The sequence below is a fragment of the Python bivittatus genome, unplaced genomic scaffold, assembly GCF_059951505.1.
Source record: "Python bivittatus isolate LINGU-HERP-01145 unplaced genomic scaffold, Pbiv_v1 ctg000840_np1212, whole genome shotgun sequence".
NCBI classification, from domain to species: Eukaryota; Metazoa; Chordata; class Lepidosauria; order Squamata; family Pythonidae; genus Python; species Python bivittatus.
In genome coordinates, this window is record NW_028277113.1 from 28,706,215 (window position 1) to 28,850,393 (window position 144,179).

The window sequence follows — 144,179 nt, forward strand, 5'->3', positions numbered from 1 at the left end:
ATATTACTTAAATATCATACTTCATTTTAACAGATCATCTGTTGATACACTGTGATAATATGTTAGTCTCTAAAGCATAAATTTAGACTAGATCAGAAATTGATTTTGCTACAAGACTTGTGGATGTCCGTGACATAAAATATGCATGACATTAAGGTGTAGCAAAATCACGAGATGTACAATGAACCAGGAAATAATGTAAATTGCATGCTGGATCTATAAAACAATCAAATCTATAAAACAATTTTAAAAACTGGTTTCACATGGTGTAGCCAGGCACCACAATTCAACAATGGCTATAGGTGCACAAACTGATCACACAGGGATCCTTCACTTGTGAGCGATTTCCCTCTCATTTCAATGGAGAATCTGGTATACTTGGGCATAGTATCCATTTATAACAAATTGAAATTATTTGTGGAAGAGATCCATGTACACATGGGTCTATGCACCTGAATAATTTAAAAACTTACCAATATTTGTAATGAATGAGGATCAGTGAGAGGGATAACTAACGGCAACGTGGAAGGGTTTTTATGCTTCAAGTAATATAGATTGGGTAACAAAAACAATAATGCTCTCAAGATTTTATAGAAATGATATCATACAGCTTTATATAAAAAAGAATAAGAGAGGCATATTTGTACATCATAGCTGTTTACTCTGAGTGATATATGTTAAAATCTAAATGCAAATATATTGACCAAGAGTCACAGAGATAATTTGAAAGTGTAATTCTATGCATGTTTCCTTAGAAGTAAGTCCAGTTCAGAAATACTTTAACAGAATGTATGTCCAAGTAAGAGTACACAGGATTGCAACTAAAGTTTCTCAATCTATCTGAGTATGCTCAATGGGCTTTTCCTTCTTTCTTTTCTAATGATGTCTAGTAAGAAATCACTTTTGAAGGTCCCCTGAGTTTAAGTAGGCATTTGCCACATGACACAACAGACTATTACTTGAGAAGCACATGCCAAACCTCACCTTGGATATGTCGATATATAAGCTAATTGCATAGGTCTTTGGATCCTGGCCTTGAACTAGAGTATTTTTTCTAATAACAAGGAATTTGTTTTATAAAATCATACATATCTTCTTATGTAACAGCTACATAACTCCTGCAGCTCAATTTGTTATTGAGTTTCATAAACTTGACTTTTTAAAATTTGTTTATTGAAATCTTACATTTGTGATGAAAAGTTAAGACGATATTTTTTGAGTTCCATTACAAAATCATTCATTCAAAATCATTCATGTGCATGTGTGTGTATGTATGTATGTGTGTGTGTGTATATGTATGTATGTATATGTATGTGTGTGTGTGTGTATGTATATATGTATATATATATACATATATAAAAGAAACAAAGTCTACTAAATCATTAAACAATGATTGTCTACAAAAAGTTACCCAAGGTAAAGAATTGTGTTTGTGGATGATCAAATTTTATTTCTTAATGAAGTTGAAGGCCACTTTGATGTAGTTCATTGATAATGCTGAGCTGCAAGAATTATAGAGCCTTAAGGTAATTTTCCTTCTGTTTTGTTATTCATGCAGTCTAGATTTTTCCATCTGAATCATTATCTAAAAGAAATGTCTTCAGAGTGAAAATTACTTCTGCAGTCTAGGTTTTCAAAAAGTCAAATGAGCCTTTCTGTGGTGGTACCTAATGTTCTAGGGGAAGGCACAAATTTGTTTCTGACAGTGCCCTGATTTTTGTACATGTTCTTGTCAGTTCAGTAAGCAGAGCATAAACCTGTGTAATACTCCAGCTATGTTAATGGCTTTTATATATTAGAAACTTCTTAAATTTTAAAGGTTCATTCAGGAGGGCTGTATATTGGTTTGGACTGAATTTCAAAATAGTACTTCAGAGTTTGTGGAGACATCAATGTAGTACCTGTCTGCAACTCTTTAAAGCAGCCACATATATCAAGCAACCACACAATCTTGGAGAAAGATGTGGCTGCTTTAAAGAGTCACAGACATTTATGTCCCTGTGTGCTCTTAAACACTTTTTTGGAATAAAATCAGAACCATACAGAACCCTATCATTTTCTTTTTTAAGGGATTCAAAGCACATTAGGAATTTTGTCCTGATGAGACTTTCTATTGATCTAGCTGCCTATAAGAACAGGCTTGACCAGTTTGTGTGTCTGTACAAATTATGTTAAGGTAGAGTCAAGCCATTTGCTTCCTGATTCAGAGAGGCTCATACAACAACATGCTCAAAAACCCCTATTCTAGGGATTTCATAATGTCTTCCAGAGTTCTTGCTGCAAGAGCTGTAGCTGTAACTCTTGATCCTCAAACAGTACTATTGTATTCCAGTACTATTCCAGTACTATTTTCATGTACAGCCACTTTAAGTCCAAGCAGGTGAATTAATGTTTTTAAGATTGGTCCTTATTCAGGAACTCAACAAGCAAGAAAGAGAGAGAGAAGAAAATAGGAAGAGTATTAAAATAAAGCACTATTCTACTTCAGTTCATGTCTTATTTTCTAATAATAATCAAAACAGCTAAAATATAAATATTGCCTGAATCATAAGATTTTGTCATATTCTAAGAAATCCTACATCAAAAGAAACCTAACATTATTTTAATGAACTGCAGTCATCCTTCAAGGTTGGCACACCTGAACCAGTACAGAGATGATGTGTTATGAAGTGACCTCCCTGGAGGGAAAAGCTTATGTGGGTTGGGAGGATCTGAAGATAGAATGTGGTGCTAATCATATTATGCTGCTTAACATATGAAAGAAAAGTAAAAGAGCGCTTTGCTGTGATTCCACAGCAGCAAAGAGGTAGGGAATTTGATGGAAGGATCAGGTTTGTTTAAATTGCTAAAGCACATAGAACAGATGACCTTGAAAACTACAACTTCCATTATAGACACTCCTGGCTGCCTCTGTAGTCTCCTTTGAAAATGCAAAGTACAAACATTTTATTCAAAAATCTTAGACTTTGTAATGGCTCAGAAGAACAATGACAGCCGTGTGTCCTTGTAGCAGTGTTCCTCTCGGAGAGATGAACAATGAACTCAATTGCTTTACTATAATTTCTCTATTTCCATGCTTCATTTCCTTCATGTAGCTCACACTGGAGGAAAAACAGCATGTTCCCAAGCATCTAATACCACAATGCATATAATAAACCTGAATGTAATGGAGATCAGAACTCCAAAATGAACATACCTCTACATGTCAACATTTTATTTTTTTAAAAATGAGAAAAGTTCTCCTGTATGAATCAGAAGACATATTAATATTAATAATCATCAATATATAGACAGCAACTTTTTCCCCCATACCTACATAGGCATCACAAAACTGTGAGAATCACTTTCCATCTTTTCAACTGACATTTCCTGCAAACAATTTTAATAAGGCAATGGCATATTTTGCAGATTTTCAGAATAGGAACTGCAGTCTATTTTCAGAATTACCCAGATATTTACAGATTTTTTGGACTTAGTAGCCTTTCAAACAAATAGAAATCACTGTGTTGGATAGTTTTGAGCCAGCAACTTGCATGCAACACTGCAAATGAAAAATGAAACCTTGCATTAATAGTATACAATATATTGTAATACTATTTTAAATGGTAAATGAACTTTTCCCCCTTTTCCCCACTAAGCAGAGACTCTTCAGTCTCAACCCAGCAGTACTCCGAAGGCATCTACAGGGTATCATTGGCTCATTGAGGTCACAGTGCAGAACCTACTCTTAGAGGTTAATTGCCTCTGCAGGTATATGAGATATGAGGGTTGCTATCTATTTGTATATGGCCAAGCATCTTAATTTTACCAAAAATGCCATTTGATGCTCACTCTTTGTTGTTCAGTGCAGTCCCTTGGGCAATGTTCTAATGAAGATAAGCTTCACCAAGTCAAAAAGAAAAAGAAAAAAGAAAAAGAAAAAAAAAGAGGGGAAAAAAGATTAAAAAAAGATGGATAAATATTTACAGATTTTTCTTAGTCCAGATATTGAGTTTCTCTTTCCTTTTTTCCTTTAGTGCATTGTCATAAAAAAGCTCAAAGGCTATGAATACAAATTTTCTGGTCCAGTTCCATACATGTCTGCAAGCCGTTTGAAACGAGGCCCCCAGTCACTGAGGTAATCATAATTCTGATCAGAGTTTGAACTGACAGAATCTAAAGAGCTGAGTGACTCAGCCACTGAACCATTTCCCTCAAATGCATATGTCTGCAGGGAATCATATGGTGGAGCGCAGGGATCCACATCAGCCTCCTTTAGCCTTTCCCAAATAAATTCCCGAAAAATAACATTATCAGGGATGCTTTTAAAAGACGGTCTGCTCAAGAACTGTATCTCTGGAGTCACATCCCTCCTGATCTTGGTATCGCGAATGATGTTGAGGTTCCTCAGGGCAGCCATATCAAACGCCTCGGTGTCCTCCTCTCCACCTCCCTCGTCATCGTATCGGACTATATTTTCCCTGATATCTCTCTCTTCATCTAAAACAAGAGGCTCTTTTTTCCGCCGCCTCATTGTAACAATCAGCAGGACAAGCACTGCAATGGAAGAAGTAATGCTTTAAGCAAAGTTGAATTAAGAGAATCCCCAACTCATTATATTCCCAGTTCAGAGTAAAACTATTCATAAATTATGCAGGATAAACAAGTTTACGATGGTTATACAATAAGGTATTGTGAAAATTAGTTAGCAGTTTCTAAAGTGGCTTTTAAAGGCTTTTAGACATTAAAGAATCTATTACTATGTTCATTCTGATTTAATGCCATCATATGTATTTCTTATTTGGTACAGATTGCTAAAACATACATTTTAAAGCAGGTTCAAGCAGAAAATTACAACTTCTCAGCCATTAAATATAGAGACCTGTTTCTGAACTCTTAATTGCCTGAGTGATAAAAGCACATTCATAAACACTCTATGTGCACTTTAACTGTCAGGAGTTTGGGAAGTGACTCCATTGTTGAAGTATATGAGTAGAGGCTAATTGATAAAGTATCTGATCCTTGATTGAAAAATTCAGAGTTGTTAAATAATAGCTAGCATAAGTTGTGGTTCATGCATTAAAAGCACTGTTCTAACAGAGAGCACTTTGCTTTAATGTGCAAAATACTTATCATGTACCTGTGAATTATTTGCAATAAGAATTCACAAAGGTATTGGTGTTTATCAGACCAGATCAGTTCATTGTACTAGGTAGCAATGGTTTTTGACATTTCTAATATTTAAGAAAATTTTTTGGTGGCTTTAGAGAGAAGACAAATTCACAGAATGACCTAGAAGACTTAAGCATTCAATCTGTATTATGCATTTTTAAACATTTGCAACTGATATTATTCAAGAATTATCAAAAGCATCATTTAATTATACTATTCAAGTTTTATATTATATACACATCTATCTTTAAGGGTGACTTTCACTAAAGATCTAGTTATGTAATTTTAGCAAAATAAAAAACAAAACACTACATTATATATTTCCATTAATTAAACATTCCTAAACACTGTTCATATTTAAAGGACATTCATGATAGTCTAAATTGTTCTTAAATAGAACTTAAAATCTAAACGTCATCACAATAGGAATGGAATAGCTGTTTTCTCATAAACAGTGATGAAGCAACAGTGGCTGTTTTCATGTAGTGCTTATTAACAATTAAAGTAGTACAAATTACAGAAAATATCTTCCATCTATAATCAACTTGAAGGGGATACCCTATTCCATGCCCAATCACCATGACTGGTCCCTGCTGAGGTCTTTTGCAGGATTCTTCTCCTAGTCCTTTTTAATAATGACCTCTGCTATTTTTGCAGTATCATTGTGATGGTGTAAAAAATTAAGTTTACTGTTGGTAGATGGGATGGCTCTTAATGTAGATGCAATTAAATGAAAAATTAACCTCTGTACTATGTTTACTATTCTAAATATTGTTTTTCCATAAAAGAACATGTAGATGGCTGTACAGAAAGAAAAGAAACATGAAATGAAATGTGGAAGGTAACTAGCATGTATTTTCCATATGAGTTGGAAATTGAAAAGTTGCATTGTGGAGAACAAATTCATGGAATAATTGTATCATCCTGGACTATTTCACTGGGTAAGGACTGGTAAGTTATTTAAATTAGAAAGATTTCTACTAGGCCTTAGATTTCATGAAATAAAAGATGGAAAATAATATATTTATAATATATTTCAAATTCAGCCCCCAAATGGATGCTGCTAGGTTTTTCTCTTTTTTTTTCTTAAATTACTTTTGACTATCCTAAGGTACTAACTACAGCCATGTAGCAAGCAGTTAATCTGTTCATTACACCAGTGAAAATGCGTTTTCACACTGTGACACATTCAGCAGACTTTATCTGTGGAGTTAAATACCTGCTAATAAGTGCAAAATATATGAAACTTAGTAGATTTATCTGCCGAGAGGTACAACAAAAAGCAAGATAAAAATGAATGTTTTATGCAGTTTTGCCTTGCACAGCCCATGATTGCTTGAAGCCAACCCCTCCCAAATCCTTTGAAATGTTAAACAATTTAGCATATAAATGGCTTTAAGAGAATATTAATTTCTAATCACTTCAACTGCTCTTGAACAATAATTTTTAACCTCTACCTGAATAAATGTTGTATTAGCAGCCATGCAAGAGCCATGGCGATGTCTGAAAAACTAGTTGATTCTGCTTCCAACGCACTAATTGCTGGATTTGAATGGGAGCTATTTTAGAGCAGAGTTTTAAAATTAACAATGGTGACATGTTTGAAAAAGAAAACAGTATCAGCAACCACTTGTTTTAAAATAAGACACAGCTATTTTAGTTTTTAGCAGTGAAGGCAATAAAGAGCCTTGTGGTACTTTAAAGCAGGGTTCCTCAACCTCAGCAACTTTAAGATGGGTGGACTTCAACTTCCAGAATTCCCCAGCCAGCCATGGGAGGGGGAATTGAAGTCCACCCATCTTAAAGGTTGCTGAGGTTGAGGAACCCTGCTTTAAAGGCTAACAATTACATTAACTGTCCTTTCTCACATCTATATTTTTGCTAGTGGATTGTGATCATACATCCAGCTGGTATGATAATAAATGTGTTAGTTTTTATAATACTATAGGATTCTTATTAGTATTAGACTAAACAACCAATTAAGCTAACAGACAGGATTGTCTGTTACTTGTTACATTACTTTTACCCGTCCCAAATGCTTTTAGGCTTCAGAACAAATACTCCAAAGATTGTTTTGTGTTAACTCAGAAATAATCTGAGACCTCCCTCCACCAAAAGAAAAATAACAGAGGGAGAGGAAGAAAGAATCCAAAGGATAAACTATATTACACATAAATATATGTTATCACCTAGTGTGTCTCCAGCTTTTATTTACCTGAACTTAAGGGCACGATGGCTTGTTTGAAAGGTAATCCATATACCAAGATGACAGGGGGAAGCATTATCCCTGATCTTCCATCTTTGTTCAGATAAATACAAGGGCATAAGGACAGCTATGCAATATAAGTTTTAAGTTGCTTTTTCCAAGCCAGGATCATATACAGAGACCAATCTGATGTGGAGGGCTGGGTACTTGTTGCTGATCCTTGTCAGGAAAAAGGCCTCCTCCCCCATTTTTTACGAAGACAGTTATTCTTCGGACATTAAATTTTGTTCACATCACAACCTACTTTACACACTATGTTGTTGTTTTACACCATAAGGCTTCAAAAATGCAGTAGCTAACACATTCACTTAAGGCTTAAGAAACTCAAGCTTAAATTCTATATGGTAGGCATTCTAAACCTGGTTTTCCTGAGATTTCTTGATCTACAATTCCCAACATCTCAAGCAATATTGGCTGATTGATAAGAATTCTAGTCCAACTCACTGCAACATGCTATGCTTGAAGGAATGAGAGATATTACTGAAGTCTAACTGCATTAGTTATTGAGGATGCTGCTTCATATATGATCATCATACATGCTAATATCATACTGGATTAATATTCATATGCCAAGTTTGCAAATCATTTTTAGTGTGGCAAGCGTGGAGGACATATTTCTGCTACTATAACACAGAGCTTTTCTGTTCTCTATACCTTTCCACAAAATAGTTTTGACTTGTTAGCTACAGAAAACCATTTCTTCATGTCTATGTATTAGTTTTTAGTTTAACTTGTACAGTTTCTTTTAATCATTTTTTAATCATTGCAACAAAGCTTTTATTGATTGGGACTTCTCTGTGGATGTGAATGATTGGCTTATTTTAGATTAATGTATTTATGTATCCATTTATTTATTTATTTATTACTGAAATATCACTTTATGCCAATAGAAGAGAATATGTGTAGCTCAGGGTTGAACTCGGGAGTTCTTGGTGCTCACTGAGCTTGGTTGTTCCATTGCAGACATTTCATTACCCGACTATTATTTTATTCTTCTAAACTGCTTTGAGAGTTGCTTCAAAAACTAAAAGGCAATGCTGTATATAAATGATTCTATATAAAAATTATACAAATAAACACTTTACTGGAACCAGAATGGCTGTTAGGATATCATCTAGAGTAAATACAAGCAACCTATAAAGTTCATGCAGAACTGCAAAAAGCCACCACATTGCCTTATAAAAACAAAAATCTAACGAGGTGTTGTTAGCAAACTTATGAAAACTATAGCACAATCCCAAAACTAGGGAAAACACTTGGTCCTGCTCCGTACAACACTGCCCCATGCACTCTCAACATTAACTCTCAACAGGTTTTGTGCCAAACTCAGATCTCATTATAACTCTTGCATTTGTTTGGTTAGCCTTTTCAGAAGTGAGGCTCATTCCTGGTCTGAGAAAGAACTTAATAACATGCCCCTCTAGGTATCAGTAATCCTATGTGAGATAGTGATGCATCAGATCTGGAAAGCAGTTAACAAGACCGCACCATGTTTAAATACAATGAAACTAAGGGTTTCAGATGAAGGTATGAATTTCTAAGGGGGAAAAGAGAGTTGTTGGTAGGCACGAAAATATAGTTACAATTATATTAGGCAGGTATTATAAAAACAATTATTATTACGTTTCTGTGATATTAACTGAATATATATAATTGCCATATACTTATCAGAGGCATTAAAGATTTTCTTCATTTCTCTTTTAAAAGTTATGTACAATATAAATGAAATGACACAGATCATAACAGTTTTCATATGCTTTTGCAAATCACAAAACTAGTTTTAGAAGTTTACTTATGTTTTATTTGGCTCCAAGCTGATGCTGAATTAAAATCAGATTTCATATTGACTTATCCCTAAAGACTTTCAACTACAGTGATGCACTGTGCAATATGAGTTTACAGCAGCTTTCCCAACCTGGTGTCCTTCAACTATGCTGGACTTCAACTGCCATAATGCCTAAAATTAAGGAAAGTAATAGACTGTGCAGTATGATTACACTGCATGGTGAAGAGGTATAATGCAGTGGCACAAGTAGTCATGGGTGCACCTCAATATGCCTGTGCATCACCACTAGTTCCTGATCAACATTGGTTTCTAGTGGACCTCCAGGCAATTCAAGGTGCTGGTTGTCATCTATAATGGGCTCTTCATGGCACAGAGCCTGGTTATTTCAAGACCACCTATTCCTGATTATCTTTGCCCATCCAGTAAAATCTGACAGGGTTGGCATGCTCCAAGTCATGTCTTAAGCAGTGTCATCTGGTGGTGCCCAGCAGAGGTGCCTTCTCTATCACTGCACTTGTCCTATAGAACAGCATTCCCTACAAGACAGGATGACCTTAACTGCCTACCTTCTTAAAGGCTTCGAAGATCTGGCTTTTGGTGCATGGTCAAGAGGTTTTATGAACCTTTTTTGATTGTTCCTGATTGTCCGAATTATATACAGCACTATCTGTTTTACATAATATTATTTTTATTAGGTTTTATTTGTTGTTTTTAATTGTGTATGCAACACTGAGTTGCATGTCAAGTTGGCAGCTAAATTGAATAAAAAATTAAGTAATTAAACTAAATAAACAAACTTCTCTATGCTAGTATCCTAGTCTCCTTTGAGTCCCTGCATTTAAGCTAGAGTAAAAACTAAATGATATCACTGTTTGTCATGCTTTTAAAGTAACAAGAATTGGTATTTGCAAAGTACTTCTCCTCAGTTGTTTAAGACAACTTGCAGAGCAGTAATATAAGCAAGAATCCTTTGAAAGATGTTGGAATTGTTTGGAGATATGCATTTCATCTATATTCTACATCTAATAATTTATATTCTATCCAATATAACTTGAAGTTTTCAGCTCAGCAAAGTTGAATCTGCCTTCAAATTTGCTTTAGTGCCATTTGTGTATCTGTATCTTATAGATTTAATATATCAAATGTGAAATGTGTTTTTGAGCTTTAATAAGATAAAAGACCATCTGGAGATCTCAGTCTTTACTTTTATCATTACTCTTCACAATAATTACACTCTCAGTAAAGTACTGTCATTTTAACTCTTGTACCTAATATTTTTGGTGGAAACTGTTTGTTCTTAAGAACCTGCACTATAGGAAACCAGAGCTGAAAGCTAGAACATTCAGGTAAAAAGAGCCTCAATTCTGAAAAGGCTAACCAAACAAATGCAAGAGTTATAATGAGATCTGAGTTTGGCACAAAACCTGTTGAGAGTTAATTCTACACAGTCAGTGAGAAACCAGATAAAAGCAAAGCTTATTGCTGTAAAAAGAAAGGACAAATAGAAACAAATGAGTTCCAGCATGTTCTCCATTAGGTAAGGTGGAGATAAAAATTAAATGTAAAAAGGTTTGATCCTTGAATTTATAAATAAGTCTAGTCTATGATTAATAGCAAATTCTTTTGATATTGTCTTTCTACTTTCTTCAATAAATATTACTTATACTCAGTTCTTGGATTTTCCTGTGGGCTTATCTAATTGGTTCCAGTTCAGCTACCAGCTGAAGCCTGAAAGAGCCTAGCAGTGAATGCATGTCATTTTCTTAGCACAGCTTTATATTATACTACATGGGCAATTTTTGACAACCAGAAAGAAGCAGAAATCTCAATAAAAAAACAGGCATATCAAAATAATAATGGGAATGTTTTCTCATCAAGTTTTTTTTCCAGCTTACCTGAACTGCTATGCTTAAAAAAAAAGAATGTATTCTTAAATATACCCATACATCTGTAAGTGAAATTTCATCCATTCCATATATTCTACAGCTGTTTTGTTTAAGTAATCATTCTGGGCAAGCAGAATTGTGTAATGTCTTTTGACATGGGGAGTAATATAGAAATAGATCACATAAATGGGAATTGTCAGTTTCGAGTCTGATCAATCATATACAGTGTGATAGGACTGTGGGAATGTTCAGTTCAAAGTTTACTATATAGATGATTTCCTACAGAGATGATGAAAAAATGTACTCCAGTGAAATGTGAAGCTTGGGTTACCTTTGGACAATCACTGTTTGCCCAGAGGCAAACAGGCCTAAGCAAAGCCAAAATTACAAATTAAATAAAACACCAGACGATAATTGAACACACATACATTACTACATTTCAGTGCTCACTATCTACGCATCAGAGAACATAGCCAGTCTTAGTGTTTCCTTGATGTATTGTTTTTCTATCATTTTGCTAATGTATTATTGTTGGTTGCACCTGATCTGCCTTTTTTTTTTTTTTTAAAGAATGGAACCCAAATTCTGAGTCTAAAATCTGTACATTCACTTTGGTCCCAGATAAACCAATCTGTAATCAAAGGTAATGGTTTTGTAACAATCATAGATTTTAATACCTTTTACCTTCTTGTACCAGACAAAATAAGAATGCATAAGGACATGTTATAGGCTGTGTAAAATTAATCTTAACTGATCAATCTAAGTCTGTCCTGATACAGAATTCTGGCTTCTTTCAAACTCAGTTCACATTGTTGGGTCTGACTTTTAAATACCCCAACTGGCTTCAGGTTATCTTAAAAAATGTTTCCTCCCATTATAGAACTTCCACCCAAGGTCATCAGATATCATCATCATCATCATCATCATCATCATCATCATCATCATCACTGTTGCAACACTGTTCCATCAATTTAAATAGCACCACTGCCTAATTTTTAATGAAGCCAAGACTTATTATTATATATTTTTGTAATTTATGCATCTTATTATTTTCTTGTTTTAACTGTTAGTCATCCTGAGTAATAAACCAATCATCATCATCATCATCATCATCATCATCATCAGACATTACAGGAATTAAATGTTATAAATACCTGAAGATATCAGATGTAACCACATCTACAGATGTTAAGCAAGAGTGGACCTGATCATTACCTTTATATTAGATGATTTTGACAACTCTATTTCTAGCCCCTATACTTCTTGCAATAACAATTAGGAAATGAAAATAACATTATTCCATGTATTCTGAAGGATAATTGTTCCCTCCGATGAACAAACCACACAGACATACCTAGCAGTGTCAGAACGCAAGCCAGGATTGCTATGAGTGCTCCAGTACTAAGTCCTGCTGGCAAGATGTAGGCCTCTGCATTACATGTTTGGGCAATGCCATCTGCATCACAATCACAGACTCGAATCGTGAGTGTATTGGTGCTACTCAGTGAAGGTGAGCCACTGTCTACAATGAATATTGGCAAATAATAAACCGACTGTTCTTGCCTCCGAAAGCCATTTCGTCTGGTGAGTATAGATGCTGTATTGTCTAGATCAAGGAAAAGACAAAAGGGAGACAGGCACAATTTCTTAAAGAAAAAGTCTATTTTACAACTTTATATTAATTTAGTAGCATCTTAGCTTGACAATATAAATAAATGTGTCTCATAATTTGAAAGTACAAAGGTCAGTCCCTGGGAGTTATGCATATTGCCTGCAATGGTCCTCTGTAAATAGTTAATAAAAAGGTTTATTCCAAATATCTCATTCTTATTTCCTAATTGAGCTATGACAAACCTTCCACATTTCCTGATGGCTGACTTGGAATTCTAGGTATTAATATAACAGCACAAGAAAGACAATAGGAAAGGTTAAAAGTTCTTGCTTCAACTGTGCTAAGGGTAGAGAAAAAGCAGCCTTAGAGATGTTGCTAAAATACAATTCCCTGGGAACACAATACTTTATGTGAGATGGGTGGCTATATAAATACAATAAATACAATAAAATAAACCCCAGTCAGTTAATGTTTGGGATGCTACAAGTTGCAATTCAGTAATGCCTAGAGAGCCGTAATTTCCACTCATGACTTACATCCATGATCATTGGCCCAAATGAGATACAGTTCCACTTCAACGCGCTTGTAAACAAACACAGACATTTCAGGAGGATATATGCATAGGCACTGCTCCAAGCTATAGTGACCCCTCTCCCTCCCCAAAATCAAACCTCTTGGATTTTATACTTGGGTCCTAATATCAGATGCAAGTACATAAGTCATGGGTTTGCATTGTGATGTCATGACGTATGTTTTGTCACTTGTCCCTTCCTGACCCCTAGTGGAGGCCTATGGTTCATGCTCCCTTCTTTAGAAATGCAAGGGTACACATACAAATTATAGAATGCATGCATCTACTACATGTTAGAATAATAGTAAAGAAATGTGTTTCCCCATGGGGGAAGCGGGGGTGATTTTCCTTTGCTAACCAGAACTGAGCTAGTGTTACCACTCAACAAAATCACATCTTCTCCAGAGATCATTCCAGTGTCAAGTTAAGAGTTCATTACACCACTTTTAAGATTTGGGCAGATGCATTATACAGAATATTTGGAGCAATTGTTGTTAAGTCACTTTGACTCATTTTGCACAGTCTTTGCAGGAGTGTTTATCTAGTTGGTTTGATCCAGTTCATAAACACCAGTTGTTATACTGCATTGAAATACAGTATACAACTAAACAGAGGCAAAATAACTAATATTTGCTTTACTTGCTTCAACTTGTCTTCTGTGTTATGGAATTGACCCGCTTCAGCCAGACCTCTACTGCTGCCCGGTTATATTTTGCAAGAACCCTTCTTGGCTGTCCAGTCATGTGCCAGAAACAAGAGACTGAAGTTGGAGCTCTTACACAGAACTATTTTTTTTAAAAAAAAGACCCTAACTTTCAGGCAGGAGGCACAAGGAGTACCCAGTACCAAAAAATGTGGACAAAATAAAGGAGTTCTAGCCTTATGGCAGCATTAATATTAAAAAAAAAAAAAATCAGCCAGCTTCTGTTTTCTGTGTGGAAGCCAGATTCATTCACTGATGAAACCTGATTTTGGAGGGAAAGTTGCCCATTGATGAGAAAAGCATTGCCTATTGTTGATAAGTTGCCCATTGGTGATAAAGCATTACATAAGAACAGCTTCCTTTTTACTACAGCAGAGCTATTGTTGTCCCTGCTACTCTGGGTTTTGGTGGCAGAGGCCTCAACTAACAGTTTTGGCAGGACTATTATATTTGCTTAATATGGGAAGATATGCCCAGTGGTGTCAGAGCAAGAGTAAGACTAAACTGTTCATAGTAAGAGGACTAAATAATAATCACAAATGCAATGCTATATTGGCAATGAAATAAAAATAATATCCTCAACCATTATCCTATTGATCTCTAGAGATAATCCCAAATTGAGCTCCTCTCTGAAAAAATAAAAATAAAAAGGGAAGGGGATGGCTTTCTTTAGGATCCCCTTCCCAAATCATCTCTGAAATGGGTTTCTCCCTAATTTAAATAATAGGAAGAAAGCTCATGTGTAAAAATGTCATCCAAAGACAACTGAGGCTGAAAAAGAAGGATTTTATATACATCTTTCAAATTAGTTGATCCCAAGATGAATTCTGACTGCCCTTTGACCTTAAATTGTAACCAAGTCATAACATAAAATCAAAGTAATCTTGGTCTTCTTCTTACCATCCGCCCACCCACAACCACCCACCCATGGGAAAAAAAAATCTTTTTTTTTTAAACTGAAAGCAAAACACATTTACTGTAATCATATCCTTCTGTGATTTGAGTTAAAAATAAAGTCTTATTCCCTGTATAGTATAATCAAGTGAAAGTCACTTGATCTTGCCTGCCAGCATAAGGCAGTGTTATTAAAGCACACAATTACACAAAACACAATCAACTAACCAACCAAAACCTTAAATACTTTATAAAACAAATCTATTAATAAGCCCATCTTCTTTTTTTTTCATATTGTGGGTAGTTAAAGCTGCCAGGGAAGAAAATGGAAATTGGATTTTGGGCTGTAGTCAATGCCTTTTTTCAAGGAAAGTTCCAGTAGCCTTGAAAGAGGCACTAGTTTGCTTTCTCTTGAAGAGGTCTGGCTTGGATCCACAGTGATGGACAATGGTCCTTTACCCAAACTTCCTTTTTGTCTAGGTTGGGGCAAAGTGGTGGGATGGCAAATGGAAAGGATTCTGGAATATGGGGATTAGGTGGACCCCTGGCAGTAAGAATGCAAGCCAGGAATGGGATAGGAACTGCACTGGTTGCTCTCCCTGATGTCCTGTATTTAGCCATGTATGGTGGGAAAGCAACCATTATTGTCCTGCTAGACTTTTTGTCAGCCTTCAGTTATGTGAACCGCAGCATACCTCTGGACTGCCAGTGAGATTTGGGAGTGGGAGGGACTGTTTGGCCATGGTTCTGCTCCTTCCTGAGCAGGCAGGTCCATTAGTTGTTGCAGGATGGAGCGAGGTTGATCCCAGGGGCATAGCAATATGAGGTTTCCAGGGCTCATTTCTCTTCCCCATCTTGCTTAGCATCTACATGAAGCTGGAATAGATTATTTGTTGGTATAGGGTGATGTATCATCAATATACCAATGATGTCCAGCTATAACTACCCATTTCAGCCCAATTAGGGGATGTAGTGGGGTTCTGAGCCTGTCAAGACCTGAGTGGGAAGGTACAGAGTCAGATTCATAAAAGAATCAGATTCAACCCAAGCAAGACAGAATGGTTGTTGGCTCAGAATCCTACTTTGCCTCTTCTTGCAGTTGTGCTCTCCCGAAAGTGCAGGCTTGCAATTTAGGGATCCTCCTGGACTCCAGGTTCCTGCTGGAGAAGCAGGTGGATACTATGTCCAGGAGAGCTTCTGCCAAGTAGTTGTGGTCTTACCTAAAACTGTACAGACTGAAGATGGTCATTTATGCCCTTGTTACTTTACACTTGTATTACTACAATTTTCTCAATATGGAGCTGCCCTTGAAAATCACTAAGAAACTTCAGCTGGTACCAAATACAGCCACCCATGTGCTTAATGGTATTGTCACAACCCTGCTGTTATGGGAGCTGCATGGCTACCAGTTTGTTTCCAAGTTCACTTCAAGGTCCTGGTCATCATCTATAAAGCTCTATATGAAACTATAATTGCCATCCATGGTTTATTCTTGAAATATGAGATGGCTTTTTCAACAAAAATATGCTTATCCAGTATGTAATAAGCTGGACCAAGATGGGGTTCAAAATACAATGTTATCACAAATCTAAGAATGTTCAAATTAAAATTTAGGAAATAAATCTATGTAGTCAGAAGAACATTGATCATAAAACAACTCATTAACGTGAAACTTTATCTCAAAAATTAAAATGAGTGCAAATGAATTAGAAATGTAAATTCTGAACATTCATTTGTCCTTCGCACAAAAATTACATTGCTATATATTTAAAGAACTGCATTTGGAATCTAATAATAAAACGGCACATGATTTATACTTGAAAACTGCTCTTAAAAGTGATATGTAAATCAAACAAATATTACACTGAACTGATTTTCAGTCTTCAGTATCAGGGCTGAGCAGATACAAGAACAATTAATTTTGGTAATGGAACAAATCTAAGCTCTTCAAATGAGGTCATAGCAATGATTTCAGTTTAGATACAAAAATAGATAATGGATTTAATAACAGATAGGTAGTGGATTTTAAAAAAACGTTGCCAGTTTTAACATTTTAAAACTGAAATATGTCTTATTTCTGGAAGAGTTTGCATTGTATATTCAATTATAGTAAATATATGTTTTTTCACTACAATCCAGGTGGTGGATTGTAAAACTACCTATTCCAGGCCATTTTCTAAAACTAGACAGTCTTCTACCAATAAACAAATCAGTTTATAGAAAATATCCACTTCCTTGCTCTTACACCCTCAGTGTGTTGTATAGAAGATTGTAGTCCTTAATACCAGGTTTGCCAAGTTTCAAGGCATGCAGAAATGAAGGTCTTTCAAGCATCAATAGGCAGAAAGAAAGGATGCTTAGCCTTTTCTCTAATTCTCTTCTACAAATGCCATTCTTCCTTAGGTATTTGGGAACCAGACAACAGAATCCCTGAGCTGAGGGACAGATTAAGCAATCACTACCCAATAGGTCACCTTCTGATGGCAATGGATAATGACATGATTTACAGCTTTAGGTTTTTTTAATTTTTATTTTGTACGTATGGAGTTTTCTACTTCCTTGTTTGTGCTGTGTAATAACCAAACAAAAGGGATTCTCTCTCTCTCTCTCTCTCTAGAACATGGTTGATCAACCAAAGGCCCCTGGGCTGAACATGATCCTTAAACCAGATCCTTTTTGCAATCTCTGCACCATTGCCTAAAATTGGTGATATGCTTTCCTTCTCTTTTAAGGGGAGGGGGAGAACACATACAAAAACCATAGCTGACACCTAAATCAGGTCTTCTTTTAAAAAAGGTGTTGAGTGTGTCCCCTCGTCACCCAAAAGTTGTCCATTTTTGAGACAGAAAATGAACAGGTTGTCTAGTTTGAAGCACAAATACTATAACTCTCCATGGAAGTCTTAAAAACAAAAGTATAACTGATATGGAGTTCTTGATAACAATACAAGAATTGATAGGTAAGGTTTAGTGAGAGGGATCTAAAGGCCAGTGGAATAAAATAGTACAACAGAGCAAGAACACAAATATACATGAGCAAAAGGGGAGGGGGGGGGACAATGTATGCATCTTGTTTTGATAGGGTGGTAAACCTTAGTCTAAAAAACCATGAAGATTCATTAACCCTGGAATCAAATATAAGCCACAAGGATTTTCCTTCTTCTAAATGACATTATCAGGCCACGCACCAATGTGTTTCTGGAGAACTAGTTAATAGCTTTCTGTTACTGATATCTACCCCATGACTGAGACAAAAGTTTCCCTCCAGGATTTTCCTTCAACTTCCAATATTAAAAATAAAACAATAAAACAATATTAGAACTTTGCAAAACAATACTAACCTGTACCCATCAGTAAAATAATTATTTTCAGGAGACTGAAATAACATTAGCAACCAGAAAGGTGGGATCCTCAGCTCCTGCCTCCAATTTATGATTGATATGATATTGATATTGCAAGTGATATGTCTGGAAATATTTTGTCACAAGTTTTTAAGAGATTACTTCTGTATTTCTGGAGTCCCATAAATGAAATATGAAACCCAGAAACATCTATGCTCTGAAGTATAATTCAATTTAGATTTAAACAAAAGAAGTGAAAAGAATCGGTTTAACAAAGGATTTGAAGCTCATCTGTTTGACTCATAGGTTAAAATGATTTAAATAACACTTTTTTTTTCTTGACAGATAATCTATAGATAAAAATTACCTTGGGATATGATTGCTTTTAATTAATGTTCTTCCTGACAAAGAAGTTACTCTAGGTGACAATCAGTATTGCTTGTTTGAAGAAATAAGAGTGTTACTGTGTTTATTCTGAAATGCCCTTAGGCTAACAGCCACAGTTGGTGCCTTACCTTTGTTATCCTGCAATGTGAAATTGTGGTTATTTGTTGTATCTCCTGCCAAACTGAAGGAAAACTGATGACCACTAGGTGGGTCATCTCTGTCAATGGCACTGATTCTTTGAATGATCTAAGGAGGGAAAAAAATAATCTTCATTTCAGATTTTAGTTTCTTTTCATTATAAAGTAAATATTTGGTATTGAGGACAAATAATTAATAAGACAGAAATTTTACATATTAACGTGACCTTAACATCTATTCTAATTAAAGGTACTTCTCAGAACACATTTTGAAGTTTCCTATGAACAGCTCCCCTTGCTGGAAGATAACTTGACGGAAAAGGCAGATAGTATTCAATTAATCACTTGCCAAAACATAATCTATCAGCAGAACAAATTTCCTTTCCTCAGGCAGAATTTATTTCTTTAAATTGGCTCCAAGTGTTAGACTTTTTATAGCAATTTTTTGGAACAAAAACAACAGAAGTGTTTTGGAAAGGCTGCCAGAAAGAGGGGGGTAAATTTTTGCAGACTATTTCCATGTATATAGTTCTTGGGAAGATGAAAATTATAAAAATATTGTTAACTTATAAATTAAACTTTTAGGTTCAGATTGAAATAACCAGAAATTATAAGGCAATTTCCATGTGTACTATATCACACATTTTAATGTTGTTATTCTAATATATGATCTGGTGCACATTTAATGATTTTGAGGGAGTGGTCATTTTCCTGAAAATACTTCCAAATGAAATTCACATTGTTTTGTGCAGTGTTATCATTTCAAAGACCTAGAGAGTAGATTAAATCATTACTTTTAAAAGAAACGAATAGGGGAAAGGGTAGCTTTTATGGCTTAGTGAAAAGATAGTGAACATTAAAGGAAAAAATACTGTTGGCCAAAGAGATCATTGCTAAGGAAGCTGGCAAATGCTTCATCAAACTGAAAGCTTAAGTTTTTTGCCTAAAGGACATAGCATAAACTCAAATGTTTGAACTCTGTTATTCTGACACTTCTTTCTTTCTTCTCCCAGGAATTAGTAACAGAGCTGATTCAAATGTATGCTGAAGATCTGCTTTTCCCCATGGCAGGAGAACACTTTGAGGCTCCACGTATAGTCCTTGAAAGCCTTGGTAGAATCCCAGAGTCCCTCCAAAAATTCCATCCAAAGTGTATTTTTTTAAGTAACAAAAGTAAGAAATTATAAATGCATTAGAAATAATATTAATTGTAGTAATTAACTTAATTCGCATTAAATTTCAGTCAAAGTAAATGTTGCTTTTTGTCCTGACTCTATTCTATCTCCTCATCTTAGTCATCCTTCTTTTCTTGGAGTACACTCTACAGGACACTATTCATGCTGGCTGGGGAATTCTGGGAGTTATAGTCCACCCATCTTAAAGTTGCTGAAGTTGAGAAAGTCTAGAGCAGCATTTCTTAAATTTTCTCAAACTTTTTTTTAGCCTGGAGTGACCTTTGAAATAATTTTCAGGTCTCAGGGAGTTCCTCCATACAAATATGTAAACTTCACAATACAATTTACCTCTAACCTACACATTCCATATTTTACAGTGTTTACAACAACAGCAAAACAGCAGGCTGGCAGCCATGTTCTGGCAAGTAAAAATTCCCAACACTGCAAAGACTAGCATTGCATAGCATGGGAGGTTCAAAAATTTATTTTTTTCCCAATTTTGATCTTGAATGTATGTGTGTATATATATATATATATATATATATTTATCTGCACTCAATCGTGTTTGATTCTGCGGTGACTGCCTGGACGAGTCCCTGCAGTTTTCATGGCAAGGTGTTTTCAGAAGTGGTTTGCCATTGCCTCCTTCCTAGAGCGGAGCCCAGCTGGCGGGTGCAGGAAGACGGGGTTTCCGTTGCTTCACGTCTTTTTGGATGTACACGACTTCCGTGTTACCGGCAACTGGTCCAGTCTCCTGTACAAGGCGCCACCAGCATTTTTTCCTCCCACTGGGGTGAGAGTACCCATTTATCTACTTGCGGTTGCTTTTGAGCTGCTGGGTTGGCAGAAGCTAGGGATGAGACAGGAGCTCACTGTGCCTCATGGATCTGGGCTCGAACCGCTGAAGTGTCAACCATTTCTGGCCAGCAACTTTCAGTGTCATTAAGCCGCTGCGCCACCGCGTCCCCGAATGTATGTATGTAAAAAACCTATATGGTTGCCCATCTCATAAAAACAACTCTGAGTAACTCACAGCAATCATAAAAATGAAAGATAATTAAAGCCCCCTCCTCCCAAAAAAAGAATCCTGTGGAACCCTAAAGTTCTTCAGAATGCCTGTTGAGAAAGGCTGGCCTAGAGGTTTCCATGTGTGCATAAAGTTCTCAGGAAGTGTTGTATGAAACAGAAACTAGAAATGTTGCATTGCTATAGTGAGATAACTAAAAGAATGGAAATGTGTTATTTTCATCAATTAGGAAGTCTAGAAGATGTTCAAAAGTGTATGCAGTGTAGATTCACCTGTGCAGTGTAGTGGGCTCTTGGATGATAAAGGTTTGAGATCTAGTTAATGTTTATTTTAGCTTCAAATCAACATGTCAGTTTTATTGCAATCAATTATGTTTTATCTTAAAAGAGGCATCACTGCAAATCAAATCACTCTTTTGCAGAAAATATCATCAAGCTGTTTTGAATATAAATGCACACCTGGCCAGGTTCTGCATTTTCACAGACTGTTGTTTCATAATCCATGGCAAACTCAGGTGCATTGTCATTGATGTCCAGGATTGTGATGGCCACATATCCCCTCCCAATTTGTGAAGGGTTTTCTGATCAAAAGAACAAAAAGGAATTATTATTCTTTATCATGAACCAATTCTGCAAGTATCTAACATGGTCTTTATAACTGGGTTAACAAAATGAAGTTGTCAGTGGAACAAAGAAATGACAATGAAAAGAACAACATACAGTAGTTGCAGTATCTCATCAGATCAATGACTCATCAGATACATTCTCCTGTTACTTCTACCAGCTCATTCAATATTTCAGAGGAAGATAAAAGCAAAAGAATAAACTTGGGTAATCCACTCAGCTTCTTGAATTTCCTAGCTTCAGCCATCACCAGCAGAATCTAAGGAAGCTACTCTCTTTACCATGATGTAGGTATTGACACAGCAGTTACACCAATTTGCAGCAGCAAAGGTGAATAATGAACCTCTGTAATCTATATGACAAATATAATTCTAGGGTTCCAAAGATTTACATCATCAACCAGTTCTGTACTGTCCTTTTAATGCCATTTATTAACCAATTTCTATGCTGACTCCAGACCCATAAAAATGGTTACTGCAGTTTCCATAAAATAATAAAATATCATAGTAGGATTGTTTCTATAACAGTGGACACACCTTTTATCCTCTGATACACTGAACTACTTTAACATATATAGAATTATCATGTAGTAGGATAAATATTAACTCTTAGGTTTTCACAGTTTATAGCTAGAAACTTCTATTGACATAGGTTTTTTGGGGGGAAAGTATTTGATTTAAACTTGCTCAGCTGATACAGTGAAAATCAACACTATAAAGCTTCCAATTTTTTTGAAATGGCAACTTACGGCTTTCCATTGCTAAGACAGTAATGTTATGAACAGCGTTTGTCTCTCTGTCCAATGTCTTTGCTGTAGTAATGACTCCACTGTTGGCATCAATATTGAAATATCTTTCTAGGTCTGTATTTCGATCTATTGAATACCTGGATGAAAGATGAAAGCAAACTTTTGATGTATGTATAATTGCACTTTGTTAAAAATGTTTCATTGATTTCACATTAAGGTGAAAGAGCTTTTACTATTTTTTCTCTTTATCCAGATTCTTTTTTTAATCTGACATTTTATTGTCTTCATAGACTAAGAGAGTATGTTACACAGTGATATCTGCTTCTGTAAAATGTACTGAGTTGGCTTGGTTCCTTTATTTCATAATATTTTTCCTAAGTGAGGTCACAGGTATTTTCTAGCCTTTTCTGTTATTTAATTCTTGGATACACCAAGTTTTTTTGGGGGGGTCGGATACTTTACATGCAAATACAACCATAATATAAAATAGATTTGTAAATCTGCCACTTGTATTTAACCCATTCCATTTCCATCAGAGCTTCCTCAGTGAGATGCAAGGTTTTTTAAAAGAAAAAATAAATAAATTACAGGCAGACAAAAAATGGATAAGGAAATTACAGATAGTCCCCAGGTTAAGAACACCCGGTTTAAAGATGACCCATAGTTAAGAACAGAACCTACTGTAGCAAAATTCAAGTTAAATAGACAATGGTTTGAGTTAATTACACATGCTATTTATACAGTATTATACAATAATACTGTTCCGGCTTATATACAAATTCAACTTAAGGATAGACCTTGGGAATGGAACTCATTCTTAAACTGGGGACTACTTGTACAGAGTAGATCAGGGATTATGTATCACCACATTTGCTCCTGGAGCCTGATTGTCATCATATAAACACAGGCCCCTATCAACTGAACACCTTTGCCTTAAATATGTTTCCTTTGTTCCTCCAAAATTTGTTCAAAGAACATTTCAAAGCAAAAATAAACAGCAAAAGAGAAAGAAAAAATATCCAATGCTCAATGGTTTGGTTACCCTCATTGTAAACAGCCATGCCCTTTGAGATTCATTATAAAGGCTTCCAGATCGAGGTACGTTGACAGGATAATAGGATAACTCTAAATCATGTTCCTGCCTTCACAATCTAAGTATAAAATCAGAGTTCTCACACTGGTACTATGAATCATTCTTCATAAAGCGTGTTTGAGTTCAGTGTAGCTCTTCAGGAATGATAAAAGGCTTGTGGCATGATTTAAAGAGTTACAAGTAGTGGAATAAATGGCTTAACTGGAATTTTCCACAGGTAGAATCCATAATTTGATTTCAGTTCCCTGGGAAAGTGATCAAGTTAAGGAAAGGGGTAAATTAGGAGGATGGTAACGGCATTGTAATTTATTAAAACAAGTGAATAAAGAGAGAGAGATGACTAATTCATGTAAGCTCCAGGATTTACTAATTATAATATTATCATTTCAGGATTTTCACCTCTTTTGGTTACACAGCAATGGAAGATAGAAGTGGCAGAGAAATGTAGACCTTTCAACAGCTAAGAGACCAAACATTCTGGCAGCAATATTTAATACTGTAAATCCCTGGTGTGCAAAAGAACATGCTTTGGTACATATAAACATTTCCTATAGTCTGCAGAAATTATTTCCAAACAAATAAAATTTAAATGGATATATGTAGAAAAATACTTCAATTCACTGTTGACCAAAATGATGGACCTTTCAAAGAGTTATAAGATGAAATTGGTTGCAGATAGCAGCCATCTAGTTGATATTTTAATATGGTAATCTACTTTTGTGCTCTCTCAGTCATAAAAAATTATTTTAAGATTCAAGAAAGTAAGCTTTTTATCATGTGGAACACTAAATATTGATCCTGTTGGACTTAAAAAAGGGACATTGAAATGCAGAGAGAGAGAGAGAGAATCTTTACAAGCTGGCCAGCATAGCTAACAATGAGCTTTTGTTATATCTTTTTTTCTTCTTCTGATTATTGGATTTTCAAAAAAGAACATTTCAGAAAAGAAACCAGGGGCAGCCAGATTCTTACAACATGCCTTAATATCTGCAAAAAGTTCTGCAACCTTTCTATTTCACAATCTCCTTTGCTGTTTGTTGTCATTGTTAGTTTGTCTATTGTTTATTTCATATAACTATCTCCACCTTTAACTATGTAGGCTGGATTTAGAGTAATTTAGTCATGTAAGTGCATGCTACTTTTTTCCTGTAAAGCCACATAATTAGGAACAAAAGAGAACTAGTGAACAGCTACTAGAAAACAGAATTAAATTTGAAAAACTAGGACATTAGGTGAAAGCTTATAAAATTGGAGAAATATATCCCAGTGGCTAAAATTCAGATGGATTCATTTTGCCTTCATTTTACATCAGAAAACAGAAAGATGGGGTTCAGAAAAAACATAAATGAATTATAAAATAATTCAGATCCCAATCTAGAGTATATTCAGTCTGAGTTCAGGACTGGTTTATGGGCAGATTTTAACAGATGAGTTACACCAGAAGCGTTCTATCTTTCTGCCTTGAATTTATAACTATTATCAGAAAAGCTGCTATTATATACTACCACCTAGAGAGACTAGATTACTTGAGACATTCTGTTTTGGGTAACAGCATTCTGATTCCTTTCTTCCTACTCTTCCTTTAAACAGTTTCAGATGAGCAATAAAGACAATTCTGTCGAAGTTTTAATGCAGTCATACCATAACCTCATTTATTTATTTTGTGCTCGTGAATTTTTATGTTTCTTGACAATGAAAATGTTCAATTTTTTTCAAAAATGTACATTGATCTGGGTAACTTGCAGGAGCAGGGTGCCATAATTCCCAGTCTAGTGCAGTCCATATGTGCTGGATTTCAATTCCCATAACCATATTCCAGTTTTTAAAATATGTTTTATACAAATAAACCTTTAATATCCTCTTCCCTATTCTTTGACTCACTGATGCTTTGCTGAGTTGCATTCTATTCCTGATTTCCTCTGTTTTACAGGAACTTGTACGTGCATAAACTTAATTGGTATGGGCTTCACCTGCTTTCAATTCTCCCACTAAAGATAATTTCAAAGAAAAGGCTTCATTTACTGATTAACCAATTCAGTTTTAAATAAATATGCAGATAGCTGAGATCCTATTTCCAGCCCATGAATGGAACATCGTTCACATACACAGATCGACTTTTATGCCAGCCTTTTCCTTCTGCAGCCCCACCCGTGCAGTCTCTGTTCCTTCAATAGAGAATGCTTGAAAATGAAGGGGGACTTGAAGGAGTTGCCCCTCCTATGAATTAATAATAGATTTGGAGTAAATATACATTAACTTCCTTTTTAAACTTAACTTACCCCCCTTTCTATAAGGGAGGAAAATTATTTTTACTTTTTTCTGCTAGGATTCTAAGAGCATTTTTGCAACAATAGTACATTTGGCTTTCATTTTAGCTCCTGCTTTTATGTTTTCCCGTGATTGTATTTCTATATTTGGTCAGGAATGTACTACTACTAAAAATCTTCATGGCTGGCACCACAGACATTGCCTGCCACCTCCATAATGTAGTCAATCTAATTTCTGGCCAGCTTTTAGCCTTTTAAGTTATTAACCCTGCTATTGTTCAGTGCTGCTAGTTAAAAGCCACTATGGAGGCCATTTGTGTATTTTCTTTTCTTGAGAAACATTCAACTGATTATAAGTAATCTAATAACATTGTTTCAAGCATTTTGTGCATATCTTTTTCAAAACAGATGTCAGTTTTGGCTCAAATTAAGCACTGAAAACCTGGCATGTCTAAGTTATAATTGCATAGCTATCAGGCTATTGTTCCTTTCTGCTCTTCAACCAAATTATTACATTCAACAGTACTTTGAGTTCAATTTTGGAGAAATTCCTTTTCAGCCCATCTTATGCCACAAAGTAAAATACATACACTCACACATAAGATAATAAACAGGTGTGTGTGTGTGTGTGTAGGAGATTTTTGAAAAAGAAATGCTAAATCAATATCCAGCAGATATTTTGTTTCTGGAAATAGCCTGCTTGTGAATAGCAGTTGGTATAATTTAGAGAGAACAAAAGCTATGGTTTGCAGATAATAAGAGATTCTTGTCATCTGTGGAATATTTTCCTCAGTTTTCATTTGTGATGCATGTGCTCTCTCTATTATACAAATGTCACAAAACCATTGCAATGTAGCCTAGAATACTGATGAAGTAGTATTTACCTATTTGAATGTTTATAAATTGCTGTGCCCCAAAGAATTAAACCTATTTGCAATTACAACAGAAAAACAAATTAATATTATGCAGATTTAGCTGCTTCTGACTCTTAACAGCTTAGTGAAGTGCACATGAATAAAGATCTTTGGCATTCTCTGCATAGTCCATGTTAATATACTTGTACACAATTTCACTGACATTAAAATGAACTGGAATGTCCCTGTTTGAGTTGATCAAATCCCTGCCATGTTTTCACACAAACACACAAATATACATGACTAATATCTCTGTGTGTGTGCATGTGTGTGTGTATGCATGTGTGTGGCTGTTTGGGAGATATATTTTGGAGCACCCCTCCCCAAGTCACCAGAAGAATTGCCCTAGTCTTCAACTTTGGGATGGTACAAGAAGAAAATAAAGGGGGAGAATGGAGTTGTTCCTCCAGTTGAACTGACAGAAGTGGAAAATCAGCACTGGATTCTACAAAAGATCTTTTTGTACTTTCAAATAATCCTGTAAGAAAAGCAACATACAACATGAATAAATAAATGAAAAGAACATACAATTGTATACCCTGAAATTGGGGGGAGGAAAAGGGGAATGAGCTATACAATTACCTGACAGGACTGTTAGAGGCATCTGGATCATGGGCTGCCACAGTACCAATAATGGTGCCTACTTTGGCTGCTTCAGATACCACCATGGTGTATGAAAGTGAGGTAAACATGGGTGGCTCGTCTACATCCTCCACAATGATCTTCACTGTTGTCACATCATTGAATGGTCCAAGGCTTAAAAAGCGGGTATCTACCTGCTTATTGGCTGCTTCAATTCTCAGAGTGTAGCTGGCCTTTGTTTCATAATCCAGCTCCTAGAAATTCCAAAGTTCAATCAGCAAAGTCTTTGACTTGTAACTGCCAGGAATATATAGGCTTTCCTATCCTCAGATACAAAAATGTCCGTCTTTCCCACAGCCTTAACAAATGTATATAAAATAAGATTTTCCTATCCCAAATGAGATTTTTACAATCAATGTAGAATGCTTGGAATATGGTGTTGTGAGATTATGCGAGAAAGAATAGGAGTGAAATGGATGTATTTCCAAGGTGAATGATTCTGTTGCTTTCAGTCTCATACCCGTCACACTAATGAATGCCCTAAAAAATGTAGATGATTGGGGAGCCATATAGGAATTTCTAACCTCTAGAAGCTCTTAAAGGGAAACTTTCCATGAAATGGCTGCATGTCAGAATAATATCATTTCATAACATCGGTAACAGGATGCACTAAAAAGTGAACTGCATTCGTTTTCATTGCTAATTTTCCAAGTTACTATATATAAAAGTCTGAAATAATCAAACCAATATTATATATTTGTATTACTGCTTGGTAAATTCCCCTATTTTTACTTAATTGTGGGTTTGTTTTTATGTGGGGCGGGCAAATTAGTAATTAGATATATTCCAAACTACTACTAATAAATAATCACATGCATAATCATATTTTCTGAATACGCAGAACTGCTTTTGAATGATTTAAATCAGCCACATGGAAACTGATTGAAATACTACTAATCACACAATCAAACATGAAAATTAGATTGATTAAGAATGGTTTACGCTATTACTGAAATTCAGAGTATTATAATGGAAGCAACGGACAAGGACAAGTTGCGTGACAGACAAGGTCAGATCTGAAAACACAGATTCACAGTTGTCTGACAGCTTGCTTTTTCAGTTCATGGTCGTTGAGCACATTCGGAAAAGACAGGCAGCAACCTTTATGGTTTCTTGTGGATGTGTCTGCACATGCTGACTTCTCCCCATGCCCTACACAGCTTGCCAAAAACTGCTGATAGCTTGTTTAGAGTTTGTTTGAAGGTTCTAATATCACCTACTAGCAACTTCCACCTGCCACTAACAGGGAAGCAAATCTAAACTATACTGTATTAAAGGTTCTTTTTGCTAGTCTGATTATGCAAATCTGCTCTGTTGTGCTACTAGTACCACGTGTTAGAAGTAAGTTGTGTAGATCTGAAGCACACAGGCTTGTACTAAACAAATGAAATGAAATGTGCCACACCTGTAATTTCCAGTTCTGAATAACTTATCTATCTTTTCCTCTTTTGAATCAGAAAAGGATGTGTCATACTCATAATATCTCTTATTATTCTTGGGATTGATGTACTCTATCTGGAAAGATCTTGAAAATTATCCAAATACTATTATTGTTATTAAAATGAATGTACTTATTTTAATATCTGAAATGATAAACATGAAAAACGCTTAATGATTCAGCTTCATTAGAAAGCAGTCTGTGCATAGTATCGTAGCAAAATAGGAATGTTCACCACATTAGAAAAGAGTACCATTGTCTTGGATATTTTTTTTCCTCCTTCAAGAGCCCTGTATAGAAGAGAGGGGGCATCGTGTGAAACCAAGGGAGTGAACTTTATTACACAGATCAATAAAGGGGTCAAGGAGGCAGAGGCCATTTCAACCTCAATAGCCTTTCAGCCCTGATACAGGTCACTTTCTTTTCAAGTGTTCTGAGACCAAAATAAAACACACTTGCATTGAGATTTCAGTTTCAAAATCAGAATAAAATATGGGAGCCATTTCAAATTTTGTTCTGAAAGGATACACTAAACTTAGAATGTTCCTAGGAAACACTTGAGTGGATGGGGGACTGTTTTGTTCTGAACTTAAAATAAAATGTTTCCCATTTTGTGCACATCCCTAATTAGATGCTTCATCACAACCTTATTCATTAATACTATTGAAAGTTGTGATCATGGTGTCACACCTTCATTGTAGCTTTTGGTTTGTTTGAATCAGAGTTTCGACACAAACCCAGTGAATTTTTATAAGTACTACATGAAGCCTTTTGATAAATTTCATGCTATAAATGGGGAAATGTAATACTTCAAATGATCACATGGACTGTTCAACTCTATGAAGAGATTCCAGGACAACCCTAGAAGGTTATAACTGATGGTGTACCATGAAAGAAAATAGTTGTTAAATTTTGGCCATTGGACAGTCATTTGACTCCTGCCCATGTGGGATACTTTCAGATTCAGCAAATTCCTTGGCGGCTGCCATTGATAGGACTCCAAATAGCCAGGTAGTTTCCAGGACCACCTCTCTCCCTGAGTCATTCTTGTGAGATGGGCAGCCATATTATATTATATTATATTATATTATATTATATTATATTATATTATATTATATTAATATAATAATAGTATAGTATAGTATAGTATAGTATAGTATAGTATAGTATAGTATAGTATAGTATAGTATAGTATAGCCAGTTTAGTGTAGTGGTTAAGGCTAGAAATCAGGCTATAAACTGGGAGACTAGGCTGGGTGACCTTGGACCAGTCACTCTCTCAACCCTAGGAGGGAGGCAATGGCAAACAGGGGTTCCCTGGGGGAACTCTTTCATGTAGTTGCTGATCAGTAGAAACTGCTATGCAGAACGGGTACCATTTTCTCACTGCACCAGTGAGACTCTGGGGGGAGGGAGAGGTTGGCTTTAATTGGTTGATAGGTCTTTCAGACTCAACTGCTGATTTAACAAATCTGATCTAACATAAGCACTGTATTGATTTCCTTGTACATAGCATTATTATAAAATCCTTGGATGCATATTATGCTAGAAAGCAAAGTAGATTCAAATTAAAGCAATGAAGATGCTTTGGATTATAATGTAAAGATACTACATTGTAAGTATTTTTCTATTTAACTTTGAATTAAAAAGCATTAATGTACTTTAATACTAATCATAATTGAGCTAGTCTTTGGATTACTGTGACTAAAATATGGGTTTCTGATATAATAGCAAACTAACAATTAACAAATCATAACAACTATCCTGAAGGTTAAAGGGACAATGCATAATTTAATTCTTCAGTACAGTGAATAGAACTTGACAGCTTCATTAATATCTGTGCATTAGTTTTATCTGCTCAGATAATTATCCATTCATCACACACAAAAACATATACACACTGTTGATGCACAGTTTTCCACAGATCAGTTTATGACTTATACAGATAAAATTATAAATTCTGAATAAGGTAATTTATACCAGATTGCAAACTGATGTAGGATATCACTAAATACTGCTCAATAATGTTAAGATGTTTGCATTAGAATTTTGCTTCATTTTATTCATAATTAAAGTTGAAATATTTTACTACTAACTTCTCTAATAGGCAACAATGTCCTGTACTGCAGAAATGCATCTTTAAAAACTTTAAAGATGCATTTCTACAGTATAGGACATTGTTGCTTATTAGAGAAGTTAGTAGTAAAATATTTCAACTTTAATTATGAATAAATTGTTCTTGGATCATGTAAAAATACTTTCTTTCTCTCTTTCCCTCTGTAAATTTAAGTGGGATTGACAGCAATATGACTGACAAGCCACCATATCTTCATTTCTACACCTTCCATTAGTGTGTAAAATAGTTAAAAAAAAAAAGCAAAAACAATTAGTGCATTCTGCATCAGAGGATTTATACACCATTTGTAGATTCTTGGGTGGACTTCAAACATCAAAATAAGTTTTGGTGAGATTATCTATTGTAGTTAAATATTTTATCTATTACTGAGATGACTTACTTGAATCTCAAAACACAAAAAATAAACCGATCTTACCTTTTGTATCATAATTATTCCTTCTTGTGTCTCTTTGTCCACTAAAATTTTGAAAACTCCCAAGCCATCACCATCCACAATCTTATATTCCATTTCAGCATTAGCCCCCACATCAGCATCTGCAGCCTTTAATCTAGCCACCATTGAAGCCACAGGGAGTGATTCTGGGACATTATATTGATATGATCCTATAAAGTTCAAAGAGATTAGTGAATCGTTATAGTTTATAGATCTGTTAATGTATGACCTTCTTTAGTTAACAATAAAGAATAGATATATAAAATGAGGGCAGTTTTGAAGCAGTCCATTTTGCTCCTATAAACCAGTCTATGGTTCTCTGCATCCCTTACTCCAGCATTACTCCTTTCTTGTAAGTATGTACCACAAAGGCACCAATGTATAAATACACCATGGAAAAAAATACCTAATCCATCAAATGTGTTGGGACTCCAACATCCAGAATTTGTGCCTAAAATGCAAAATTCCCAGGAATAAACACAAGCAATTCCTACTTCTTAAGATTTCTAAGGAGAAAAAAAGGATATCCAAGAATGCAACAGCAGGATTCTCTGCTCTGTGACCTCAGTAGGATTTTGGGAATAGCTGAATTATATAAGAAAGGTGGTGATCTGTCCCCTGACAGTGTACACAAGAGCTATATAATGAACACCAGAGATTATTTTTATTGATTTACTGGCTCTTCACTGGAATGCCACAATAAACTCTTGTGCATAATTTTCAGCATAATGTTGAAGATGTGGATTTTTGAGATGGCATATTTTTGAAATAGCAAATTCTGCTCTTGTAATCCAGTCTATATTTCTTTGAGAATATTGAAAATTCACTGCTGAAAATAATGCCTAACCTAATGTTTCTATCAGAGGAGTCTACTCCCAGTGACATTTTAGCTTCTGTAGGTCTCGTGTCACTAAATGAAAATAACAAATGAAATTGTAGGATCACAGATAAATCTTTCTTGTGTTTTAAAGGGACAATTTTTCATGTCAAGTAATTGAGATAAATACTAGTCTTGCCATTGTATTGGACTTCCTGTGGCTCAAACTGAAATTGATCAGATTACAGATTAAGAAAACACAAGCAGACACCACTAACCTTCTCACTTCCAGAAACTGAATCTGTATTTTTTTATTTGTCTAAATAATTAAAGGTAGGAAAAAATCCAATTCCCACTTTCTTTTTCACTTGTAAAGAAACTAGTTTCAACGTGCATATGTTCCTCACATTAATGTAACTTTCTTTTGCAGTGGGAGTATAAGAAAGGCAGGGAAATATATGATAATATAGGATAACTGAAATCTGAAAACAGACTTCTTTCTCTTGTTTGATTTATCCATGGAACTGAAGGCAATCTGTTTCTGGTTTTACCCATATTAATTTTCCCTCCCTCCCTCCCTCCCTCCCTCCCTCCCTCCCTCCCTCCCTCCCTTCCTTCCTTCCTTCCTTCCTTCCTTCCTTCCTTCCTTCCTTCCTTCCTTCCTTCCCACAATAAGGGATCATAAGAATGAGAATCAAAGGGAAAACTAGTTTACAGACTCATTGGTGTCCACTGGCTGCCAAAAATGGATAAGATGTTATAAGTACTAGGGAGTTCTGAAACTAAAGGATAAGGCAATTATCAGAGGGTACACTGTTGGACAATAACCAATTCAAAGTAGAGAGTGAATGGGAATGGAAATGGCAATTGATATTTGCTTTATAATCTATAATAACTTTTACTATCATCGTCATTCCCCCAGTTCTCTAAAATCTGTGCCATTCCATCTTCAGTGGCAATTAGCAAATATATATCCTCAAAGAAAAGATATTTGGATGATTTAAGGAAACATTAAGAACTCTACGTTATCAGGATTTATAAAAAATATCAAGAATTTTCATAATTTAGCACATTAATAACCTTATTTCTGTATATGAAAAACAGTGAACAGCTATTGTCTGGAATCAGCATTTATCCATAATAAACAGATAAAAGAAGCTAAAAGAATTTAATTCTTAATTTGAATCTTTGTCCAAAATTAATTTCAGTCATGCTTTTCCCTATGTAGCACACCAATATAAATTTTACATTGTACAAATTATCTTTAATTATTGCCTATAGAAACTTACTGCGGGGAAATCGTGGAGGGTTATCATTGACATCAGTAAGAGTGACAGTGACAGATGTGGTCCCAGAAAGACCCCCATTTTGACCAACCATATCCTTTGCTTGGATGACAAGCAAATATTGGTCTTTTGCTTCTCTGTCCATATTGGGAAGTGCAGTCTTGATAATACCTAGAATATACCAAAATAGTACATAAAGTAGAGGTAACTATCTTGTCAATTACTAAGCATGAAGTATAGCAGCAAAAATTGTATTGTGTCCCCCATCCCAAAAAACATAGCACAAATACTGAGCTACAATGACTGAACTGATCATGTATTTCACTGAGTATCATTCAGAAAGCATTAACTCTATGTAAGCACACTTATGACAAATGATCACTAGATTTAAATATCCAGCAAAGGATATACTGTACTGTCTGGCCAGCTTTCCTTACTCTAGTATATTATATGACCAAATGATAGTCAACTTTTTCTATTCAGGAACTACTTTTAAGCCCAGTCAGGTTCATCAGTCCTACTTTACTGTTGCTTGTTTGCTTGCTAGCAAATTATTTGCTTTGTTTCACTCTTCCATAAGATTATTTGCCTTACCCATACTTAATTTTCTTTTTTTTTCTCTCTCTATTTTTTAAAATGAAATATATAGAACCTTTTTTTAAATTGAGGGTCACCTGAAACATCCCACTAGAGGGGGCTGGGACAAAGAAACAGATGAGGTTAGGACAATTTAATTTAATATTAAATTTTGAAAATATAGTCAATATGATTACTTCCCATGTTTTTATTTTTTTTCCTTTGTCATCTTAATGCATTGTGTACTATTGCTTTAATAACATTAAAGAAGAAAAAAAATAATGATTCATAAAGTCTCCCACCTTTGCTTAGTTGCTAACCCAGTTTGGGATACACCAGCTGAAAGACCAATGCTGTACATAATACATTATGTTTTAATTCATATAATTACATTTAAGTTCCTATAACTAGATAAATTTTTTTCAATATACCTAGAACAATTATGAATACTATGGACCACCAAATTGGCATAATTCAGATTTCACTCCATATGTCCCAAATTCCTATGACTGTGAATGTACCAAAGAATATAAGAAGAATCCTCCTGGATCAGGCCAACAACCCACTTAGTCCAATATTCTGTGTTGCACAGTGGCCACCCAGATGCATTCAGGAGGCTCATAAGCACTCATAAGTTCTCTTCCATGCTCAGTCTTTAGAAACCGGAAAATTGTGCTGCCTGAAATCATATTACAGTTATCTCCCATGCAGATAAACCGCAAATTGTATAATCATTAGGAATGAATAGTTGCTCCAATTCACAATCTGAACACTGAATGGACTCAGGAATAAATTATTGCATGACCATTCAAAATACACAGTTCCAATATTATATAAAACTAACAATAACAAGGGGGGAGGTGGAATTAAACATATATACATGTGTGCACACACACACACATACACACATACATACATACATATTGTATATAGGATTCAAATACTCTGGATAACTTCCAGCTAAAAAAGCTTTTCAGCAAGGGCTCTAGTTTTGGAAAAAAATGGAAGGCAACCTGAAGTCCTTACACTTTTAAATTCCCAAACTCCAAAAGCTTTATTTTTATAATGCTACAAGCTTCTGTCAAGAATATATGGTGACAGCTTAGAGACAAACCATTCAACGGTGTGGAGATATTTGGGATAGTGAGTCATTGCCCACAAATGGATTACCCATAGTATAAAAGCTATTTCATTTTTTTTTAAGATAGTAATTGGATTTGACAAATAAATTCTTTGTCTCAATCTCTGAGATTTTCACTATTCAGAGTTGCTTACTTTAAGACTTTTCTAGTGATTTGTTAGAAAATAAATAAGAACACATGACATGGATATTACAAACTTCTCTGTGTTCTCAGTTTTTCCAAAGCTACAGTGTAAACAGGATGAAACATATAAAATCCAGGTAATCCAGCCAACACCCAATGACATGAAACTGTAGGAGTTGCAATTCCCCTCAACAAAAGAAGGGAAGACATAAAATTTCCTACCTGTAGTATAGTCTAACCCTAAACAAAAGCAGACAAGGCCTGTTTTTCTCTGCCATCAAAGTGACAACATGGAAGAACAATAACATTCATCATTCTGTTTCCAAACTCCCATGTTGCCAAAATGAGTTTCTTAACAATCCCAAACCATAAATGACCCAGTGCAATCTTGGTGCTATTAATAATCTGGTGCCATGCTGTGCATTTAAATGAAGCTATCCTAAATTAGCTAATATCTTTAAAAAAAACAAAGCAAAAGCACTCACTATAATTAGAGAACTTGGATGTAGTAACTGAAGCACTGTATTGTCTGAGACAGTTTTAGAGATATCCATTTGGCCATCTCTTTGTCACTTGTTGAAATTTAAAAGACGAAGGAAGAAAGGAACAGAACAACTACTTAGTTACCATTCAACTATGTAGATAAGTATTGGATAATTAAATATCCCTCCTTTAACCAGGAAGGTTTTCATATTGTTATACAGTACAGCAGGCAGAGAGACAAGATTTATCTCACCATTGTTCGATGTCAGCACTTGAGAAAAAACAAAATATATGATCAACTAAGGTCCATTGGCTTTCTGCATCTTCCTTGATATTTGTAAGCTCTAACTCCAAATTCACAGGTGGTCCCTGGGTTAAGAACGCCCAGTTTACGGACGACCCATAGTTAAGAACGGAGCCTATTGTAACAAAATTCGAGTTAAATACACAATGGTTTGAATTAATTACACAATACTACTTATACAGTATTATACAATAATACTGTTCTGGCTTACATTCAAGTTCAACTTAAAGACAGACCTTGGGAATAGAATTGTTCTTAAACTGGGGACTACCTGTGCTTTTCTTTTTCTTTTGAATTTAGAATATTTCTGTCCTCAACCAGATCATATTGGGACCTCACCCAATTATGAGTCACCTTCTTTATAATTTCAGTTTCACTGAAAATTATTACACAATTTAATTATTATTTATGTATTTATCAAACACATTTCTCTCCAGCCATAAAATGACTCTTGGCGGCTTACAGAGAATATCAATAAACATCCACTGTAACATTTAAAACTTGATGCAAGACAATAATAACAACAATTACCCAAACAGAGCAAACACACACAAAAATAAGTCAAAATTAAAAAGAAAAGATGGCAACATAAAAAGCTCAAGGAAAAGCCATCCAAAACAATTTCTGAAATGTTAGCAGGGAGGGGGTTGCCACAGAAAAGCAGTACCTTCTTTCCTGGTCCCCAAAACCTCCTGAAAATGTGGGATTTGCAGTAGTTGTTCCCTAGTTATTTTAACTGGTCAGGATGGTATTGGTTGGAGTCTGCAATCTTGAATTATCTGGGCACCAAGCCATGGAGGACTTTATAGGTCAAACCAGCACTTTAAAATGTACCTGGAAGTTGACTGGCAACAGTGCAGGGTCCGCAAAACTGGGAGCCAGAAATTATGGGGCTGCTGCACTTTGGACCAATTGTAGTTTACAAGTACTATTTAAGGCAGTGTTGTCCAAACTTGGCCACTTTAAGATGAGTGGACTTCAACTCCCAGAATTCCCCAGCCAGCATGGCTGGCTGGGGAATTCTGGGAGTTGAAGTCCACTCATCTTAAAGTGGCCAAGTTTGGACAACACTGATTTAAGGACTGCTGCAAGTAGAGCACATTACAATAGTCTAACCAGGTGTTAATGGGGGTGTGAGTTACTATACAAGGTCCTTCTGTCATGGTAAGGTTACAACTAGTACACCAGCTGAAGCGGGGCATAGTCCCGCTTGTCACAGCTTCCACTTATATTCCAGCAGGAACTATGGGTCCAGAAGAACCCTGAATTCATGAACCTGCTGCTTGACAGGTAATGTTAGTCCATCAAAGAAAAACTCTGTTGCCCACAGAGAACCTCAATGTATCCACAGCAACCAACTTACTTGTATTCAATCTGTTCTCTCCCATTGTAGAGGACATAGGGAATGGCCTTAAAGGACAGGAAGAAGAGCTGCTACCAAGGCAACTGTCAGATAAGTGGGGCTTGAGCCCAGGCCAAAAAAATAACTTGAGAAAGCATCTCAGACAAGCCCCTCCCTAATTCACTTGAAGATAAAGTGAAGAAAGGGGGAGGCACATTCAGACTTGCAAGATTCTGTTACTGTAGCTGTTACAATGAAAGTAGTCCTGACCTTTGGTCAGGTTTCTTGCACTGGTTTCTTAGTCTAGTCTACTTTGTAGGGCTGACACCCATCTAGAACCTGACAACCTCTAGACAGCAGGAAAGGATGCCAACTGCATGGTCCTTCATGGCCTGGGTTGGCGATGTATAGTCAAGTATCATCAGCATACTGATGATACCAAACTCTATACCATCAAATGACCTCTCACAGTGGCTTCACATAGATGTTAAAGAGCAGGAAAGAGACCATCAACCCCTGTGGCACCCCAGATGTCAAGGGCCATAAGGGGTTGATGGTCTCCTCTCCCACCACATCTAATTGGAACCACCTCACTGAGAAAGAAGCAAAATCAATATAAGACATTGCCTCTTATCCTCACTCCCAGCAGGTGTTCCAAAAAGATACACTGGTCAATGGTATCAAAAGCCATTAAGAGGTCCAAAAGGATCATGGGAAGTGCATTACTACTCTCCAGGTCTTGACATAGGTCATCCAAGAGAGTGACCAGTGCTGTCGCTGTCCCATATCCAGGCCTGAACCCAGACTGAAAAGTGTCCAAATACTTTGCTTCCTTTAGGATGCTCAAAGTTGATTCACCAGTATCAGCTCAATTATCCAGTACAACTGGATCCCAGGGACAGCCTCTTCAGCCCTTTGGGGAAAAACAACTCAGATCTTCTGGAAAACTGCTGTTCTTATGGTATGTCGAAAGAAAGGCAAGAAACAACAGCTTAAAGTTATGGATAGACAAACCAGACAAGAAAAACCAGACAAGAAACCATACAAGAAAAACCAGATAAGAAACAACAGCTTAAAGTTATGGATAGACAAACTTATATTGGATAGACAAACTGAATAAATCTATGACCCCTCATACCACATTGCCCCTACTTCAGCATGCTAAACTTTTATGTGCTTACTTCTAGAAAAGTGAGAATGGACATTTGCACTGCTATATGGCTTAGAGAATTGTTACTACTATGAACAGCAAGTACAAATTAATATTGATCCCCCTCATTTGGGAAAACAAAGTGAAATGTGGGGAAAATAAAGTGAAATATTATTATGCTCTTTATACAAATACTCTTCTGGATCAATACAAGACTACTCCATCTTTTCATAAACAGAAAGCACATATACTAAGCGATCATGTTGGGTGTAAGTTTAATATTTCAATAGCACTTGCAGAGATCAAAGAGTGGTATGTTTGAGAGAGTGAAAGCACATGCAATGGAAAAATATATTCACAAACTGTTGTCATTCTTCTTACGTTAAGAGTGCTCACAAACTGGTGTCAAGTAGTATGGGGTTCTCCAACTGCCACATCTGGGCTCGATAAAGAACAACAAGGAAAGGCTAACATTGGGTTACACAAGTATCTTCTGTTCCACAGAAAGACCAGATTTTGATAGGGCTTAGCTTTTGCTTGAAATCCTAGACATGCAGGAGCATTTCTGAGTTAATAGCAATTATCCTAATATACAAATAACTTTCTTTCTCTGATCCAAATTTGACCTCAGACCAGTGTGTATTTACGTTCCTGTCTGGTGATTCTGCTCTGCTCTGAATTTAAATCTTGGGGCTTAATTCTTGGAGCATTTTGGCAAGCCCTTTCTTATGAATCCTACTTCTTCCTATCGAGAGACATAGGCTGTTCTTTGATATCATCCAAGGCCATCTCTAACAATGGAGTTCTGTGACCTTTTTACTTCTGGCATTCAAAATACATAACGATACCATAGTACTAAGCTCCACTGCATTCTAGGTACAGTTACTATGTCTGCAGCAAATATGCATAGAGTTCTTTCCAGATGATCAGCTGGTGATTTCCATAAAAAAAGTGGAATGCTTGAATAATACAGTGCAGTCAAATGTACAAGCCTATCTTCACAAAGGCAAAATATGTGAAAAGTTTTTCAAATATAAAGTAAAACATATTTTAGAAAACTTTAGGGCATGTTGATGAATGAGGAAGGGAAAATGAATAAAGAAATGAGTGAGATCACAAGAAGAAAAAAGTAAAGATGAATAGAAACAATATCAAGTATTTACATGTTTCAGATATATGCTTGTTAGAACACATTTTAGGCATGTGGCAATAAAAACAAAACTGCTTTTCAATAGCACATTGATAATAAAATTCTGAATGCATAGTCCAATTCATAGTCAAGAAACATGTTGGAACTACATTTTTCTTCTTTTTCTGCATTAACTCTCATATCCAAGGAGGCAAGCCACTTTTTAAAAAAGGAGCAGTGACCTCTAGATCTAAAAAAGGTCTAGAAACACTGTAAGGCAGAACTGGCCCTCCCATTAGGCAGAATGAAGCAATTGCTTGATATGACAGATACTGGGATGAAATAATGGCAATTGTCCTAGTCATTCCTCCTGAGCCTTCCCCCCCACCAAAAAAAACAAACAAACCTTAAATTACCTTGGGTGTGCTCTACGGGTTGCCTTGAAACCCCTACATTAGTTTGCTGTCTTTAGATATGATAGACACCTTGATCATTACAAGACTACTTGTAATACTTGCGGCCAATTCCAACTTCTAGTATAGTCAAGTTTGGAACACTAATACTTGGAAGGAAGGGGAGGAAAGGGGAGGGGAGGTGGTCCTTTTTTTTCTTTTTCTCAGGCACCAGAACGTCATGGTCTAGCTCTGCTGAATGGAAAAGATCATGAGAAAATAATGTGTGATTGGTTCCTCTGCTCAAAAGGATAAAATAACTTTTGTTTAGTCAAACTAAATAGCAGCCATCGAGATAGCTTTCAAGTCTCTGTCTCTCACTGACATATTAGCCTAGCTACATCTTCAGCTACATCTACTCTATCTGAGTCAAAAGATTACTCTAGAGGTGGTATCACAGAAGAAATTTTGAAACAGACTGAATTAGGTCTGAATTGAGCTTTTGGAGAATGCTGTGCTATATTCAAAAGCAACTTACCTACCTGTTTCATGAGGAAATTGTTTAATTGGTGTATACGACCTGTGCTGACATATGGTTGAGAAATTTGGACATTAAACCCAAAAGCAATACAAAAGTTGAAAGTTACATAAAGAAACAAAGAATGGCAAAATGTTTAACACAGCATTATGTGACAAGAAAAGACATATATGGATCTAGATCAGTGTTTCTCAACCTTGGCAAGTTTAAGATGTGTGGACTTCAACTCCCAGCTGGCTGGGGAATTCTGGGAGTTGAAGTCCACACATCTTAAACTTGCCAAGGTTGAGAAACACTGATCTAGAGACAGCAGGATGTGATATAATGAAACAAACAGCCTCAGGAAACGGCAGTGGACTGGCCATGTAGCATGATGAACTGAACAACACTGGACAACAACAACCTCAATTGTATACCAACTGATCTTAAAAGACCTAGAAAACACTCAAAGAATTGCTGGACAAATGATATAACTCAATTCAACATGTTAACTGGGAAAAACTTCTGATGCATCAAACAGTTGAAAAGCAGCTGCATACATACATTAGATACACACAAACACACACTCCTCCCAAAAAGGTTTTCCCAGGGTAGCTTATAAAACATTTTTCACCTACAATTTAAAAAAAAATAGATGAAAGTATTTGTTTTGTTTTAATATATTAGCTATTATCATTTGAGCTCAGCATCTGATATTCAAAAACACAGTTTATGTGAATGTGACATTTCTAGGTAGCTTTAAAACTGTTAACTGCTCTATGAACCCATAAATGGCTTCACTGGATGACACTTAATGCCTGCAATCTGGAATTCAGATAAACTGTACCTTTGTCAATTAATTATTGACACTGCTGCAGTTTGTCCTCAAAGATGTTATTGATTACGGTTGTAAGAAATCTTGGATGAGTGATTTAGATCACCCCATTGAAGCAAATTCATGAATCAAAGTGGGGATGTACTTTGAAACAACAATTTAATTGGGTAGTTCCAAGATGCTTCAGAGATTCAGTGACTTGCTGCTGCCTTCTGATATAGAATGTTACAATTTCAATTCCCTATATGGGGCATATTGGGCTTGCTAAGTGATGTGATTGACTCTCTGATATTGACATAAATAGCTGGCCAATGTGATTTTTCACTTCCTTAAATGCTGCCTATCAGAACTTTTTTTGGGATGGCAAGACTGACATTACTTGGGGGCTTCATTCACTTTCTCAGCACTTAGTTTCTTTAATGTAGCCAGCTATAAATCTTAACTTCACTCTTCCTTGCTCTAGCTTCTATGCTGTCCTACTCACACAACTGGGAATTCAACTCAGCTCTCAGTATTCTAAATATAGACTCAAGACTGACCTTATTTTTAAAGTCTGCATTGCTGAAGCAGATTTAAGTCTCTTGACAATGAGGAATTGGGTGCCAGGTTAATAGTGAAAGGCACTAGCCCAAACTTTTAATGTCCTAAAAATAGGGATCAGATGGAAAGACTACAAATTTTTATATTGCTGTCATAGTTATTTTGCTTTTTCTTGTACACTGCTATGAGTCATAGGAATATGGGGGTATATAAATAAGTAAAGCAAATAAATGAATAAATAATCAATAACACTACTTTTTCTGTCCAGCCTCCTCATCTGTGTTTATTTCTATATAACCATGTCTTGTTGTGCTATTTGACATCTGCTGCCTCTCCTAGCTAACTAATAGAGCATTGACAAGAAGCCACAATCCTCACACAACCAAGACTTGCAAGTAATCAGGGGGTTCATTTCAGGAGGGGCCAAACTTGCCAACAAATTATGCTAATCCCTGAGGTACCAAATAAAACCCAGTAACAGAAGCAGCACAGCTACAGTATATCAGAGGGTTCACCAAAAGTCCTGACCAGACCAGCATCCAACCAAAGCCAGTGGTGAGAGGGTCTTTCCCAGGAAAGGCCAAGTTTGCCAACAGTTATGTCAGACCTCCTGGCATGCAGAATACTTAATGGGCAACGGCAATGAAGCACACATGACTGGCAGGAAAAGCAAGTAGAAAGCTAAGAGGGTTTTTTTTTAAAAAAAACACACACACAGTTTTTAAAGTGTGTGTTTTTAAATTAGAGTAGGACACTCTCTGCTTTGGTTCCTCTAATCTTTCTAAAAGTTCTTTACTAAATAGTTCTGAAGCTACTGTTCTGTCTTTTAATTTATATTTATCTTTGCCCTAAAAGAGTCATGGAGGGATATTTTAAAATTGTATTGTGCTAAAACCCTTGGAGATATCCAAATGAAACTTAATAGGATTAACATTCTCTAAAGGGCCTATCATCACTGCTGTTTTCATCCCATTCTGCCAAAAAATGAAGCAGCTTCTGGCATTTTGAATTTTTCCCATTATAATTATCCACAAAACCTGGACCTGAAAGCAGCTCAAATCAGGTTGCCAATGAATTTTGAATTACAAACTTGAATCAAATCATACCTTCAAGTTGAATCAGAGGTGATTCACAAAGGCTTACTATAGATAAAAGCCTTAGGAGAACATTTACCTGTCTTTGGTTCCACAGAAAAATAAGGTTGTCCTTGAAGGATGCTGTAAACCACTCTGGCACTGTTGCCATATGTAGGGTCATCTGCATCAGTTGCTGTTACTTGTACCACAGAGGTTCCTATGGAAGTGTTCAGAGTAACAATAAGTTTCTTAAACAAAGCAGATTTTGAATGCTTATCATGCAACAGAGAAATAGAACGTTGTGCTTCTGAGGTGAGCATTTTTTAATGAAACCCAGCCAAAAATACAGCTTCAAACCAGAGTGAATGTTAATATGTATGTCATTCTTCTTTGACAGAACTTCTTTGATCCTTTTAACATCAAACAAGTTGATAACAATTGTCAGTTGTTCATATAATGTTATTCTTGAATTGCAAAACTAGTTAATGCTGGAAATAGAAGGCATCTTCCATTTGCTGCCAGGGAAAATGCATACGAGATACAAATGACATGTCAAGGCAACTCAGCAATCTATCCATCCATAAAACTTTTACGATTATCATTAAAAAAAAAAAAGATTTTGTGCTATAAAACTTGTAACAGTAGTCTAAATGACATTTCCTACTATTAGAAGTAATTGTTTCACTAAGCCTAGAAAATGGAGTTTTTGCAAGTATATGTCAGAAAGGTATGAATTGGTGTCATCTAGTTCAGGAGTGCATATGAAAGTAGGAATACACAGAGTGATGATAGTTGCCTGTGACACTCCAGGGAATTATTATAATGGAAGAACCAGAGACAAGTTCTCAGAGAAATTGTGCACCTGTGGTATGTTGTGAGGAATGGATGTTGAAAAAAGCAAAAATGACTGTGTATAAGAGTATGCTTTTGCCTACTTTGTTGTGTGAAGTGAAAGTTGGGTATGCCAGGAAAAATACTCAGGTATGTTGAATGGGGTACCCAAGAACTATGTGAGGTAAAAGAAAACATATAGAGTCAAGAATGAATTAATTATTGATGAATGTGACTTAATACAAAAGTGTGTGACCAGTAGGAAAGAAGTATACTGAAGTGGTTTGGTCATGTAGAGAAAATGAATGAGGATCAAATATATGAAGGAAGAATAAATGAGTTGAAAGGAAAAGAAGGGAACAGAAAGTCATGGTTTGGTGGTATTGATGAAATCTCTTTAAAAAAACAGAGAAAGAAGTATGAAAGTATGAATTGGTCTATGAGCATGGTAGAAACAAGGATAGTTTACAAGGATACAAAAGACATTGACTCATGTAATGAATGAAGTTGGTGTATATGTTTCCTTTTCTTTTTCTTATCTCAAGCCTTTAACTCTATAGCTTAGTATTTATTGTCCCCTTTTTTTTTTTTTTTTTGGCACTCTGAATAAAATGGTTTATGCCAAAATGGAATAGTGTGATAGGGATCTACAGAGGGCCTCAGAATAGGTCTCAGAATTCTGTGTGTGTGTGTGTGTGTGTGTGTGTGTGTGTAAACAAATACGGACATCTCAGTATGTCCAAAAAAGTTTTGTTTTGTCTCTTAAGACTGTGAAAACTATGAAGCAGAATATTATGGCTAATTTGTTTTAGGATTAGAAAAAAAATATATATAAAAGGCATAAATTCACTACCCTTTATTAATGAATGACACCTAAAACAGATAAATACTCTTACATCTGAAAATGGTTCCATCTTTTTGTTTGTTTAAGAAGGGCTTCCTCAAATATTCCCCTACAATAAAATTGCAAATGCCAACACATGTACAATGTTTGCAAGTATGTAAGCGTTGATACATTTATATAGTTTTTTTGGAAGCTCATAGCTGTGCTTGTGCCCACACAATGCAATGCATTATGCCATTAGGGCAGGACTATGAGGCAGAATTCCAGGTCTAATCCATCAGTATGATCAGGAATCATAGCAGGATTCATGTCCCACATTATTGAAATAAGTAACTTAATATGCATTTTCATATTAGCTAAATGCACATCCTGATGCAGCAGAGCCTTCCTATTCTAAGACCCTCTGTAGATCCCTTGTCCCTGTCACTGAGGGCCACCTCTAACCCAGGGAACATACCACCTTTGATATCGTACTTACTTAAAACTAGCCTATTTTATCATATTTAAGGAATAAGCCATTTGAGAATAAAATGCTTGTAGAAAATTATTCTCTTAGGCAGCAGGACCAAAGAAGTGGATTTTTGAAGCTGTAATTAAATCTTTGTAGGACACCAAGTTGCTTGGTTATGTACTAGAGAAATGGTTTTCTTTCAGTCTAGGCTCTACTCTGTTAGAATATAGTTTCCCCCAAATACATATTCAAGTCACCCTTTAGGTATGTTGTCCTAAATAGACAGTGTTCTCATAAGATCACTGATGTGGGAGTAATAGAAACAAACTCAGAGCTCTTCACCAGAAGACAAATTGTAAAGCAAAGAACTGAAGGCTTGCTGCAGACAGGAGAAGGCAGAAGAGATATATAGACAAGGAAAATGGCTATGTTGATACCTCAGTGTACAAGGAGGAACAAGAGTAAGAAGCAAAGGAATTTGGAAAGCTATAAAGAAGGGCAAGAGACATTAGCGGAAGGGTGAATTATTACAGACTTTCTTTATAATCTGTCTAAAACAGTTTACAGGAGGAGTGTAAATTTTCAGGATATATCCAGAAACAAAACAAAACAGGTGCTTATGGACTCAGCAGGACTTTGCAGGACATCGCTGTAAATTACAAACAGCCAAAGCAGTTCTCATGAGTGGGTGTGTGGACAAACTACCTCTCAAACTACTCTCCAAAACTATTCAGGTCTGCTTAAATGTAAAAATGCAGAGGGACAGCCCAGGCTAAAGTGCAGGGAGATTCCAACTTAAAAATGAGAGAAAAGGAGAGGGGAAGTCTAGCAGCAACTAAAATAGGTTTTTCCAAAACTGTTCTAACCTTGAAAAAGCAAAAACAGGCTGTCAATTTAAAAGAGAACTTCCAGGATAATGAAAGGGGAAAATATTTCTTCTGTATTTTTCTTAGCAGATGAGGTTTGACAGTAGAGTGGAAAGAGTTTGATTTTAATTGGAAAAGCACAAGACCTCAGGTGCTTTAAAAGCCAAATATTATGTGGTATGATATTGTTAGACTGCATGAAATTATTGGAGATTTGGGATATCTGAGCTTCCAAGACCTTCTTAGATTAAGGCAACCAGGAGCAGTACATTCTTTTGTGTCCAAAAATAATTAAAAAAAAAAACCAGTTGAACAGAGTCCAGAAAGAGTGTTCCAGTAGGAAAACTAGAACAACATCATGAACTCCAAAATATTTTGCTTTATCATCCATGCAGAGTTTGGATCTGGGCCTAAGCCAATGGTCTGCATTGCTGGATTCTTGACAAAAATAAAATGGGGAGAATGGGTAACCGAAACACCTTAGAAGCCCCCAGTTTATTTCTTTTGCTGTACTATCTATTCCTTGCACAGTAACAATATGAAAAGAGTATAGAATTATAGCAACTTTCCAGAGGAAGAACAAGAGGCAAGCTCCTATAATTTTTCACTTTGTTTATGCTTGTACAGTATGCTAGAAATGGATAGTACCATCTACTACTATTCAGTGTGAAAAGGAATGAAAAGGCAAAACATTCTGTGCATTACGGTACACAGTGGCTTTTCTCTGTTTTGCAAAGCTAGACTTTATCATCTGCTATCCATTCCTTACCACTCTCCTTCAAGTTTTGCATAACATGGGCATTTAAAAATCTATTATGTTTTTAAAAAATATTGGTATCTCAGCTTGAATTTCTTTGAATGTAAGCAGAATGTTTCCAATGAAATGGCCCTTTCAGAATCAATTTTTTTGACAAAATTTCTTAGCTTTGTGTTTTTACCATCCCAATATACACAAGCACAGACATACACACACACAAACCCAGAAGAATATCACCTTCTGGTGGCCAGTAGCTACTGCCATTGCTAATGATAAAGCCCTACAATTCTGTGGAATTTCTCTGTGGAAAAATTCATTGAAATGTTCTCCAATTTTTCTGTCTACAAACAGGATAAAGAAATTAGTATCATGCTTACTAAATACACTAAGTGCACACAAAATGTCTTTCCTTTATGATGTGATCTAATTTCTGTCTTCAGAATTGGACCCCAATACTTACCATGCTCTGTGTCTTTAAAGAACAGCTTTTTACAAGTTTAATTTAAGGACAGAGTAGTTCTCAGCATGTCTACAATTCCCTTGCTGAAATTTATCTTCTGTATTTGTTTAAAAATTATTAAAAAGGAACATACACTGAGAGCAGTTAATATATTTTCTCTTTGACTTTGTATTTTACGTTCTGGCAACTGGACAAAGTAGTCTAAAATTTCAAACTGGATTTATATAAGTGTTGTGCTCTTTGCAGGGAATGTGATATGGGGTCATACTGCAAAGTTCCCAAGGCTTCCTTTTTTCCTTTTTATAGCTATTATTTATAAGAAGTGCCCTTTCTTTCATTCTCTTGAATGAAATGTTGCCATTCTAGAATTTATAATCTCTCTAGAACCATAGCCATAGCTCTTGAGGCTTGCAGTTACTGACAACAGTCCTTACAAATTTCTCCAGCAATCAGCTCCGTTTTTACAGCTGGTAATTCTTGAGGAAGCCACAGAAGCATACATAACTTCAGTGACAGCCTCTACAACTCCACTAGGGGACTTGTGTAGATGCTGCAGGCTTACTAATGCCAGTCCATGTACACAGGATATCATAGATTTTGCCAACTCAGTTGCTCAACTCCAGGAGTCAAATTAAAAAAAAGAAAAAAAGAATTAGACTATTGACTAAATGTGGAGTCCTTGGGGTTCTCTGAGCTTGGCTGTTTTCTTGCAAACGTTTCGTTACCCGGCTAGGTTACGTCTTCAGTGCAAGGACTCCACCGTTCAACCCTGAGCTACACATATTCGCTTCTATTGGTATTGATTAAAGCCATATACCGTTTTATATGTAAAACTGTATATGGATTTTAACAAGTTTTATATGTAAAACTTCTCCCAATAGTATAATATAGAAGTACAGAAGAGAGCAAGGATATTCTAGCCAGACAATACTAAATGTCAGGCACAAAATGAGTGAGCAAGCATGAATGTGTGTCTATCTCCTACATGTAATGTCATATAATTAAAAAACCACACACAAAATTAATGTTAATTAATTACTTGGAAAATTTAGAAGCAGAGACAGAGAGTGAGTATTTATCATGGGAATAACACAAACACAAAATTGTACTACAGCTAGAAAGTATCTGGAAATGAAATACATAGAAGACAGTATTCATAGCTTCACTCACAGTGAGGAATGAACAAAGTAGTCAAATATGGCAGCATTTCCCTAGGCCTAACTATGAGAGTGGACGGAAGGGCAGTTAGACCAAGGCATTAATTTATTTCTGAAGAAAGAGCATCTAAAACAAGTTGGGAATCCTGAAAATTCATCAAGGTCATTAGCATAATAGCATGGTATGTTCTGTGTTATATGCTAAGGGCACAGCTGATAGTGTCAAGGAACAAAATACAGTTACCACGATTGTAAATTATACTGTTCTAACTTGTCTGGGAGTTGTATTTTGGATCCATTTTATTATGCTTCATAGCTCTTTATTTCACAGTCATTAATACTATTGAATATAGATGTTTTGTATCTCTTTTGTGGTTTGCCACTTTATATGATTCTGCATTTGAAGGGGGCACATGAAGAAAAAGAAAAGGAGCGAACTGAAGAATATACTATCCCTTTTCCAGATGTGCTCCTTGCATGATTAACTTCCTGCCAACAACAACTTCCAATTGTCTTTGCAAGGAGATCATTCACTGTGTTTGCCATAGACAGATGACCTGTATTTCACAGAATGTAATCACTGGTGGCCATGCATGATGAATAGAACCAGTTACTTATTTGTTAAGAGGTCACTTTTGTGCATCTGAAGATACGACATGTGGCCTATTGACTCTTACCTAAAGAAATAATAAGTGTGCTAATTACTGCTTTTTGGATTACCTAAGCTCAGGGTAACAGAGATTTCTTTTTCCTCTGAGAGACCAGTTAGTTCTTGCATATGGTTATCAGATAACTGAACAGGCAAAGGAGGACACAGACAATTGGAAGGGTGGGCTGGAGGGTACTAATCAACTAATTAAGATCATAGAGCTGAGCTTGTTAACTTGCAGTTAGCACTTATTAGGGAAGTGCTGCACCATGGAGAAAAACTATTCAGGAAGAGATACTCAAAAAGCCAGACAGTATTTCAATGCTATGCCTGCTGGACAGAGGATATGAGGACAAAAAGGAGTCCTCCTTTTGTCCAAGGTCTGGTAACCCTACCCTTGTATCAATCATCAGTTGTATCTCATATGGATTCAATGAAGCCCAGCTTTGAGGATTTCAGGTGGGCATAATAAACAGAATGTGAAATACTACAATTCTATTCATACTTATTATATAAACATAAAAAGGGTTGGGCTAAAGTTTTTATGAAAATAATAGAATTGGTACCTGCTGAAATTCCCTTTTCAATCCAATGATACCTGTGTCATTTTTATGTAACCATTTTTAATAAAAAGAGGTTTAGGCATACTTTTTTTTTTTCTAGTTTGTACTCACCAACTTTTTTATTACTGAAGAGTAACAAGATTTCAAATCACCATATTACAGTAAAACCTATCTGTGAATCAGTGAAAAAGAATAAAGCAAAGAAGATTCTTCTTTCTATTCTTTAGCTTCAGCACATCAAATCTCCATTTTCTGAAAGCATATTCCTCTTTTCTAAAACTAACACATTGTTTCCATTCTTCTTCTTCTTCTTCTTCATTATTATTATTATTATTATTATTATTATTATTATTATTATTATTTAATGTCTAGGATTACAAACTACAGAGATATCATTGTGGATTGAGGGAACACAATACAGTAAGAATCTTGATTTGAACATAGGTACCATCCTGTCATTATTCCTTTCCATTATATTATTATATTTTCATTTCTTTCCATAGAAATCCAAGGACACTCAGAAAGTTTTGGGCTAGAATTCATTCATGTGCAAAGTTGTTTATGCACAATGAGAAACCAAACTGGATGAAAAATGCAAAGAACTATAGGAAATTTACACATTCAGTTTGATAAATGTTAAGTAAATATGAAAAAAAAAATAGGATAATGATATTGCTAAAGCACTGGTGCCATTATGTAATCAGAACTATAATCTAAATAACCAGAATGTTATTTAAGAATTAAAATATATTTTAAGCCCTTGTACATTCAAAGAGATTGGTAGTTTTTAAGCTTTCATAGCTCATTTTGGCTGAAATTACTTTTACTCTCCTCAATATCCAATTAATAAAGTCCTTGTCATGGATCTAATTTTAAAAATGTGAGGTAGATACTTCATTTCCCCTTAATATTTCATGAATGCAGGAGATGTTTAATTAGAAATGGTGTCATATAAATAAACCATGAGTCACTGTGACTATATAAGATAAATGCCACACAAGCAGTTCACGCAACTAAATTCAGTATTAATGCACTATTAAATATTACTCTACTAATAACCACAAAGGCATTTAAATATATCATTCTATGAAATGTGAATTAGATTTAATGTTCTGTAATATACAAAACCCATGAACAATATATAATCCCACTTAGATGTTATTTTCTAGTGATTTCTCTGCCTTTGTTAAGAATTCCTTTGTAAAGGAATTGTAACTTTGCTCTTTTACTATCTGAAGAAGAATATCTTACGTGCAAAAATAATTTGCATTCGCAGCAGAACCAGTAGAATAATTTGCCACACATGGTAAAACTACATGGATCTCTATAACCATCCCACTACAGTTCTATAATATGTAAAACCTTCAGCCCCAGCTAGAAACCTTGCAATTAATAACATGCTACATGGGAAGTACACTGCTTGAGTGATTCTTAACCACAGCCTCAGAGAGATTCACAAAGCAAGTTCCATCTTTTTGTATTTGTGTTGAGTTGTTGCACACAGGTATGCACATGGAAGAGTACATGACATTTCAACACATGATTTGCCACTTGCCTCCTTCCTCCTTCCCAGCAGAAGCCTGTAATAGGTGGCATTAGAGATATCTCAGCACAGTATTCCAACGATCGGGCATCTGGTGAGAACTAATTAAAACTATTTCTAATAAAGCTAATATTAGTGCTAAAAGTATACTCAGCATGCTTACAATACTTCGCTCAGAAACTGGGCTGATTCTCTTGGATTTTAGGGCCCATGTATGCTGGCTCTATTTTGGGCTTCAGCTTCGGTTTTCCAGTAATTCCCTAGCTGCCATGATTCTTTTTAATAATTTCCCCTCTTTTGGGAAGTTAGGATCCAAAGGGACTTACATCAGTGTGGTTTCTCAGGTAACAGCCTCCTAGCCCTGGGGATCCCAAAAGTGAGAGCTGTAATACAGCAGCAGGGGGTTGACACAGCTCTTCAGGCAGAGCAGGGGATATTAGGCCACCATAACTGGCAGTATATAAACTGGAGACCTTTCCACCCAGCAAACTAATTATTTAACATCACCTGCCCATCACACCTTTGAGCTTTCTCTCTAATCCTGCTTAATGCCTTGCCCTCTGCATTATAGAAGAGAAGATATATTAATATTCCTTTTGTAGATCAAACTTGTCCTTGTGTTTTGGAGGAACCTGAGACCCTAGCCCACATGCACCCTTGATGCCCTTTCTATAGTAAGTTACATTCCATCTTTATACTTTCATCTGAAAACAGAAGTCCCTTCTGTCTGGAGGACAATCCTAGTTGTTCCTTGCTATCAGACGCAACAGCATCAGGAATGCTGCAAAATTTCTGTCAGCTGCAGCTGCCCTATGTAGGAAAATATTTTCTTAATTTTCTGATTTCATGAATATACAACTTTACAGTGTTCTATATTTCTTATTTTGCATTGATACATCAGTGGTACATCACTGACCAATGTAAGATTTTACTTATACACGTTTGCAAATACATGAACTCATGTCCCTGTGTTATCACTTAATACTAAAATACTCAATAGAATTTACTTTTAAAGTATTTTTTTAATTAATGTGGTTATTCCATTTTTAGCACTTGGGTTCTACTTTTAATATCCTGCTATCCATACTTATTATACTGTAGCAATATGCATTCCTGATGGTGCCTCAGGAAGGTTTCCAGCTTTAAGGTGTTTTATTGTTCATTCTAAATACTGTCTATACTTTCTTTCCTATGTCATGGTTTCCTGCACTTTGTCTTTTATCCCTTTATGATGTCAACATTTAATTTGCTGGTCAGAAACCATAATAAAAATAATCAAAGACTTGTAATCTCCCATGGCAATCAGACTGCCCGTGGCATGCTCCCAAAATTTAAAATGTGTCTGCTGGTCAAAGAATCTGGGTAACAAGACACATGGGAATTATTTGACCCTTAAAACAAGACTCCTGATAGAATATGCTGCCATCTTTTCATTAAACTAATGTTTTAAAATGCTGCCTTAAACTTAGCCCCTACCTCATTTTTTCTTTGACATCAACAAGTTACTGCAAGATTAAAAGACTTCACTTTCATTTAGGGAAAAGTTATCAAGCAGATTTACTATCTGCAGTTTGCAGATGTTGGTGGAAGTCACAGTTGACACATACAGTTGATGTGACTAACCCAAGGTTGTCATCAAGGATAAATGTCCACGATATCCTGAAATAGGATTGTCGATTTATTCCCTAAGGTGAAAATCTCTAAATGGACTTGGTAAACAAGCAATGGATGAAAAATATCTGAGAACATGTGTCAGTGCACAGAATGCTGCCCTCCTGGAATATAATTGGCATAATAATAAAGGGGAATAACAAACCAGGCATAGGAGCAATTCTGACTAGAACAGGCGAATGTCCTAGAATGTATCATTTGATCAGCAGCACAGCAAAGAGAATAATATGAGGATATTAGCTGCAGTTGTGTGTGTCTTGATCTGTGTGCACAAACAGAGAGAGAGTGATAGGAATTATGATCAGAAATGTGAAGACTATGGGGGAAAAAAACATACCCAGAAGCAATTGGGAAAGATCAGGGTGGGAGTTTTTTTAGCTTGGTTTCTTTTCTGAAAGATGGGAAGTAAATGGATTATGAAATCTTTCCTACTCTTTTCTTTTAAATGCTACATAAGATGGTTGAGATGTCAAAGAAAACGGTCCGTGTTTGGAAATATAACAAATCAAAAAGTCAACATGTAAAAAGGTAGAAAAACGTGTTACAACAGAAGATTTCAGAAACCCATAAAAGTGAAAAAATAAAAATAAAGTCTCAAAGAAACTGGATAACATTCCATGTGGTGAATGGGTATTTTCTGAGTCTTGCTTTTCCCCTACTTTTTAAAAAAATAGTACTTTCTGTATCTGTCCAGAACACATTGTTTTCTTTGCTTCGTATAATACTGAGGAGGTTCCTCCCCTCCACCCCATTTTAGTGTTATTTGCCTGCCTGATTCTACTAAATAGGCAGAAATGAAGACGCAGCCTGAGTAGCTGGTGTAACAAAAATTAGGAACCTTTTAAAATACATTCAAGTAAGTATATAATTAGAGTCTGAACAAAATATATTGTCAGTTTTATACACTAAACAGATCATTATAGTCCAACATATCTAAAAGTCACAAGGTTGGGAAGGGTGATTAAAACCATGAAATCCTCACAATACTTGTTTTAGGGAAGGTTATACATCAACATAGGGAATGGAAAGAAAAATAATAATTAAAATTTGAAGGATAGAGATAAATACTGTTCAGGGCCAAGATGAAAAGTGGAGATCTTTTTCAATGCCGTCTGTCCTGAACTCCAAGAATACAAATGGAAAAATTAACTAAAAATCTTTGTCCGTCTGTCCATTCATCCATCCATCCATCACAAAGACAACCTAAAGTATGTATTTCTATCATTTTGTCTATCTTTAAGAGAAGCCACTTTCTTTAAATAGATGTTTGAAAAATGTGGTGTGATTTGTCCTTAGCAATCTTGGCTTCTCTGTGTATCCTCTCCTTCTAGATATCCCTCTGCTTCATCTCCATTTCTTCCCCAGAAGTTACTCCTTTTTTTTCCACTTTGATCTTGTATTAAAAGAACGATGGGGAAAAAAGCCAGCTATCAAGCAAGCAATAACATTTATACATTCATGTTAATAAAATCATATTGCAGTAAAAGTGATTTACTATTCTTCCCTCTGCCCCTCACTAATGTTTCAACTATTCCTCTCCTTTTATGTTGCTACAGGGATAAACTATTTCAAATACAGTGATCAACAACTGGAGTCTGTTTGTTCTGATTTAGGTTTTTATATTCTCACTATGCAATCTGGAAGAATATCTTCCTAGCATACTTATATAAGAATTCTAATGAAGAAAACAGATTTTCCTCCTTGCTTTCCACACCCCCAAGATAGCACCATCTATTTATAAACTGCCATTTCTGAGGGAAAAAATATCTAGATATAAGTTGGGTGCTTACTGGTCCCATGAAAAACACCAAGAGAAAACTAGTTTGAGATACAATTAATAATATATCCTATGTATTTCAACTCAGCTTTGAATAGGGAAGACCTGTGTCTAACAATACAGCCTTCTATATATCTACGCAGAAACTACTGATTTTAATGGAATTTACTCCCAAATAAGCAATTACAGCAAAGGCAAACACTTTTACAAAGGCTGTAGAGCATACTTTTTTGTATTTATGTTTGCATAGCTAGGATGACAAGAATCAGTTTGGTGTAGTGGTTAAGGCATCAGGCTAGAAACCTGTGAATTCTAGTCCTGCCTTAGGCACAAAGCCAGCTGGGTGACCTTGGGCCAGTCACTCTCTCTCAACCATAGGAAGGAGACAATGGCAAACTACTTCAGAAATCTTGCCAAGAAAACTGCAGGGACTTGTCCAAGCAGTTGCCAAGAGCCAACACTGAGTCAAAGGCACCCAGACACACACACACACACCCCAAAAAAAAGGAGGAGGAGGAGGAGGAGGAGGAGGAGGAGGAGGAGGAGGCAGTAAATAGTGTAAACTTATTGGAAAGCTTTAACAGCCATTTTTCATCTGTTCCTTGCTTTAAAACAACAGAAAACCATGCTGTCAACATTGGGGAAACTGGCAAATTTCCATGACACAGTCAGAGGGGAATCCAGGGGTTACAACAAAAAAACAGTGGGTTGTCTGTTCCCTAGATATCACCTTAAGCATATAAAGTGAAGGCTGTTATCAGCTATAAAAGTGATGTCACAATAAACCAGACATCTATACTAGGAAAGCCCAGGTGATTTTACAAATCATTACAGCAAGAATGAAGTATGGATTATGGTCTAAGTCACCTAAGCACTTTTTCCTTACTGATAAGACTATGGAGACTTAAATATATATCATCCTCCTAAAGAAGAAATCATTAGGGTTATGAATAAGAATTCTGTGGAAAGAGGCATCTGGGCCTGAGACTTTGCTTAACATAAGTGGCTATAGCAGTTATTAGTATTTTAATGTACTTTTTTTTTTTTGGAACTTCTGAGGATTTGAACCTGCTGATACATGGTCATGAAAATACAGATTTATAATTGGTGGTGATGATTTACATAATTTATATCCTGCCCAATTCCACAAACTCTAGTAACTGAGATAAAATTACCAGAAACATCATAAAAATAATTTAAAGCAATCAACAATTTAAACAGCAGATCGTGAGAGGTTTCCCAGCCCTACAAGACCATTAAAATAAGTGCCAAAGTGCTTCTTTGGCACTTCCCTAAGTTCTAGAACTTTGGAGGCTACATGGACTTTGAGGATAAAGTATTCCAGAGTGATGGGGCATCAAAGAAAAAGTCTGCTTCTGAACTCTCATTCTTCTAAATCCTGTGCTTCCTGGACTGATGGCTCAGGGAAGGGCCTTTATCTGGACAATGCCATCTTTTGGTAGTGCAGACTCTAGGGCCTTATAGGACAAAACCTATAAAGTTGTACTTGGAAATATACTGGCAGCCAACGTACCATCTGCAACAAAGGTATAATAGTGATAAAATGGTTCTTATCTGCCAGGATGCAGTCTGCTGCATTCTGTATCAGTCAAAATTTCTAGGTAATCTTCAAAGGCAACTCCAAGTAGAGTGTATTGCAATAATCCAATCAAGAGGTAATGAAGGCATAAGTGACTGTTGCCAGGATCTTCCACTCTAAAAAGAGCTGCAACTGACATACCAGCTGAAGTTGGGGAATGACTCTCCTGGCCATGATCTCGGCCTCTTTATCAAGTAGAATTCAAGAGAAACCAAGTGTCAGATCTACTCTTTCAGGAAGTGCATAGCCTAATGTAGAACCAGCATAGATGCCACTGTCAGATCTTGTAGTTTATGGACAAAACAGCTTTGTATTGCTAAAACTCAACATCACCTTATTTTGTCCCATCCAATTTTTTTACTCCTCTAGACCTCTAGTAAGAACATCTACAGCATCTCCTGTCCTGCAGTGGGGTCCAGAAATATTGGGACATTGACACAATTCTAACATCTTTGACTCTATACACCACCACAATGGATTTGGAATGAAACAAACACAATGTGCATTAACTGCAGACTGTCAGCTTTAATTTGAGGGTATGTACATCCAACTCAGGTGAACGGTGTAGGAATTACAACAGTTTGCATATGTGCCTCCCACTTATTAAGGGACCAAAAGTAATGGGACAGAATAATAATCATACATCAAACTTTCCCTTTTTAATACTTGGTTGCAAATCCATTGCAGTCAATCATAGCCTGAAGTCTGGAACGCATAGACATCACCAGACGCTGGGTTTCATCCCTGGTGATGCTCTGCCAGGCCTCTACTGCAACTGTCTTCAGTTCCTGCATGATCTTGGGGCATTTTCCCTTCAGTTTTGTCTTCAGCAAGTGACATGCATGCTCAATGGGATTCAGGTCAGGTGATTGACTTGGCCATTGCATAACATTCCACTTCTGTTCCTTCAAAAACTCTTTGGTTGCTTTTGCAGTACGCTTTGGGTTATTGTCCATCTGTACTGTGAAGCGCCGTCCAATGAGTTCTGCAGCATTTGGCTGAATGTGAGCAGATAATATTGCCCGAAACACTGCAGAATTCATCCTGCTGCTTTGGTCAGCAGTCACATCATCAATAAATACAAGTTCCATTGGCAGCCATACATGCCCACGCCATGACACTACCACCACCATGCTTCACTGATGAGGTGGTATGCTTAGGATCATGAGCAGTTCCTTTCCTTCTCCATACTCTTCTCTTCCCATCACTCTGGTACAAGTTGATCTTGGTCTCATCTGTCCATAGGATGTTGTTCCAGAACTGTGAAGGCTTTTTTAGATGTTGTTTGGCAAACTCTAATCTGGGCTTCCTGTTTTTGAGGCTCACCAATGGTTTACATCTTGTGGTGAACCCTCTGTATTCACTCTGGTGAAGTCTTCTTTTGATTGTTGACTTTGACACACATACACCTACCTCCTGGAGAGTGTTCTTGATCTGGCCAACTGTTGTGAAGGGTGTTTTCTTCACCAGGGAACGAATTCTTTGGTCATCCACCACACTTGTTTTCCGTTGTCTCCCGGGTCTTTTGGTGTTGCTGAGCTCACCGGTGCGTTCCTTCTTTTTGAGAATGTTCCAAACAGTTGTTTTGGCCATGCCTAATGTTCTTGCTATCTCTCTGATGGGTTTGTTTTGTTTCTTCAGCTTAATGATGGCTTGCTTCACTGATAGTGATAGCTCTTTGGATCTCATCTTGAGAGTTGACAGCAACAGATTCCACATGCAAATAGCACACTTAAAATGAACTCTGGGTCTTTTATCTGCACATTGTAATTGGGGTACTGAGGGGATATCACACACCTGGTCATGGAAAAGCTGAGAAGCCAATTGTCCCATTACTTTTGGTCCCTTAACAAGTGGGAGGCACATATGCAAACTGTTGTAATTCCTACACCGTTCACCTGAGTTGGATGTACATACCCTCAAATTAAAGCTGACAGTCTGCAGTTAATGCACATTGTGTTTGTTTCATTCCAAATCCATTGTGGTGGTGTATAGAGCCAAAGATGTTAGAATTGTGTCGATGTCCCAATATTTCTGGACCTGACTGTATATAGCTAGGATTCATTCGCATGCTGATGATACCTCACCCCAGACTAACCAATGATCTCACCAAGTGGTCACACATAGATTTTAAGAGAGAGAGAGAGAGAGAGAGAAGAGAGAGGAGAGAGAGAGAGACAGAGAGAGAGACAGAGAGAGAGACAGAGAGAGAGAGAGAGAAGACTTTTCTGATCAATGCTTTCTAATGTGTAAGACTTTACATTTGTCTATCTTAATAACTGCTGGTACACACTTTTTAATTTCATGCATTTTGGTATAACTACAAAAAAGGAAACTTCAGTATTTTTGCTCAGACATGTATTCCTTATCTGTTCAATGGATATATACCATTCCTAGATATAGAAGAGATCACAAAAGAGGGAAGCAATATTATAATATGCAGTCATACATTATAGTCTGCTTTGTATAGTTTTTATGTTTTCTGTAATTTTATATATATTTATTGTTTTAATGTATCATGTGAGCTGCCCAGAGCTCCCCATTAGGGGGAGATGGGCAGAGATTAAATAAATAAATAAATAAATAAATAAATAAATAAATAAATAAATGGACTGTGCAGATTTGGAAAAGGATTTGGGAAAAGTGCTTGAGATCTCTCGCAAACACAGCACATCTCTATTATTCATTGAGATTGAAGTTGACTTTTATCAGGCATCTACAAGGACTTGAAAAATGTATGACATGTTTCAAGAGCTGCATTAACTCTAATGAATACACTTGCCCATAACCCTGAAAAAAGTTAGTCTGCTTTAATGCACAGCAGAGAGGTACTGTACTCACATGAAGTCCAAAGCATTTCTCCCAAATCATTTTCAATCCATGTACAGTATTATACTTGGACAAGATCACATGTAATTTTTGTATCTAAACAGCAACAAATAGACTATTGGTATTTTAGTAGTGTTCAACTCTTCTAATCTGGGTAGAGAGGAGTCTGTATACTATGATTGGACTCTGCACACAGCATTTGTCTTCTCTTTATGATAGTGGGTACAATATTGCAATGGAAATGTAGGTGTGGCAACTGACTGATTGATTTCCACGTAAGCAGAGATAAACGGAACAATAAGATTTAATAAAAGTAGCTTAATGTTAAATGTATTTGTGTTTGGGACTCATTGAGAAAACTCAGAAAGTATTCATACTTGTATTCTCGTACTGAGGCCTTTGGCCAAAGACCACAGCAGACAGAAGAAAATATACCTTCATATAAACATTTCCATTAATTTAATTTACCACCAAAGATCCTATTTTAAATTTTTGCTAGAAGTGCCTTTAGAAATATAACTTCTGACATGGGGTACAAATATTTATATAAGAACCCATGCTAAACATAAGAATAGGTGAAAGAAAGCACTGGCATTTCCCATGGTTGAAATGGTTTTAAGAAGGCCATGTGTCTCAAAGCATCTAGGATTGGTATTTCTATTCAACAACATACAGCTTGAGATGAAGTAAAATGCTGTGGTCCTAGAGGTGACAAAGTCCTAGAGGTGACAAAGATGATCTGCTGTCCTCTAAACATGTTGGATTTCAATTCTTATCAACTGCAGGTCAATGGCAAGAGATTCTGGGAGTCAAGTCTAAATCATCTGGCAGGACCAGATGGTTTAATTATCTTTTAAGTACCTTTTCTTTTGCCTCTCCTTTTCATCGCCAAAACTCTTTCTACTTTTTCAGAGGTAGAGGCATAAACAGAGCAGGACAAAAGGTGGTTGTTTAATTCTAAGCTGAGCATGATGGTTCCAGAAAAACAGCTCAGATTTAGAAAGGCACTGGTCTGTCAGCTCCACTGCTCTTAATTACCCTCTTCATTTGGGAAAAATAGAAAATTTTGCTGATAAAGGAGACAGCTGAGTAAGAAGTACATATCAGCATTCTAGGTGATCTTTAAACTAAGAGTTAGACAAAGCTTGGAAGCTTTTTGAGGTTGCTGCATTAAATCAAACATTCTAGAATGCAATTTCTAAAAAAAACATTACTATATATCTTGCCAGTTTCAGAAAATAATTCATCGGTCTGGATTATTGCTTTATTTTTGAAATAGCTAAATCAAAATGTACAATATAGCTCACCTGGAAATTTAGAATAACAGGGCTTTTGTTGTTGTTCAAAGTTTGGATTTCCATTTGGAAAAAAATAAGTCACAGATAGGACATTCCTTTGAGTGTCAACATAATAAATAATGATTTAGAACAAAATGAACATTTTAAGCCATATGTACTTACCCACAGGAGACATTTCAGGCACTCCAGCAGTGTAAGGACCATCCAGAAATTTAGGTTCATTGTCATTGATGTCCTGAATCTTAATGACGAATTCCGACTCAGGCTCTACAGGTTTATTTGTCAGTCTATCTAGTGCTTGTGCACGGAGGGTGTAGTAAGCCTGCTCTTCCCGATCAAGCCTCTTTGTAGCATGAATGTCCCCCGTGTTCTCATCAATAATGAAAATGGAACTCGCCCCCTCTCCTGACAAGATGTATTTGATGGAGCCGTCTCCTTTATCAACATCAGAGTGAAGCTGGTAAAAAATTGATGAGAGATTAGATTAACTTACAGGACCATTGGCAGTATGAATATATGCTAGAAAATAATTCACATGTCATGCCTTTGTATATGAAATTGTATTGTTCTTGGAAAATTAAGCCAAAATGTTGATTATGCACAGCATGTGGCAAATGATAGGAAATTGTCAGCTACTCCCCTATGTCAAACAGTCCCATTCCATACCCAATCTTATTTTCAAAAGCCTGTCATGTCAGATGAGGTTTTTTGCAAGAACACAGTTGATTTTACAAGCCTTGGTAATCTAATACTATTTACTCAAGAGTAATCCTGATAAAGCCAGCTGAAATCCTTTGAAGAAATGCAGGCTGGGTTTTGCAGTACTCATTACCCGCTTGCTACATTAAACTTTCAATATTTAGGCCTCTCCAAATCATGAAGAAATAAAACAATGGATCTGCATAAAATCCATACCCCTTCATATTTATTACAGTGATTTATTAATAGGAAATATGGTCTGGTTCCCTGTTGAAAGATCACAGAACTAAACAGGAAACCTAAATAATCCATCCTAACATTATTATGTATTTTTATGTAAAAAGGCAGCTTTCTTAAACTACAAGCATGAAATATATGTTATCTCTGTATTATGTAGAGATAATACCTATATGCTTGCTAATCTGCTTCATCAAGTTTCATTATGATCTGTTCTCCAAATATGTCAGAGTTGAACGCTAACACACAACTCCCATTAAAAGATCATACTTTTGAGGGAACAATAAGAGTTGAAACCCAACATTTCTAGATGACATCAATCTGGGAGAAAGCTTTATGTGACTTTTTTCCCATAAATAAGACATTCATTTTATTTATTTGTGTGTGTGTGTGTGTGTGTGTGTATACATACATACATACATACATACATACATATGCACATGCACACACACAAAAAGCCAGCCCTGCTTCATGGGAAAAAAATATGAAACACAAAAAATTAGTTTACAACTAAAATAATGATTCAATAGTTACTATGGACAGGAGTATTCACTAAAGGGACTAAAACAAGTATATTTGTCAAAAGGTGGAAGAAAGAACAAGGGAGTCTATTATCTGGACTTAATCCTCACTAACAGGAAGGAATTGGTTAAAGAAGTGAAGATGGGGGAAAGTGGTCATTTTGTCCTTGAATTTGTGATATCCAGAGGAGAAAGAATAGGGAAGAGTCTGACCTGCATATTGGACTTCAGAAGAAAAGTTTTTTATGAACACTGAAAGAAGGTGGCCAGATCTAGTGGTGTGAATTCTGAAGGAGAAAAGTAATCAGAAAGCATGGAAAGTTCTGACTTCCGGAAGAAGAAATGGTGGACTGAAGATGGCTCTGTGAAAAGAGGAGTCAATGAACATGGTGAAGAATGAATAGCCAGTGAGTAGACCAGCTCTTTGGAACCTCTGCAGACAAGGAGAGATTTAGAGATTGCCCACATGTGCTCCAAACAGTTGCTCCTCATGAGGAGACCACAAGACAGCAGTCCCCAGTGGGTTTTGAGCACTGGAAGATGACAGGAATAGATGGGAATAACAATGCTTGCAATCATGTTCAGCAGCTTTTAAAGGACCCTAAGTCTGCAAACTTCCTTTTCAAATCATATTCAGAAATTTCTTGTTAACTACTTTTAAGATATTAGAGACCTTTGGATCGACAAGTCTGAAAATGCTGGGTGAGTTTTCCTTCAATCCTTAATGAAAGAAAATTTTAATCATAAGTTTAAGAATTAACAAAAATGAAATAAACAGGAAAAGGCTAAATAAGATTTTGATCCTAGAAAGTTATAAATCTATTAAGGATACAGATAAATTTGAAATAAGATTTTTTAAATTAATTATAAAGAATCCTTCCTGTGGGAATTAGATTTATTTGGGCTTTTGCAAGACGAAATAAAGATAAGCAATTTTAAAAACTGGACACTAGAGGCAACTAAAGAATTTAGTTAAAGGAGAAAAATATACAAGCCTGATTAATGGATAATTCACTGGGATGTATAAAATGATACAAAAGATTATAACATTGAAAATACTGAAGGACATTTTTGAAAAATGGAATCAGAATTTAGTATCAACATGTCGATAGCAATGTTTGCTTCTATGGATAGATTGTGTTCAAAAGATGTTATGAAAGAAATGGCCAATGAGGAACAAGTTTTATTTGACAAGACAGAGATGGCATCAAAAGTGGATCTCCAAATGACAGGCTAAGAGAATGGCATGGAAAAGGAAGTCTTACTGGATATATTAAAAACCGGTCAAAGTTTTAAAAAACAAAAGAGAAATACAAATAATAAACCAAGAGAGTGACCTGGATATTTTTTTTAATACTGGATATACAAAAGAGGCTTGTTGAAGATTTGAAGAATCTTCTGAGAAGGCACAAAGAAGAAATGAAAAGAAATCAAATTCTATGACATTGTTTGAATGGACTAAAGATTATGACTGTTAGAATTAAAAGGAAGGAATATAAAGCTGGTTTATTTGATCAAGGTTAAAATAAGATACGTTGTTATTTCTGGTAACCTTTAATGGACTTTTTGCTGACACTAGGTCTGAAAAGATGATTCTTTATGGATTTGTCTATAGATAAGAGATGGGATATGGGATGAAGAGATTACTGATTATAAACTAAGAGGGAGTTTACAAAAATTGTTTATACTTGTAATGAAGGTTGGAAATCACTTTTTATATATTTCTCTTCCCTCTTTACTATATTCTTACTTTTTTCTTTTTATTTTCTATGTTACCCTCATCTCTAAGAAGGGGAAAGAGAACCCAGGAAACTATAGACTTGGACAAGGTCTTCAAATAGATTTATCACACAGCATGTTTGCAAGCACTTAGATAGGAATGCTACAATTAACAGCAGTCAGGAAGGTTTGGTCACAAGCAAATTGCACCAGAAGAAGGTCATTACACAGAAGAGGGACTCGATTTGTTCTCTATCACCCCATGGGACAGGGCTAGAACCAACAGTACTGATAATGGTGGAGAGGGACAGGAAAAAGACTCTGGCAGAGAAAAAAGGTTGCCATCTGGATCAAGGAAACTTAGAGTACAAGTCAGATAGATGATAAAACACATCCAGACTCACAGTGCAAAGAGCCATTAACATTTCCATTTGATAACCCAAACAACCCGCTCTGGGGTACATCAGGAGTTTTCTCCTTTCAACTATCATGTTCACCTGTCAAGGTCAGTGCATGGGGCAGGAGCTGACTAAGAATCCAGACCAGAGAATTATCCTTTCAGTTTTCAACTTCAGGGATAAGTTGGCATCAGAAAGGTGACCAAAGGTTTCAGCTGAGATATTTGGTGGGATTTTTGCAACATCTTGTGAGAGACCATTGTATGATCTCATACAAAACCATAGTAATGTCAATAGATTATCTTGAGGTTTTGTAAGATTTCAGTGTTTTCATATAAGAGTTCAAGTCTTTTAAAAATGGTGGGTCAGGGAGACTATTGTTAGCCTAACCAGGTAGTCCAGACAAGAAGCACCGGCAGGAGTACTAGCTCTATCTTTATTGTCAGGTTACATTAGCAGAGTCTTGCAAGTCTGAAACTACCTCTCCCATCCCTCACTTTTACTCTCCCAAAAATTAGGGAGGGTCCCTTCCTTCAACACGCCTACTCTTCTGGACTCAAATTTCGTTTATCAGACCGTTGTCTAGGCTGCAGCTCTTCCTCCTGTCTCCCAAGGTCATTTCCACATACCATTATACCTCTGGGGACTAGTACATTTGTCCTGGTGGCTGCAGGTGCCACATTGTGATGTCATCTGACTTTGGTAATTTCTGAGTGAGAATTGTTCAGGAAAGGGATTAGGACATAGTTTTTTATTTTTTTAAAAAAAATCCCATTAGATTCATGGTGATTTTAGTTAGGGATACCTTTAGACTTAGTCAATTCTGTGCCAACACTGTGTGGAGGATCCTGAGCTGGAGGAGGGTTTCATGGGTCCTTGTTATTCTTACCTCTTTTTCATTACTTGGCTTCTCCAATGACATATTTTGGGAAATGAAGTCAGCCAAAAGAAAGTGTATCCTGTAGCAGAAGAGAATTTCTGTCCACTGAAATTCTTTATTTATTTATTTATTAAACAGATTTATATGGCTACAGTGACTCCGGGTGGCTTACAGAATTAAAATCCATTGTACAAAAAACCAATAACCCCCAAACTCCCCATGGTGGCAGCAGACACACTCAAACTGACCATTTGATTGGTTCTGTATCACCCTGGGGTCCCCAGGCCTGCTGACAAAACCATGCCTTCAGGGCCTTCCAGAAAAGTATTAGGGTAAGGGTGGTCTTATCTCTGGGGGAATAATATTCCATAAGGAGGGAGACACCATGGAAAAGGCCCTTTTTCTTGGTCCCACTAGATGTACTTCCGTTATTGAAGGGATCCACAACACACCCTGCCTCCCCGCTCTGGTGAGCCAGGTAGGTATAACTGGGGTGAGGTGGTCCTTCAAATAACCTGATCCCAAGCCATGTAGGGCTTTAAAGGTGATAAGCAGCACCTTGAATTGGAACCGGAAGCAAATTGGCACCCAATGCAGGTCTCACTGTTAGGACCTGTGCAAACTATTATTCAAAGCCAGTAGAAAGCATGTTAAGAATGTAGAATAGTGATGTATAGTTAGCAGGATTAAATGTTAGTTAAAGATAAGACTATGATTTGTATAACCGCTTGCTGGTTTCTGCCATAAAAGTCAGGAGGAGGGGGGGAAATAAAACAAGAGCCAGGTGCAACCATTATCTTAGTTGGAGGCGCCAACAAGGTCAAGCAGCCATGAGACCCGGGAACAAGTGTGAAGACATTCAAGTGGGAACAGTAGAGAAGCGGGGGGGGGGTTAAAAGGAAAGCTTTACACTAGGGAAAATCAGACTCAACAAACTATAGTGTGCTGTATTGTTTCTCAATAAAGAAATCCTTGATGGAACCAAATGGACTCCAGAGGGTTTACTGAACTTGGGAATTGAGTGTGCAGACTTTGACACCCACAAAAGAGGTGACACTTTTAAGATATAAGCTTAGATCTCATCTTAAACTTTCTATAGCCAGCACATCTTTGAGCTGGGATTATCCTGTTCATTTGAAGAACCTAATTTATTTGAGGAATAAAAAATATATTTTAAAAAGTCCATGTTAACTAAGGGAGTTCCTGTTTCACATCTACATTATTGATTTATAGCCACTGTATGATTTAAATTACTGCATTTGCTCTTTGTGCACTTATGATAGCAATTAGTGTGTAGTGCTTTAATGAATAATTGCTACTCAGAGAACTAAAAATATTATTATAGTTTACTTTGATTTCCAAAGGCTAACACTTCTAACATGATGTTAGTACTGAATTCTCTGGGTTTTCAATAAAAGTTGCTTTTAAAAAGCAAAGAATTCTGTGCTTAAAAACTTTGATCCTTTTTTTTTTTAATAATTACCATAGGTTGGCTCATTACAACATTAGCAATGTTCCCACTGCTGTAGAGAATACTCTGAAGAGCTTTGTGAATACTATTATGAATGTTTTAGTGCCAACAAGAGGAAAATGAAAGGACATGACAAGGGAACAATGTATTACCAAAATATGTTGGAAAGAGTCAGATTTGCATTTTCTCAGCAATTTTCACAATTGTCATGCATTAGATATCATTATATACTATATTACTCTATAGTTATATAAATAGATTTCCAACTTCCACATGTCTTAAAACTGAAATTCTAGAATTCCCAATTAGCATAATTAGCATCCACTTAGAGAATTCTGGAAGAAACATTTCGGACATACTGTATTAAGAGTACATCTTCCCTTCTGACCTGTGATAAATATCAGATTCTTTAATACCAGGTTTTTTGCCATAAAGCAATCTTTAAAGGTTTGGAAAAGTGATGTAAGTCTTGCAGCAGATGAACTACAGAATATTAGAAGAGGCAGTTTTAAAAAAGCTAGTAAAATAAAAAGATGGAGTTAAATGGCTTGAGCACTGACAAACGCAGAGTATTCTGGAGATATTTATTGGGGATTGGGAATAAATATCATAACATAGAATACAACACCTTTTCCATGCTCACAATACTGATCAACAAGTCCTCTCTGTATGGTACTGAACAAATAAAAAGTATGGGTAGGGTATGCTTAATGTAACAACTAATATCATCCTGGAGGGAGAAATTAGCCATGAGTTTAAAATAAGGATAGTATATGGGGAAGTGTCACAAGCAGTAAAGGAAATGATTTCCTGAGATCTGCTTCTCTTAAACTGTCTCCTGTAAATTGTGTGGTAGAAGTAAAATATTCCCCTCGCTTTACTGCCCAGGTTGAAATAAAATTTCAGCTCATCTGGTCTATAGCAGCTTTGTACTCCTTTTTCATAGGGTGGGAATCCTCACGTACCTATTCCCTTTTTCCTTCATCTCCTTGCAATCTCAACATTAAAATAGCTATCACATCTGGTTGATTCATCATGCCAAATTGTATATTTGTAACACAGGTGCAGAACAAGCTTTTGAATAAAAGAAGATGCCAAATAACATCTTTATAACCCAGATGTAGAACAGGTTTTTGAATAAAAGAAGATGTCTACCACATGACAAGACAACTTATTCTTTATATCCACACATCAAAGATCTGTGAGCTAGCACTGAAATTCCGAATGTTGCATGCTAAAGCATGCAACATGTGCAAAAGAGTAGCCTTTGCATCATAACACCCCAGCACACATTTCATCTTTTTGGCATCATTATGTGTAGATATGGACACCTATGCTTCCAGATGGCTTTTAATGTTTGCTTTCTATTTTTCCTGCAAACACTCTAAAAACCTACAAAACAGTGACACACACTCTACTTGTGGTGAATAGTCAGAACAACAGAGCTGAAAGGAGCCACTTGTATCATCAAGTTGAAACCTGTACTCAGTGCAGGAACTCACATTGAAGTGTCCCCAATAAATGCCTGTACAGTCTTTGCTTGAGCAAATCCATTGAAAGGGCATACCATCTCTCTGGGTAATTGGTTCCACTCTTGAACTGCTCATCCAATTAGGAAGGTTTTTTTTTCAAACATTCAATCAGAATCTGCCTTCTGTAATTTAAATCCATTATTCTGTGTCTGGTGCTTTGGGAAAATAGAGAATAGAATGCTTTGACTGTCTTCAGCATGATATGTTTTCAGGTACATGAAAAGTGCCATAATACCCTCCTTCAGCCTGCTCTTCTGAACACCAAGCATTCCCAGTTTCTGTGGAGTCCTTGGGGTTCTCTGAGCTTTGTTGTTTTCTTGCAAACGTTTCATTACCCAGCTAGGTAGCATCTTCAGTGCTAGAATGGAGTGGGGTTTGCTCTCTGTTTATATACTGGGGCTTGTCCTGCCAGTGTTGGTGGGTGTTCCCCCCCCCCCTTGGTAGTTCTTTGATTAGGGTATTGTTTACTGCCTGATTGTCTGTCTGGTGATAATCTTGGTGTTAATCTCTGCTTATGTGGGTGATGATTGCTGGTGAGGAGATGTTCTGGTCTTTTGTTTCCTTTTTATTGTACTTATTTTGAATAGTGTGTAGATATTGTTTATCTCTATGTGCTTGTTGATGGCTGCCTCGTCTGAATACCAAGCTTCCATTCCCAGTTTCTTCAACCTTACTTCATGAGACTACAGTTCTAGTCTCCTGAACATCCTTTTCTGGCCTCTCTGAAACATTTCCATATTGCCCAAATCTTTCTTAAACTGTGATGCCCAGAACCGAACACAATACTTATGTTGGTATCTATTGCTAAATAAAGTGGAATTATTATTTTCCATATCTGTGTTGATGTAAACTGAAATTGCATTTGCCCTTTTTGCAATTTTGACATACTCCTGATTCATATTTAATTTCAGACCGGCTACATATATAAGGTCTTTTTCTTATTTCAGATGTCAGTGTCCATTACAACAGGATTCAGTTTAAATCCATCCTAGTCAAGTTTTCCATGCTTTAGCTAAACACACTTTTAACAGTTCTTGTGAAGTGCAACTAATTCTGAGCCAGCAGTCTATTATCCAAATAACTCTCCATCACCAGCAAATGATATGGACATGATTCAGGAAGTAAACTGTTGCAAGGATAGTTTGGTCTGGATTTTAATCAACTGATCATGATGATGTATGTCATCATTGTATGTCACATTTGATGAAGTGAAGGAAGAGACAAGGAAATATAATCAATGAGGACAGAGCATGTCCATTTGGCAGTAGAATATTGACTGATTATTGGAGAAGGGGAAAACAGAAAATCCGATATGGGGTAGAATGAAGGGAATTATTCTAAAAGAACACTAAATTCATTGTTTATTTACTTTAAGTGCTTAGGTTCTTATGACCATTTGCATTTTAGTGTATTATTCAGCATGAAATTATTCCAAAAATGTTTGAACATCTTCAAAATGTTGAAATGTAACTTGATTCTTTCCAGACACTAATACTGTTCTTTAGATTTAGCTTTCAGTAATATTGCATTGAATATCTATCACTGCTTTACAATTAATTCCCCTCCCCCCAGTACAATGCCCATGATCAAATGTGAATATTTGTCCAAAGTATTTGAGATACAGTATGACAACTGATTTAGGATATGAATTAGAACATGAATGATTGGGCACAAGAGTAGCACCAGAGAGAAACGCAAACCATTTTGCTTCAGGACTGAGAAAGTCTCAATTGAGATTTGAAGTTTTATTATCAGTATAAAATTAACCTGGGGGGGGGGCATTGAGAAGAACAGAACTTTTCCATACTAGTTTATAAAAATAAAGCAGGCAGCACATGCAGTAAAAAAGGTAGAAAAGAATAGTGGCCCAGAGAATCTGTGTGACCTGTTCAAATTACCTCAGGGGTTATTCATTTATCCTCAGTTTCACATCTATATCATCATCAAGAACATTATCATCATAGGTTTTCTGGGTCGAGAAAATGGCTGACGTGTCCTCGAAGAGCGGGGATGACATTGAGGCGGAGAACTGTGATCAGGCAGTGAGCGCGGACTGGCGGAGCTTCTTCAGATAAGGAGAAGCCAAAGAGATTGCCCATATGTGCTTCAGAAGGCAGCTCGCTGTGAGAAACCCTGCAGAAACCCTACAGGTGGCTCACGAGTAAGAGCATCAGAAGTCAAGGAAGACATATTGTGCTTGCAGCCTCAGTGGAACCTGTAAGGGACACTGACATTGACCTCACTTTCTAAAACACATTTGCATTATAATTATTTAAAAGCTGCAGAGATCTTTGGAGCAGCAGAGTACTCAGACCTCCTGGTGAGTATTCCTATGACCCAGAGCATGAATAAAGGGAAATGGAAAGAAATACATACAAGGATTTAAAAATAATCTACAACAAAAAGCTTGCTAAGAGTTTGGACTATGAATATTTAAAATGGATAAAGGGTTTGGCTGAATTTGGATTTTGCTTATTTTTAAGTATTTTTGAATTAATTAAACAAATTAAATAAGGAAATATCACCTATCTTCATGGGCAAAAGGACTGTTTGGGTACTCCAAGAGTAATGATTGGGGGATTGTTGTAAACAAAATGTCCAGGGATTGTCATTAAAGAGCATAGACTGTAGAACATATTGAATAGGATCAATGAGTTAAGAACATAGAGAAAAGGAAAAGAAAGGGGGAAAGGGGAGAAGGTTTTGGCTGTTGCTTTTCCCTGTTGTGCAAATTAAAAAAAGAGAGAGACAGAGAGATGGCTATTATCAGAGAAGCAGTGAGAGAAGGGAGAAGAGGATCATTAACACAGCAAACACCAGGAAAAAACATTATACCAGGGATGTTACAAAAGATGTTTGAGGAATGGAGGAAGAATATTATAGTCAGTGACATCTTTACTGGCTGAAAGATGTGCAAATATGGAAGAGAAAATGAATAAAAAATTGGAAGAATCTGCAATACAAATAATTGGAGCAGTTAGATTGAGGAAAAAATGGAGATCCCAGAAAGTAAGATGGAAATTACAACAAGAGAAATGAATGAAGATCTGGATGTGACATCATTGGAGGAAGAAATTTGTCTGAGATCGAGAGTAATTTTGGAACAACCTGGGGAAGGCATTAAGGAGAGAGCTATTAAAGTTTTAACAGAATTTATGAAATGGGAAGAGGAAGACGAGGGTACAGAAGTGGGTATAGTGTGCAGAATTAATACAAAATATGTAAAGATAAAAAATGTTCCAAGAGCTACACCTGGGCACTCTGTCAGGAAGATGACAAGAGATCAAGTTACACAACAGGACTTTAATACCAACTTAATTCTGCCCAAAGAAACATCTTTTAGAAGATTGCCTATGAGGAAAGAATACAAAATAGACTTGTTTGATCAGAGGCAAAATAACAAGTACTTGTACAAAAGATTGAAAACCCTTGATGTACTTTTTGCTGAAAATGGTTAAAAATGACCTGAGTGATTTTTATTTCTGTTAATTAAAAAGGGTTGAATATGAGGAGAGGGGAAGTATGTATGTATTAAGGAGGGAGGGGAGAAAATAAGCTTGTTTGTAACTGCTGTTACAAATCAGAAGATCAGAAGCCACTTCTTTTTTCTAATTTCTTTTTTCTTTCTTCTTTCCTCCACACCTTCTTTTATCTTTTATCTTTTATTGTTTACCTTTTCTTTTTTATATTTTATCATATTACTTTTATTCATGTAAAAAATCTTTTATACACACACACACACATATATATATGAGAGCATTATCATCATTATCATCATTATGTCTTCCCAGCACCTAGATAGCTTACAAGTAATAAAAAATAAGAATTAATAAGAATGCAATGCACATATAAAGTAATTAACGAACTAAAAAATATGCTAAATAGAAATCTTCACCAGGGCCAGAGAAACAATAAAGATAGTACAAGGCAAGTTCTCTGGACAGGAAACACGGTTAAACTTCATTCAGAAGGGATTCTCTAGAATTGAACCTGTCTCACTTAACATAATGCTCCCCGCTCCAAGCAACACCTTCTAGTAACTTAAAATCCAGACAACAAGATGTCCGGAAGATGTTTCAGGTAAACTATGAAAAGAAACACTGACATTGAGATGAATATAAGTGACAGAAGGTATGTAAACATCTGATAATTCAGAAAGGTATATTTTAATGGGCCTACTAATCCCTTGTATTTGAAGCTTTATAAATAGCTGACTTTAGAGCTCTTTGTTTAGTCGTTAAGTCGTGTCCGACTCTTCGTGACCCCATGAACCATATTGCGCCAGGCCTTATGACTCAAATGTAAAAAACAACACCCACAACTTTATATAAATACCATCAGTTAGAGAGTACTATTTAAATTAGTCCTGATTTGAAATGAAGTGAGAACCAGTACAAATTATTAAACAATAAGATACTGCACAATGGTCAAACAGATAAATGTGATTATATATGGGAAGAATAATACTTAGCAATTTTACAAAAGCACCAATGTTGTGAAAAGCACCAAAGTTTGGACAATTAGCAGGGTTGCATGCAATCATGCGGAGTTCCTATTCATTGAGAAGGAGGAAGAAACAAATTGGACAAAATTCCCCCAGAGTTGGGTCTAGTTTGAGTACTAGGAAATGGAAGTGGAAAGACAATAGAATCACTAAGTGTATGGAAAACATTTACAGATAATAATAATTGATATTGTGGTGAAAATGTGCATTATATTTAGAGCTTACAGTGAGACACATCTTTATTTGGGTCAGATGCTCATGAATATGTTTCTTCAATTTTGGGAAAACATGGAAGTCACATGGAGCCAAGTCTGGACTATATGGTTAATGGGTGAAATCCAACTTTGCAATTCCCTCTTAGCTGGCTCATGAGGCACGAGGCCTAGCATTGTCATGTTGCAGCAAAATTTCCTTTTTGTCCTTCCAAAATCTGCTTAATTGTTGTTTCAAAGTTTCGAGTACTGCAATATAGTACTCTGACTCGATAGCAAAGTGAGGTTCAAGGAAATCCATGGGAATAACACAAACTGTTCCCAAAAATTATAAATGTGAGTTTACCTGCTTAAGCCTGGGCTTTGAATTTTTTTCCCCCATGGGTGAAATTTTATTATAATAGTCCATGGACTAATGCTCCAGAAATGGAGCTTGGATTTTTTAAAAATTATTTTAAATACACATATGCACATAGGGAAATACATTACAGCAGAGAGCATGGACTTTTAATAGAATGTTTATTTAAGTAAAAAGAGTATGCAAAGTTTTGCAGAGAAGCCTGTTGCTGGGCAAAACACAAAAACACATTTACATGCATATTTTCTGTGTGAGATGTGAATGATATAAATGGTAGCTTCCCATCCGTAAGAAATTTTCATCATTACTCTGACAATAAACCACCATTTGCCTATAATACAACTGCACACTTTCCATGTGTAAGTCCTGTTAATGCTGACTTGAGTTTCAAGATATTTGCAGCTAAGGTTATACAAAAAATAGCATTGGCTTATATTAAAAAAAAAAATGAATAACGTGAAATTAATTCTCTAATTAATTAATTAATTAATTAACTAGAAACTAATGCCTAACTTCTTGACTGTCCGAGCTGAGTGGACTTAAAGGAAATATAGCTTTTAACAGACTTTGTATTCTTCTTTTCAATTACTTACAGGGTCCTTGTAGCCTCCTGAGTAATTTGAAGCAGCCTAGGGACATGTTCTGACTCCTTTAGGGTTCACAAGGATGATGAAGAACAAACAAAGAAAAAGGCAAAAAGCAAAAAAAAAAAAAAAAAGGGAGTGGTTGTAATTGCTAATTTTTTTTTCATTGCAAATAATGCTGCTGTCCCTTGGGTAAAGTCTGAGATAGACATGAAGGCCACTCACTTAGCTTCTTTCAAGATGTAGGGACACTTTTTGTAGGAGTGCCTGGTAAAGTGAACTGGGCTAAGCTCAGAAGGGAGATTAAAAATAGTTCAGTTTCAACTACCTTCTACTTTTTAAATTGGTCTTATCTGGACATCATTAAGCATTAAGAATTTTGTTTTGTAAGACATGATTTATACTGGTCCATTATTTGCAGTATAATGATTCCTCACTTTTTTTCTTTCTTCGTGTTCCAGGACAGCTTCACATCCAAATTTAGGCTTATGCTAAACTGCTTTTGCCTATTGATTCTGGTTTATTTGGGAGCAATGTGAGAGTAAATGGACTATGTGCACTAGCACATCCCCATTTTCCCACATAGTTTAAACCAGAATATTTGAATTAATATAATGTCAAATATGTGCTGGGAATTGATGTTGTAGTCATCTCTGCTTGACCTTTGAGGAGCAGAATATCATCAGATGATCTTATATCATATTATAAAAAGATTATAGGAGTTTGGTGTATTGGTTAAGGCATCAGGCTAGAAACTGGGAGACTGTGAGTTCCAGTCCTGCCTACAAAGCCAACTGAGTGACCCTGGGCCAGTCATTCTCTCAGCCCTAAGAAGGAGGCAATGGAAAGCCACTTCTGAAATCTTGCCAAGAAAACTGCAGGGACTAGTCCAGTCACCAGGAGTCAACACTGATTCAAAGGCAGCACAGGAAAAAACAAAATGCCTATGTATAAACTCAAGTAATTGGGCATGGTACCATCTAACTTTCATGTAATTTTGAATGTTGTTGATCAAATTCAGCTATCAAACTCATACTTTTATAGGATTTGTTCCCATTAAAATGTGTTTCTGTGTGGATAGTGATGATTTTCTCAAGGGAGGGGGAAGTTCACACGATGATGCTCCCTTGAATCTTTACAGAATCCTAAAGAAGCCTATTTTGCCCCTATGATTTTTACCATGTACAAATGAAACCACAAGGTGAGACGCTCCATACATTTTTATAAATATGTACTTAACACTCATTTTTCTCTCCCAGTGTAGATGAGATGATGATGCTGTTAGATGTAAAAATGGATTGGCTGAGGCCAATAAACTGGAATTTCAACTGATGGGTGGTTTATGTCCCATTGTTAATAGTGCTGTTCATTTTTCTGGACAATATTGTATTCACTATGAGGGAATGCTCTGGGATGTCAGGGTGGGGAGTAATGCTGTAATAATTTAGCACCTTGATCTCCAACATGGCACCCATGGACATTAATGTGCTTGACATACCACCCTTGGAATTGCCCTACCTTGGAACTGCCCTACCTGTTTTCTATTTTAAGATTCTTGTGACTATAAATAAGTGAATAGTAAACTAGCATGTTGCAAAACAAATCACTAATCTCAAGCATGATCTGTATTTCTATAACTAAGATCCCTCCATAGACTCCAGAAACTTTCTTAGGAAATAGAACAGTGGGTGGCTTCAGCTCAGTAGTTGTTTGTTTTTGGTCAGGTGTACACCATCAACACCAGTTTGCCTTCTTGTAAATGGGAGGTTGGTGACTGGCCATGCTCATTATGGCTATTACCTTGAGGAACTGCTGGGAGTGCCCCTAACACCTTTCCAAAATATCAATATGCTCACCAGCCCCAAAGGATTTGTGACCACTGTACTAATAAATCATTAGGTGATCAATAACTGTTCCTAGTTTCCAGTTGTCTGACAACTACAAGAAATCTTGTGGATTTCTAAATTAATCTATGTAGAGAAATAGAAGTGGACTTTCTGAGGTAAAAAGACTGAAAGTTCAGTTATGTAAAAGAAAATAAATGAATTCCCAGGATGAACATGCTTCCAGAATTGCTTGTTTTATCATTCTAAATATATATCAAACTCCCCAAGCTGCTATTTTGCACTTGGCTCTTGCTGGTGGCCCTCAGGGTCCTAGTAAAAATCAAGGTAGATCCCACAAGCCTGAAATCAGTTCATTCTTCAGTCTGGCCATCTAATCATGCTTGTATTGTGTGTAGTGCTTGACAGCTTAGGGAAATAATATCTCCTAGCACAAATCATACTGCTCTATCTATGCTGCTAGCTAAGACTTATTTCTAAAGCTTATTTCTTAAAAACTTTCAAGCAATATTTGAAACTCACATATGTTGTAAACAAAAACACATTGTTTTTTAACAATCACACTGCCAGTTTTTATTCAATTAGTCCATTTATATATCCAAATGAGATTCCTTGGAGAATTTGATGCATTCTAATAAATATGTTGAGAAATGGATTTTAAATATTCTCAAATGTATAAGTATGGAATGTGGACATGGGTACACTTGTACTATTAAGAAAGATGTGCAAAGTGGAATTCCCATGAAAATGCATCAGGACCAATACTTTTTAACTTGTTTATAAAAGGCCTTAAGGATGAGCACTGAGAGAGCCACGTTTGTTGACAACATCAAATTATTCAGGCTTGAAAAGTTCAAAGAAGCATCTCTCCAAACTGGGTGAATGAGTTTCAGAGTTGCAAATTTAGTTTTAAGTTACCAAATGCAAAGTGAAATGCATTGAAAATCCAAATTTCATGTATACACCAGTGGGATTTGAATTAGCTGTGATTAAATACAAATGTGATCTCAGAGACATGTGGAAAGCTCAATGAAAATATCAAACCAGTTTTGTAGCTACAGATTTGATGTTAGAGATCATTAGGCAACGGGTTGTAAATAAATTCTAATATTTGATCTGTTTGAAGTATTGTGTTCTAACTTCAAACAGGGTATTGTAGATCAATAAAACATGTAGAAAAGTACAACCAAGAAGTTAGAGGAAAGGTTTAAACATCTGGGAATTTTACCTGAGAAGAAATATGGGTAACAAAATAAAGTGTGCTCTCTCTCTCTCTCTCTCTCTCTCTCTCTCTCTCTCTCTCTCTAATGTATGATATGGAAAATGTGGACAGATAGAAGTTCTTGTTGATACTGATTTTCCTCTCCTACAATGTTTGATCATGAGTACATCCCACAAAACTAAATGTAGGAAGATTCAAGACCAGTCAATGGAAATATCTGTTTAAAAATTCATAAGTAAGCTATGGAATTTAGTGCTAACAGTTGGTGAAGATCAACTTTAAAAACAGACCAGACAAATTCATGAAGGATTGGGCTATCAATATCTAGTAGCCTTGATTACTATACATTTCTTCCTAACTTCCATCCATCATTTAAATCCTTAAAACCAATTGCTAGAAGGTTATCATTCTTGTGTTCTGTTTTTAATGTCCTGGATATATTTTAATCACTGTGTAATGAAGAATGTTGTGCTAAACAGGCCTTTGGTCATATCTCCCAGAGCTCTTCTTACTATGTGCTCTTAATCTAAACAATGACTGACTTCAAGTAGCTCTCTTATGAGGAAACATGATAAAATTTGGACTTTTTTAGCATAAAAATTTGCAAGACTTGGAGAAAATTATAGATGGCACATGTGGTATAGAGTAAGTAGTTAGGGATTCACACTTTGCCTCTGTCTAGAATCCAACATTTTCCAGTGAAACTCTTCCAGATAAAAGACATACTTCTTCATACAACACACAGTTAATGTGAGAAGTTTGCAACTTGTAGAGTAATGACTACCAGCTTTGAGGGTGGTAGGATTATAGATATACATGGAACTACATAATAACCACTGGTCATGGCAGCTATGCTACTTCCAGTACCATAGGCAAAATGCCTCTGAAAAACAGTTTTGGGAAAAACTAGGGAAACTATTGCATTCTGGTTCTGCTTGTAGGCATGCAGGTGGCCACTATGGATACTGAATTAGATTGACCTTTGTTTTGATCCATCACAACCCTTCTAATGTATGAGAGAATGATAAAGAGAGAGATCAGGATTCTATAAATGGAAGTTTACGTATGGTAGTTTATACGTTCTGTGGCTATTTATGTATGTTAACTAAGAAGAAGGTTGATATTTGTAGAAGCCATTATATTTTGTTAATGAAAAGATGAGTGTGAACTTTCTGAAATGGCTGAAGGAAAGTTGATACAAGACTGAGAATACCTTCTCAGGAAGACCAGGAACAGCAGTTATGAATAATAAAAATAAATCAACACACAAAGCCAAAAAAAAAGGGGGGGGAGGGGAGATGAGAAGGCAGCCAAATAAATTGTCAATAGTTAGATAATGTCCCAGTCTGTTGTAAGAAAGTGGAATTAGCAAGGACAACTTGTGAGGACGATTGTTCTGATCATAATCAGATGACTTTGGTAAATACAAATGATGTCATCTGATCCCAGATGTCATAAGTTTCTCACACACAGGAGTCAGTATATATGAACAAACCACAGTATACATTATATGAACAAACAAAGGAGAAGCCAGAAGTTTTTCTTTTAGGACTGATGGATACGGAGTTAGAAAAGAGTCATGAAAGATTATTTCAATATATGATTACTGCAGCGAGATTATTATATGCACAAAAATGGAAAGATTCAGTATTACCCACCATGGAGGAATGGTTGGTGAAATTGACAAAAGTTGCTGAGATGGCCAAATTAGAGAAAGGTCATTATTAACCTCATGGACTTTTTTCATAAAAGAGAAAATGATTTTGTGACCTATGGTTTTGATTATTAGAAAGAATAGGTTATGGGAAAAAGGAAAATATGATGTAATCTTAGAGAGAGAGAGGTTTGATTAGAATTAAGAGGAAGATCGGAAGACACTATGTATTTTTTCATTTTTTTTCTTTTCTTTTCTTTTCTTTTCTTTTCCTTTTTTCTATCTCCTGTTTTGTCTCTTCTTTTCCTTTGTTCTTGTTCACATTAACTATATTTTTTCTTTAAATTTATTTCTTATTATATACATAAAATCTTTTAATAAAAACTATTTTAAAAAAGAATGAAGGGGATCAATCAGAAGGGAGAAAGCCTGGGATGCAGCACAATCTTCTTGTAACCACAGTGACAGCTGCCAGACTGGAAGCCACATCAGGCACATGAGATAATGGATGTTTGGGAGCTGACCAGCCAAATAACACTAAACCTCTGCATGAAGTAACTCTGTCTGTTGAGGCCACAGGTCTGCACTAAGCTGACCACTTTACTGTATGCTTGTTTGTAAGTAAGAACAGGGTAGAGAACATTATTCATGTCTTAAGTAAATATCTATTTGTAAGAACAGTCAATTATTTGGCTTGTCCTCATATTCTCTTTAAAAAAATTCCACAGAGCAGACTTCATCATATTGCTTTGTATGGGGAATAAAAATAATTAAATCAAGTTGTGCATCTCTTCCCTGGGTCCACAATGTGGTAACCATTACAGACAGACATAGACACACAAACAAATCTCTTGGTTGGGCTTTCTTTACATCTGTTTGAGCAACTACTGCAGTAAGCTTTTTTCTTTTCTTTGTAGTTTAATAACAGAACTGAAAGCCCTTTGGCTATAAAGAAATATGAAGCCAGTCCATTAAGATGAATTCAGCCACAGCAAAAGCACAGGACAGCAGCTGTTGCAAGTGGGGTAGAACAGAAAAACGTTGATGTACTGTGGAGATATGAGAAGCGTTAATGGACCATCAATTTTGCATGTTCATCAACCCAACAGGTGTATGTCAATAACAAATTTAAAATGCCGTCTAGAAAGTCTGGGTGATAAAATCAGTTGGATAATACACATCGTGTTATCATCTGATACTTACAGATAAAGTTGCAGCCCTATACTGTTGAATTATCTGCTTCCTTATCAAGAATCTTTATGTAAACAACATCCACGTGTCACTTTTAAGCCTCATTAAAAAATGTAAACCAAGGCTCATGTTACCATGTTAGCAATGAATATATCCAGAGAATTCAGAGGCATTAAAGGGGAACTAAGCTGTGTTATAATGAACTGAGTATTTAGGCTAAATTTTAATATGATGAAGAAACTATTCTACACCGCAGTACCATAGCTATAAAAAGAAAGATAAAGTGGTCTAGACCTATAGAAATAAATAGCAATGCTCCCCCAAAACTTGTAAGAATAGCAATGCAGCCATATTTCAAAAAGATACCTTCTGGATGATAATTGTGGGGTCAAGTTATGTTGACTGAAGGAAAATTAAGTGTCACTCATTGCAGCCAATTACATGTGGCTTTTTAAAAAACAAAACAAAAAACAGCCCAAGGTTTTTCAAGGAAAACTGGGCAAATAATTTTGAAATAATAATGAACTAGCTGATTCATTCTTTTTATACCAATTAGCTTCCACACATGCATTTCCCAATTTGCTTGTTAATCAAAATTACTCCAGAGGAAAGTTTAACAGATTCCCTGCTCCTTCAGAGGAGGAGATGTAATGATTTCTCATTATTTAAATACATTTTAATAAGATCATTTGATAAAGTATTCATGCTGTATATTCTGGCTTTACATCTGTATATGTCCTTATTAAACTTTTTATATAGTTTATAGCAAAGAAGACATCTGTGACAGCATCAACCAGGCTTATTCAATTGGTCTCTGTATATGTTCAAGTTCTATAATGCCTTTCTAGCAACTAAACTAATTATCATTGGTGCCACTGATTGTGCTGGAAAGGGATTAGGCAACTGCCTACACTAAAGCAAAATTCAGCCTTTTCAGATCCAGAGATATGGCTTTAATGCTCAGCCAACAGAACATCATCATCTTTCTCTTTTGTTCAAATAGTCATTGAAAGCATGATTCACTGTTCTCCAATATAATTCTTTCGGGATCACATCTATTCCATATGCTGGACATTCCATCTCTATAACAAAGCTCTTGCTTTTTTTATTTTCCTTTCTCATTAGCTATAGCTGCTCTTAACTTTTAATCTTTATATTCTCTGATAGGTACACAGGATGCATCCTATTAATTCAACACAACTGTTGGTTTGAACACACATGTAATTAGTTGATAACTTGCCTTCAATATTTCAGATATTAGACTCACTGTTGCATTACCAGAATAATATACGTCCTAATTTTGCCACCTAAACTAATTCATAAACTGTGCTATAAAATGTTGTTAATATAATGTATTATTATTTATATTTATTTTCTACCAAAGTTTATAACTGATAAAGGCCATAGCAATATAAGATAAAATAATTATCACATAGCCCAGTAAGAGAAATAATGCTCTTCATATGTAGAAGCTTATCATGCAGTTTATACTGTTTCCTTCATAGCTACATGTCCTTTGCAGTCGCAGTCACTTATTCTACATAGTCAGCAACTATACATGAATTTGAATTCATTTACTATGCCTGAAATTACAGTAACATGTACTACACTGCTGTATAAATTCACTTCTATCAAACCATTCAAGATGCACTAGCAGCACAACACTGAGACAATACTAAAAGCTGTGAGGTTATGGAATAATTATATTTGTATTTTTATTCTAAATTGCCCTATGTTCAAATGTGTCCTCCTTCATTTTAATAACAGGGCCAAAAGTGTACATACAATCTCTTTGTATCCATTAGAAACCATGGAAGAGCATACACTACTGAGGACTAGGTACCAGGGAATACTAGACTGGGAAGTCAAAATCATCTTGCAGAAGTCCACACTGCTTGCCTAGAAAATTACATGGGTGTGCCCATGAAGTCTCCAAAAGCTGAGTTCAACTTGAAGACATTATTGTTATATGTACATCACATTACCTGCAGAGTTGGGAGATGAATATACTCACTGATGTCCAGTGAATTTGCCCATATTGATTTTGCCCATATTGATTTTGCCCATATTACTTGCCTTACTTGGACAAGTAAACAGGATCAAATGAAAGACAAAGAAGTCCAGAGATAAAGAGAACCTTGGTTACAGGAATCCAATGAGAAAATAAAGAACAAAACCTGAGCAAACCAAAAGATCACAGACTGAATATGTTTTGATGGAGATTAAATAATGTTTTGATGGAGATTAAATAATACAATTTCTTGAACCTTTCAGGTATATAGATAGTGGCACCTCAATCCAAGACAATCAAAATGGTACAGACTGCAGCAAGAAGGAAGACTAATACTTGATTTACAGCTCAATCTCTCAGTGAGTGTTCTGACACAGACAAGTGTCTGGTTGGGAACATGTCAATGTGACTTTTGAGTATGATTATTTCTATATGGATTTGATTAGACTGACCATTATACTCTTATTGTATTATTTTCCTTTTTTGTTGTTGTTTTGTTCTATTGGATTTTAATCTTATGTTCCCCACCCAGAGCTGCAGCTGACAAGATGGGTGGCCACCTAAATCAATTAAATAAAACAATAATAGGGAAGAAGCAAGGAATTGTTTTTCCTAGAATTTACTGGGGGTTTTTAGAGGGGGGAGGGAGAATTTTTTTTCCAATCTTATAATGGAAGAAATAGACTTTGACCAGTTTTTAATATGCAGTAAAAAGGAGGTGCTTTTACAATCTCACAGAAGAGAAACAGACATGTGTTTCCTAAGATACCGACATTCTTGACTTTCATCTGCACTGTTTAACTGATTCCACAATAACTTGTAAAATGATTGGTACTTTGGGATTGACATACAAGAGAAGCGTAGGGGATTATTATCTCAAGGTATATCTACTAATCTGAAGTGTTTTCATAACTGATAAAGCATAGAACATTATTTATATAACAAGACACTATTTTGTTAGTACTGTAAGACAGTTTGTAAGTTAAGATTTGGATTCTATACTTTGAAAACTGTTATGTGAAGTGGACTCATCTGAAATTGAAGGTAGTCAGGCTAGATATTTTAAGGACTATTTAAACAGGCAGGATATCTTAAGTTCCATAAAAATGATTTCTACGAAGTGTGCTACCTGGTGATGTAAACAGTTGTCCCAATTAGACCTAGCTGTTTAGAGAGGATAGAAAGGTAATAATAAGAGACAGCATTGTAATCATCTTTCTCCTACATATTTTTCTTGTTTGATTCATGTTACGCTGTATGATGTAATTCATACACTTGAAAAGGAAAGCTTTTGGGAAGGGAACCATTGTTTCTAATTGCTTATTAGATTGGCAGTTTTAGAAATCCTGAAACTAAATAAGATGTTTAAGAGGTCAAAATATTTGCATGCTTATGATTTTAATATTTTACTTTGACATTAGTTCCTTGACCAACATATTTTTTTTACAGAAGATGGCATGAGAAATGCAGACAAGAAAATAAGTTTGAGGAGACTATTAATGAAGTACAGCTTCTATTTACTGAAATGTTCTTGGTCATCAAAAACAACCACTCCTTTGTAATTCTGTGCTGCACATTTGCTGAATTTAATTGGATGAACAAAGTCTGTGAATGGAAGACCACTGAAATAATTACTGTTACTAATTATCTCAGAGAAAGCCCATGAAGTATGGAATTCAAGTCTACACATAATCTGTACATTTTGATGATGAAAAATGTATGATATGGTAAAGGCACAATAAAGTGGGATCCCATCCAAACCTTTAATTCTGTAAAAACAAAGCCTACTTAAATTAAAAAAAGACACTGCTAAATTAAAACATAAACAAGATCACTCATTATTTCACAAATCCTCTAGTTCTTAACCCTTTAAAGCAATGTAAACTAATTAATAAAAATGCATATCAGTAGAAAATCATGGTATATTATTAGTGTCATATCTTCCACTTTTATTGACGGAGTTTTAACTGGCATATACTGTGTTCTCTCTTCTAATTTTGATGAAATATTAATGAAAAGGGGACCTAAGATATATAATAATACATTAATTTGCATATCTTTTGCAGGGATAAGGACATCTAAGTTTTTGGCTATCACAGAATTTCTTATTAAGCAAAACAGAGAGATGAATAATTTGGAAACACACACACATACAGATGCTGAAATAAGAGAGGGAGAGAGAAGCAAACAAAAAGCACTGGGTAAGATACAAAGTAGCTGAAAATATGCCAATTAAGGCAAAATGTAAGTGGCAGAAAATTTCCAAACTATGGGCACCTTAAGGTAAAATATAGCTGCTTAAATATGCTATCTGGACCCATAATATTAATCTAAAGTATTTTAGACATGGAATATAGTGAAATCCTATGCAAATTTATTCAACAGTAAGTCCTATTATCTTCAGTCCTATTATGATCCGTGAGCTTTATGAGGTAATCTTAAATGAGGTTATAGAGATGTAAAATTATAAGCCCACCATCTTTTCCCACATCTTACAGGCTTGCAACAACCTTGCTGAAGGTCATTTTTTTATCAGCTTTAATTTTAATCTCCCTTTTCACATCATAAATACTGGAATTAGCTACAACATCTCTACATTAGCATAGGTGAACGGCTCAGCTAGCTCCTTCTTCATAGATGGCTGCTTTGCCTTTGTGTGGCTTTATGTTACCAAGAGGAATCAGGTTGCTAAAATGGATAGACACTGTACACGTTGGTGATGTCCCCCTCTGTTATTGGGATGGTGCCTCTCCAATGTCCCCCTCCCCCCCTACTAAAAGCTTGCAATCTCTGTGGGGTAAAAGAAGGACTAAGAGCTGTATTAAATGATTTATTAGATCCTAACATACTTCAGGATTTTAATGTTCAGTTACAAAACTGAGCAGCATAACTTATTAACAAGGATGAGTTCATTAATAAATGATCTTTTCTTAATATAGTGGAGAATTAACTACCTATCTTGTTACCTGATGAAGATGTATAATTCTATTCTGGCATATATATATTTTCAGGTCAGCTATTTTATATCTTAAATTATGGTCAAGCAAGAGGGTTGTCCCCCGCCCCCTTCATGTTAGGTCTTTCCAAGAACAAAAGGCCACCAGACTTTTTTTTTTTTTTAATATTAAAAGGATTGAAAATTCTGCCCTAAAACATTCAGATTCTACAGTTAGATTCATTATGAAATAATGAAGTAAATTTTGTTTAAAATGAATTGACTAGATTTCTATTAATAACTTTATTTCCAAAACATACACACAAATATACAGGTATTCACATTATTTTGTAAAGCAGGCTATTTGTTCTAATTAGTTACCATAAGCCAGATAAAGACAATTTACACATAAAATAGCAAAGCAGAAAAATTAAAAGTACAAAGATATAAATAGTGGAACAACACATAATCAACATACATCCAACAAAATCTAGAGATTATTAAGATCTTTAGTGCTAAGAACAACTCAAGGAATTTAAAACTAAGTAGAGTTCACTTCCTAGTAAACATGAACAGGCTGTAAAATGTATTAACATCAAAGAGTTCTTCCATTAATTTCTGTAGCATGGAACTTAATGTTTGATTGTCCATTGAAATAAATGACAAGTTTGCAGCTCAGCCTCACTAAATTCAGTGAAGTTTCCTCACAAATAGAGGAAAGTATCACATTTACCTGACTACTGAGGGGAGACACATTACAGCTGTACTCAGGAGGTGGGCCAAGCAAAAGAGAGTACAAAAAGTAATCAGAATTCCTCCTAAGTCTTCACTGCTGTTGGCAGTTTTATTGTCTCATAATAGTTCAAAGCAATAAGATAATGAAATTTCACTGGGAATTCTGGAGAAAATAAATGGAAGCTCTCCTTCCAAATCTCGCCCACTTAAAGCGATGATGCTAATGCTGTGGATGACTTTCCTCAGAATGCCTCTTCAGATGATGCTACATTGTGACAAAGCATTCTTACAGAGGCATTATGGGGGATTGAATATGGTAGCCGCTGTTGGAGAAGCGTTGCTGAGTTTTGAACCGTGCACAAAAAAATGCAAGACAGAGAAAAAGCTTTTATTTTATTCTGTTATCCTGGCCGTCACTGAATTTGGAGCCAAGTGTGATAAAATATGTTTAGCTCTGATTGCATATACATACCCTGAACATAGGTTACATAATTTCTACACGCTATATAGGACTTTGACACATTCTATATGCTAAGAGTAGGCTGCATAGGAGCATTTCCAATACCATTTGGCTCCTGTGTTGCATTGTCCCTTCCATAATTAAGTCATACTGATGTGTTTGCTGATACGCAGTATATTTTAAACATGCTGTAGTTTCTATATGAATACACTATGTCCTATTCTTTTCTCCATTTCCTTTACCTCAGCATTAACTGCTAAACTTGCTTAGTGTAAAAGGGAGGTTGTTCAAGGTTACATCACATTAGATATAACAGAAGCCCTTTCAGCAAAACATTTCTTCTCAAAAAAAGTGCTTAAGCATACAGTTTACCAAGAACTCAGCAAAGCAAATGGGCCCTCAAGAAGATGCGCAAAATGGATAGGAAGGTTATCACACCCAGAAGGCTTGTTTTGTTTGGGTGTTTGTTCATTAGATTTATTTCCTGACTTTCCTCCAGGAATTCAAGACAGCACATGTAACACTCTGTCCTCCAAGTTCTCCTTACCACAAGAACCCTACAAGGACAGCTGGGCTGAAGTCACCTAATAAGCTTCTGTGGCTGAAGCTGGACTTGAACCTAGGTCTCCCTGCTCCTAGCCCAACAACTTGCCACTACACTAAACTGGTTTCAATGTCTTAGGAATAAAAGCATGGAGCAAAATTGGGGATATATATATAAATAAGTAAAGAATTAAAGAAGAAATATATAAGCAAGCAGGCAAGCAAATGGATATACAACAACCAAATAGATGAGGTTATGTTATTATAGGTCCTCAGACAGTGGCACTGATGGCTTTGTGATTATGTAAGTTCTCATTAGGCCAAAAATGGTGTTGAACAAAAGAAAAGAGTTGCTTGAAATACCCACATCCATGTAGGTTGGAGAAGAAGAGTTTTTCCAAAGTTTTGGAGGAGTATATGCAAGGGTTTTCATGTCCTGACTAAGGAAAACAATAAAAACCTACACAGAGAAAACAAAAACCAGGATCTTTGAAAATATATGCACGTTTCCTCATAGCCATATTTTCCAAAATGTATTTCTGCTAAACATAATGAATGGATGTCACAAATCCATGACAGATTAATGATTTCCTATTTCATGATCCAGAAGTCCTTTTCTCTAAACAACCCAAGGACCAGAAATACATTTATTCTCTGTTTCCTTGGCTTGATAAATTTGGAAATATCTGTTTTTCAACTCTGTGGCAAGATTGCAGGATCCACACAAGACTGAATATTTCCTATCTCATGTTTTGGTTTCTCTGACCCTTGAAGAGAAGAGAAGCAGTGGTGTACTTCATACTCATTTTCTAATGTTGAACAATGATTTCCTAGTTTCTTTCTGCTCAGAAAATAATTGAGAGAAAGAGACAGCTTTCTCTCAATTATTTGAGAAATAGCTGTGTCCACTAACTCTGTGTATTTATTTAGGTTGCAGTATTTATACTACCCCAATCTATCAACTCTGGGCAATGTACAAAATCATCAACACAATGACCATCAACTAAGAACCCTTTCCTAAACTCCACTGAAACATATCAACTGAAATAAAACTAAATGGTCACCCACTGTTTCTCATTAGCAAAAATGTCTTTGAAAAAGTACCTTCTGGAACAACAGGAAAAGTGGCCAAATGTATCTTTAGGGCAGCATGTTCATAGAATGGAGGCCATCAAGGAGAAGATAATCATAAAATGCTACTTAAATAGATTATTTTTCAGCCTCCTTTCATGTATCCAAGATGATGATAACAATGATGATAATGAATAGTTCTAATCCTCCCAATAACTGAGGTTCTCCGAGTATATAACATTATTTAAACCATTAAAAACAGTAAAAGAGCAAAGTGGCATAGGAAGAATAAAGTATAAAAAACATTATCCCAGGATAATGTTATCTGAATACATTAAATACTTGAGAGCGAATTGTAATTCTCCCAACCACTATCTCATTTAAATCTCTCTTCCATTAATTACAATTCTGAAGTGGCAACCTGATACTAAGAAAATGGGTGATAAATTGGGATAAAAAGTGTGGGGGGCAAGATTTGCAAAAGCAGAACTGAAAGAGATAACTGCACACAGGAGCTCAAGTGCTAAAGTTCATTGGGAATGAACTGATTGTATATGTAACACATAATTATTATCAACAGGTAGCAATAATAAAGTATCAGATGTTCTGTACCATAGAACAGTTCAGTGAACAGAAACATTAGAATCGTGTTCTATTCAGGGATCACACTCTCAGAAGCATTTTTGCATTGCCCTGTTGACAGTCCTCACTGCTGTCAACTCTGAAACACCAAATGCTCCCTCTGAGCCAGTTAGACCTCTCTTCAGCAAAACAGTTCAGAGGTACAAAAATTCAGCTGGCACCACATCCCTTTTCACTGCAAGAAAATAAGTCTCCCTCCTTCCCCCTCCCACTCAGTTTAAGAAGTCAGATGAATTAATATTAAGAGAGTAAGAGGGAGGGAGAGGGAGAGGGAGAGGAAGAGGAAGAGAGAGAAGGAAGATAGCCAAGGAGCCAGAAGGTGAGATGAGGAAGACACTCCCAGTAATGGGAAACCACCAGCTCCACAAGTCCAGTGTTAACGCTGAAAAACTCGTTTTGCAGCACAGATGCTGGAAGTGAACCAGAAATGAATCTGCTTGGTTGCAGGAGCTCCTGACGACTTATGATATTGTGGCAGCACTGATCCTGGATTGGCACAAGCCAAGCATGTGCAGGGGCTTAAGATCCATTCACTCATTTTAATACCTTTCTCATTTAGTACATTTTCAGGCCCTTGCCTTTTAGATAATTTAAGATATCGCAGCAAATGGACCATGCCAGGTGTCATATGCAATAATATGGCAGCTGTTCTAGCATTCCATTTCCTTTTAGCTGTTCCATAATAGCTCCAAAACACATGCCCGAAACCAGTTTAAACAAACGTTTTATGTTTCAATTTGGTTAGTGTCGGTCATTAAGATAAGCTCTTCCAAATAAAAAGTATGATATAATTTAAGTATATGTATTATGTTTGCCACTAGGAACATGAACCGCAGAAAGAAGATGCATGCTGAAGTTGCATTTTGATGTGATATTACTCAGTTTGCATTCTCAAACCGGAATGCAGCTATGCAACAAAACCTACGTGTTTCCAAATTTCAGCATGCAGTTTTGTAACTCAAAAAATGAGCAGAGAAACATAAGGAACGGAGCCCTAATCAACCACACTGGAAATCAAACAAAACCAAAACTGAGAGATTTGACTATTGCTGTTATAAGCACGATCTATAAACTTCAGATTCTTGGGAAAACAGCTGGGAAGGGAATAGGCAGTTCTGATGAGTCGCCTGGAAAAGTGGGAGGAAGACACTTTGTCAAACGTGAAGAGGGAAAACCAAAAGCCTCAAAATAATAATGTTCATGCACACAGTCCTCAGGCACACTCACAGACTTCCAAACCTTCCTAGAGGGAAGGTTTGTAATCCTTAAATATGCATAGCACTAAATAAACATAATCTCCTCCATATAACTAAATGAAATCTATTCACTTAACAAAGCACCTTGCAGCATTTAAAGTGCAAATGAAGACATTAATGGATTAGATCTGAGACAGCAGTGCATTAGTTCTTCTCCCCTCACCTAAATCAGTAAAAATGGCATGAGTTTGTCTCTTGCTATGCCCTTCACCCAGCATTTCTTGCAAGTTAGCCATGATTGTTAATTACTGGTGTTATAGTGGATTTATGTTTCATTAACGACTCAATAGTGAGAAATTATAGAAATGACTTGTGCTGTTATATTTTGGTCCTGTGGGTTTGCTGAATCTTCATTAACATTCAAATTGTGCTGTCTGAGCAATTCTTGAAACAGCTCAGAGTCTCCTAGAAACATTTCCAGCTTCATACAGACTATCTGCTGCTGTGGAGCTAAGATTTACATACAGACTCACTTGATTAGATTCTATAACTCAGACCATCTTATCCTACAAAATATTTGATGGAGGATATATCATTTCAGCACATATAAAGGTTTCCAAACAACACTGATTGAAATTAGAGTTTTCTCTAACCATCCATATTTTTCTCCTGCTATCTTCTCCTCTAAATGAAATGAACTCTAGTGAAACACAGTGAGTTCCATCAACACTCCGGGGCTGACTCTTTCATTTAAAGTGAAGGAATGTATTCAAAATAACAGGTAGAGAACTAGCTATTTACATTAGTTATTCTATGAACAACAAACTAAAGCAGATTCTTCCCTTTCTCTCCTACCTACCTCAAATCTATCTTCATTATAGTTTTGCTAATGTGCCTTCCGTACTTCTACATTGGGTCTATCATCAGCCATCTCCTAAAAGAAGCTGCCATTCTAACTTCCAAATCCCACCCACTTGGTAAAATATAATTTCTCTCTAAACATGTGTTGTTTGTCTATATGGGAACCAAAGCTGATAGCACTTGCCCCAGCCATGGTGAATTATCATCCTAAGGTTTCTTTTGACACATTGTGTAAATGTTTTCACCAGATTGTCTCCAATCCTAAATGATCCAATTTGCAAATCTCATCCTGGCAGAAATGCTTATCCCTTTTATCCATGTGGGCTATCTGAGCACAATCTTATTACTATGAGTACGAAACATATGATAAATAGTTTGCAGGCTTTCTATTGCCCTCTTTCATATACCCAAGTTAAAGCTATCTCTCCAAGATATCTCAGAAAGCTGTTATGTAAAGCACTACTGTTGCATTGATTGGACTTCTGTCAATACCTATGACTTGCTTTACAAACGCATTATGTTTATACGCTAAAGTGTATAACTTTAATCTTTTACTTTTTTTTAGGACAATTGTTTTATTTTATACCCCTTTTTTCCCAATTAATTAATCAATTATCTTGAAAAAGCAATATGTTGTTTATATGTATTTTTGGTTCAAGGAAAGGTCAATGGGAATTTTGCCAATGACTTCAAGTGTATCAGCTCAGTTTACACCCATTATGACTGAGATACTCAAATCTAAATGAGCAGACAACCTGGTCTTCTAGATACTTTTTAGAAGTATATCAGCTAAGATCAATGGGCTTCATTCTCAAGTAAGAGTGCACTGCAGTTCATCTGAAGTGCCCGTGTATTCTGAATTGACTGAAGTTTCTGAAAAGGCTTCAGATGCAGCCTGCCAAAAATTCACTGTAGAAGTTTAACATGCATAACTGTAGTCTAATTCTGTCAACAGAAGTTCATATTTGATGTACCAGCCTTCATACCTTGGTTCATATCCTGCAAGCCACTTAGCCTTCAGAGGTAATGCTGTATCTACTAGCATTTTCAAGTGGGTCTGGATGCAGAGGGCAATCCCACCAAGTATAGGCAGTTCACTGGTAGATGACCTAGTTGCCAGTAGCATTTCTTGATAGACTTCAGCTTCAGTTTATCATCACTCCTTCAGTCCATTAATGAAGCTCAACAAAGTTTTAGCATTCTATGGTGCAAATGCAGAATGCTGTACTCAGTACTGCAAAACTCTCTTGTAGGCAGCAAAAAATATTGTTATGATTATAATATTACATCAGTATAAGTTTCTGCTGATACGTATTAAGTAACATACATTATGCCTGTTTAAAATATGTTCTGTTCTTTTGCAGCAATGATGTACTGGCACAAAATGCAGAGTATTTTCATTTATCAGCACAGCATCCTCAGTTATGTGTTGCCCGTGTGTAAAAATCCATGGAGTAGTCCACTTTAACTTGTAGAATAGATGCTAGACAGCTGTACTAGTAATGTAAATACAATCCAAAAAAAAACACTGGGGGAATTTTGCAAATTTACTCTGTTGGCTTGCATTTCCTCCAGGATGGTCCAATAAAATTTCCTAATCTGTATTCACATCAAACACTGTTTTATTATCTGATTCTAAATGCCAGGATCCCCAGGTCCAGCCCGTTTTGTAAAAACTTTATTTTCAATTATCATACATTATAACCAGTAATTAAAATTCAGCAAACAAGGTTATGTATGGCTGCTGATTGAGTTATGAGAGATGAGAGAAAGAGGTGGCAATGCAAGAGTACATTTCCTTAAACTTTTACTTCTTTTAGCACCTTTGGACAACAACAAAGTAAGACCCAGTTATAGAAAGCAAGGATGCTCCTAAGGAGAGTGGCAACGGCCTTATGATAGAGGACAAGTGTTTCTTAAACTTTTTTCTCTGAGGAACCCTTCCCACTTTTAAAAATTATGGAGGACTCCAAAAGACCTTTTATCTGTATGGATTATATTTATTGATATTTATGGATTAAACATTAAAATAAAAATGCATCATGTTTAATGGGATTTTAATATTGTATTATTTTTCAACATAAGCTGGCAAATAATTTTGATTTTGAAGAACTCTGAGAGGATCTTGGGGGACCCCCAAAGGTCCTAGGAGTACATTTTAAGAAAGACTGGTCTAGATGATACCCTACCACTTCTAAAAAAAAAAAAATCAATTTGTATTAGGAAGACTTTGGTTGAGTCTGTCAAAAATTACTGTGAGAGTTGGTAAGTCTGAACTAGAGGAACAATAGCCATAATACGGTTCTGTGCATTCTTAAAAAAACTATTTCAAAACTTAGAACCAAATCAAATTAACTTTTTAAGCAGTTACCTTAATTTTTGGATAGTGGCCCTAGATCTCATTTTTTAGCCAAGCAGTTTCAGGGTGTCTAATTTCTGTACTCTGAACAACAGCACAATTGTAACTCATAATTTAAACAGGCATCTTCTACAAGCTGTTATTATGTCACATGAGTCATGGATGTCATTATGTAAATTATGTAATTTTGTCAGTCATCTCAAATTATGTAATTCACATAATTTGCACAATGACATCATGTTGTGCATTAACTCACTAGTCCTTCCTTGCACCCTTGCATGACCATGCACTTAATATGGGTCCCCTGAAATGATTGGGCTTCATACATTTTAGAGACGCTGCCTAGTTTCTCAGGCTGTAAAGGAGACGGGGGAGAATTGTACTTTGAGACTTGCAAGACTGATGTCAACCTTACAGATAGACCAGACAGGAAACATGAAGACATGAGCTAACTCTACTTTATTGTAAAGCTACATTAATAGAATCTTGGTAGTACCATAGCCTAGTTAGGTAGTAGCACCTAGCCAATCTTGGCTGATCTTAAAAATGCTAGGCAGGGTTGGACTTGATTAGAACTTGGATGGGAGACCACTAAATTGGGAACTCTGGCTGGGGGGAGAACCCTTCCTCAAAGTAACTTACCATCCTAGAATTGTTTGCACCTATTTGCTTCCATCTAGTGGCCATCTAAGACTTTGCAGCCAGATTGAATAGCCCTAAATAAATCTCCAGACTATAGTAGTTCTCCAACTTTAAAGAAGCTCAAAACATTAATTCCAGCTATAAAAAAAAATCCTCAAGTGCATTATAGTAATTTTAAGTCATGTTTTAAAATCAAACACTGCCTGACCCATACAAAGCATTTTTCTAGGACATTTTCCCATTCTCCCCCTCCTCCCAAAACATACATACACATACACATACCCTTGAATTTTCACTGTAGATTAGTGAACAGATTTGATTTTGGATATGAATACTCTCAGATTCATCTCACCATTTTACTGTGAAGTAAAGGTTATAATATTATGCCATAGCCTAATATATCATATAGTATTGCTGTGAAAATAATGTCAAAACAAAATATTTGGTATATTGAGTAATGCTATAAAATTCTGGACTACTCTGCTTATTCATAACATTTTTGCCTATACAAAATTACTCTGTAATAGTTAACATTTCAGAAAATAAAACTGTAGTCCAAAATAAAGATTCTAGGGAGTAATTCTAACTAAACTCAGAATACATAAATATGTTGACCTAAAGTATAATATACCTACCTGTCTAAAAAAAAGACAAGCAAGCAATCCTTTCCAATGCAGAAATCAATATTAATGAACAGTGTAATAATAAAATAACTGTAACCATCTTAATATAGTAATTAACAGTGAAACCAAGCAATGAAGCAGGCATAACTTTTAGAGGAAAAAACATAAATTTCTACTTGGTACTGAAAATGTTAAAAATCATAGGTGTGCAAGATAGAAGACTGGTTACCTTTTTCTGCTATGATAAGAACAATGTTCTGTCCTACATTGACAGAAATATATAGTACATTTTACCTGACACCCACAGACACTAGCATTTCCTGAACAAAGTTATAATAGACTGAATATCCAAAATATTCAGTCCAACCATGAAATCCAAAGGAAGTCCAACCATGCATTATGTCAGTGTTTCCAAACTTTGACAACTTCCAGTTGTGTAGATTTCAGTTCCCAGAATTTCTAGCCAGCATGCCATTGCTGAAAATTCTGGAAGTTGGAAGTCCACACAGTTGGAGGTTGCCAACTCTGAGGAGCACTGCAATATGACAGTCATTTTGCACACAGCTGATCTAATGTTTTTTGTTTATAATAGATAAAGGGGCCAGGTGCTGGTTTGGATCAGAACTACCACGGATGGGTTGGAAAAATTAATTGCTTCCCATACCAGTTACTCTGATTTGGATTCCCTGCCCTACTTTGCATAGGAGTTAAGGAAAATATTTTTTGTCGATGTCAATAGAAATTCCTCTCCTCTCCTCCTACCCCCTTTCTGTGCTAGAATAGAAAAGTTTAGCTACAGCATACTACAAGTTTAGGAAGCATGTACATCTCCTTAATCAAAGCAGAAAAAGCATAATTATTCCAGAATAAAGCCATTCTAGCAATTAAAAAAAAAACATACAAATTATTGTTGAAAGAAAGGGTTGGTAGATCACACAGTTTCTGATTTGTGCAGAGACATGTATGTATTTGTCCAGAACATATTCATCCCATATCTGTATTAAAATACATAGTATTCTACACTCAGAATCACTTACAGGTACATCACAGGCTCTAACAAGACTTGTTCTGCACCTACCCTTTTCTCCATTCTTTAATTATCTGTGTCTATAGATTATAGATGAACTGAATTACAGTATCACTTAAATTACCTCAAAATCACATTTTGAACTGCATTATATCAAGTTAAGTTGTACTGATGTTAAACAGAATTCAGTAAAATCATATATGTATATCCATGGGTGCTCTATACTAGAATTTTTGTAAAAAAAATACTATTTAGGAGCATGAGGATGGAAGGTGAGCAGGACAAAAGAGAAAACCATTAGCCTACTTTTCTTAACAGGAAGAAAAAACAGCATGACTAATAACCACACAGCCAGTGGTATTTGCATTTTGAGAATACAGCACCATGGACAGCAGTCTCCAATAGAACAAGCACTCTAGCGCAGGGGTTTTCAAATTTTTTTCAGGCTAGATAGCATGTTAGTAAAGGGGAAAAAATCCTGGTACCCCTGATTACAAGGAAAAGCTCAAGTGAAAGAAAATTAGCTGCATTCAAGGTTTTTTTGTTTTTTGTTTTTTGTTTTTTGTTTTACCTGCCTTTCCTACATTCTTGTGAAACCCTAGGGTTCCATGGAACAATTTCAAAATCTTTATACTAGACAATGATGGTTGCCTTCCCCTTCTGCCCAAAGAAATGCTCAGCTTTTTGAGTTCTCCATTCCAGGGTTGCCCAGATAAGAAACAGACATGTTCCTTTTATGAGCCAAAGACAATCAGTCGCATCCAGTAGTCCAGTAATTGGACTACAATTACTATCAGCAAGGCCAATGTATAGGTGTTATAAAAGTTCTAACCAATATCTAACCAGTTTCCAGGTAAAATAATGTACTTCACAGATTCAGAAAGCTCTTTGGCCATTATCTGTTTGTTTTTGTTTTCTGTTTTCTGTTTTGTTTTGTTTTTTAAACCAGGAAAGATAAAATCAGGAAGATTAAATGATGTTTAGACCAATAGTCAGTAGATTCTCATGAGACAGGCTGAAAAATATGGAAGCACATTTTTTCAGTAGGTTAAATTACCAGAAGTAAAGCTGGTAGTTTTGGTAATCCCTTCTTGACTAAGCTGCATTTTGGTGACCAGAGTTGTATTTAGGATTGTTGAGAAGGGGAGTGGCTGGAAAGGACATCATGAACGCATATAATGTAAAGAGAGTGAAGACATTTCATGCATATGAGGGGCAAGGTTTTAAACTTGCATTTTCTTTTCCTTTCTTTTCCTTTCTTTTTGATGGTAAGTCTATTTTAGGCTCACTATTGTGATCTTCATATTTGTTCTGCTTTAAAATTGTAGAAAGCTGAAACTTGGTGATGCAATTGATGGGGCTGAGGGCCACATAAAAGGGCCACTTATTGACCAGGGTTAGCAGGCTGCTTACTCTCCAAAATACCAGGAGTGTAGCTATCTTAAAGGACTGCATAGGTTCACTAATGGCAACTATGTGTTCAATCGAAATTGAATTTATATCCTTTTATTACAACTCCATCAGTAACACCCTCACAAAAATACCTCAAATCAGTAACTTAACCTATCTATCAACTTGTTCACTAAAGATGGTAGAAAATTATAGGTTAAGGCAGAATACACTGAATAAATAGGAATACATTCCCCTTCCTCTCCTCACAGAGAGGTTGAAGCTTTTTAGGCAAAAGAAATGTGTTCCATATGAGCAAAAATTGCAAAGGTAAATCTGTTCAATGCAATGTTTTACATAAATTGCACCTGACTTTGTATGAAAATGCACTATGGGTCTTTAATATTATAATTGTAATGCAAGATAGGTGGCAGTTTTGTAGTGGCTTTACAGTTGGGGGAAAAAAAGACAAAAATCCATAAATAATAAGGTCCAACATCTCAGTGCTTTCATTTATCAGTACCCCCCCCAAAAAAATATTCTGAATCTTAAGAGAGAAAAGTGTTACCCTGAATGAAAAAGTTCCATATATCTATATCTATAACTATACATGCACCCATATATACCTGGCAGGCAAAGCAATTCTAATACCCAGATTCACTGGGTACGAGATTTAAAATGGGGATGATGTTGCTCCTCACTCATTTGTTTAACTGGATTCTCTTTATCTAGATTTATGACTTATGTGGAGAACAGATCATGTTTCAGATCATATTTATGCAGAAATATTGAACATTCAAAAGGGTTCACAAACATTTAGGCACCACTGTAACCAATGTCATAGTTTTATTTAAAGTATCATTTCTTCAAGTCTCAGTAGTCTCAACTGTTCCCACAACTGGATTGTATGCCACATAATTTTACCATTTTACTATTTTACTTTTACTTCCTTATTTTACTTTGCTTTGTTCAAAACCCACAGGCAATATCACTGAAACGTTTCTATATGAATCTGGAAATATGCACAGTTTACTGCATCTACCTCCTAGTTGGTGGTTGGGTTGGAAGCTATTCTTTAGATTAGAAATCCTAGCTTGCATAGAAAAATGTGAACGTTCTTGGAGTAAAACAGGGCTTTGGTTGCATTTGTGGCATACTGGCTAAAGTGTGTCCCAACTGATTGATATTGACCTTACTGTTAGTAGGGAATGTGGCATGTGCCATACATGGGACTAAGGAGGGTTATTGGTCCACATCTTATCTTTCTTATATGAAAGTCTTTATGGATCAAAGCCAAAATGAGCAGAGATCAGTATCTATGAGTCAAACTAATAATATTTCTGTTCATGTTTTTTAAGTCTTTAATTTCTTTTCCTTCCTATTTCTTACTCCTTTCCTGCACTTTGCATAACATTGCTTAACCTGAAAGGCAATAGCATGATTGGTTAGTGAGTTCCATGCTGAGCGTGGAGGGTTTTATCTTTTCTGGATAAGAATACTCTTACTAGGTACCATTATATTCAATTCTTTTAAATAACTAGGAAAAGAAAGAGATAGAAAGGGTGAGGAATTTCTTTTCCCCCTTCTTATAGAATAAGATACAGGGGTAGATGAGTAAACAGAATGCTATCCAAACTATCTTCAAATCATTCACAACTTTTTCCTATGTTCCTTATCAGTCTGTCACTAAAGAGCTACAGAATAGAGCTACAACAGGTAGCCTGGACTGGTTAGGTATAATCACAATCAAAGTCTTTGGAAAGAACAGACCATAAGCCTTACAAGGAAAGTAACGGCCTAGAGAATAGTACATCATCACAGGCCTGAAAGCATTTTACAGCTGTGAAAGCTTGCAGGAGGGGCAGAGAAGTTGAATAAGTATCTGAACTGCAGACCTGATGAGGGTACGAATGAGCACTTGGTATCCTGGGAAGAAGAGATGCTTAAAAGGAAAGTGAGGGAGAAAGTTACTTACTACATGGTTTCCATTATGATTAACTTCAGGGCAGAATAGTAAATTTGAGCCAAGGGGGAAAAAAATAACATAATTCCCAGTTGTTAGAACTGCAGTATTTGCAAGAATAAGATGTTATGGCAACCAAACGCTAAAACTATAAGTAGCTGTAACTAGGGCATAGGGTGCTATAATTTGTTTGTTTGTTTGTTTGTTTGTTCACAATTGTTTTGAATTTGCTTTCAAACTGTAAAGAGCTGCCTTGCTATTTGGTCCAAGGCTCCTCTGAAGGCATATGTGGGACCTGAACAAAAAGAAAATCTCAGCCAGTCCACTCCATTCCTTTTCCATACATCCAGTTTTCCACCCAGCCCCCTCCCCAAATTGTCATTCCACAGCCATTGATCATGCCAGTCATTTGTGAGTTGTTTAGGGATTTTAATATCTTCTTTTAAAGTGTCTTTCCCCACCACAGGTTTTAGATTCCACCTCCTCCCTTGCAAATTCCTCTCCATTTTAGGTACATCAGCAGTAGCACTCACACATCTAAGTACCAAAAATAAAGGAAAAAGGAGCAAGTCAAGCTAACGATAGCCATAAAATTCAGACTTGGAACTGGGTCTAATCTTCAGGGTGGACATACTGAACTGTTTTAGTTTACTTATTATAGATTTCTGCTGATCCTGTAAATTGGTTAATGGGTTGCAGCAATAATGTCATATGATTAGAAACCCATTTATCATTCAGCTTGTTTAGGTTCCAGATTTTCTTTTTTATGATGCTGTACTTTGCTTGCTCATTTATTTGGAAATGCAGGATAACAGCAAAAACTATTGAAATGCAAAACTCACAGCTTTGGAATTCTTATCAGTACCAAAGCCAAAGGAAAACAGATTAAAGACCATTGGGGTTGCATGCTGAAGCAATCAAACAAAATATGGACATTCCCATTCTATGGTTCCATGTACCCTGCTTGCCTATGTACCTTGTACCCTGCTTGCCATTTCCACATATGTTTTACACAACCTCAAACCCATCTGCTTTGAATCTTAGAATACTGTGCCTCCTTATTTATATGCCAAACACCCTTGTACCTTAAGTACAAAAAGCAACAAGAAATCAATTTCAGCTCAGAAGGGTGTAGCATCTAGCTCACTCTGAGTAATCTACAAAATTAAGCAGGGTTGGTTCTGGTTAGTAATTGGATGGCCACCATCAGGAAATCCTAATGCCATAGAATAGGTTGGGAAGTTGGTAAAAACATTCCCAAACAAGGCAAATGGCAACCACTTCCATATAATGGTAAGAAAATTATATAGATGATGTACCACGTAGGTCACAAGGAGTCAAGCTTGAGTCAAAAGTGACTCAATTTAATCCATTTTTAACCAGCATGTTGTGCATTAATAACTAACATGTATAACTAACCTGCTCCCAATGAACGAACCATTGCCAGCATATAATCAATTAAATGAGCTCAGCTATTAACTATTCCCATCATTATTTGACTCAGTGTGGTTCACATTGCAATCTAACCACAAGCAGTTTTTTTTTTCTTTAGCTGTTGAAATTGCAGGACAATCCATGACACCCAGAGTTATGGCTGTATTCCCTGAGCACTGCCTGTATGCAGTGTTACAGTTCTCCAAGGCAGTGCCCCTCTGCAACCATATAGAAGCATAAATACTATAGTAATGAGTGAACATTTGGGAACATAAAAGTCACATTATCAGCTACTTTTCAAAGTAAAAATTCTTAGAGATGTCCACATGTAAAAGAATTGCATAAAATTGCAATCCTTGTATTTTCAGTCTCCTACAGCTTTGTACATCCTGTGTTCTGAGTAAGAATTTTGGGAGTTATAGTCCACACACAGCAAGGTGATAGCAAGTTGAGGATGGCAGTCTACTAATACAATTCAGAATCACATTATAAGGGCTTTCATTAGGCAAGGAGTTGCGTTATATGAAATTCAGTAAGTTCCCCTACCTTTCCTACATAAAGAGGATCGGTTCCCATGTATTCCTCCAATACAAAGAACTGATTCCACACCCAGCTGCGTTTGGTTCGTGGTCTCCCCGGTTGGAAGTAGGGCTTTGATCTGGATCTTGGCAGTTCTGCTTGGCTCATCCCAGAAAGACAAAGGAAAAGAGCTATTATCTGCAAAAAATGGCAGAACTCTACTTTGCCTAATTTCATTTTTCTTCTTCTCCCTGTGCAAGGAAAAAATAAAGTAACAACAACAAAACAAAACAAAATAAAACAAATGAAAGAAAGAAAGAAAGAAAACTTGAGAAAAGAGCAGGCAAAGTTCCACTTGTCTTAGCAGGGCATCCGCTGGGATTCCAGAGGTAACAACTTGTGTTCGATTAAAAAAAAATCACTCTCCGCTACTGAATAGTCTTCACAAGAGATACAGCATAAGAAGTACCTATAAAAGAAAAGGGGAAAATAAAGTTGAGGACTGTTGTCAAATATATTTCCTGAAAATTACATTTCTTTCACCTTTCATATGTGGTGATGAAGCTCACTCAATTTTTCATTTCATCAATCAGAAATGAGCTAGAGGTAATATTTTGACCTACTGAGTGCTTTTCCTTCAATTACATTAATACTTTTGAGTAGTGTGTTTATATGTAAGTACTATGGGTATGAGGAGGAAGACATGTCTGAACATCACAATCAACCAACCAACCAACCAGAACTGATGAGAGGTGCAGGAGCAGTGAGCTCATCTGGGTAGCCAAGTCTTCCTCTCTTGATTTCTTCCATTCATCAGAGCAGTCAAATTAATCAGAATCTACTGAGGAAGTCAGAAAGTCCAATTACATCCTAACCCTGGCATCATAAACTGAGAAAGGAAAACCGATATCCAACCATTGCTTCAGACTTTTCCAAACAAAGCTAAACAGGAATAACTCAGGAATGTATGCTTATGGTGCACAGCCATATAATTCTAATAGCAAATACTGTATAACAGTATCTTTTACATTTAAAAGCCACCTATATACTGCCCTTAAGCTGTCTCAGTGGTGAATATCAGAATCCAGTTTGCTGGTGGATAGTTGTATCATTTTTAAATGCCAGATTCAAATGTCAGAGCTTGGTAGGTTGGAGAATGAAGACTGTTTAGGCTTATGTTTAAGTCACTTTAGAAACTTTAGGTCAAGGTCCCTGAAATAGGTACTGATTCCTGGACTATAATATGGTACAGCAAATTAAGGTTGGAAAATAACATGTTTGTACATCAAAATGTAAGCATTGTTTTGTAGATCTCAATCTAACACATGATACTTCAGTTTCAAAAATAGCATTACTCATGTCTTAATAGTTATGAACAACAGCCTGAGAACATGCAGACATTAAGTGTGATAAAGTATAAGCAGCTTATTATCTATAAGTCCCCAGACTGTAGCATACTTATCAACTCAAAGGCACTGGAGAGAATAGTATTTACTTAATTTAGCTTAATTTACTAATTTATATTCCACCTTTCACCGTAAAATGTATTCAAGAAATCATACAAGCAATAAAATAGGACAAATAATAGAAACGAATAGTACATAATAAATACAACATCAAATATGAATGCATCCCAATTAAAAACAAATGTTTTATGAAAGGAATCATTTTAAGAAGTCTTAAAAGCCACAGTATTGATCGGATATAATTGCTGGACCCACACCAGTTAATTAAATATAATTCCCATTTAAATTATTAAATTATTTTCTTATCATTCATTTAAAACCTTTCTGTGCTACCTGTTACACTATGCATCTTAATAATGCTCAAATCATAATTAACAGGATTGAAAGACAGAACATGAATCAAACGAAGGTGAAGAAAACAAAGTAGCTACAGTGAGAAGACAGATGCAGTCATGCAAATGTTTAGAATGAGGCTACAATATGGTCTGTTTGGAACCGATATTAAGAGTTAACACACTGAAAGTCAGGTGACCTGTTAATTTCCAGAAATTGGTTAATATTGAACTCCATTCCTACAGAGTACCAAACTATATTCAATCATAAGACCTTGAAATTTCATAGCAAAATACAACATATGTAGAGTGAGTCTGGTCCCATCACTTGTTCACAACCTAACATAATTCACAGAACCGTTGACTGAATAAGATAAGGGTAAAGTAGTAAACAAATAATACAATGCTAAGAATCACTGGATGAAAAGATGGTGCAAAATATAATGAACTGCATGCTGCTTCTTGGAACAATACCATCAGTTTTAATGACAACAAGTTAATAATGCATGCTTCTTCTGTGTAATATTTATGATATACTTTGCAATATGTCACAGCTAGGCAACATGATATGTCTTGACACAACACCCTGAAGATACTTCTTTTGAGAAATTTATTTTTTGTTTCTTTCTTTCAGATGTTTTAAAAATGCTTTTAATTAGGAATCAAAGAAAAATTAAAGTAGAAGTTGGTACCCAGTAAAGCATCTACTTTTGGTATCACAATTATTTATAAAAATGCCTCTATCTCTGAAGCATTCTTAGTATGAATACAAGCCAGTGTTTTCCTTTAAAAAAGAAAAAAGAAAATGTGGCCCAGTGAAGATGGAAAAGTTAGCTGGGGTGATAGAGACCATCTTGGGGGCTACATTGGGTCCTGGAAATCAATCTTCTGGTAAACATGGGTCTATGAGAATCTATGCCCACTTTGGCAGCCACTTTTGAAAAGGGACCTACGACAATCATGTTGTAAAACTACATGCTCTGAAAATTCCAAATGGTCCCATCGCCCCAAATACACACACACACACACACACACACATATACACATACATACATACATACATACAGCTCTGCAATAGAAATAGTAACTGAGATGTGAAAACTTCTGAATAACTGTTCAGAAACTGTTTTATGAAATAATGATTCTCTTTAGGTATTTCATTCTTAACTTGAAGCAGACACTATCTTTCATTCCTTTGTGTCTTTCTTTTCCTGTATCTTCTGCCAACAGTCACTTTGACCTATTGGAACGGGGGATCCAATCAGTTAAAAATGAAAAATGGATGCATATTTACATCCTATACATAACACCAAATGAATTAGTGAATGGCTCAACTGTTTAGAATCAAATGCCCTGTACCTTCAGCAGGCTATTAAATTCCTGACCATAAATTTTCACAAAGGTCAAAAAATAAGTTGATTTTAAACATTTCTTTTAAACATTTATCTCAGATAAAATATTCTGGTTTCAGATACTGACAAAATTTGCTAGAAAAACTGTTCTATGCTAGGAAAATGTTTTGCATGGGCCAGATAATTATTGATTGAAATGTGGATTTAAGTTACTGTAATTTGTCTGGAGTTCTTTACAACTGAACTGAACTTTTAAAACATCATTCAAATAGCAAATTTATATTGGAGACTAGCAGTTTGTTTAAGGGTCTTACATCTAAGGTGTAAAATTCCAGATGACAACCAGATGGCTACAAAGAGTTAAGGAACATCTGCACTTACCATTTAAACCACTCCAATCTTATGCTGCTGCTGCTGCTGCTGCTTCTCTTCTTCTTCTTCTTCTTCTTCTTCTTCTTATTGTTATTATTATTATTATTATTATTATTATTATTAATTATTAATTCTGAATCAATCCATTGCAGGATGAAGGCCTCTTTATTGAAGGTTATGGACCATACTCTACCTTGCTGGTCCAGTAGGGGTTGGTAGATTATTATTATTATTATTTATTTATTTATTTTAGTTACAAGTCTTAAGGCTAAAAGAGAGAAACTGGCCCAAAATCATCCAGTAGGCTTCTGTGCCTAAGAGACGACTAGAACCAGGGTCTACAATACCTTAACCCAGTGTTTCTCAACCTTGGCAATTTTAAGACGTGTGGACTTCAACTCCCAGAATTCTTTAAGTCACCAAGGCTGAGAAACACTGCCTTAACCATTACACCACACTAATGCTCATATACATGTGCACTTACACACACATAGACACATGAATCATTATATATACAAAATTAAAGAATCAAAATCCATATACTGTACATGCAGGCATAACAAAAAACTTATTTTTCTAATTATTGTATTTCTTCCAAAGGGCTTTCTGATCCCCCTCTCATCCCTTAACATAACTGCTATAAAAGCACAATGTTTGTAATTCCTGGCTATAAATCAAAGAATGTTGGTTCAAAACACAGTAGGAACACACTTATTATTATTTATTTCCAAGCTTCCTTGTTCTCCATGGGTATTATATTGTTAATAAGTTCAGTTCCATCATTTCCCCATTTTCCTATCATCTGAGATAGAAGGTTCTACCTCCAGCTGCCAAATAGTAACCTTTGACTCATAATGCAAAAGTTATACTGATTGTGCTATTGCATCACCAGGATAAAGAAATCTAACAAGGTACATGACCTAATGGTAAACCTTGGATTAGTTGAAGGGGTGTTCCTTCCTCTGCAGATAAGGAAGTTGTGGCATCTATTATCTGTACTGGAAATAAGACCTTAGAGTCTTCTAGTATCATTTTTGGACATTTAGTGGTTGTTTGTATTTTTGCAGCGCAGATACAATAGCCTTAAATTTGTTTTTCATCACTTTGTGAGAAACCAAGCACAGAAAATAGAGAGCCTTGAACTTTAAAATCTGGCTTGTACTGCAAGCTTATTTTATTACTGGAGTTTTCCTTTTAGGGTTAAGACACGCTTTCTCCACTTTGTCAAAGCAAGATATCAAGCAGTCAAGACAATTTTTAAAGTTTTTGTCTGATTAACATGGAAATAAGAAGGAAATTAAAATACACACCAGGTCACATGCCATATGAGGAAGAGGAATATATTCTAGGAAGCCACAATAAAATGAGAATTCACCTCTGCCAACTTCCATATCAGTGAATCGCTAAGCTAGGAAACATCCTAGATGGTAAATGAATTTACCTCATGTATTTAATAACTGTCATCTGCCTTAAAAGCACACTTATGCTAACAACCCCTGGCTCTCTGCACAGTTCTTTCAGCTCTGCAGATTCTATGTAATACTTTCAGAAAGGTATCCAGAGGGCAAAACCATAATGCAAATAAAAGCATTTCTGATTACAGAATCCATTTAATGTCTTTTACAGTAATCCCTTCTGAGGTACTTCTTTGCCCCAGAAGGTCTCTAGTTAAGGGGCTTGTGGAATAAACCAAAAAAGGCATTGTTAACTAGGTGGCAGCAATTTAAAAGCACTCTCTTTAAAATACTGGTCTTTCTCTACAGGGTGGAAAAAGAATATCATTTAAAGATCTTCCAAATATCTAAAATATAACAATGGCTAGGAGGAAATGATGGGTCAAGATTTTGTTGTAATACAATAAACACAGCCAACTATTAATCCACATGATACCAATTAGCCATCACAAAAATGTGACTACATTTTCTTTAACTTTTCATCATTTATTTTGATAGCATTTGTTGACTCTTGAGTTCCAACTGAAGCCCTCTAAAATCAGAGCTGAGCATAAGCATATGATCTCATATTAACATTCTCTGAAACAGTAATATAACACTTTTACAGCACTTTTTGAGCACTGCTTCTAGTGATGTGAATCCTCTGCCTATATCTTCAGTCTCTCTCCAACTGGCCTCCTGTAACTATCTCAGACGTCTCCAAAATCACAACACAATTGAAAAGTGGTAAAATGATTACACTAGTGGGAATTTCATTTTAGAAGAACATATGTGGATTCCTCTCCTTATTTATCCATATTAACAACTCTTTGCAGATGCCTAAAGTGTGGGACTAATCAATAATAGTTCCAATCTTTAAGGAAGATGACAAGTTCAACCCAGCTAGTTACCATAAAATCAGTCTACTAATCATGACTAGTAAACTGTATATTAGACATATTTATATAAAGTATAACACAAGGGAAGGAGCTGCTGAGAAACAAGTTGGTTTTGGAAACAGAGAGTCAACACTTGATCAATGCATTATATTGCACAATTTGGGAGGAAAATATTCCAGCCACCCAAGAGGACCACTTTATGCTGCCCTTTTTGATTTAAAGGTGGCTTTAACTTGATCTCTCAAGTGAGGCTTTAGAGGAAACTCTCAGTCTCCTCTATGGATCCATGTTTACTGAAGCTGGTTACGATGCTGCACAAGAATATCTATTCAAAGCTAAGAGGTACCCATACTGCAAGTATATTCACTTCGATTCCTATCTGAAGGGTGATAAACGAAGATGTACTTTTAGACTGATTCCTTTAAAAAAAAATGTCCTAAAATGAGTTTCACGCCCAAATGATAGGCAAGAACCCTATTTCTATCTTACTATGTGCAGAAGATGCTGTAATCCTTTCATTAATCCATACTGGCCCTTGCTAAAGTCTGCAAGCCCTTGCAACATTCTCTTGTGGTAAAGAACTCAACATCAACTATTCCAAAAGAAAAATGGTCCTGTTTATTAACCCTGGTGCAAACTGCATCGTAAGTGGAAAATCAGTGGCATGCAGATAGAACAGAGCAAGATTTTTAAATGCCAGGGAATCTGTTTTCAATCTTCCACTGTGTGGAGATATCAAACTGGTAGCCTCTCAATTTGTGCCCAGAAGGTTTTAAATACTGTAGTGAGTTTTGCCAGTCATAACAGAAACAATTTTGCTGCTGCCAATCTGTTTAGAGCAAAGGGGCTGATCCTCCTGTCCTATGGAGTACAGCTCCGCCTCTACAAAGACTTGAATGTGCCAGAAGGAATACAATCAAACATTTTATGAACTTTGTTCTGTGACCCTTGCTGCACGTCTAACACACTTGTCTACTGGACATTTGGTATGGCTCAGATGAAGCTGAGATAAGAATCTGCCAATAAAAATGTTGGTGAAAACTAGTCTTCAGAGTGAACTCCTGGTTCAGTCCATCTCTGTGTCTGATCTAACTTTTTATGGAAAAAAAAAATATGTATAGCCAAGACTTAGTCTACGGTTGCCTTTCAAGTGAATCTCTCACCATGCTAAATTCTGTTTTATTACAATTGCCACCCAGAAGCACTGGGTTTTGCCTTTAGGGTTGTTTTCATATTATTTAAATATTATTTTATTTCATTGTTTTTGTTTTCAATGAATAATTATTAACTGTATCATTTGTGTATATATTTGATTATTTTTCATGTTTTGGTCTTTGACTGCTAAATAAAAGCTACAGACTATGAAGTTGCTCAGGTCAGCTTCAAAAAAAAAAAAAGTTGGCATTCACAGAAACCCACCTGGTTTTAGAGGAGTAATCCTCTCCGACTTGTCTATATGGAATTGTCAATGATATATAACTGAAGAAATAAAGATCAACAGGAAGAAAAAGGAACAAATTATTTTATTGGTGTGATAACTACAATTATCTTTGATAGCCTAGCTGGTCCTGAGATATAGCTAACTCTGTAGTCATTAAATGAGAAATCACAAATTCTTATCATCTGAAGCAATTATTCAACAAAAGACAGGCAAACTGGGAGTTGGGTTGCCAATATTATGCCCTATTCCAATCAGCGGTTTTTAAAGTATACTGTATAATGAACCCAGCCTGGAAGTAGTTAAACTAAAATGGTATAATGAGGGCTACTGTAGCCGAATTGTAAAAATCTAACAGTGACTAGATAGCAGCAGACACAGAAAACACTCTTTGCCACCAACTAGTAATCTTTTGTATTTTTGCAGCCCAAATATAGCAGTCTAGTATTATTTCATCTTTAAACAGAGTTAAACAATTCATACAGATGATGTGTAATTCAATCTGTCTTCAATTCAGTTATATGGTAATACTTGCTTTTTTCTCCTAACCCAACAGAATGTTGAAAAGAAACTTTGTTATATGACTATGGCTATAAGGGGGTCAGTACTCTATCTATCCATCAGCAGAATGACTCTCTGAAAACTGAATGGGACAAAGGTTGGTGTGGCAGATGATACTATGTTTGGGGGGGGGCGGAGATTAAGTTTATAAATAAGCAAGATTGAAAATGGGAGAAGAAATTTTGGACAATGGATTTAGGGTATTGGCAATTGCCCAGATATCCCCCCTTCCCCAATCACATGATCCAGAACGAAGCATATCCACACCAGCCTATACTTTTCTGTGCCTACGTACACATAAACACAAAGAGACACAACACAAAGACATCATGGAAACACACACACAGATGCTACATATGCACAAATGCAACATGTTATTTTGTTACACAAAAGAAAATACAGATACTTCCTATGGCCACTTCTGGTAAAAGGTTTGGAAAGAATTCAAGAAGCCAAAGTCTGCATGCCTTTCCCTACAATACTTACTGTGCAAGAATGTAGCTCAATTGAGGCATCTTGCCAAATCTTAATTTACAACAAGCCACAATTGAGAACCTCTACTCTCTTGCTTTTACTGTACAGCTGGTTCCAGAGACAGAATTAGGACTCACAAATCTTAGCAACCACAGTTAGCATAAGCCATGCATTACCAATCTACTTCAAATCATGGTTTCTAATTGTTTGCTGACTGATTGCAAAGCCTAGTAGATTCGGCTGAACCACAATTAAGCTTCATTAACCTTTGTTGTCTCTCAGCTGTCACTAAAGCCACACAACTCCAACTTAGTTATCGTAACCATCTGATATTGATAAACTGTCATCTTTTTTCAGAGAGGCAGCAGATTGTTATTTAACAGGGATAAAAATACCAACTCAATTTTCATAAGAAATGTCAGTAAAACATTTGCAATATGTTAGGGCCTTTTTTTCCAACCACTCTGAAATGTCTTGCTCTGAAGAAACATTTATACTTCAGGGCTGCCATAATAACCTTGATTATTGTGACACAAAATTGCTGCTACTTTTTCTTCTAAACTTGAAGAGCATGAAAATTGCCATGTTGGACTGCAGCTATAATGTACAAACTCACCCATAAACTGAGAAGAGTCAAAGGCATTTTTGTAACTGCCATTGTGAAAATGTACATTATCAGGAATTGGGGGCTGTTAAAGAAACTAGCAGTCCCATATTACATTTTTTCCTCTCCATGAAATATAGTTTCAAGCAAGATTTTGTCTTAACTGCTTAACTAAGCATTATTCCAATCCTGCTCATATCATAAAGACAATCTACAACTTTCTACAATTTTCAGAGGTAGCTTTCTTCTTGTTACGTCCACTATTTGAGCATTCCGGTTACGCTGTGACTCTTGCCATCACCACAGAAATAACATCAGCTTCCTGCAGACCATGTACATTCAGAGCAACTGTCAGCAGAGAGAACGCCAGCACCACTGCAGCTATAGATGTTGTCTTCCATACATTTTGACAACGTAAGGGCAGAGGATTATCCACTGGCAAAGGGAGAATAATATCTGGAGCACTAATGTGTAGAGTGCTATCAGGTACAATAATGCCTCAAGTGGGCTTCCTGTATTTCTGGCAATAAATATACCTGCCTTGATGTGACAAAAAGCTTTCTTAATGACAGAGGAAACCAAGAACTCCCTCAGGACAATGTGACGTTTGACAGAATTACTATTCTAAATCAAGGGAATGGTGGCCCAAAAGGATTCTAGCAAAAGAAAGGCAAGAGAAAAATCTGTGCATACTCCATGTCAGACACTCAAGAGGTTTTTTTTTTTTTTTTAATCTATCCAGGAGACTAAATAAAATGTAAATGAGCGGGTAAGATTGGCCTATAGAATTCCTGCATCGTTTGCAGGAGGAACTCATTATTTACCCATTTCCAAAGAGTTTGAGAGCACGGAGTTTTGTCATTCTAATTATTTTTGTTCAGTTAAGTGGCAACACATTTTTCCAACTGGATAGTTTACTTGCTTCAGCCTTAATGGTTGTTATTTTATCTGCGGAAATTCTTTACTTTTATGTTGTTGCCTTTCCAGTTTGTTTAACATTACAATGTACTCAGTTTGTTAAAAAATGAGAAAGCAGTCTCTGTAATACACTTGCATTCTGGAGAAACAGCCAATTGTTTATTAAATATGCTTGATTGTGTTTCTTATAGATGTATGTCTTAGAGCAGTAAACACACACGTACACATTACTGGGCTGTGTGTGTATATGTCGGAATAACCATCCTTTCAGGATCACTGACTGTACAAAGTCATTAAATATCATCATGGCTTTTAAGTTACAGAAAGGCCTTTTAACTGCCAAGGCATACATTTAGCCTTATGTTTGTCAGCATGAGCAACAGATACTAATGCCACCAAAAGCAATAAAGAGATTTTACCTTCCCTCCTACGATTTAGGTGTCATTTGTGTCAGCTCTGCTTCAAGGAATAAAGTACTAAGTGAAGGAGAAAGCAACTTAAAGTTTTTGTTTTAAAAAGTACTTGTCTCAACCTTGAAGGTCTTTAGAATAAACAATAAATGCTTGAGCAAAAAGCGAGAGGAAAAATATTTTGCAGTCACAATTACTGCATATGCTAAACGTCTAATTATAACTAAAGATCAAACAGTTCACAAAGGTTTTTTAAAAAAACCTCCCTCTAGTTCTATTTTTTTAAAAAAAATCAACAAAATGATTTTTAACTCTTTCTTGGAACTTTTTCATTTAAAATCACTACATTCCTTGTACTGTGAAACAGTGAAGCATTTTAGTTCAGTAGTTTATGTATTAGAATACATAGAAACATAAATCCACTGCTTGGAATCTTTTTCTGAGTTTGTTCTTTGTTTGAACTGAAGGAGGGTACAGTGGTCCTCTAATACATATAAGAGGATATTAAAAAAATAAAAAGAAATAACTGTATAAAGCATCCATCATAAAATTGTCTAGTTTTGTTTAAACATTACGTATTAAGATATCTATAAAAGTATAAGATTAATTTGATTTGTCCCATTGGAAAATACCATTCTATTTTAAGCTATAATGTCAAAATATTCTTAACAAACATTCATCTACTTGACCCCAAGCACACTTATTTGGGAATAAATCTAGCCAACTTAAAACTTAGGTCCAGGTTTTTGAGGTTGCAACCTTAATCTCAAATTCAGGTACTTGACTTAATTATACATATTTGGAAGTATGTTCTGCTGAAAAAGAGACTTATTTCATATAAATAGATCTGGATATGTATATAAGAATGAATGACTAAGAGGTTAATTACTACATGAACAATCATAATGAAGGTGTAACTAAGTGGCTGCTAAGAGTCAAAACTGACTTGATGGCATTGAATCAGTAAACTGTAGGCTGCCACATATAGCTAAGATTTTATTCATGTTTTAAAAATGCTAATTATTGCATCTGATGATAATTATCATCAGTATTGTCCAAACAGCCAGCAGCATGTAACCAAACCTGGTTGATCTCAAAAAGCTAAGTGAAATCATACCTGGTTAGCTGAATGGATAATAACAGGAAGTCCTAGGACTTAGACTAGACAGGGAACCTGAAAAAAATACCCCCAATCCATACTCCTGACACAAAAATGTGTCCATGGAGTCCCCAAGAGCTCAGTTTAACTCAAAGAAGGGTCTACCTTTTTATTAGCAGTAGCATGTTAATTGTAATGTAAGGTAGGTGACTTTGAGGCCCTGAATCATTGAATGAAACTCTTTCTGTGACATAAATAGCATTTATAATTATAATAAAATATCCTTTGCTGCTTTTTAGAAGTCTTGCTTTTTTATTCCACTATTCTCTTTTTAAACTCATCTATAGACTTTTGTACCACAGCTATCTAGCTTTCATTTTGTATAGGCCTCTGCTTGATCAATATCTCTCTTTGTGTCTGTCCTCATAACTACTCGCTCTCCAATGAACTACAGTTGTAAAAAAGTAACTAAGGACAACTTTCTTTTCAAGGCAACTTAAGAGTTTTCCCAGCCTAGATTCTACAATGTCCTTGTTTGCCAACATGTACAGCTTTTTAAAATTCTCCATGATTTGCTTTGGTTTTCTCTTTTTTATTCCTCCAAATAATTCAGTATGATGGAATTGATCAGTTGTTGACCCTGATTCTTCCTATCCCTTGAAACATCCTTTACAGGAAGCACAGACAAAGTCTTGAAAATCATGCTCTATCAAGGTCAGCAGGAGTAAATCCTTCATTTTCACACTACTCTGCACTCTTTCAATGAAGCAACTCCCAATGTGTTGCAATAATTCTGACTTTAATATCCCTTGCATCTGAACAATCACCCCTGAAATACTGTGGAAGCAGTAAGTTTGCCCCATGATAAGCAATCAGTAGTATAGTTATAGCTTTACAACTGGTCATTTGGTTTCACACTTCCCCCGTGAACTGTGACAAAACTGTGTCAACTTTTGGTCCACCTTCTGTGGGTTTTTAAATAGTACAACTCTGGTCCTGGGATTTTTTTTTTTTTAATTCATGATCAATGCTATATTTTTTCTGTGAAAAGTTGCTATTTGAGGGGAAAATCCAGATAATTACAGTATGCATTATAATTATAATTAACTTATAGAAACTTACAGAAAGCTTACAGATTTACGTTACAAGCACTGACCCAGAGTTCAGTTTATTGGAAAAGGTGTGGAAAGACTTCTTCAGGAAGATAGGTCTTTGAAACTCAAGCTGCATATTTTAGGTCATTCAACAACTTCTTCTAGATAAGTGTACTAAATACCAAACACTTGTTCCTGTTATTAAAAATGATTAAATGTCACACAGTAGCACATGTATTGTATATTTTATGGAATCTAAATGAGTGCACACTGTCCCAGCATATTGTCTTGCTATCCTGTTCTAACTCCAGGTTCTCTGGGCTCAAATGAAAGGGCTCTACAAGTTTACACAAAAGCAATAGGCACACGTTTGAGAACAGAACTGCAATTCATTACATGAAGCTCAAGAAATAATGCTGAGTTGTAACAGTATGAATCGCTTTGGTAAAAGTGTGCTTTGATTTGGAAAACAGAGCTAGAAAATCCACACCGTTTGCTAACAGGAGTCTGAAGAAGCCTTTCATATTAATGAAAGACATGCCATCCACCGAACTTTTCTGATCCCTGCATTTCTTATTTCAAATATGTAGAGATGAATGTTTTGTCCTAGGAAAGGGCAGCTTCCCTTGCCTGCCCTAATGATGATATACACCAACTCTTAGTTCTTCTAGCACATGTTCCATCATTTGTACTGAAGATACAAGGATCACCCTGATGTCCATATGCAAATAGGGGAAAAGATGCAGTCTATTACACTGATATTACACTGTAATATTACACTGTATTATTATTAATTATATATATATAATAAATTATTATTGATTATTAATAATTATTATTAATACACTGTATTAATAAATGATATTACACTGTAGGCATTCAGATTCTAGGAGTCTTTCTACCTTTATCCATAATTTTAATGGCAAAAGGATGACTTTGTGGCAGTTCCCTGCAGAGCCATTATATCCCCAGAGGAGGCACTCATGCACTGCTGCTTATAGCTGCATGTACAGCTGTGGCAGAGGCTGAGGTAAGCATCATCTGTCTTTACTATGTACCCTCTCCAAGCAGGTTTATCTGATGCCTTACTTCCATGAAAAAGCAGGACAATGGAGCTGGCATGGAAATATTCATGAACAAACTGTACCTTAGCTTCTTAAAGATCCCACTGAAATATTTGGTGGTGAAATAGCCAATGGGATGCAAATTAAAGTCTCAGTTTGTCCCAGGCTGTGCTATATAAACTACTCTTAGCTATCCAAATCCTATTCCAGTTCCCTTAGAAGTTGAAAAGAAGCAACTTATATAAGCCAATTGCATTTAAAGGACTTTGAAAACTAAAACAACCAAACCACCTCTTTCGGTGAAAGGGAACAGGATGAATCAAATAGGTTTCGATAGGAAGGGCAAACAAGAAAAGCTTTTAGAAGCTGACTTTTCTAAACATTAAGCGCATGTATGTAACTAAAGATCTAGGATGCTGTTCTGAGGCACAATACATGGATGATAAGTAAAGGTTGTGTATCTTGAACAAAAACAATTGGCATGATGAAGTGCAATTCTACAGATGTTCTGCAATTTCTCTTTCATATGTTAGAGAAGCATCATCTTGTAAATATATAGAAGGAAAGTTGTGAGAGTCATTTTAATACCATCCTTCCAACCTACCAAGATATTTTATTAGTTATATTATTCTACTTTGCACAGATACTCTTGTCTTATGGTAAGACTTTAGCAACTTCCCACCAAAACAAAACAAAAAACAAAAAACAAAAAACTTTAGATTGGGGAAGTTTTCTCTCCCTTCAGATTCATCAGCTCAATCCTTCCAGATGTAGTTCTAAAAAAAGCTATAAACTTTTGACATTTACATTTGAAGAGCCTTATTGATTTGGATAGTAGATTATGTATTGCTATGTTCTGCTTACTAGTCTAATATCCAAGTAGTTATACTTTAGGAATAGGAGACCTAAATCAGCAGAACATTATTTTATTGAATCTCCCCCGCCCATCAAACAATCTCTCAGTCCTATTTCTGTTGATTAGTTGATTCTTTGTCATTATCCTTTTTTAAAAAAGATAACCACTTACAGCTGAACCCACACATTAGGATGCCTTAGAAGCTATATTTTACAGAAGCCTAAATCCTTTTTAAACACAGATTTCAAAGGTAAACATAATAGGAGTATGTACTTTTAATGAGACCCACAGTCACAGTATTGCTAAACTCTATGACCTTGATGTTTTCGAACACACTGACAATATAATGATGTTCCATTCTTGCTAATCTTTTATCTGTTGTGCTTTTATAATGTATTTCTTAAAATAATTCATATGACACTCATTCCAGTTTTCAAAAAGTCAAGTTTGCCCCCAAAATTACAAATAACTATTCACCTTTTTACTAAAAGGCATTTGGGAAAGGTATCTTTAGGATTAACTTCAAAACAACTTTGACCAAAATTGGGCACTAGGGAAAAACTCATCAGCCTACAATAGGTTTTTTTTTTCATCATTGCCAGGCGATGCCGGTGATTGGCAATATTGGATTCCTGGCAATGCATTTCTATTTTAACAAACAAAGGGTTAAGATCACCCACTTTACTTTGTGAGGGAGGGGGTAAAAGAGATACACCAATAAGACTTTTCAGAGGAAACCATAATGCCAAACATGCCATTTCAAGTCTGCTTTGACTCCAGACATTATCAAACAAGGCTTCTTGATAATGACAAAAAAGAGAATCATCAATGATCCAGTTTGCACAATCAAAAAGCTCCACTGGTCACAATCTCCCTTTTTCATAACTGTATCCCTATTTTTTTGTTTTTTTAAAGCAATTTAAGGTAATCAGAACTCCTCTGGATCACAAAAGTAAGACGTGAATATTAGATTTTTATTTTTTTTTTTACTTTATTGACCTAACTTGACATCTGAGTATTCCGTCCAACGACGCCAAAAGCCAATTCTTTCTATCTAGGGCACCTACACAAATAAATTCATGAAGCAGGTCAGCAGGAAACCCTCAACCCGCAAAGTCAACCTTACAAAGTGAATGCTAATTTTAAGGCATGCCCGCGTCTCGCTTGCAAAACTGGGAAGCATCCAAGAGAGAGAGGCAGCGGCGGCGATTTTCCTGCATCACTAGCTTTTCAGCCGACGGCATCAGCGCCACATATCAGCACTAGCACAAGCTGGCGGCACTTGAGTTCTCCCGCAAATTGAGAGTGGATGAATTGAGTATGTGGTTATTCATTTCTTTCAAGCTTTTGGTAGCAGATTGGCGGTCGCTTCCTTTTACAAGGGCGGCTGACTTCGTCCCAGCTGCCTACGTGATTTACCGCGCCGCCGGAGAAATTTTCCGGCGGCTTTCTTTTTTAGGGGTCATTTAAGAGCAGAACTCTGCGCCCAGCTACCTCCTTACGGCATGGCAGATCAGGGCGCGAGAGGGAAGCGGATCGATCTGCTATCCCTGAAGGCTTTTTCAGGATACTGCACGCTAGATCTCACCTTCTCTCCGGAAAAGCTACTGGCATCGGCAGGATCTTTGCTACGGAGCACTGGAAGAGCCACGCGATGGAAATGAAACTTCGGGATGCAAGACGCCCGCCTGTGAGTCTTCCTGCAGCCTGTCACCTGTCTTTGCCCTGAGACTAGGGAAGCGGGAGCGCGAGGAGGGCTGAGCAACTGCGGTTGTTCTCGAGGCAGCCTTACCCGGGTCGTTTTCTTTGGGTTTCCCTCTCGCCGCTCAGCCGCCGCTGCCGCCGCGCGGAACCGTTAATCCAAATGGCCGGGGTTGCAGCGGCGAAGTCCTTGCTGCTGGTTCTCGACCATGTGCCCCCGCTCCGCTATAGAACTTGCTGGCTTAGGCAAACCCCTTAGCTTGAGCAGACTCCGACACAGGGGGGTTCCCTTCTGTCCAATCAGAGCGCGCCGAGAGGCCCCGAGAACCAGTGAGCGGCGAGGGGCGCTGCTCCTGCCGTGCGATCCCCACCCCTCCTCGCCCAATGGGCTGTCCCCGGTTGAGCGCAGCGGCGGCGGCGGCGGCGGCTCCTCAGCCCGCGCTTCTTTCCTTCCTCGCTTCGGAGAAGAGGCAAGCTGACTGCGCTTCTCGGGTGAAGCAGCTCCGCGTCGCTGGTCAGGGAAAAAATGAGCGCGGAGAGGGACGCCCGGTCCTCCCCTGCGGTGGGTTGGGTAGAAAAAACGGATTTATTGTAGATCAGGAAGCCTTAGTCTCAGGAAGATCGAGCCCGTCCCGAGTTTCGGAAAGCCCACCGTGTAGCATGCCTCCTCCACACGCCCCCGCCCCCTTCTCCTGGCTTCGCAGTCAGCACAATCTTTCCCCGCTACGCGCCGAAGGCGAGCAGAAATCGCCCGGCGTCAGCAATTAGAGAATCTACCTAACAACCTGCTTTTATCGAGGCGGATCCTTCTAGGTCCAGGCGGTCCAGGACATTCGCCCTGTGACAGTGACTCTCTAGGTCAGGCGGGAGTTTCTTTCAGCCGTATTTCGGGATGCCGGCAGGAACTGCACATAGATCTCTCAAGAGAGCCCCCCAAAAGTTGAGTCTTTTAGGTGGAAGGAGGCCTGGTCCCTCCTCTCCTCTCCCCCCCCCCCCACACACACACATCACAAACGCTCCTGCAGGGTGATTCCTTTGCAACCAAGGACGATTTATTTTTTCTGTCCTCTTTTCTATTCCTCTCCCCCCAGCATTTTGTCCCCTTATCATAGCCACCCATAACCTTCAAGAAGGACAAATTTAGATGGCATCAAAGGAAAGCTAGGAAGAGTTTTCTTCAAGGGGGGCAGGGGGGCAGAGATGTAGCTAATCTAGCTCCTGGAAAGGGATTTGCATTTAAAAGTGCATTAAAATTGAAGCTGGGGGTGAGCAGTGTGCATAACTGACACATAGCTTGTCATAGAAGCAATGATCAATTGGACTCCCTGGGCAGGAAAAGAAAATCATACCCTAATCAGAAGTTATTTTCTTTATAGGCTCGCCCTTTCAGTCTCCTCACTCTGCCCTAGTTCTATAGTACTTTCGGTTTCAAAGAAAGTACTGTAAGTGAACCTTCCCCCCCATCCAATTTCATGCTGACCCTCCCTCTTGTAAGAATGGAGGAAGGATTAGGAGACATTCTAAAGCTGAGGTGGTGACCCCAGATCTGCTGCTCTGGTCCTGAAAGATCTGAAGCTTAACAATAAGATGAAAGAGTGCTAGAATTTTTTTTTTTTTTTTAAGAACCTAGATTAAAAGCCTAGGAAGGTAAAGGAAGCTGTAGGTCAGGGGATACTTCCCAGAGAGAGCATTCCACAAGCAAGGCCCTGTCCTTTTTCTCAGGAACCATCTGCCTCACTTCAGGCAGCAGGAGATCCCAATAAGGCCCCTTGAAAATGATCAAAATACAAGCTGCTGACCTCAGACTATTGCGAAGCTAAAGCTTCAGCCAGAATCGTTAGTTACTCAGAGGTAAATGCCATCTTCTGAGAAAAAAGAATCAATTAAGGACACGGGTCTATCCACATTTACTAGGAACAAAGCTTAATTGGCCATAGTGGGACATACTTCTTTCAGCAGCATTCATATTACTGCATATTCTCTCGGTGATATTTTTATGAATCAATATAAATGTAATAAAAGTATCTCTGAAAATATGCAAAGTGCAACTTTCTACTCAGTGTGCTGCAATATGTCCATCACACTAGATTTAGGAGAATAATGCATGCAGCATTACTCCCTAAAATCTTGAGTCCTCAGTAGGTTTTCCACTGTCCTAACAAACCCAGGAAAACAATTACATTTTCAGAATCAGGATAAGAAAAGCTAGGAAAAACATTTTTCTCTCTTAACCCTTCTCTCCCTTCAGTGAAGCAGCAACCTTTGCACCCCAGGATTTTTGTTTGTTCTATGTATCCCTTACCTTATTAAGCATTTCTTATTTCTAGAATGGATAGGATGAACATGTGAGAGAAGCTGGTTGCAAGTGGGACTGAGGGATAGAGGTTGATTGCAGATGTAAAGCTAAAGAGAAAAAGAAGCACACATTGTTTAACTTAATAAGCAAAACTTCATATTCTTCAAAAAAACTAATTAGAATGAAGTGGGAGGGTCATGTTGACAGGAGGCATTTGGAATATCATGTGTGGGGAGGCTGAGGTGCAAGAGAAGGAGGAGAACAGGGCAGAAGAAAGTATGCAGAAAGACTATGATGGGAAGTAACTTTGCACATGCAGAGGGAGAGAATTAAAACAAGACTGAGTGGACAGTGCAGCCAATGCTACTTCAATCTGTCAGTCAGATCTACAATGCTCCCAGAAAGGGAAAGGGAAGCTAAGAAACTCTTGCTGGTGCCATTCAGAAGTATAAAATAATTTTCACTCCTAATTCTGACAGCCTGATTCAACTGTTGCAATGCAATCTCCTTCCGTGAACATTTTAGCTTGCCAAGATTTTCCCTGTCTTGGATTGATAGCAAGTGGATTTATGCAAGGTTTGCGCTAGGTCTTCTTCATTTAGTGGAGAGAGGCTTGCTGCTGTAAAGTGATATATACCTTCAATCCAAAATACTTACTCTGTATTGGGAAGTATGTCCATATGACTTAAATTAGTGTAACCCACTTTCAGTTATGAGTTACAGTTCACATTAGAATAGCTATGCGAAATAGAGTGCAAATGGAATTTCCTAACAAGGCTAACCTCTCCTCCCACAGCTTCTCACTCAACCATAATTTCTGTCATACTTATTGTACCAATAATTATATGAAGAGTCTACACTGGATCCATATTTCAGGTCACAGAAAAATAGCCTGAGACTGCAAGATGGAACATCTGCTGAAGCTATGAAGCACCAGAAGTTGAATTAGAGAACACCTGGGTCCCTATCAATGTTATTTCTGTTCATGAAGGAAGAAAGGTGGGGAAGGGGCATAGGCCTAAGGTATAAGAGGTTAGCTTATAACGTTAGAAAGATGCAAGGTACCGTTGAAAGTTATTGGAAACACTTTGATGCTAAAGCACTTTGATATTACTGTATGGTACCATACTTTGAATAAATTTGGGGTATTGCCGTGGGATGCACTCAGTATCTCTTACCATCTCTTATTTTATGTCAAGGTTAACCATCTAATGACAGCAGTTATCCTGCTAAATTGGTGTAAGCAATGTGTAGTATGGACAAGGAAATACAAAATATAGCAGCTTCAATCAGTTTGCTTTGGAGTCTGGAAAGCGCAGTATTTTACAGCATCTGAGAAATACATCAATTACCTTTGACATTAATTGAAAGTCATTTTGATATTTTTCTTACATGTTTTTCCTTTGTTCCTGGAAAGGTGGTGGGAAGAACAACATAAGTTAGACAGATCCTTGCTACCCTGGGTATTTTAGTATGTATTGTTATTGGTATGTACTAAGAGCAATACAAGAACTGTTTTTTCTACAATATAAATGTCAAACAATGGCACTAACAAAGTCGGTATAGAGATCACATTTTTCAGATTTTTTTTGTTTTAACATATCCTGTTCCTACAACGATGTATCACAACCATGGAAATCTAATTGAAATAAACCTAGTCTTTTGATTTGTCTTTTAGACAAACTAGTTTTTTCTTCAAAGCTCTTGCATACTTTCAAAGAGAAAAGCTGTTATGTGGATTTCTAATTAAATGTAGTTCTTTAATTCAAAGCACATTGTGAACTCTGGCAACACTGATAACAGAATATCTCAAGAATAAAGCAATTTTCCCTATTTAAAAATGAAAATGGTGATGGTGTGTGTGTTTTGTTAATCACTGAGAAAATCAAATATATCCGTTTCAAACTGTGTAGCTTTTGAATTGCAGCCACAAAAAGAGATACTTCTGTAAGTGTAAAATCAAAGAGCAACATGATCCATATCATGTTCTCTTAACCTTATTTTTCAGGTCTGCATCTTTGTTGTCATGCTTTTCCCCAGAATCCAACAACAACACACTATTCTTGCACTGTGCATTCAGGGACACATGTTTGAAGGTACAACCACAAGAAGTCTACCTCAAACTTATGCACCCAAGGCCATTGATGTATTATAATAGGATCCATTCAACCACAAAACATCTGCAGTATCCTTGTGTGTAGCTCCATACAAACTTCGTGCAATTAACCATGGAAACTGTTCTTCAGATACATCTCTTTTTGTGTAAATGCAGAGATAACAGGGTTCAGAAACAAAATATATTTAGAACAAATGCCTCACTTCTTTGTCATGATGAGATCAAACTTTTTAGATTTATTTATTTATATGCCTCTTTTCATTTCAAAGCAGTTTCAAAATACAATTTGAAGTAAACTAATATTTTAATCCCTGTAAAACAATAACTTTACACAACTAAAAACAGCTTCAGTATAAACACCCAGCAAGACATATTTCATCAAATACAAACTAAAGCAAAGTTTTTAAATTGTTTACAAACTAATACATTTAGGGCCATACATACTTCCTTTAGAAGAAAGAAGTGCCTATCAGTTTGCTGGATCTTGTTAGAGAGTCAAGCAGAAGTTATGAGATGGTTTATAAGGACCATTGGTTTCAGTCAGTCCTTCAGATAACCTCAGCCTGTGTTCTCAGAGAGGTGATTATCAGAGGCTGCTTGCTAGTGATAGGCAGTGGGAGCAGAGTCAAAAGAAAGTAGAACACTTTTTTTTCCACCATCACAATTTTTGCTTTTCACTCCTGAAAGTTGAGTCATATTTTCAGTCTATAGACCCTGTTTTTCCTTCTCCACATCTCCATTTTGAAAAGTTAGCATATTTTGCAGAATGATTTTGAGATGCTTCTTAGATCTCTTCCATGATGCTGGTCACAGAAAGAACAAGATTGTGCCAAGCTCAGGCAGGAGACTGTGGATGGTGGCAGTAAAAATACCTGATTGGATCTTGGATATAAGTTCATTAGTCTTTTATTGATACTGTAATGCCTCCTTTATGATAGCAGTGCTGATAAATGTCAGCTGTTTTTAACATCTCCTGTTCCCCTGACTCTCTGTCACACTGAGCTGGCAGCCAGGCAAGGAAGGAATAATCAATTATTGCCAGAGAATTGCAGTAAAATTAGTGCAGGCCAGGAGAGGTTAAATTTGTGGGATGTAGGAAATAAGCTACATTGTGGGATGCAGAAAATAAGAGCTGAATTGAGACCCTCTGGCTTCCAGTTATACTTTATAGAGCCCCTAAAGGTCATGTAATGAGAGGGGGGTAGAATGACAGAAAAAGAAGTTAGTTTTAGGGAGGAAACAGCTAGCTCAGAGACATATATAGGCCCCATAGTGGGTTCGGCAAGTGAGAAGAGAGAGAGAGAGAGAGAAGAAAGGAAAGGTATTTGGAACTAGCAGGGTGGTGAAATCCTCCCTAACTTGCTGGCAAATTACTTATGAGAAGAGATAAAAAAGAGAAGGCATGAAGTTTTGCACAAACGATTATAGAGCAATAATTGGCAGCTTGTTCAATGTAGCCTGCAAGGAACTGGAAGTTTGACCTGTGACGTAATCACTCAGTAGATTTTGCTGGAGGAGAATTGTAATTTGGAGGGACGTTAGCAAAAGCTGAGAGAAGCAGCTTGGAGTCCAGAATGAAGGATCCAAGAAGAGAGTGAGAGTGAGGAGAACTGCTACATGAGACTCTATACCTAGACAATTACAGATGTATATGCCAAGGGACAAGGGACAGTTGGATTGTTGAAGTATGTACTGTGCTTTTAGAGTATAGTGTGCCATTAAAGAGGTCATTCAAGCTCAGTGTGAGGAGAAAGTCTTTAGTCTGGAGCAAAGCCTACATGTAGGACACTGGAGGATTCATCCCCACTGAGATTAGTAGCTTAGGATTGCTTAATATTTTTGTTGTTCAGTCGTTAAGTCATGTCCGACTCTTCGTGATCCCATGAACCATATCGCACCAGGCTTCCTGTCCTTCACTGCCTCCCTGAGTTTGCTCATTGCTTCAGTGATGCTATCTAACCATCTCATCCTCTGCCGTCCCCTTCTCCTTTTGCCTTCAATCTTTCCCAGCATCAGGGTCTTTTCCAAAGAGTCCTCTCTTCACATTAGGTGACCAAAGTATCTGAGCTTGAGCTTCAGTATCAATCCTTCCAATGAGCAGTCAGGGTTGATTTCCTTTAAGATTGACTGGTTTGACCTCCTAGCAGTCCAGGGGACTCTTAAGAGTCTTCTCCAGCACCACAGTTCAAAGGCATCAATTCTTCGGCACTCAGCCTTCTTTGTGGTCCAGCTCTCACAGCCATACATTACGTTACTGTACTCTGTTCGGATATCTACACTGTTTCCTAATGAAATAGGTAAAAGTGATGAGAAGTCCTCGGCTACAGGTGGAATGCTTTTCCTTATTGGATTCCCAGAAAGATGGGAAATCATCCCTTAGAACAGTAAGTTGATGAGAGTGAATCCTGTAGGAGCTGGAAAAGGACTGGTTTCTGTGTTTTGAAAAAAAAACGCTACAGAAGGACTTTTGGAAATAGGCTCAGGGGCACATATAGTCCTAGTGCCTCAGACTGTCTTTCCCTGGTTCAAAATTAGCACTTTAAAAGTGAGCCAAGAAATGAGTAAGCAACAACTATGCCTAGTACAGTCTTGGTGCAACGTGTTCTGAATTCCTGGCCCTCACAAACACTTTGACAGTTTTCACTCTCTATCACCAGAAATTCCCAAATTGCCTCTAAAAGCAACTTGATATACAGCATTGCGGCAGTTCTGTTATTCTAAATATATATGATTTTGTTTTGTGAAATTGATCATTGCCAAAAAAATAAATTTCTCTGCCAAGTTTGGTTGCTTCCCCAACACCTGCATTTAGAAAGTCCTCACTTTGCTGCAGAAAATTATCAGTAGTAATGAAGGGCAAAACCCAAGAAACATATGAAGGTTTTTTCTCTGTTACTATGGTCCTCTACCTAGTATATTCTCATCTCAGTTCCTAGTTTAATTAAAGTTCATGACACACATATGTAATTTATTTGTTCCAAAGATATCCAGGATACTTCTCCCTCTCCCTCTCCCTCTCCCTCTCCCTCTCCCTCTTCTTTTGAAGCAGTATAAAAATACAATAAAATGCTTTCAAAGCAAACATGAATATTCACTTTTTAAATGTTACAAGAAGAAGAACAATACATACTGTTTTTGGTCAAAATGCCATCATAAGTTCTGAAATGATTACAGGAGTTAAAAGTAAACATGCAGCAACGAATACATTAACCATATTTCTTACGTAAAGCAAATGGAGATAATAATAATGCCAGCCTAAAGGAGAGCAGGAAGGAGAAGTATTGTAACTTCTTATGGCAGCACTTGGTAGGTAAAGGCCACCGCTGAGAAGGCCCTCTCTCCCATGTCTGATCATTTTTCTCATGATATGCAGGTTGTCATTTAAACAGTCTGAGTGCAAATGCAATAGCAGTACTTTGAAATGAGCTTGGAGATAAACGACCAGTGCCAGTGATAAAAGATGGATGCAATATGATCCAAGCTAACAGCATCCAGGACTCTGTACTGAGTGTTAGCTGAAGGTTTAAATGTTTTCAGAGGCAGCCACACTTACACTGAATTTATTCAGCATCTGTCTATCTCTTTCTTGGACAGGGTATAACTCAAGCAAGGCCTGTCAAGTTCTGGAAGTGTTTCAGCTGTGGAACTAGCTTCAGCTGATAAAAGGCATTCTTAGCCACTGCCATCAGATAGAGTTTAAGAAGACACCCATGCCTACTGATTAGAGCCAGGATGCCTTATCCTATTAATTATTTGAAGGGGCTACGAGGATCAGAGAGAAATGCTTTAGGGGCATATGAAGGGGGCATATTTAGGGGAATATTTAGGGGCATATATGTTTATTTAGGGGCATATTTAGGGGCATATATGTTGATATATCCCTATGCAGACTTTTAAGATAATACAATTGAGTTAAGTATAATTACAAATAGTAAAGATGTGTTGTATGACAACTTCAAACATGGTGGGGTAATACCAAGTATTACAGTCCTCAGCACAACTCAACTATGGTTTGCTGGAATAGTTTGCCTTTCATTTACCAGATGGAATCTATCATTTAATATACCATCAGAAGGATGGTTTGCATTATTTTCTGCATAGGCTTCCACAGAGTATAACACACACACACACCCCACACCCACACACAGATATATATTCCCATATGCCTCCTATAGTATTTTGTGGAAGCCATACTCCATGTGTGTGCAATGAATATATGACCTTGAGTCTGAGAAGTGAGAATGCAATCTATTTCCATTTCCATGCTGATGTACCTATAAATCAAACACTCTGATTCTCTTTAGTCTACACTTATGTTCTTCATTCCAAATTCTCAAAGGATCAGAAAAGGATGTGAAAAAAGAATTAAAAAAGAAAATCTCTCTAGTAAAAAAAATCCAGACAGTTGCCATTTAGAGATTATTATATTCAGAATGCCCTATATTGTTTCAAGACCCATTTCTTAATTCATTTATTCCTGAATTAAATAGATGTTCAGCTAGAATTAAAATAGAACAATAACATACAATCATTCTTTTATTAATAGGGACATATATTTATTATAATGTTCTTAGCTCAACCTATTTGTACATTCATAGCTGTCCTGAAACTGAAGTGAATGAAGAAGCTAAATGTGTTCGGTACTCACAAATTGGGACTGAAGAATTTAGCAGATACAAATAAATGTTTAGGAATAATATACTGAAATAAAATAAAGCATGCAAATTATATTTTATTTGACTTCCAAAGTAGATTAGATTATTCTGGTAGCTAAGCTAGAATTCACACCAGTTGGCATTTTTCATGCATCATTTAACTGTATCCAATTAAATTAGATTGCCAAACATATTGATGGTAAAAATATTAAAGACTATGGAAAGTTTTGAAGGAATGCTTCATTTCACAAAACAATAGCCATTCCCTTGGTTCTAAATCTAAAGCAAAGTGATCATGTTGCTTTGTTTCCATTTGCTTTAGAGCAGGGTTTCTCAACCTTGGCAACTTTAAGATGTGTGGACTTCAACTCCCAGAATTCCCCAGCCAGCACATGCTGGCTGGGGATTTCTGGGAGTTGAAGTCCACACATCTTAAAGTTGTCAAGGTTGAGAAACCCTGCTTTGGTCCTCTCATACAGGACAGCGCTGGCTGAAGGGTCTTACATATTAGGTGCCACTCCAGTTTGGGCTTCAGGGAATCATTTCCAGAATGCTTTCACTGGCAGTGAGCCAGCTTTGCTTAGCAGGTGGGAGGAGGCTAAAAGCAGGGGAGGCAACACCAATACATCTCTTCCCTCACTTATTAGCCAAGAATTTTGCCCCCTACTTCTTCTCTTCCTGTTGACCCAGGGCCCACCTCCTCACAGGAATTTATGGCTATTTCAAATGCATGCTGCCTGATTCTCACCAGGGTTACTAGGCCTTGCTAGCCTGGAGCCTCCTCCAAAATGTTCACTAAAACCTTTGGGGGGGTTAAGAAAGCCCAGCATTGTGAACAAACACCTTTGGCACAACTCAGCACTCCCAGTTACTTGCCAGTTAATAAATGATTGAGAGTCCAGCAGTTTGAAAATGCATGTCTTTTTGTGCAACTGCCTTCTCCATTTGCTCCCATGGAATAAGAAACCAGTGGAAAGCTTCTTGGCCATCTCAATCACCTGAAGCTGATGAGTGGTAGACAGAGTTAAAGAGCATGAAAGCACCCAGAGTCCTTCTAGAAGTGTTGATGAAGAAGGCTGTGAGGAGGTTTCTCCCATAATGCTAGCTGACATGCTTCCAGACTGGGTGGCACTGAAGAAAATCAGTCCTGAGTCTCTGCAGTGTGGAGTGAAGGTCTTCCAGGCTCGGTGGCTTTGGTGGTAACTGTGGCTAATTTTGAAGCCATTCAGTCTGGAAACATTTCATGTGAGAGTAGACAGAGAAGAGTCTTCTTCTGAAGCATTGCCCCCAAAATATTAAACACTAGCCAAATTGCTCGAACAAGATGAGACAAATGTGAAGGAATGTGGATCTCACTTTGGGAATAGGGAAGGAATGAGTGAGACATTAAAAGGAAATGTTGAGAAAAGATAACTTAATCCCAAGGAAGAGGAAAGCATGAGAAAGAAACTTCAAATAACTTCACCTTGATTTGGTTTAGTATAAGATGAGGTTGGGAAAGACTATTGTGGAGTGTGGAGGAGGGAATGTTCAGGATTCTGTTACTCTACTCTACTACAATAAAGACCATTCTTGAAATCCCTGCTTTGCCTGTTTCTTGACCTCAAAAGGCTAACAGCAAATCAGGTGGCTTCTCTGCTTTGGCAAAGCAGCTCAGGTTGCCGCCACAGTCTGAATCAATCATTGAAGCAAATCTGGGTTGCTTCTTACAGGCCTGGAAAATATCTGTAATTCTTATGTTTTTTAAACCAGGAGTACAAGCCAGAAATGTCTGGACCACAACACTCTACTTTCTACTAATTTTTAATGTGACAGATGAGGAAGATTATTAGATACTTGGGATATAAACATACCAAATTGAGTATTTTTCCTGTCCCCAAACATTTTCTACTCCCATTACTTATTATCTGGAATACAGCCCACAGCTTATTACACAAAGCCAAAAGGAGTCTTCAGCTACAAAATTGTTGTGCATTCTTCATTTGTATCATAGCATTATGATCTCATTTCACTTGACAATAAGCAGGAACTAATTTTTCAAGTTTTCAAAAACATTAGAAAAGAGCAAAGGCCAATGGAGGAAGTAAAATGATTATGTGTATCTGAACATTGTATGAGGCATTAAAATGTTGCATAGTGAGATATAAAAGTTTCACCATAGAAAAGAGATCAAACTATTCCAGCTTATTAAAAAGTCCCTCATCTTGTGAAGACAAAATATGAATTGTTGCTTTGTGTAGGGAATCTTTAGGGTGATAGTTTTGATTCATTGTCAAACAAATCATGGGGACCATTTCTTGTATTTTTGTGGAATTGGGTAGATAATGTATAACATTTCATCTATGGAACAAGATATGCTAAGTAAGAAAATATTTATAAATGTGTCTAGCAAAAGTTAAGTCTCTTTCATCTTGTTAAAATGCTTACAATCAAGAAAAAAAAAGTTGCATATATTTTATATCATAATATTTTTGTCTGTGTTCATGTATACACCCCTTCTTCCTTATTTCTTCATGTTAAATATCCTGGTTGCATAATTTAATTTACTTCAAAACTTTCTGACAAATTACAGGTGGGTGTTATGAAGTGATAGGCTTACTATGAGATACTTTCAATTTGTTTTTGAAACAATAAATACAAAGTTCTTAACCACATGTTACTGTACAGTTTGGAGATGGCATTGAACACAGTATGCGGCAGCCGTTACCAAAACATCAGCTAAACCCAGAAAGACAGGAAGGGGCAAGGAAGAAACTCAAGATTGGTCCACCTTTATTTTCTTGGGTATAAGAGGGAGGGAAAGAAACTCTGTCAGATTTTCAAAATTCTGTTATTAGAGCTTATGTCAATAAAGTAGAATTCCAATATTACGTGTGGTGTTTGTGTTGCTGATACTAAAGTCATCATCACAAGGAAAATGACTTTGACCTCCAAGATCTATTTAAAAAAAAACAACAACTAATTTATGTCTCTAAAGTTTTTTCCTAAAAATGCCCCATCACTATAGCATTTCTAGAGGACAGGTTTCATAACATATGAAACAGCACACTACTCTCTTACCCTTCAAAAGTTTTTACTTTATTAAAACAAAAACAAAAACAAAAACCCTACACATATAGCAAGATTGGCCCCTGTCTTTTAAGTGAATAGGGTATTTTGAATAATTGCTCCTGTATTGAGGCATTCAAGAATACATGCTATGTATAAAATGTTATTGTTCTTTCATAAGGTGTTAAAGACTTCGATATTTCATCAGGTCTTTGGGCTGGTGGATCTGCCTGGTCCTTATTTTATCAGTTGAAAATGGAATTATTTTTAAACCCCAGCTACATGTTATATTATTACTATTTTTCATTATTATTTTGGATGTTATTTTGAAAATAATGCTGTTGTTTTTGGGTTTAATCCTTTGTGTACTGCCTAATGTCTTGGCTTGTTCTTGTACTCTTGTACTCAGTATTCATGTGGAAAAAAAAATAATAAAGTCACTACTAATCCTTTTCAAAATTGCAAGCATGAAAGACCATTCTAAATTGTCAAAAGCATTCTGTGCATTGAGAAAAGTCATAGCCATTTTCTTGTTTTTCTAATTTGTCTTGTTGATAACATTTAAAATATATTGATTCTCATGTATCTCTTCAGCACAAATCCAGTCTGGTCAGAATTCAATTAAAATATATTTTCTTTACAAATATTATAGCAGAATTTAGCATAGCTAACGATTTCATTTTATGATCTATACTGTGCTCTCCACTGTCCTGAAGGAGTATTCTGGTTAGAGTTTAATAGTTATTTTCAGTTATTTAAAACAATATATTCAGTTATCTATAACCACAATGAAATATTGAAAAATTATAACTTTTATGATGTTTTAAACCCCTTGCTTATTCACCTGATCTATTCTTTAGTCTTTTTGGTCTTGTTCTTTGTGTCACATTAATCTTACTTTAATGTTGATTGCTAGCAACTGTTCTTCTCAAGGTCCTTTATTTTATTTATTTCATTTCATTTTCCTTCCTCCTAGAATATGACTATGTAGTACAGGAATTTTAAAAAACTGTCAAAACACTGATCTCAGCAAATGATGAACCTGTCAAATTTAGTTTTCCTTAGTTTCTCAGTTTTATGAATTTCAAAACAAAACAAAACAAAAATCATATTTTTTTAAAAAAAATTGCATGCATCAATATGTATATTATATTTTTTATTATAAGCATCTTTCAGTTTATGCAACATACATATTTCTATATTCACATATCATTTTGCTAAATGCAATGAAAAATTTGGAAAAGTTTGAATTCCAGCAGATATTTTTGTTCCAGTCGCCTTTGAAACTGGGAGTCTGAATGTGGCATATCTGTAAGAAAATTGAATGGACTGTATATTTTTGAAACATCTCATCTTTTATTCCAGTGTTAAGCTCCACCCTTCAAATACTTAATATAAGCTCTTAAGGACTTGAAAAGGCAAATATTCCTTCCAACCCCTGCTCTCCATTTCTTTCTAAATTGATATCTTAACATTTCATGTGTCACCTATGTTCAAAGACCTTCATTTCCCCTTTTTTGGGGATTCATATCCATATATACCATGCCTTCCTTAATTTCAGTCATCGACTCAATTGGTAGATTTCATACATTCTGCCTATATTCCAGTTCCTTTTCTAACTAGGCACCATGTGTTTATATTGGAGGTATCTCATTTTGCTTCCAAACTGATGGACAAAGAGACCACAAAGTTTGGTGATACGCAGGAACTGCCAGGGCCCCATCTTGAGACAATCCTAGACAAAAAGAAAGAAAAAAAAGATGTTTTATGTAATGCTAGTTCTGCAAAGATGATCATTTAAAAAAAAGGCATTAAAATGTGCTAAAACCTCAGTATATTCTTGCAGTGGGTAATGACACCTTTCTGTTTATATAAAGCTTTATTTTAGCATGACACGTATACATATTTGCTGTTCATCTATATAAACACACTGCCCCAGTACCAGTTCTCGTCTGAGGAGATTTCATTAATTTATTTCTACAATGGTGGAATGGATGCAAAAATAGCTGGTTATAACATAATATTTACTCTTCAGTCCTGGGGCCAACAATTGAATAGGTGCCTTTCTGAGCAGCAGATGCCTGAAGGAGGATAATATACTGCTAGTTTCTCAGCTGCTTCATCTGTCTTTCTTATGAAGGCATGTCAAGGGTGGCCTGAGTCAAAACGATGATGAAAAACAATGTGTGTTTGGCAGGGGTGGGAGGGGGGAACAGATAATCATTTCTCTCTTAGAGTTGGGTAAAATTAACACTTACTTAATTTTCTTGTTTGTAAAGGCTGAAATGGAAAGGATTTAGGCAGGTCACAGAGGAATTGGAGAGAAACTTGTCTAAACAATTATCTAAAGGAAAAAACAATAACGTAAAACTCTCAGTACAAGTGTTAAAATACTACCGTTGTGACTGAGCTATGATTAGCCAACTTAAATTAATGAGAAAATTAAAAAGTAACAGTTGTGAACCAATGTTAAGCATAAATTTCTTCACACTTCTTATTAAGTGTGTTTAAGATTAGGACTGTCAAGCTTTTTTTTTTTTTTTTTTTGAAAGAAGAAAAGCGAGAGAAGGGAGATTTAACAGTTCTGCAGTTCTATAGAGCCCCCTTGGGCTTTGTAAGTAGGGAAAGAGTAGCTTTGAGACAATTTTACCCAAAAGGGACAGAAAGGTGGGGGCAGGGAATAACTTGTTTTTCTTTCCTCAAAAGAATTGCCATAGACAGCCCTTAAAAAGGACCAACTGTGTGTGTTGGGAAACATGTCTCGACCTTCCTCTCTTGAAGCCTTTTTTCCCCCCACTTTTCTCATGCATGTCAGTGCTCTTTGAAAAGATAATGTCCTCAGCCAAAGCTCAAGTGAAAGGCAACAGATGTTGCTAAGATTGTCCCCAGCCTGTCTTCCGTCCTGTTTTCACCTCTAAAAGGGAAAAATGAGAAAAAGAGAGTCAAAAACTTGCTTTAAATCACTGGAGCATTTTGTCTTTCAGCAAAACCTGTTTGCACATGCTCCAGTGGCCTAGTAGAAAAGGCTGAGTCTCTTGTGTTCAGCCGGAGGTCAGTTTTTATGCTCTGTGCAGTGGTCCACGCTCCTTTCACACAAAGCAGCTGCCTCTCAATTGCTAGAACAAATTGAGGTGATTCAGGCCACCAGCAGCATGGCTGGGCTGCTTCTATTCCTCCAAAAAGGAAGGAAAGCCTTAGAACAGGACCCACTGGGGCTGACCACAATAAACCGTAGGATTAGATTTGATACACTCAAAATTAAGACATTCTCCTTCTTGAAAAGTAGGCCATAATGACATAAACTACAAGACAGCTACATGGGAGAGAACGGTGGTTAAACATTTATTAAGTTACACCAAATTATTTCATGTGTGAATATGTTTAATTAAAAGGAAGGAAGAGGAAGGGAAAGAATAGACAGAAGCATAACGAATGGCTGGGTCTCTTTCCCACAGAAACAAAACCTGAATCTTCAAGAAGAGATGTGGTTTTTCCTCCTCCTCCCCTTTTATATCATTTGTATAATTTGTGTTTGTTAGTTCTCTAAAAGAATTGCATATGTGTGTGTGTGTGTATGAATCAAAAAGTGACAAACTACCATTCATACTGTTTTATCAGCTAGCCGAGTGTTTGGAAGCAACACTCTAATTCCTAAATAAAGGGAGCAAAGCATGAGTCAAACACCCAGCCTTTGGTAAGTATATTGTTACCTCTTTTCAAATGCTTTCCAGTTTACCACTTAAGAAATAGAATTGCACTCTATGCTTTAATAGCCTCCCAACCCCTCCCCCCCCGCCCTTCAAAAATCTATGCCTCAGCAATTGGACCGATGTGCAACCAAGCTCCTGCAGTTGATGGTAAGCAGATCACATTTCTCAAATCCTGCCACTTCTGCCAGTGCTAAGAATCATTCTAGCAAATCTGTGAAGTGAGACCAGACATAACAGATTAATTAACACAACAATAGCTCACTGCTCTTCTGTGAAATGGCAGCAGGGCATAGGACTTAGCAACAATATAGATCGGGCAGTGGCACCAAACTCCACTTGCATTTCCTTCTTTTCTCTGACAATATGGCAAGATGCAGGGCCTCCAACTACACAAATGGAGGCTGACCTCTCAGGCAGATGATTTGAGGTGCTCCATGTGATGACATTAAATGAGTATTTATTAATTGATGGTTATTCCATTTTTCCTGACAGGGAGGAGGAAAGATGCTTATAGGATTTTTCTGGCTCAGGTGCCAAAGAGGTTTGAATAGGCATGGCAATTAGGTACTTTGGCTTTGATGGGAGAGAGGCACTGCTATTCTGGCAAAAATGTTCTTAAGGTAACAGGAACCAAGGAACAGACTAGCAATATTAAAAAGGCAAGTTTGTTTAAATATTACAGTACCTTCTTGTTTCATAAGCTCGTTCTCACAGAATCGGTATTGCCATCAGCATTGACAATATAATCCAGTTTCCACATCCTCCGATTCAACTCACTTTTTTGCTACAAAATCCTCTGAAAAACTGGATCCAAAATCAGGCTTTGAGAGACAGGTGGTGTTTTAGTCGCTTTTTAAAGGGCCCATATGAAAAGAAGTCCACATGAAATGCCTCTAAACAGGGTTATCCGTATTAACATAATGACTCCTTTTTTATTGCTTCTAATGTCATGACTGAATGTGAAAACGACAGGTCAAAAATTGTTTCAAACAAACTATTGTACCTTGGTAGAATATTTACTAAAGATGGGAAAATGGATATGTGTGTGTGTGTGTGTGTGTGTGTGTGTGTGTGTGTGTATATATATATATATATATATATATATATATATATATAAAAACCAAAAATGGTTATGCATAAGAACTTATTCTATCTATCTTGTTATATGGAAGTGATAGTTGGGTATATCAGGAAAAATATAAAAATAAGTTGAATGCAATGTGAATGGGGTATGTAAGAAGTATGTGTGGTTAAGTAAGAGGAGAATGAATAAAAAATAAATGGATGCTGGCTGAATGTAGTTAGAAAGAAAAGTAAATGAACACTATGAAAGTTATACATTGAGGTGGTTGGTCATATAGAATGAATCACAAAACAAATATATAAACACCGAGTGAAATGGAAATGGAAAGAGGAAGGCAAGTCCAGGAAAGATGAAGTTGGATGGAGTTGATGAGATCCTGGAAAAGAAAAGTGAGAGGTTTAAAGAACAAAAGGCAATGTATGAATTAGTACATCAATGTAGTGGAAGCAGTGCTAGAAATATGGAGAACTATAGTGAATAAGTTGGTATAAATGAAAATAGGCAATATTTCCTTTTCTTTTTGCTTACCTCATGTCTTTAATTTATTTTGCTTATTATTTTTTTCACCTTTTCCATAGTTTGTATAATGTTGCTTACCACAAAAAGGTAAAAAAAAAAGGGGGGGTGTAAAAAAAAAGGTTTAAAAAAAGTGTAAAAAAAAGGCTTGATGGCTATGTATATATATATACACACACACATATACACACACACATATACATATACATATAATATAATATATAATATAATATATATATATATATATGTATATGTGTGTATGTGTGTGTGTATGTATGTGTGTGTGTGTATACACACACACACACACACACACGATTACCACTTCATCCAACATATTTTCAGTATTTCAGGTAGGAAAAAAAATGAAATGTGATGCCTCAGACTAAGTAGTCAGTTGTTTACTACTTTTCTAAAACTGAATCACAATTGTGTAAAGAACTTCAATTTGATTTTTTTTTTCAAGTTAGCACAGCACAGATAGCTAAATACATCCTATTTAGATGATATAGCTGCATCAAGAGATTATAAGAGAAGAGGCCCTGTGGAACATAGTAGAAATTAGTCCATTGGTTTTTTTTGGGGGGGGGGAGGGTTGTCTGTTTTTTGTTTTTTGAAATACAGGTAAACTTTCTAGGAGAATGTTCTTTGACTCTGACTCTAAATGCTGTTGCTACATATCCGGTAGTTCTCTCTGCAGCACAGGAAGTTGATATTTTCAATGTTTGCCAATCGTTTTATGTGATCAACAGTTGTGCTCATTGCAGGGAGATATATTTCTTTACATTTTTCCAGGCCAAAGTTTCAGATGATAGAAACAGGTGACATCCACATTCTTCATCCAAGAATATATTTTTTATCTATGTTGTCAGCCTTTTTATTGTATACATCATTTTCTTCAAAACCTTTGGCAAATCCAAATATTATACACAGCTGATTCCAAGTAAGTATACAAAGATGTTAGTCTTTAAAGAAACTTCTTATATTACCTCCCAGTATTCCCCTTAGAAGCTAAAATAAAGCTTCTGGGGTTTGTTTGTTTGTTTGCTGTATAGAAATAAGCTTTTATGTTTCCCATTTGTCCTAAAATGTGCATCCATTTTAAATGTGCATCAAAGAAGATTCAGCTATATCTATATCTTAAAAAAAGTGATACACACACACACACACACACACACTAGCCAATGCTTGATCTCACGATTTCTTTATTCATTACATTTATATTCCACCTTTCCTCTAAGTTATTCAAGGCAGTGCACATTGGGAACCTCTCATTTTATTACACACACACACACACACAGACCCACAGTGTGAAATAGGTGTCACTGAAAAGAAGTGATTGACTTAAGTCACCCTCTGAGCTCCTTGGTTAAGTAGGCATTTGAAGCTTGGTTTCACTGATGCCAGTCCAATCACTTCAGCACACTTGTTCTCTTTAGATTTTAATTATGATTTTATCAGTATGCTAATACAGTTTAAAATGTACACATGCATAAAGGTTTCCATTAAAATGAGACTTTCAGTAAAAAAGGAAAAACAACAGTCACAAATTTGATACTTGGCCAGTATGCCAAGTTACTTATTTTATTTTATTTTATTTTATTTTATTTTATTTTATTTTATTTTATTTTATTTTATTTTATTTTATTATTTCCTCAGTTTTTATTTGAGCTGTCATTGATATGATCTGACATTTCTTTCATGCTCTATATGTTGTTACCCATTAAAATATGGGCCTAGGATACAAAAACTGTACAGCACTGTGATGCTTTGACAGCTGTCATGACGGAATAAAATGTGCAGTGCAATGCAGTGCATGACGGAATAAAATGTCCAACAGTCTTTAGAAATTTGTTGACACATGAGGAAGACATGGAGTCCTCAGGAGTAAAAGGCAGACAGCCTTGTAATTCCTGCCAGAAGGACTATAATGAGAGAATAACACCTAATATGAATGGTGTAAAAATGTTAAGCTAGTGCAATAACTGACAAAGATTTGAGGTTCGATCTTTTTGTGGTTGCCAGTTTATGATCTAGACCTCTGTATGGCTGAGAAACCAAAGACAACATTGCATTGTTAATTTTTTACTGGCTGAGTGCTAATGACAAAGCAAGTATATTCTAAATACAGAAATGTTCAGCACTGTAACCTTTCATGTTTGCACAAAGCTGTCCCTTCTCTTAGGCAGGGCGAGGTGGTTCCTTCAACCAGTGCATGCAATGTCACAGCTGCTCTCTGCAGCTGCTTCCTATCTCTACCCCACCTGCCATCCCACCAAGCCTGGTTTCCTTATCTGACTAAAAAGTCATTAATCTCACCTTATTTTCTCACCTGAATTAACTCACCCTGAAAGGAACATAGTCATACATTTGCACTAGAAAAGGAGAACGGGACGAGTTCATGTCAATCTATCAGCTGCCTCACCAACAGGAGCAAATCAAGTGCAGGCAGCCTGGACTGAGTATCATGACAGGACAGCTATGTGGATGGGGGTGCTAGAATCTTCTGCCTCAGGTTTCAAGTGTCCCTGGGCTTTTTCGGCTTTTGTGTCAATTTGGATTCTGGAGGTGTGGGGAAAACAAATCCATCTAAGAGAAGGAACTGCAAAATCAGATCCAGAAGTCAGTGTACTGTTGCTGAAAAACTGTATAGACATATTTAGACAAATTTGGCCTGGGTTATGAGAACCTCAAATTGGAATGTACTTCTCTAGCTTCAGGGGGAGAACACTGCTTTCTTAAGTAGTTCTGATTAGAGTGTAAGGAAGATGACCTTGAGAGAGACAGGCATGATAATGAGAAAAAAAAAAAGTCTTAAGTCCAAAACAAGCAGAAAGTATGCATAAGTGGGTCAGACAGACACTTTCCTAATTCACATTGGTATAAGAAGGGGAGGAGGCACAATCACAGTTGCAAGATTCTGTTATTATAGCAATTCTCACTAAAAGTAGTCTTATCCTTCCTGTGGAGTTGATTTTTGATCTGGTTTACCTGGTGGGGCTGCCATTATGTGACACCATGTCTACACCAACACTGAAAGGAAGTCTCATCAGTGATGGTGTCATTAGTGAAAGAGTAGCTCCTTGTTTTACAAAGACAAATACAGTTGGAACGTGGCATATAAAAAAAAAAACATGAACCAAGGACAACGTGAAATTGTCAAAGTAGAAATGAAGCAAACAAAGATGTTTTGGGAATAAGTGAACTTACTGGAATGGGCCACTAAATCATACAATTATGTGAGTATTTAGAGTATGAGACCATATAAAGGAGTAGAATGTTAATGATATTCCAAAAAGGATATTGCTAAGGATGTGCTCATCTATATCCCAATAAGCTATACTGCTATATCTATTATAATTAGTGGAAGTCTGGTAAGGATCAATATTATGTAAGCATATGCCCTTAGTGCAGATACAGCACTGAAAGATATTGATTAATGATATGACAAACTGTAAGAGGTGATAAATGCTACATTTAGAAAGGCCATTGTGCCCTGATGCCAAAGGTGGAGAAGTAGAAGACAAGGATTTAGATTAGATAAAAATTTAATAATGGAGGAGATAAATTAATAAAGTTTTGCAAATATTGGAATATCAACTCCATATTTGCACCAAATCTACTAAATATTTAGGTATGTGCATAGTAAAAGATATAACTCTGTTAGTAACATGTAATATAAATAAAATATATAGAGAAGTTTCTTCAGATATCGATAGATGGGAATCATTAAACCTCACCCTTTGAGGAAAGGTAAATGCTCTCAAAATGAATATTATTTATATTCTGAGAGGAATTCCAGTTCATATATCTGGGAAGTATTTTCAGAAAATAAATTATTTAGAACATTTTTATGGGGTTCTTCGATTCCGAGAATATCTACAGAAAATGCAGTTATCAATTAATGAGGGAGAATTTGGTCTTCCAGATCTGGAGCTCTATCATCATGCTTATCAGTTGTCAAGTATTAAATATTGGAACCCAACAAGTGGTGTTAATTTTCCAATTTGGGCAATTTTGGAATATACATATATAACACCTTTGGTTGGATGTACAGTATTAGGATCAAAATACACTAAAACTCTAATATCTCTGGAAACAATTTAATCAGTTAGAAAGCTATGGAACGTAATGTCTAATAAAAAAAAAATGACCCCTTTTCCCATGCTAAATTGACATTATGGGGAAACCCAACATTAAAAATTGGGGAAAAGTTGGTGATATAGAAAAATTGGATGGAAGCGAGGATATTGAATTTGGACCAATTGATAGATGATGATGATGATGAATTTGTAACATACGCTGTGTTAAGAGCTAAATATCATCCATCAAATGTAACCCAATGGCAATATTTACAGCTACAACATTTGTTAAGAACATTGTTTGGACCAGCAGCATTTTCAGCTTCTGAGATACCTGAGATATTAGAACAACTTGTTAAATCCTTTAGAACTAAAAAATCTACTATTAGCTTTTATAGGTATTTGTTCTCAATAAATCAATTTGATATGCAGATATTACGGGATATTAAGGGATGAGTGGAATAAAGAATTAGAGGTTTCTATATTGCCTAGACAATAGGAGAGTGTCAGTGGACCTTAAACTATAATTTATACATCAAAAAATAATATTTAGAATTTATTGGACTCCACTATGCTTGTATAGAAAAGGATTGTCAAAAACAGCATTTTGTTGGAGATGTAATAAGGATAATGCTTCTCTAAAACACATATTTTTACAATGTCCTATACTTACTATGTTTCGGGATAAAGTAGTAGACAGTATAAATATGCCTGTGAAACAAAAGCTAAAATTTCCAAAGGATAATAATATTCACAGAGTTTTGCAAATACAGTTTTTGTTCATGCTTCAAATGTATGTTTCAAGCAATATAAATCAAAATTCTACACCTGCATATCACTGGTTAGACATCAGAATCAGATTGTCTATATAATAGAACACAGAATATATAGAATAACAACCCAGACAGCCAAGACACTTTGAGATGCAGATTATGGATTAGACTATCAATTACTGGTTAAGTTAGTTTAATTACTGGTTAAACTTAGTAAATTAAAAAGAGAGTGTATCAGTAAGATTTTACCTGGAGGGCACATAGTCAAAATACAGTATCAATGTCACAAACAGATTCAGTGTGGTTAACTTATGGGAAAGAGAAGTGAAGGAGCTATGGAAAGAAAAAAGAGATATCATGAAAACTAGAGCATAAAAATATATTTCCAAAATTTCAGACAAAAAAATTCTAACCGGCTCTCAAAACAAGATATCATCATAGTTGGGGAAAGGAGGAGAATGAGAGCTTTGGGCATCAAGGCATACATGTGAAGACTGAATGCAGCCTTTCAACATAAGGCAAGACAGGACAAGCAAATATATATAAATCATTGTGATAAAACAGAGGAGGATAATATAGAATGTCAACAAATGGAGCAAAACAACAAGAAAATGATGCTTTTAAGAAAAACAGAGAAATCACTGGAAAATATACAGTTAAGGTAGGATGGATTGATTGATAATCAAGAATAATCATAGGAATCAAACAGAAGGAAGCTAAAGGAAGATGTAAGCACTATAATGAAATCCTTTATAAATGGAATATAAAATGATAAAAACATTTGTAGAGAAAGCATATATTCAAGAATTGATTCCACTTAGGAAAGAAAAGGCAATAAACTATCTTACAAGTGAAAAGCACCAGGTGTAGATGAAATAGTCACTGATCTGTATAAAGAACCAGAAGAAAAGGCAGCTAAAATGCTAACAATTCTATGTTAACAAACATGGAACAAGATTTTATAGCCAAGAGGTAGGAGGATAACATTATAAATACCTAAAGAGGAGATGCTAGAGAATGTGAAATGTCTGAGTCTGAAGAATCAGTACTGTGACACTAATTCCTTACATAAGCAAAGTTTTGCTTATGATCTTACACAGAGGAATGGAGCCATACACAGAAAGAGAAATGCCAAATGAATAAGTATGTTTCAGAAAAGGCAAGAGACAGAAAACGGAGACAGCAAGAACATTTTAAAAAGAGATTTATTTTTCCTTTATTGGCCAGAGCAACACCTTTAGCTACATGTAGTGAACACAATTGGGACCAGCAACTCGGCTGTTAAGCGAAGCAGTTGCTAAGTGAAACCACAACTGTGCTTATGATCTTATGTCAGCTTTCCTTTGCTTTACAGACCTGTGAAGGTTGTAAATGTGAGAACAGATCATAAAGTTACTTTTTCATCACCATCGTAACTGCAAACGGTCACTAAACAAGGCAGTTGCTGAATGAGGACTGCCTGTAGGTAGTTCATACCAGTATGTGAAATGTATTAAATATAATGAACAACTGATTACTCCACTGAAGAATTTTTGCAATGAACAAGAATATACTGTAGGAACTGAATTTGGCTTTGAATATGAAGGGGAATGGGACAGAGATAGATATTATTCCCATAGCTGTTTAAGCTGTATAGTTAATATAAGAATGGCAAAATTGGAAAATATGACAGCTGCAATAAAAATTGGAAACAGAAATACAAATAATTTGAGATATGCAGTGACACCGCTGTGTTAGCTGAAGGTGAAGAATCCATAGAAGAACTTATTATGAAAGTAAAAATTGAAAATGAACACTGTTTTATATTAAAGACAATAGTAATGTGAAGCAGCATGCTTAGTGAATTCACAGTTGATAGCAAAGAAATGAAGGTGATAGACAGTTTTGTTTTATTGGGTTCAACAACAGATAAATGTGGATAATGTACTAGAGAAGTAAGGCAAACTTAAAGAAGATCATGAAGGATAAAGATATTTCAGTGATAATAAAAATCAGAATAGTTACAGCAATGCTTTTTCCAGTTGGTGTGAAAGCTAAACACTGAGAAAGAGTGAGAAAAAAAGGATAGACACCTTTAAATTATGAATGTGGAGAGGGTTAATGATATCATAGACTGTGAGAAGAACCAATCAATCAGTCTGGGATAAAATGAAAACTGGGTTGTCCTTTGATGTAACGATTAGGAAACAAAAACTCACATATTTTGACTGTATAATAGAGGCAGATGCTAGATTAGTAAAAAAATGGCTATGCTTGGCAAGATTGAACTAAGTAGGAGAAAAGGAAGATGATGGATAAGGAAGATGGACTAGATTAGGGATATCAGGGGAAGACCCTTAGAAGAGGTACAGTTCATCATTAGGGAGAGGTCAAGATGGAAGCCATTTGCCTATGTAATCACCAGAAACTACTCTGAATCAAAGACAAAAGAAAAAATATATATATGAGAGATAGGTTGTTACCACAAAGAGCAATTGATAAATAAACCATCATGGAGAAAATCTTGCATGTTGAAAATGAAAGATATAAACCTTTGCTATATTAAAAAAAAAAACTGTCATTTTTTTGTTTTTATTTTTGTTATTTGCAGGATTAGTTCAGTCTTTCCATATCTTTCAATTTCCATCCCAGTTATATAGGGACTGCAGTTCCCAGAATTCTCAGCCAAAGAATACAGTCAATGAGAATTCTGGGAATTTCAGTATCCATTGCAATTTTTGCAAGCAGCTAAACTGCAAAGCATCTAAATTCCATTTATTGAAAAAGAAATAACACATACGCATTCTTGGGCAAGTGATTTCTACATTACATAATTACTGAGTGCAGAGAGTTAAATCTTACAGAAGTAACTTACAACATACGGAAACTGACTGTAGCTAAGCCTGAGTATATTGTTTTCATCATAAACACTGAAGTTTTTTATTTTATTTTTAAAGCATACTTTATTAAAACACACACACATATTCAGGGATTTTAATGTTAGTGTTTATGAATATTTTTGTTATACTTATTAAACCCTGAATTAATATTTTTATTTACTTTTGATAGAAGCTTTTATTATTTAATTTTCTTAGCATATGAAATACAAAAGAAAAATGTCCAAAATGAATAGTGATTATACAATGAAGGAAAAAAAATAAATATAGTGATTAAAAGAATTAACATAACAATAACAAACCCTAATTAACAGAAAAAGACCTATTTAATAAGTATAAATAAATATAACCTTATGAAATTAATTCAGTTGTCAAGCATTTCATTAAATCTCTGCCATATAGCAAAGTACTATTCTATCTTCTCATTTTTAGAACACATATTTTTTTTTTCAAAAAATAAATAAGAAACTCATACCCTGGATACATTCCTTAAAATCAGGAGAGTGACTTTCATTCCAGTTAGATGAAAGATGATCCTCTTTGCCATATCCCAGACAAAAACTTTTTAAATATCTGAGCAAGCATGTTAAATAGAGCTATTGGCACTGGCAGCTCCCTACTTTTCTTCTAATATTCTGATTTATTTTACCTCTTCCCCTTCCTTCTTCTCTTGCTTCTCCTCCATGCATCAAAACAATCACACCTCTAACTTTTTCATTTCATCTTACTTCATTTAAGTCATTATTTTTCCTTGCAAATGTTCTAAGCCAGGATCATTATCAAGATAGTAAAGTGATTTTTTAAAATGTGTCTTTCTAACAAAGGACTTTGGAAGGAAAAATGGATAAGCCTGTTAAAACAAATTTAACTGCACATTAAACTGGTGGTTTAAACAATACTTTACATTAAGGGTACTTTTCTTGATTACCATTACATAATTTTCCAGACCCTATTAACTTTCTCCTCAGTTTGTCAGTAGCATCCAATCGCCCACGCTTTTCTATTCAGTCATGCACTTTTGCTCCCCCCAGTGGCTACCTTGTAAATCTTCAGCTTTCCAATCTTCCACAGTGTCCCACCTGGCCTGACCTATAAGCAACACATTTTGCTATAATTTGAACGAAGGCAGAAAAGACTTTGCTTGCTAAAATTAGTGAATTCAGTCGCACAAGCACAGAAAACAGCTTTGAGCTACGAGTAAGGCTTGCCTGGCATTCTTTTTAATAAAAGCTAGGGTGAATATTCCTATTCTATTCCATTACAGAAAACTAAACCATTGAATATTCTTCTGAGACTTAAGACAAATTGAAGCCTTTTCCCAGAAAAGTCTTCAAATTAATCTTGAATGAAAATGTGTGGTCAGTGCATGCTCAAACAGAAAAAAATAGTGAGCCAAATGAGGTAGAATAGGAGAGCCCCTTATGCGTCCCAAAATTATCTCAAATATATATTTTATTAATATTTTAAAAAATTCTCCAAGGAAACAATTGAAAGAGCAGGTGAAAAAACAGTTGGAATCTGTTAGGTGGCTCAGATTTTCATGATCTACATTTTGGGATAGATAATTAGTTGTCAGGCCAGTGGGATATTGTGGGGAAAAAACAAAAAGGGATTGCAAAGAATTTCAAAAGAACATTTCAAAACTGTGTTAATAAATTCCATGCAAGAGATCATTAGGAAAGGGATAAAAAATGAAGCTCCAATATCATAATGTTGCTATATAAATCTCTTCTGCAACCATCTTGGAATACTGAGTATAAAAATTGTGTGGTAGCAAAGGGGACAATCAGGAAGAATAGTCTCATACTACTGAGAAGAAAGATTACAATATCTGGAATTTTTAGATGAAAATATATTAGTAAAGGGGTAAACGCAGAGTGTTATAAAATCATGAATGGGGGAGAAAGTGGATAGAAAGAAGTCTTATCCCTCTTTGGTCAAACTAGAACTCAATGAAGCTGAATATTGAGATATTCAGGTTAGGTAAAGAACATATTTCTTACCTTTATGTAAATCAGGTACTCTTAATGAAATACGGGATGTGGGATTATGCAAACTTTTAAGTATGCATGTAAAAATTTATGGTATGCACATGGATTGTATCTATAAAGTATCTATGAATAATATGAGTGTGATGCAAAAGAACAGCCCTGCATCTTTGTTTTATCATTTGTCATACAACTGGATGAAAATGAATTTGCTTTTGAAATTCTTTCAAAGAAGAAGAGATTTTTGGTGCTGTTCTTCTGATGGGAGTGTAATGTTCTCTCCCTTATTTAGTTGCAAAGTAGCTGATGAGTGTGAGAAGATGTTGGGTGGGTGTGCACACGCATTGGCAGTTTACAGCCTCCTTGGCTTCCCACACTGTATTTAGTCCTGGTTGATGAGGAAACACTTCCTACTGGATTCCCCCCCTCCCCAGATTAGGAAATGCTGGCAGCTAGAAAAGCTTCAGAAGAATAACAAGAAATAGCAACCCAAGCAGAACCACCTTCTACCACTTTCATGTAGTGAAATGTGAAATTTTCAAGGACAGCGAAAAGATAGTAGAATACTTTTTGAAAATACTAAGGCAAATTTAGCATTAGTATTTAATACTAAGGCAAATTTCAACACAGCATTAAGTTGTGATGTTCTCAGTTAGAGGAAGGATACAAAGCAGATTCAAGCTGAATTCCACTTCTCTCCTCTTAATGGCTGATGGCCAGGTGTTTTATTAACAGAGAGAGAACACTGAAGGCAAAACACTGAGGCACTGGAACATAGATCTTGGGTGTTCTCTGCCATGCATCCATCAAAGCTAGGTAGAGCTAAACATGTATTTTGAGTGGTGCTATATTATGATGTAGCAGCATTCCAGAGACTTGGGGGAGTGGGTGTGAAAATGACCATAAATAGTCTTTTTTCTATAGAGGATGGCTCACTGTCTTTGGAACAGTATGGCAAGGATTGCAAACTGGCAATGGTATTTCTGAAGCAAGCATTAGACTACCAATTTTAACATTGTGCATAATTTTATTTTCCTTTCTTTCTAAGTGCTTGCACTCTCTCTCTTTCTCATTCTCTCCCTCCCCCTACCTCTTTTTATACATGCCATCCTCACTCTCTTTCTTTCTAACTGCAGGATGCCAGTAGAAGACAGATTGTTCTTACCAAAAATCTTAATTTCTCACTTACAGAGTTTTTAAAATTAGGTCAAGGGTTGCATGCAGTCTTAGGTGTAAAAATAAAAATGTTTAATTGCACAACTTTGCAGTCCAAGAAAGCAATATGTAACTA

At 36.2% G+C, this 144,179-nt stretch overlaps 1 protein-coding gene across 1 annotated transcript; it reads right to left on the bottom strand.

The window, feature by feature from the left end:
- Positions 1-3,384: 3,384 nt before the first annotated feature.
- Positions 3,385-100,131, bottom strand: LOC103056480 (cadherin-7). The gene is made up of 11 exons (XM_007431460.2): positions 99,702-100,131; positions 60,401-60,695; positions 43,040-43,159; positions 33,337-33,504; positions 31,213-31,400; positions 27,163-27,416; positions 22,307-22,443; positions 21,394-21,515; positions 18,725-18,842; positions 12,444-12,695; positions 3,385-4,536 (listed from the first exon to the last, which is right to left on the bottom strand). The coding sequence occupies exons 1-11, from the start codon at positions 99,909-99,911 to the stop codon at positions 4,043-4,045; spliced, it is 2,358 nt and encodes a 785-aa protein (XP_007431522.1). The 5' UTR covers positions 99,912-100,131; the 3' UTR covers positions 3,385-4,042.
- Between the last annotated feature and the right edge of the window lie 44,048 nt (positions 100,132-144,179).

Excerpts from the sequence above, each read along its gene's own strand:
- LOC103056480 (XM_007431460.2), bottom strand. The coding sequence starts at position 99,911 with ATGAAATTAGGCAAAGTAGAGTTCTGCCATTTTTTGCAGATAATAGCT. Across the intron at positions 33,505-43,039 it reads TTCTGTGGAACCAAAGACAG|GTATTATCAAGACTGCACTT; the intron begins GTAAATGTTCTC and ends GGTATATTCTAG. Across the intron at positions 31,401-33,336 it reads CCCTCCACGATTTCCCCGCA|GATCATATCAATATAATGTC; the intron begins GTAAGTTTCTAT and ends TGAACTTTATAG.